Source organism: Lepus europaeus, chromosome 9 (assembly GCF_033115175.1).
Source record: "Lepus europaeus isolate LE1 chromosome 9, mLepTim1.pri, whole genome shotgun sequence".
Lineage (NCBI taxonomy): Eukaryota > Metazoa > Chordata > Mammalia > Lagomorpha > Leporidae > Lepus > Lepus europaeus.
The window spans coordinates 94,542,552-94,684,302 of record NC_084835.1 but is presented as its reverse complement, the minus strand read 5'-3'; the positions used below and the strand labels follow the sequence as shown (position 1 = coordinate 94,684,302).

Genomic DNA, 141,751 nt, shown 5'->3' with positions numbered 1-141,751 from the left:
CTGTCCAGGCACAGGGCCACGGCCAGCCTGGGGTGAGCCATCTGTCACGTGTTCCTGTGACAACCCACAAGCAAAAGTTCCCCTGGCAACGAAGCAGGCTGCAAGGACATCCACACACAAGCCTCAGTTCTCTCTTAAAATAGCTTCAGACACATTTTCAGGAGGCACGTCTTTTCATTCATGCTGGACTTCTTACTCCTTGCTTCCCAGGGAGCAGAGGCGGTCACAGCTCATTCTGTTCTGTTGGTAACTTAAGCCCCCGCCTAGCAGTGCGTCCTTAATTTAGTATGGGTAGAGGTAAATTTATAGCAATGCTGCCCTTCTCTCCAGGGCAGATGTAGGGCAAAAGAGAATGAACCTGCAGGACCTGGACCTCAATGTGCAAGAGTCCTTGAGTTGTGCCACCTCCCCCCACCCACCTTACACCTGAGCAGCTCCGGCAGCTGAATTTGGGAAAGAAAATTTTGTCCACTTGGCAATACAGGTAATGGAACAGTAAAAGCAAAATGGTCTAAAGCAGGTATCTGTAAGCAGGTGTTTCATGCATTGGTTAACACCATCTTCCTGGGCCATTGTTGTGGCATAGTGGGTAAAGCCGCTGCCTGTGGTGCTGGCATCCCATATGGGTACCAGTTCGAGTCCTGGCTGTTTCTCTTCTGATCCAGCTCTCTGCTATGGCCTGGGAAAGCAGTAGAAGATGGCCCAAGTCCTTGGGCCCTGCACCTGAATGGGAGACCTGGAAGAAGCTGCTGCTGGCTTCTGGCTTCGAATTACCGCAGCTCCAGCTTGTTGCAGCCATCTGGGGAGTGAACCAGTGGATGGAAGACCTCTCTCTCTCTCCCTCTGCCTCTTTGTAGCTCTGCCTTTCAAATAAATAAATCTTTAAAAAAAAAAAAAAAAAAGACCTTCTACCTGGGAATAGTGTTGTGGCAATGGGTAAAGTGGGTAGAATCCTTTAGCCAAATATATGTTTTGCAAACATCTCTTTTATTCTTTTTAAAAAAGATTTTTTTGAAAGCCAGAATGAGGGGCCGGCGCTGTGGCACAGTGGGTTAACGCCCTGGCCTGAAGTGCTGGCATCCCATATGGATGCTGGTTCTAGTCCCGGCTGCTCCTCTTCCAACCCAGCTCTCTGCTATGGCCTGGGAAAGCAGTAGAGGTTGGCCCAAGTCCTTGGGCCCCTGCACCCGTATGGGAGACCTGAAAGAAGCTCCTTGCTCCTGGCTTTGGAATGGCGCAGCTCCGGCTGTTGTGGCCATCTGGGGAATGAACCATCGGACAGAAGACCTCTCTCTCTGCCTTTCCTCTCTCTGTGTAACTCTGACTTTCAAATAAAATAAATACATCTTAAAAAAAAAAAAAAAAGCCAGAATGAGACAGAGAGAGATCCTCCACCTGCTGGATCACTCCCCATATGGCCACACGGTCAGGGCTGGGCCAGACCAAAGCCAGGCAGGGACCCCAGCACTCAGGCCATCTTTTGCTGCTCTCCCAGGTGCATTAGCAGGGAGCTGGATTGGAAGTGGAACAGCTGGGACTGGAACCGGTGCCCATGTGGGACATTGGCACTGCAAACAGAAACTTAACCCACTGTGCCACAGTACCAACTCCACATTTCCTTTATTCTGTGAGTTATCTAGTCACTTTCTTGATGGTGCCCTTGGTAGCACAAAGATTTTAATTTATATGAGGTTCAACTTATCTAATTTTTTCCTTTGGTTGCTTGTTCTTCTGATGTCATATCATTTGAAGGTCATGAAGACTTGCCCCTTTTGTTCCAAAGGTTTTGTAGTTTTTAGCTTTTTAATTTAGGTCTTTGATCCATTTCCAGTTAGTTTCTTTTTTTTATATGGTGTTAAGTAAGAAAATGACACCCCATTCCTGCTCTATGAATTTCAAATTATATGCTTATTCCATACAAGCAAAAATAGCATATTTGTTATCAAAATATACTTACTCATTCTGGACCATTTCCACTTACTCTTCTTACATTTGTGCTTTTTTATTTTTTAAGATTTATTTATTTGAAAGGTAATTACAAGAGACAGAAGGAGACAGAGAATCTTCCACCTGCTGGTCCATTCCCCAAATGGCTGCAATGACCAGAGATGGGCCAGGCCAAAGTCAGGCACTTCACCATTTGGGTGGCATGGACCCAAATACTTGAGCCATCATCTGCTGCTTCCCAGGAAGTTGAACTGGAAGCTGAGGCAGGACTCAATCCCAGGAACTTGATGTGGGATGTGTGCATCCTAAGCAGTGGTTACACCTGCTGTGCCAACACCCACCCCTCATTTGCATTCTTGAATGATACTTTTCCTTGATACAGATTTCTAGGGTGATAGATTTTTTTTTCTTTTAGAACATTAAAGATATTATTCTGCTGGCTTTGCTCTTATTGTCACTATTAAGAATTCACTGTCAGCTATACTATGCATTTTTTTCCCTCTGCTTTTGAGATTTTGTTTTTGTTTGTATGTGATTTGTACATGCTCTGCTTGGAATTAAGCAGTTAAGACTGTTTGGGATGGCTTTGTGATATGTCAACTTGGATAAAGTCAATTACAGTCTACAGGTTTGCCTTTCTAGTATGCTTCCCATTAGGGTGGGCCTCAAGGGAGACTCGAGATCTGGAAAGCGGGAAAGGGGCAGTATATTTCTTTTTCCTTTTTTTTTTTTTTTTAAGAGAGTCATCTATGCTTTTATAAAAAATGCAGGGTATAATATAAAATGCCATAATGTCAGATGGAGCTATATAAGATATCTTTGTTTTTCTTTGGAGAAAGGAATTATATGGAATTTTTTTTTTTCATTTTTTCATTCCTCTATGTCTAAAGTTGGAGGCAGGTTATATTATAAGGTCCATCATATCTTCTGAACTGAAAAACCACTTACGCCATTTTTCTTCTAGCCATAGCAACACGGTCTCATGATGACATTTATAACACAGCAGCCTCCTATCTAGGGTGGTGAATAGGGTTCCATCACTGACACAAAACTCCTGCTTTCAGCATCCTTTCAAGTAAATCCAAGCATTCATTCACAGGGTTAGCCACTGCGCAGTCTGGTCCGTCCTTAGAAAAATGAAAACACATTTAAAAAAATCAACTGTCAAGACTTCTGAGAAAGAAGTCAACAACTTTCCTCTCTGGGAGAAAAACCCCTCTTTTTATCCAAAAATTGGATTTACACATGTAAAAATGTATATTTGAAAAGAAATTGTGATGGCTTATTCACATATAAAATGAACCTTGAAATCCCGTCTTTACACTTCCCTAACAGCAAAACTGGACCTTTGATCTTGTCCAGGAAATATGTCACAGGATGTCAAATATATAAATATGTCACTTTTAGCATCTCTTTTCATTTCAAATTAGAATGTAGATTTGGAATACACTGCTGCAGTCTTAACTGTGCTTATCATAGTAGTGGCTGAATCTGGAAGACAATTTTAAAGGCCCTGTAGTCACCCACACTTGCATTTGGTCGTCTTGTTTGGAACAAAAGGTAGACTGGCAAGTACCACCACCTAAGCACCTGTTTCAAATTAAACATCAGCCTTCAGTGTGTAAAATATTTTCTTTATTAGGCAAACTGCAGCAGAAGATTCACATCAGTTGCTTCTTTCTTTCTGGGGAAGTCAGCAGGACAGCTGTATGCCATGGATTCTCTGTAGAATCTGAGAGGTGGAACAGAAGAAAAGCAGCCTTTTCCATGCCAAATCATGGAAGTAATGTGTAAAGAAGTAATATCCCCATTCCAAGAACAGGGAGAGCCTGGATAAAGGAAGTTGGACTACCCACTCTAGGAGTCAACACAGAAATATCTGCCAGATCTTGAGTTCAGAATCTTGTTTTTGAGATGAATAAAAAGCACCTAAATGTCAAGGAAAATGTCCTTCCTGTGATAAGGAACCTGCATGGCCCAACTGCTACACTTGGCCTCCCGGGGGGCTGTGCATCCCTGGCTCAGAGGCCAGCAGGCCACAGCGCACCTTACTCCGCCATCTTCACTCAGATCCACCAGTAGATATTTCATGGCACAAATACACATTCTCCCAGTTACTCAGTCATGCACTCTTCAGGTGCTGCTGCATAAGGGATTTTACAAATGTAATTACTATTCCAAATCAGCTGAGTTTCTGGTGGACCCGGGGAGTTGGTCTCTGAAGTCTCCTGGTGGCTCAGGAGGGGCCAAATAGTCTAATAAGCCCTCTTTCACATGGTGATCGCAAGCCACTCTGGACTTGAGGGCTGGAAGCAGGGCTAAGATGGAATTACCTGTCTCTGCTCTGTGTAGTTTCTCATCCTGAAATGGACTTGTCCAGGCTTCTTTACAAGGTGGTCTCTGAATTCCAAATATCAAAGAGGGTGAGCGCCAATACCCAACGATCAGTTTTATTACATTGTTTTTGTCAGGTTTGCTGTTATCCCACTGGCCAAAACAAGTCTTAGGGCTAACCAGACAATCTTCAAAAATTTATGGAAAAACATGTATTGTGAAAAAGTTGCATGGATTTCAATTTTTTTGGTACCAAAATAAACTTGGCTTTAAATTCTCTCTCTCACAAACTTTTTGAAGTCTTGCTGTTTAGACGCTACCTCTTGATGGGAGAAGTGGTAAAGTTGTATTACAGGGGCTGACTGGGGCGTAGCGGGTAAAGCCACCGCCTGCAGTGCCTGCATCCCATATGGGCTGCTCCACTTTCGATCTAGCGCTCTGCTATGGCTTAGAAAAGCAGTGGAAGATGGCCCAAGTCCTTGGGCCCCAGCACCTGCATGGGAGGCCTGAAAGAAGCTCCTGACTCCTGGTTTTGGATCAGTGCAGCTCTGCTTGTTGAGGCCAGTTGGGGAGTGAACCAGCGGATGGAAGACCTCTCCCTCTCTCTCTCTCTGCCTCTCCTTCTCTTTCTGTGTAACTCTGACTCTCAAATAAATAAATAAATCTTTTTTTAAAAAAAAGTTGTATTACAAAGGGGTAAGCACAAAGGGTTGAGAATTATTGTGGTCATTTTCACAATGAATCAACCAAACTGCTTTACCAACAGCACTGAATTACATCAAATGAAAAACTTGGGAAAACATTTAAAACTCAAAAATCACAGAAGATTGGGTTAGTCAATATATAAGGACCTCCTAAAAATTGTTAAGAAAAAGACCAGGGGCCGGCACTGTGGCGCAGTGGGTTAATGCCCTGGCCTGAAGCTCCGGCATCCCATAAGGGCACCAGTTTGAGACCTGGCTGCTCCTGTTCCGATCCAGCTCTCTGCTATGGCCTGGGATAGCAGTGGAGGATGGCCTAAGTCCTTGGGCCCCTGCACCCGTGTGGGAGACCCAGAAGAAGCTCCTGGCTCCTGGCTTCAGATCGGCACAGCTCCGGCCATTGCAGCCACTTGGGCAGTGAACCATTGGATAGAAGGCCTCTCTCTCTCTCTCTCTCTCTCTCTGCCTTTCCTCTCTCTGTGTAACTCTGACTTTCAAAATAAATATATAAATCTAAAAAATAAAAAAAGAAAAAGATTAGAAGTTAATACAAAAATGGCTAAAGGACATGGGACAGTTTCTAAAACACAAATGTTCTTTTTGGCTGATAGCAAAGAAAAGGAGAGAATAGGGACCTTTCAAAGTTATTTAGATAATCTTTAAAAAAGTTTTTTAATTGTATGCTATAAAACTTTAACTATGAAAAAGCTATATAGTAAAAAAACCTCTCTCCCTTCCCTCCCGTACATGTGTTACGTCCTTTACCTATGAAAGATTTTGCTATGAAGAATTTTTAATGTTTCCAAATCTTCAAAAATTTCAATCACTTAATTTGTGGTTCCTATATATTGGTCATGCTTCTGACTCTATAATTATTTAAAAACGGGAACATTAAAACTCCCCTATGATTTCGTTGAGGTCCTTTTTTATACTAAAAAAATTCAACCTTTGATCTTTTGGATTATCCTGACCTCAGGTGTGCAGCACGGCTCCAGCACCGCGCTGCTGAGCTCCTGTCTTCTTACTATTGATTTGAAAGGTCATGCTTTTCAAAAACTAATTCCTGCATATATTAACATTTGGAAACAGGCAGATGAGCTGACTGGAAAGAACAGGAAACCCCTGGAGAAGAAGAGTGGGAAAAACAGAACTAGAGATGCAGAATCTTCTCCCTTCTCTTTAGCTGAACTGATGAGTGCATGCCTGCAAGCATCATGATGTCAACATCACAGAGCTACTAAAGGATTCTTAATCACCGGCCACATAGGAAGCAAGTGAGAGAAATGCTTTTCAATACGAAACCTGTATTGGAGCACGAAAATACAATACACAGCCAGAAACCATCATTCTATCAATATTTACATTATTATCTCATCTAAGAACATAGAAATTATATTTTAAAGGAATGCCAAGAGCAAAAAAAAAAAAAAAAAAGTCCTTTTAAGTCCTACTCAATGTACTTTGTTAGGGAAAAGGATGTTTATTTGGCTCTGGTCACAGTTCCATCATGTCTACTTTCTTTGTAAGTTCAGCTTCAATGGCATCCTAAAAGAAGAAATACATAAATACCATAAACAAGTTATAAAACAGATGCTGTAACTTCCACTGTTATTTAAAATAAGGGAAGCAAAAAGAAAAACATTAGAACAGAAACATCTTGCGATACCACTATAAATATCAAATGTGGTTTTAGACATTAGACGTTCCCTTGCTTTATACCTCCCCTTTGCCTTCCGATCTCTCTCCTCACCCAAGTTTTCAGTTCCTCCACTGATTCTAATAAACATCTGAGGGGGAGAGCCTTGAGATGATGAATTAGTGTAAAGATACACGAATAGATGATTCTGATCTTTAACCCTAAAGCAATGTACTTCTCACTGCTGTTGTCCTCACTACTTCACATCTGCAAAGCAGGCCAAATTGTTTCCACAGTTTTTTTCTTGCTCCTCTAACCCATCCTATATACTGGTCACAGAACAATCATCCTAAAGCACAGGCCTGATCAAAAAGCATAACTTAGCAGGTTAACACACTGCTGCGGGGGCCTACATCCCATATCAAGTGCCTGGGATTGACTCCCCCTACCTCCTCTCCAGCTCTTTCCTAATGCACCTGAGAGGCAGCAGATGATGGTCCAAGTATCTGAGTTACTGACATGCATGTGGGAGACCTGGAGTAGAGTTCTTTGTTTTGGCTTTAGTCTGGCCCAGCCCTAGCTGTTGTGGGAATTTGGGGAGTGAATCAGCAGATGGAAGGCTCTCCGTCACTCTACCTTTCAAATAAACACATTTTTTAAAAGTGTGTAGCTTTGATCACATTTCTCTTGAGCCTAAAAATCTACAGACTTGGGACTGGTTTTGTGGCGTAATGGGTTAAGTCACTACCTATGATGCCAGCATCCCATACGGGTGCCAGTTCAAGTTCCCCCCTGCTCCATTTCCAGTCCAGCTCCCACCCAATATACCTGGGAAAGCGGCAGGAGATCACCCAAGTGCTTGTGGGAGACCCCCACGAAGCCCCTGGCTCCCCAACCTGGCCATTGCAGCCATCTGAGAAGAGAACCAGCTGATGGGAGTTCTCTATCTCTCCCTCTCTGTCTAACTATGCCTTTCAGACAAATAAATCTAAAAAAAAAAAAAAAAGATCAACAGACTTTTCAAGCAACGTTCAGGAAGTGCCCTATAGCCTCCAAGTCCAACCCTTGTTATGTTTAGTGCCCTTTACATCTGAAGTCAGTTCTCCACCCTGTCTTACAGCACGTACCCCCAAGCTGCTGGACCTCATCACTTGTCACAGTTTGGAAAAGTCCTACATTTTTCCAGCTCTTATGCCTTTGCTAATTATCTTTGCATAGAATATTCTGCATTTGTCAACCTTTCTTTTCCACTAGAGAAATCTAAGTAAAATATTAAAAGATATATAAAATACCACTGTGTATTTTTTAATGGAAAAAAACAAATACACACATGCCCAGAAAGTACTAAAAGATCCATAGAAATGGCACACAGCAACTCTGGGACTGTGGTTTACCTCTGAGGAGGAAGGAAAGAAGCTGGAGGGGCTTAGCTATCTCAGCATTTATTTCATTTCTTTTACAAAAATCTGAAAAACAGAAAACTGGAACTACTTACTAATTCTCGCTTTGCTTCTTCAATTTTCACTTGAGCAAGAGATGGATTCTTTTAAAGGAAAACAAAAGAAGGGAAGGTTATACTGCCTCAATTCAGACTCCAAGGGACTACAATCAGAAGGCAAGAAATCTTACAGAGGAAATAACATACATCCAACATTGAGATTCCCCAACTGACTTTAAATCCACAAACAATTTTCACGATCATTTAGTACCCTTACAGAATGCTGTGGGAAATAAATAAAAGAAAAAAAAAAAGCAAGAATAATTACCGGCATTAAGTCTAAATAGGACTCTAATTTTTTCTTCAAAGGTATAGTCTGTCGTTTTAGTTCTGCTAGTTTCTGGGGATGGAAAAAACACAGAGTCACAGAGTAATAGATATTCACAATGCAACCAAATATTGCCCGTTTGTGAAATAAAATATAAGAAAGCACTGACATTAGGGTGTTCCGGACACTGAATCAAATGACAAGCTTCAAAAATAAATGGATAGACAAACCCACCTCCACTGGAAGCAGTGCTTATAGGATGGCTAAAATAGTAATGTCATATACCCACTGATTAAGAATAAGATGGAAGTATGTGAAGAACATAAACAATGTGATCATGAGGGATTAGAATGTATAAGAACAGTTAAAGCCTCAAATATATATATTTATAAATTGTCAACTTTAGATTCCAAGAATCAGACAGAAAAAAGTAAGAATAATAAAATAAAATCCCCTATTTCTCTCTCTTCCTACCAAAATAGATAAGACATTCACACAATCTGAAAACCCAGAATTGTATTGGGAAACTACAGGAGTTTAGTGACCTGTATTCTTAAAAGCATACTAGAAGAGAAGGCGCACCTAGATGGTTAGCACACACTCAATAAATCTGTTTAATAAATAAATCAATAATTTTTAACTGACTCCAGTAGAGTTTGCAGATTACAGTAACACAAAAAGGAAACCAAATGTGTGTGTGTGTGTGTGTGTATACGGATAGCCAAGCAGGTAATACAGATATAAATAATGTGGACATGAAAAGTAATCAGCTCAACAGTGTACAAAAGCCCTAAAAGTAAGAAATAATAAAGCATATTGAGGACTAATACTTATTTGGGAGGCAGGAAGTGAGATAGAGTTAAGATGAGAGAGAGACAGGGAGAGACACAGAGAGAACAAGCCCATCCACTAGTTCACTCCTCAAATGCCTGCAGTGGCCTTGAAGGGCTGAAGCCAGCACCCACGAGCTGGGAATTCAATCCAGGTCTCCCATGAGGGTGGCAGGCATCCAGTTACTGCCTCTGAGCATCTGCAGTAGCAGGAAGCTGGAGTCAGGAGTAGCACTGGGAATCAAAATGCAGGTACTCAGGCAGCCAGCACAGTGGTGGAGAGATGCTGATTCATATCCAGGCTGCTCCACTTCTGATCCAGCTCCCTGCTGATGGCCTGGCACAAGCAGCAGAAGATGGTCCAAGTGTTTGGGCCCCTGCCACCCATGAAGGAGACCAGGACGAAGCTCCTGATTCCTGGCTTTAGCCTAGCCCAGTGCTCGCCATTGTAGTCATTTGGAGAGTGAATCAGTGAATGGAAGATTCTCTCTCTTTGTAACTCTTTCTAAACAAATAAATACAATAACAAAAACCCAGGCACTCAGATGTGGGACCCAGGCATTTAAAATTATTTATTTATTTACATTTTATTGGAAAGGCAGACAGACAGAGACACACAGTGATCTCTCATCTGCTGGTTCACGTCCCAAATCCCTGCAAGAGCCAGAGATGCGCCAAATGCAGCCAAGAGTCTGGAACTCAATCTGGATTTCCCACATGGGTGACAGGGTCCAGGAACCTGAGCCATCATTTACTGCCTCACAGGTGTGCATTAGCAGGAAGCTGGACAAGAAGCAAAGGAGCTGGGGCTTGATCCAGGTATTCTGAGGTGAGGGAATCCCAAATGGCATCTTAACTTCTGTGTGAACCACTCTGAGATGCAGGCATATTAACTAGCATGCTAACTGCCAACCCAAGTGCTCACCCCGGAATAATATTTTAAAGAAAGTTAAATTAGGTTAAAATAAATACAGTGGTTAAAATGTTCCCTATAAAAGTCGTGTTGAAATTTAATTGCTGGGGCTGGTGCAGTGGCATAGCAGGTAAAGCTGCCGCTTGCAGTGTCAGCATCCCATATGGGCGCTGGTTCAAATCCTGGCTGCTCCACTTCTGATCCAGCTCTCTGCTATGGCCTGAGAAAGCAGTAGAAGAAGACCCAAGTCCTTGGGCCCCTGGGCCCACATGGGAGACCTGGAAGAAGCTCCTGGCTCCTGGCTTTGGATTGGCGCAGCTCTGGCTGTTGCTGCCAATTAGGGAGTGAACCAGCAGATGGAAGACTGCCTCTCCTCTCTCTTTCAAATAAATAAATAAATCTAAAAAAAAAAAAAAAAGAAAAGAAAAAAGAAATTTAATTGCTATTGTGACTATATATATATTTTTTTTCTTTTTTTTTTTTTTTTACTTATTTGACAGATAAAGTTAGACAGTGAGAGAGAGAGACAGAGAGAAAGGTCTTCCTTCCATTGGTTCACCCCCCAAATGGCCACTATGGCTGGCGCTGCGCCAATCCAAAGCCAGGAGCCAGGTGCTTCCTGCTCGTCTCCCATGCAGGTGCAGGGGCCCAAGCACTTGGGCCATCTTTCACTGCCTTCTTGGGCCACAACTGAGAGCTGGATTGGAAGAGGAGCAGCCGGGACTAGAACCCGGTGCCCATATGGGATGCCAACCTCGCAGGTGGAGGATTAGCCAAGTGAGCCACGGCGCCAGCCCCTATTCTGACTATATTAAGCAGTGGGACTCTTAAGAGATTAGGAGGGGCTGCATTGTGTTGCCACCACCTTCAGTGCTAGCATCCAATATCATAGCATCCTAGTCCCAGCTGCTCCACTTCTGATCCAGTTTGATGTGCCTGACAAAGCAGCAGAGAATGGCCCAAGTACTTGGGTCCCTACCACTGGGAAACATGGATGGAGTTCCAGGCTTCTGGCTCATGCCTGGCTCAGCCATCTAGGGAGTGAACAGGTAGATGGAAGATCCCTCTCTCTCTTTCCCTATAACTTTGACTTTTAAATAAATACATCTTTTAAAAAATTTAAAAATAAAAAAGAAGTGATTAAGAATGGATTAAAGCTGTTATAGTGGGAGTGGGCCCCTGAGAGAAAACATGAGTTCCACCCAGTTTCCTCTCTGTCTCATACTTGCATGTTCACTTGCCTGTCTAACGTGTTGTGACTCAGCAAGAAAGCCCTCCCAAGATGCGGCCTTCAGACCCCGGAGCCAGAGAAGGTGCTATTGTTTACAGATTACTCAGTTTGTGATGTTCTGTTTCAGCGGAACTTGGACTAAGACAAGCAGCTCACCTCCGACAGTGCAACTAGTGACTGATGAGACAGAGAAGCGTCCATGCCTCTGGCTGAGAGCTGCTCCTGCAATGATGAAGACAGGGGCTCAGTTAAAATATTGTCCTGAAGGTGAGCATCATGAAAGTTTCAACATCTAACAGAGTAAAGAGAAACTACAAATCACAGAGGAACACTTATACACGCATCTAAGCACTTTGATGCCACACGCAACCCCTTTCTAGACCCCCCTATTCACATATTTGTGACAAGATGGGTACAATGCTTAAAGGCCTTAGCTTCAGCGCCTGTATGCCGGAGTGTGAATCTGGATCAGCAGCTAAGATGTTAAGTAACCCTGGCAAGTTACCTGTCTTCTCTGTGGTCCTCTCAGTTGTGACAATGAACTAGTAACACTGCCTAGTTCTGAGGATGGAGGTCAGAAGGAAGTCTGAGGCAAGCTGACTCTGCTCTGGCCTTCATACAAACCTCTGCAGCTTTGATGCCAAATCTGAACTCCTCTGACTTTGCCTTCAGGAAGTCCATGTTCTGAAGACGACTGTCAACTTTGGCCCTTTCTATAGACAGATGCAGTTCTGCCTTCTTGAGATCCCTTTAAAAAGCAAAATTAAATTATTACTTCATAATAATTTCACATTGATCAGGGCTGATGCTGTGGCATAGCAGGTAAAGCCACCACCTGCAGTGCCGGCATCTCATATGGGTGCTGGTTCGAGTTCCGGCTGCTCCACTTCCAATCCAGCTCTCTGCTATGGCCTGGGAAAGCAGCAGAAGATGGCCCAAGTCCTTGGGCCCCTGCACCCGCATGGGAGACCCGGAAGAAGTTTCTGGCTCCTGGCTTTGGATGGGCCCAGCTCTAGCCATTGCGGCCATTTGGGGAGTGAACTAGCGTATTGAAGACCTCTCTCTCTCTCTTTCCCCACCTCTCTTTAACTCTGCATTTCAAATAAATAAATAAATCTTAAAAAAAATTATTTCACTGCTCTCCAGTGAAATTATTATAAAAAAAGAAAACTCTACTGCTTTTTGGATTCAAATCTAGCTTAGTCAAGGTAGATGATCTACTTATTGGATTTTTCTTTTCTATTATTTATTTATTTATTTATTTAGACAGGTAGAGTGGACAGTGAGAGAGAGAGAGAGAAAGGTCTTCCTTTGCCTTTGGTTCACCCTCCAATGGCCGCCGCGGCTGGCGCGCTGCGGCCGGTGCACCGCGCTGATGCGAAGGCAGGAGCCAGGTGCTTCTCCTGGTCTCCCATGGGATGCAGGGCCCAAGCACTTGGGCCATCCTCCACTGCACTCCCTGGCCACAGCAGAGAGCTGGCCTGGAAGAGGGGCAACCGGGACAGAATCCGGTGCCTCGACCGGGACTAGAACCTGGTGTGCCGGCGCCACAAGGCAGAGGATTAGCCTAGTGAGTCGCGGCGCTGGCTTTTCTATTTTTTTTAAAAAAGATTTATTTATTTATTTGAAAGTCAGAGTTTTTATATGTATATATATATTATTTATTTTATTTTTTATTTTTTTGATAGGCAGAGTTAGACAGAGAGAGAGAGAGAGAGAAAGGTCTAGAGAGAGAGAGAGAGATAGAGAGAGAAAGGTCTTCCTTTTTCCGTTGGTTCACCCCCCAAGTGGCCGCCATGGCCGATGCGTTGAGGCCGGTGCGCTACGCCGATCCGAAGCCAGGAGCCAGGTGCTTCCTCCTGGTCTCCCATGCAGGTGCAGGGGCCCAAGCACCTGGGCCATCCTCCACTGAACTCCCAGGCCACAGCAGAGAAGAGTTTTTATATGCATATATTTTAAAATTTATTTATTTGAAAGTGAGAGTTATAGAGAGAGAGGGAGAGACAGATCTTCCATCTGCTGGTTCACTCCCCAGATGGCCATAATAGCCAGGGCTGGGCCAGGCAGAAGCTAGGAGCCAGGAGCTTCTTCTGGGTCTCCCATGTAGGTGCAGGGGCCCAAGGACTTGGTCCATCTTCTATTGCCCTCCCAGGCCATAGCACAGAGCTGAATCGGAAGCGGAGCAGCCAGAACTTGAACATTCGCCCATATGGGATGCTAGCACTGCAGGCAGTGACTTTTCACACTATACCACAGCGCTGGCCCCTCTACCATAAATCTTTATATCCTCGACTTCCCTGTATTCTCCTAGGACATCTCCCCTCTGTGCTGCCACCTGGGATTTTTCTCAAGGAATACACAGTAATTTTAAGATTAATTTATGGCAGTCATTCTTGAAAAAGTAAACCTGTCATTCAAGGGTCCTAAGGCCTATTTGAAAGACACAGTGCTTTGCACATACATACTATTTTTGAACACATTTGCACACCACCAAATTGCCTGTGCATTTATAGACTCCTGTCCCGCAGGATCTAATTTCTGGGTTATCAAGGACCTAAAGAAGGCCCATGCCACCAAAAGAGGACAATCAGAGATCAGTAAGAAAATGCAGCAAAGCAAATATAAGGGCACTTGAAGTTGTATACTATTTTATGAGTTAAAAAAAAATCATGAGGGCAGGGGTTGTCACATAGCAGGTAAAGCCACTGCCTGCAGTGCCAGCATCCCATATGGGCACCAGTTCAAATCTCAGCTGTCCCACTTCCAATCCAGCTCTATACTATGGCCTGGGAAAGCAATAGAAGACGGCCCAAGTGCTTGGGTCCCTGCACCCACGTAGGAGACCTGGAAGAAGCTCCTGGCTGCTGCTTTTGGATCAGCCTAGCTCTGGCTGTTGTGGCCATTTTGAGAGTGAACCAGCAGATGGAAGACTTCTCTCTCTGCTTTTGCCTCTCTGTATTTCTGCCTTTCAAATAAATAAATACATCCTTAAAACAATTAAATACATTTTGAAAATCATAAAGTGCGTACTATTTGTAAAAATAAATGACACTCCTGCAAGATACAGGCACAGGCAAAGACTTCTTGGAAAAGACTCCAGAGGCACAGGCAGCCAAAGCCAAAATTAACAACTCGGATTACATCAAATTGAGAAGTTTATATACTGCAAAAGAAAGTCAGGGAAGTGAAGAGGCAACCGACAGAATGGAATAAAATATTTGTAAATTATGCAACTGATAAAGGATTAATAACCAGAATCTAAAAAGAGATCAAGAAACTCCACCACAACAAAAGAAACAACACACTTAAGAGATGGGCAACGAACCTAAATAGACATTTTTCAAAAGAGAAAATCCAAATGGCCAACAGACACATGAAAAAATGTTCAGGATCACTAGCCATCAGGGAAATGCAAATCAAAACCACAATGAGGTTTCACCTCACCCCAGTTAGAATGGCTTTCATACAGAAATCTACCAACAACAGATGCTGGCAAGGATGTGGGGAAAAAGGCACACTAATTCACTGTTGTTGGGATTGCAAACTGGTAAAGCCACTATGGAAGACAGTTTGGAGAGTCCTCAGAAACCTGAATATAGCACTACCATACAACCCAGCCTTCCCACTCCTTGGAATTTACCCAAGGGAAATTAAACTGGTAAATAAAAGAGCTATCTGCACCTCAATGTTTATTGCAGCTCAATTCACAATAGCTAAAACATGGAATCAACCTAAATGCCCATCCACGGAAGGCTGGATAAAGAAATTATGGGATATGTACTCTATAGAATACTATACAGCAGAAAAAAATGAAATCAGGTCATTTGCAACAAAATGGAGGAATCTGCAAAACATCATGCTGAGAGAAATAAGCCAGTCCCAAAGGGACAAATATATGTTCTCCCTGATCTGTAACAACTAACTGAGCACCTAAAAGGAAACCTGTAGAAGTGAAACTGACACTATGAAAAGCAATGACTTGATCAGTCATTGTCCTGACTGTGAGGAACAGCTTACTATTTTATTCTTTTTAGTATTTTCTTTTTCTACTTAATACCATTGTTTGAACTTTTTACTTAACACATAATTATTCTTAGGTGTTTAAATCCAATTGAAAATTGATCCCTGTTAAAAATAATGGTGGGAATAAGAGAGGGAAGAGATAGACAGTTCGGCACACGCTCCCTCAGACGTACCCCTAAGGGTAAAGCTAAAAACTTGCCATGGGACTCCAAATCCCATTAAGTTGGCAGGTACCAATACCATCTTACTAGTTAAGGTGATCAGTTTAAGTTCATAACTGATCATAAAGATAGGATTAAGTGTCAAAGGGATCATATAAATAAGACCAAGTGTCTGCTAATAATAACTGATAGAATTAAGAAGGAGAGAATGATCCAATATGGGAATTAGGATACACAGCAGACTCATAAAATGACAAATGCCCTAAACAGCACTCTGGCTTCAGAATCAGCCCTTAAGGCATTCAGATCTGGCTAAAAAGCCCATGAGAGCATTTCAGGCATGGAAAGCCAAGACACTGTGGCAAAAAATGGCCTACATGAAAGATCTCTGTGAGTGAGATCCCAGAGGAAAGAAGGGACCATCGAAGAAGGAGGTACCTTTCTCTGAAGGGAGGAGAGAACTTCCACTTTGATTACGGCTTTGTCTAAATAATTTGGAGTAAAAAGTGAACGCCCACATCCATTCATTCCCCACTTCCACTTAAGTAATTTTCTACTTAAAATAATATTATGAGCCCTGTTTCCCAACATATTAAAAAAAAATCCTATCTATAGATAGCTAAAACTAAGTCTGACAATGTCCTGCTATTACCTGTATAATAAAAATTTGTCACCATTTTCAACTCAATTACTTACTCTCGTAGACATTTTTCTAATACTAAAGTTGCAGTTAGATTTTTTTCAAGTTTTCCCAATTCAAGCTTGATTTCTTCATTTTTGGATTTGATACGAAAAAGATCAGATGTCAAATCATTCACTGCAGGGATAAAACTACAAGAAGAATTTGGTCACATAAGTGAGCATTACGGATAATAATTATCATCATTCCCCATTTCTAAAAATGATTTTATCTCTGTGTGGATTCTTACGTAATTGTGCTGTTTAATCCTGGTGCATTTCTTACACGCTGTTCCCAATCCCTGAATGTCCTTCAGCTGGCAAAGTTCCACTTCTCCCTCCAAACTCAGATAAGAATTCCTCCTGGAATTCACTACCTCTTTCTCTGTGGCTGTGAGCGACAGGTAGTGCACTCTCGTATGGCTGCAGCTGTCACACCACAGTATACATGTCCGTCTCCCTTATTAGACCATGGGCAGAAGCTGTCCTTGAAGGCAGTCTGCTTCTTCAGTGCTCACATACCAAGCCTACAACAGGTCTCTGGAGTCACAACATTGACGTCATTCTAGATTTCTGCTGCTGTACAGCCTACGTGCTCTTAGACCTAACACACTACTCTTTGGGCCTATATAAAAATTCCAAGCCCTGAAACTGGCAATTAAGCAGAACAACCATGCAGTTCTCTGGTTGTAAGTTAGAACTGTGGTCTTCAGTAAGATATGGCCAAAAACTATACACAGTGTGGAGTCAAACTGTGTTAGATGCCCAACTCTGCCATTTACTAGTTTGGGGAAGTTATTTTACTCAGGCCTCCATTTTCCTCTTAGGGTTGTTAAAAGAATCAAGTCGTTATAAAGGTGTCTATCACAGGGGCTGGTGCTGTGATGTAGCAGGTAAAGCCATCACTTGAAGTGTCAGCATCCCATAGGGGTGCCAGTTCTAGTCCCGGCTGCTCCTCTTCTGATCCAGCTCTCTGCTATGGCCTGGGAAAGCAGTAGAAGATGGTCCAAGTGCTTGGGCCCCTGCACCCATGTGGGAGACCTGGAAGAAGCTCCTGGCTCCTGGCTGTGGATCAGCATAGCTGCCATTGTGGCATTTAGGGAGTGAACCAACGGATGGAAGACCTCTCTCTGCCTCTCTGTAACTCTTTCAAATAAATAAATAAATCTTAAAAAAAAAAAAAAAAAAAAAAGAATCTATCACAAATAAAGACCCCTAACCTCTTCTACTCAATATGGTGAGAACATGACCAATATTTACCATGCTCAAGTGGATCATTCAGCCTACTGTTTTTCTTATTATTTACAGAGCACAATGTTAAGTGGTACCTAATCCTTTTCCAAATATACATGAGAACCAACCTTTACAAACCTAATCCTGGAATAAGAAAATATTAAAAGTTAACCAATACCAAATTTATCTAAATTAATTTTATTCACTAGCAAAGATATGGAGTTAAATAAAATTCAGTGCTTTCACATTTATTGTTGATTCTTTATAAAGAATTATCCTGATAAACAGAAAGTCCTTAGATCAATACATCATGGCATATATGACGACAGCAATTAAAATGGTCACAATAATTACCTAGCAAGTGAGGTATCCTTTGTTTCAAGAGCCAGTGCACTGTCAACCAAAGCATTCAGATACCTGGAACCGGTGCTGGAGAGATTGGCAGGAGAGAAATTTACACTCTCCATGAGAAGGTCTTGAAGATGCTTGGCTGAAAAACATAAAGAGTCCCATGGAGACTAAGATGCTTTCCTTGTATGTGTATGTATGGTTTTTTTTTTTTTGCTTTTTGAACTTTTAATAGCTTTACTGAGTTATAACTCACTACCTAGCACTCCACTCACCTAAAGTACATGTTCAATGGCCATTAGTACATTTAGAGTTGCATATCCAGCAACACAATCCATTTTAGAATATTTCATCACCCCCAAAAGAAACCTCACATTCCTTAAACATTATTTTCCTTTATTTTTTTTGAAGATCTATTTTATTTATTTGAAAGACAGATTGACAGATAGCAAGGGAGAGACAGAAAGAAAGAAATTTTTCCATCCCCTGGTTCACTCCCCAAATGACTGCAGTAGTTGGGGCTGGGCCAGGCTGAAGCCAGGAGTCAGGAACTCCAACCAGGTCTCCCACATGGGAGGCAGGGTTCCAAGTACTTGGGACATCTTCCTTTTGCTTTCCAAGACACTCTGATATGAGATTTGGGCTTCCCAAGTTGGGATTTAACAGCTTCCTACCAACTTCCTGTTAATGCATCCTGGGAGGGAGCAGATGATAGCTCAAGTGGTTGGGCCCCAACACTCATACAGGAAACCCAGATGGAGTTCTGAGCTCCTGGCCAAACCCTGGCTGTTGCTGACATTTGGGGAGTGAACCAGCAGATGGAAGATCTCTGTCTCTCTTCTCCATCACTCTGCCTTTCAAATAAGTGAAAATAAAATAAACATATAAAGAAATGAAAGCAAAATAAAGGCTACAAGATAGAAAAAAACAGAGAATTTGCTGTTAGCAGACCAACTTACAAGAAATACTAAAAGCAGTTCTATAGGCTGAAAGCAAGTGATTCCAAATAGTATTTTGAATGCACATGAAAAGTTAGAGCATCCGGACCTGTACTGTGGCATAGTAGGTTAAGCTTCTACTTGCTGCACCAGAATCCCATATGGGTGCTGGTTTGAGTCCCAGCTGTTCTACTTCCAATCCAGCTCTCTGTTAATGGCCTGTGAAAAGCAGTGGAAGATGCCCTAAGTGCTTGGGCCCATGTACCCACATGGGAGACCTGGAAGAAGCTCCTGGCTTTGGATCAACCCAGCTCCAGTCATTGGGGCCATTTGGAGAATGGACCAGCAGATGGAAGATCTCTCTCTCTCTGTAACTCTACCTCTTAAATACATAAATAAATCTTAAAACAAAACAAAACAAAAAAAAAAAACAAAAAAAAAACAAAAACTAGAGCATCAGCAACTATGGATTTTTCTCTTAACTGATTTTTAAAAATTGTATAGAATAATCCTATAAAATTTTATAAAAAAAATTGTGTATAATATACTGTTGGGCCATAGAAATATGCTAACAGCAGCACAAAGGATATGGGTATGATCCTGTAAAGGTGTCTAGGGCTAAGGAAGTGACTACTCATGGTCCAGTCTGTAACACTGGATATGTGTAACAGTAACACCACAAAAAGGGAAAGGAGAATAGATATAATTGTATACCGTAGGTGGATGGAAGATCTTTCTCTGTCTGTAACTCTGCCTCTCAACTAAATAAATAAATCTTTAAAAAAAAAAATGCATCGGGGCAGGCGCTCTGGCATAGGAGGCTAGAGCCTGTGGTGCCGGCATCCCATATGGGCACCGGTTCTAGTCCCAGCTGTTCTTCTTCCAATCCAGCTCTCTGCTATGGCCTGGGGAAGCCATAGAAGATGGCCCAAGTCCTTGGGCCCCTGTACTCACGTGGGAGACTGGGAAGAGGCTCCTGGCTCCTGGCTTTGGATCAGCCTAGCTCTGGCCATTGCAGCCATTTGGGGGATGAGCCAGTGGAGGGAAGACCTTTCTCTCTGTCTCTCCTTCCCTCTGTAACTCTACCTCTCGAATAAATAAAAATCTAAAAAAAAAAAAAAAAAAAAAAAAAGAAAAAGAAAAAAAGGAAGTATTTGGGGCTGGCACTATGGCATAGCAGGTAAAGCCGCTGCCTGCAGTGCTGGCATCCCATATGGGCACCGGTTCTAATCCCGGCTGCTCCATTTCCAATCCAGCTCTCTGCTATGGCCTGGAAAAGCAGGGACCCTGCACCCATGTGGGAAACCAGGAAGAAGCTCCTGGCTCCAGATGGGTCCAGCTCCAGCCACTGCAGCCAACTGGGGAGTAAACCAGCGGATGGAAGACCTCTCTCCCTGCCTCTCCTTCTCTCTCTGTGTAACTCTGACTTTCAAATAAAAGTAAATTAAAAAAATTTTTTTTAAATTTTATTTGAGAGGTAGAGTTATAGACAGTGAGAGGGAGAGACAGAAAGAAAGGTCTTCCATCCATTGGTTCATTCCTCAAATGGCTGCAATGGTTGGAGCTGTGCCAATCCGAAGCCAGGAGCCAGATGCTTCTTCCTGGTCTCCCACGTGGGTACAGGGGCCCAAGCACTTGGGCCATTTTCTACTGCTTTCCCAGGCCATAGCAGAAAGCTGGATTGGAAGTGAAGCTGCCGGGAGTAGAACCGCCACCCATATGGGATGCCAGCACTGCAGGCAGAGGATTAACCTACTGCGCCATTGCACCGGTTCCAATAAAAATCTTTAAAAAACAATGCATCATTCGAGTAGCAAAGCAACCACAAGAATGCTGGAATAGCTACACTGATATCATCAGATAAAATAGACTTTATAAAAAAAATATGGTACTAGAGCTACAGAGGGAATTTTATAATGATAAAAGAGTCAATCTATCAAAATATATAACTGCAAAAATATATACACCTAATAGACACCAAGATCTATGAAACAAAAACCGACAAAAATAGAGAGAGAAATATACAATTCAACAATAGTTGAAGATTTCGACATCCTACTTTTTTTTTTTTTTTTTTGACAGGCAGAGTGGACAGTGAGAGAGAGAGACAGAGAGAAAGGGTTCCTTTTACCGTTGGTTCACCCTCCAATGGCTGCTGTGGCAGGCGCACAGCGCTGATCCGAAGCCAGGAGCCAGGTGCTTCTCCTGGTCTCCCATGCAGGTGCAGGGCCCAAGCACTTGGGCCATCCTCCACTGCACTCCCGGGCCACAGCAGAGAGCTGGCCTGGAAGAGGGGCAACCGGGACAGAATCCGGCACCCCAACTGAACCTGGGGTGCCGGCATCACAGGCGGAGGATTAGCCTAGTGAGCCATGGCGCTGGCCTCGATATCCTACTTTCAATGATGAAAGCAAGGTAGAAGGTCAACATGGAAACAGAAAACCGGAACAATAGTATATAATCGACTAATCTAAAAGATAGTTAAAGAACACTCCAGGGGAAGGCATTTGGCACAGTGGTATAAGATGCTGGTTGAGTAGCCCACATCCCATACTGTAGTGTGTGGGTTTCAGTACCAGCTCAGCCTTCAATTCCAGCTAACTGCTTATGCACACCCTGGGAGGCAGCAGATGATGGCTCAAGTACTTGGGTTGTTGCTGCTACCCTCATGGGAGATCCTGGGTGGTTTCCCAGTTCCTGGATTGATCCTGGCCCACCCCTGGCTGTTGCTTACACTTGGAGAGTGAGCCAGCAGATGGAAGATATGTTTTCCTCTTGACTTTTTTTTTTTTTTTTTGATAGGCAGAGTGGATAGTGAGAGAGAGACAGAGAGAAAGGTCTTCCTTTTGCAGCTGGTTCACCCTCCAATGGCCACTGCGGCCGGCGCCTCATGCTGATCCGAAGCCAGGAGCCAGGTGCCTCTCCTGGTCTCCCATGCGGGTGCAGGGCCCAAGCACTTGGGCCATCCTCCGCTGCCTTCCCGGGCCATAGCAGAGAGCTGGCCTGGAAGAGGGGCAACCGGGATAGAATCTGGCACCCCGACCGGGACTAGAACCTGGTGTGCTGGCGCCGCAAGGTGGAGGATTAGCCTGTTAAGCCATGGCGCCGGCCTCTTGACTTTCAAATAAGAAAAGGAAGAAAAAAAAGAAAAAGAAAAAACATCTTACAGAATGAGATTATTCTGGACTCAAAGTTCATTTCTCTAGACTATATTTTAATAACTACAAAAATAAAATCATTTATAAGTAAAACAATTTAAAACATTACAAAGGAGTAGCACTGGGGAGGCTTTTGGGATGATGGATGGAGCTGTTCTGCACCTGTGGTGCCGGCATCCCATACAGGTGCCAGTTTGTGTCCTGGCTGCTCCTCTTCTGATCCAGCTCCTGGCTGATGCACCTGGGAAAGCATTAGAAGATGGCCCAAGTCCTTGGGCCCCTGCACCCACCCGGAAGAAGCTCCTGGCTCTGGATTAGCCTAGCTATGGCCTTTGTGGCCATTTGGGGAGGGAACCAGTGGATGGAAGACATTTCTCTCTGTCTGTAACTCTACCTCTCAAATAAATAAATAAAATCTAAAAAAAAAAAAAAAAAAAAAAGAGAGAGTACACCAAAACAAAAAGGCAACTGTACTGTTAATTTTAAAAAGAAAATTGAGAAAGAGCACATAAACAATAGGATTAAATATTAACTGCACTATACTCGAAACATTATATATAACAAATTCTATCCATTTGGTCAAATATAGGGCAAATGTGTGTTCTACTTCCTCTGTCTTTGGTGTGGTCTTATACCTAAAAAATATCTTTGTCAATCTTTACTTTTGTGATTTTTAATTATAAAAACAATAGATGGCACAACGAAAACCCTGGCCTGAAGTGCCAGCATTCCATATGGGCGCCAATTCTAGACCCGGATGCTCCACTTCCGATCCAGCTCTCTGCTATGGCCTGGGAAACCAGTAGAAGACGGCCCAAGTCCTTGGACTCCTGCACCCACGAGGGAGACCGGGAGGGAGCTCCTGGCTCCTGGCTTCGGATTGGCTCAGCTCTGGCCATTGCAGCCATCTGCGGAGTGAACCAGTGGATGGAAGACAATCTCTCTCTCTCTCTTTACTTCTCTCTGTAACTCTTTCAAATAAATAAAATAAATCTTTTTTTAAAAAAATAGATGTGTGGAACACACTTTTTCAAACCAAATAATCCCAGGAGAAAACGAAAGCAGTCCCTGACACACAGTCCTACAGCAGTTTCTTCAGGGCTGCCACCGCAGGTGCTCTAACAGCTTGGCAGGACTAAGGCATGGGGACAGGAGACAGATCAAACACACACGGAGGTCAAAGCCCACAAGGCATCTTTCCCACTGGGCTCCTATGTTTAGACTCTTTAAGTTTGTGGTTTTGCTGTCAGAGTAGCAACAGAATAATTCTATGAGACCTGAGTAGAAGACACATCTAGCAAACAAAGTAGCAAAATAAGCTGTCTATACCGAATCTTGCACATTTCATTGTTACAAACATTGGTTACCTCTACGATCTCATTCAGAAAAACTCAGGACTTATTCTCACCTTCGGATTCATACTCGTTTGCTTTCTGTTTCAAGTCCTCTATGACTAGGTGGACGTCCCTGTCCCGGGCCCTGTTGCGTTCCGAAAGATGATACAAAATCTCTGTGGTCCGTGGGTTCACCTCATACTGTGGAATGGGATGATCGCCAAATATTTTTTTCAACCACGCAGCAACCTCATCATGAAAAGGAAGAAAATTATATAGACATATTTTAATTGCAATGACACGATGCAGGCATGACGGTGATCAAACGCGAAGTAAATGCTCTGGCTCCCTCGGCGTCACCTCCTAACTCCTACAAGCTTTGGGAGTGGTTGGGCGCAAGGAGTCGAAATTACCGGGGAACGAACCATTCCTAAAGAGCTACAAAAGCGGTACAGACGAACAATCTGCCTCACTAGAAAAGCCTTAAGACTCAATATGCAGGTACAAACGCAATCTTACACCCGCCGGGGCTGAATTTTAAAAAAGGCGTTGCCCGCAACATCCTAGCCGGCGCGGTGCCGGGAGACCCCCTGACCCGGGATGCGGGACTTGGAAGCGGTGCTGGTGTGGAACTTCAGGCAGGAGGGTGGGTGCACAAGCCCCGCTCCAGCCAGCTCCGAGGGGTCTCGTTACGGCGGCTGCCTGACGCCTGTCCAAGCCCGGGGTCCTCAGCGAGGGGAGTCCGGGGAAGAAGGGTCCCGGGAGACCCGGCTCACAGGTCACTAAAGACGGGCGTGTGGGGCACCGGAGAAGGAAAGCAGCCGTGGCGGCGCTCAGGAGATGCGCCGGCGGCACCGGCACGCCGCAGACGCGGGTCTCGGGAAGCCGCAAACGCCCGCTCCCAGCCCGTCACCTGCGCTTCTTTCGCTTCCCGCGCCTCCATAGCCGCCGCTCCCGCCACTTCACGCGGAACTCCTCGCGGGAGAAGCGCCCCTGGGGCCCCGCCCACACACCGTTGGCCCCGCCCCTCGCCTGGCCGGGGATTTCTGGGAGTTGTAGTTTTAACCCCTTCAGGGCTGGTGTCTTGCCTCCTCCTGGCTCTCTGGGCTCCGCGGTGAATGAAGTACAGCTGCTAACGCCAGGCTGCTTTTTCTTTCATGTATTTTTATTGCTAGCTTGAGTCACATCTTAAAAAAATCCTTGAAATTTTGCTTCTTGCTTAGTAGATTTCTTTCATACTGTTTGCATAAACTTAAACGTTTTTGATTTTATTCTGGCAGTATGAACTGCAGCAATCTTTTTATTTATTTATTTATGTGAGAGACCGTAAGCAGAAAGCTGGATCAGAAGAGGAGCAGCCAGACACGAATTGGCACCCTTATAGGATGCTTGCACTGCAAAGGCCCAACCTACCAAGCCACAGCGCCGGCCCCAACTGCAGCAACCTTAACCTCATCAATTAGTTCCCACTGCCAAGGAGCTAAGAGTGTAGGTGTGTAGAAGGCATTTCTTTTTTTAAAGGAGAATCTTTATTATGTACAGGAAGCTCAAAAGTGTATATCTATCCCAACCTTGTGGTGAGTTCTTTAGCCTGTTACAGCTTAGCAATGCAAGCCACAGATTTGAATCCTATGCATTGCCTCCCCAGTGGTGGCGGATCTCATCATCATTGTAGTTGGTCCTGATGGCTTCCACCAGCTTAGCCAGAGCTCCTTTGTCTTCTGAGTTCACCTGTGAGAGAAGACCACGGTGATGCAGGTCTTCCCATGGACAGACACTGAGCCTGGCCTTTTCCTTGACGATGCAGTAATGCACCCCATCCACAATGCAGGGAAGGCAAGAAGCCAGCCAGCTGAGTGGACCCCACACTGTGTGCAACCACCACCGGCTGAGCCTTCTTATTCTCCCCCAAGGTGCTGACAGTGGTGACCTCCACTTGGAGGACAGGTGGTCTCTTAGTGGGGGCATCGCCTTGGCCAGCAGCTTTCTTCTTGGCCCTGGAAACCAGCCTGTGTGCCTTCTCTTCTTTTGTCTCTGTTCTGTACTATGGGCCAGCTTCCACAGCTGAGTGGCTGACTGGAGGTCCAGGGTCTAGGTGTACTGGCTAAAGGCAAGATGCACTTTCAACCACTTATACAGGGTGGCCCTGTGCTGCTGCAGCCAGATGTAGCAATGCCATCTGACAAAATGGATGAGGCTCTTCTTGGGTTGGATGTCCTGTCCAATGCTATAATTCTCAGGCCTCTTCTCAAACAGGAGAATTACCACCTCCTTGGCCTCCTGCTTCTTCACCGTAGCAGGAGGCGGGGTCACCTACTTCCTCTTGACTTTACCTTTTGGCATCTTGGGCAGCTGGAGGAGAATGTGGCCATTCTCTCATTCATTTCTTGCCTTACCTAAGGTCCTTGCTTGCTTCCAAAATTTCTATTAACACTATGAGAGGTTCTTTATACAGCAATATATAATTTTCTGTTTTACATTTTTTGTTTCACTCTTAGAGAACCTGGTGAAATTGGTGGACATAACTTATTTTCCCCATTTTCACATTAAAACATGCAAACATGGATTAAATGACTTGACTAAGGTTGGATAGCAGAGCTAGAACTTGACCAACATGGTCTGGCTCCATTGTGAGTTTCACTTTCCAAACTGCTATTGGCAACCTTTTATAGTGCATTGTGTTACTAGGAAAAGCAGAGAGCTCAAAGGCTCATGTACTCAACTTTCTGTGAGGTTTAATATGAAATTGTGGGTCAGGCTTAGCACTGAATGTGTTTCTCCTAAGGTAGATGCATAGTTAAAGTTATTAAATCTTTCTCTTCAAAGAACTCTTTTAAAAAGATTTATGTAGGGGCTGGCGCTGTGGCCCACTAGGTTAACGCCCTGGCCTGAAATGCCAGCATCCCATATGGGCACCAGTTCTAGTCCCGGCTGCTCTACTTCCGATCCAGCTCTCTGCTGTGGCCTGGGAAAGCAGTAGAAGATGGCCCAAGTCCTTGGGCCCCTGCACCCACATGGGAGACCCAGAAGAAGCTCCTGGCTCCTGGCTTTGGATCAGTGCAGTTCCAGCCCATGCGTCCAATTGGGGAGTGAACCATCAGATGGAAGACCTCTCTCTCTCTCTCTGCCTCTCCTCTCTATGTGTACCTCTGACTCTCAAGTAAAAAATATATATATTTTTTTTAACCAACAAGCTCTGGCAGGTTTTATTAAAGAAAAAGTTGCATGATTCACTTTTCACCAGTCTGTTCTGGCATGCTTCTAATAATATCAGAATCACCTGGATCAATGATAGAAAGCGTGCATACTCTGTAGTATTTTCCACAAGCTGTGCCCAGTTCAATATTATTGCCACTGTAGTGATGGACACCAGTTTTGGCCAACATGGCATAATACTCTATTTCAGATTTCCTCAGGGCCGGGCAGTTGTTGGCGAGGTTGACCAGCTTCGCCTTGCCTTGCCTGATCATCTTCAGAGACTGCTTGTACCCCAGCACGTATTTTCCGCTCTTCATCACAAACTGGAGCCTAGAGTTGATTGACTCCAGTGACTTTTTCGTCTTCTTGGCGGCCACCATCTTCCTGCCTTAGGTGCGGGACAGCCTCCAACCAAGTGCAGCCGCCAAAAATAAATAAATCTTAAAAAAAAAAAAATTTATGTACTTGAAAAGTGGGGAGAGGGAGGAAAAGAGGAGGAGGGAGATATTTTACATGTACTGGTTCATTTTCCAGTGGCTGCAAACTGCTGGGGATGGAGCCTAGAACTCCATCCAGGTCTCCCATGCGGGTGACAGGGGCCCAACAGACCTTGGAACAGACACTGCGGTGGGATGCCTCACATGTAGTGACGTTACTGACTGCATCACAACACCAGCCCTTCTTCAGAGGATTCTGACTAGCTCTCTGTATTGTGTTTTATGGCTTATCATCTTGTTTCAATAAAATGCATCTCACCTCAGTAACCAAATTGCAGATAAATTGGTGCAGCCCTTGGGCATGGGAAAAAAGTGATCTCTGTCCACTTTCATCACTACATGGTTTACAAAATCTCTATGTAATTTTGTTGTTTTTATAAACCATATATAATTTTTCTGTTAGCCTATGCCTGCCTGGAGGATTGCCATATTGACTCATGGCTCCCCTTGAAAAAGGAAGTTGGATGTTAGAGAAAGGGATTGCTGACCATGCATTTGCAAGGCAAGCTGCAGGAGACAATCCTTTTAGCCCAGAAGGTTTTGGTTGAAAGCCAAGATTTGATGGTTGGAGCTGAAAGATGCTTTTCAGAACAGCTACAAGTGTAGGCAGTGTCAAATAGCTTCCCCGATCACATAGTACCCGGTCTCTCCCTCTCCCTCTCTCTCTCCCTCTGCTCATATCACAAAAATTCCAAATGTTATAAAAATTCTGCGGAAGAAAAAATTCCTCCCCATTTATTAAGTGGACATAGAAAGAACTCCACCAGAAAAAGTAGAGTCCCCAGTGTTGTAAAACTAGTTGCAGCAGAACATTCAAGCCCTAGCCCGGTCTGGAGCGAAACGCAATTCTGGACCATTCTTCTCAACAGGATTGGCAACCACTCCACTGGGACTCCTGTCTTTGTTAGCCTTTTTAAGCAACTTGGGCAAATTCACAGACAGGATCCTTCTAGATCTAATCTAAAAGGTCTGAACATGTCCAGCTTGGGCGCGTATCGGATCACCTGGAACAGGGCGGGTGTTTGTTAGAAATTCAGAGTGCCCCCAAAGGTCGATTGTGAGGCTCTGGGGTGGGGTCAGCGACCTGCGGCGTACAGGTGGCCGCCCCGAGGGGTGGCCGCTGTCGGTGGCTACCGCACCATCTCTCAACGCCGCGGACACGGTTCATCCCTCACGGTCAAGTGAGCCCAGCAGTGACGCCCAGGTCACCTCGCGCAGGGGACGACTCTTCAGCAAGTTCCGCTGATCACGTGGTCGCCCGGGGCCACCCCAAGGTCGACTGGAAAGACTGAAATTTATACGGAACGAATTCCGGAGCCGAGGCTGGTGAAGGGCTAATCATTCATGTTGAGGTTTAAATAAAAAAAAAAAATACTTTAGAAATAATGTAATCGCCCAAACCCCGGCAGATTCGCGTCCGGTGGTAAAAAAAGAGAGAGGTTGTCCTTCCGGGTCAGGTGGGCCGGCCGCCTTGACCTTCCTCGCCGCTCGGCCATTTTGTCCCAGTCAGTGCAAGGCTGCGGCTGCGGAGGAGTCACCCCGAAGAGAAGCTGCGACGATGCTGTCCGTGCGCGTAGCCGCGGCCGTGGCCCGCGCCCTTCCCCGGCGGGCCGGACTGGTGAGCCTCGGAGACCTGCAGGGGAGGCGGCTCGGCGGGGCTGCGGCGCGCGGGGCTGCGCTGTCTTCGGGGCTCTTTCTGCAGGGAGGATGAGGGGCTGTGGCGGGCGCCGCCATCTTGCTCCCGTGGCTGCTGGGGCTGGGCCGAGCAGGCTGCAGAGGGGCCCTGGGGCTGGCCCGGCGAGCGGAGTGGTACCGAGGCGGGCAGGGGAGTCGGTGACCCGGGTGTTGTGCAGAGACGGGGCCTTAGCGGGATTCCCTCGGGCTGGGGGCGCGAGCGGCCCGAGAAGGGGCCATGAGTGAAGGTCAGGGCTTGGGCGCTAGTTCTGGGGGGCCTGTGCCCGCACTGCGGGGCGCGTCCCCAGTGAAGGTCAGAGGACGGCTGTCTGCCCCGGTTGAAGCCATTCTGGGCTGCTGACATTGTAGGAAGGTCAGCAGGCCCCGGCGGCCCACCTGCGCTCGGAGGTCAGTTCAAGCTAAGGAAGGGATGAAGGTGGTGGTTTGACTGCTTAAGCAGGCGATCTCTTAGTGCTCCATACTGGAATGATTGTGAAAATCCTGGCCGGGTGCAAAGGAGCGTTTCAGGTGGCCCGTACGGTGACAGCGCGGAAGCTGGCCGGCTTTTGCGTGGCGGTGCTCTGACACGTCTAAAGCTGTCGCCCTTGGGTTTTTTGAAGAATTGTTAGTGATTGAGAATATAAGTAAAATGGGACAGAGGGTTGGAAAAATCCCCGTAAGGGTCGATTCCCTTGATAATAAGAATATACCCTTACATCCGTGTAAACGCATTTGCATTTACCTCATTTCTTTGTCTTGAAGGTAGTTGCAGCTTGACAGGTGAAATAACACGTAATGGCTGCTTTGCTGTCCTAACATGAGGGCTGGTAGCATCACAAGCATCCTTAGCCATTTTTATCTGGCTTCGAAGCTGCAGAATTAACCATTCACAGCGTGACAGCTTGAAGAAAAGAGAGGAGATTGTTGCAGGATTTGGTTCAAGGCAGTAAATAAAGACCCACATGCTCTACATCACGATTTCTACCCTAACCTAAATGCCTGCATTTATTTACTTGGTTTTTATTTTAAGTAAAATTGGAAGTATATGGAGATTTGCCCTTTGGAAGAAGCAGTTTACCTTATTGAGGATTTTTACTACAGTATTTTTTTTTTTTTTTTTTTTTTGACAGAGTGGACAGTGAGAGAGAGACAGAGAGAAAGGTCTTCCTTTTGCCGTTGGTTCACCTTCCAATGGCGCTGGCGCACCGCGCTGATCTGATGGCAGGAGCCAGGTGCTTATCCTGGTCTCCCATGGGGTGCAGGGCCCAAGCACTTGGGCCATCCTCCACTGCACTCCCTGGCCACAGCAGAGAGCTGGCCTGGAAGAGGGGCAACCGGGACAGGATTGGTGCCCCGACCGGGACTAGAACCCGGTGTGCCGGCGCCGCAAGGCGGAGGATTAGCCTGTTGAGCCACGGCGCCGGCCCTTTACTACAGTATTTACATCAACCCCAAAGTAGCAGGATCTGGGTGCTTTGGAGAGAAGAAACTTTACTTTGATGATAATTGCTTCTACAAATAGACTTCATTTTCCCATAATGCTTTTTTTTTAAGTGCCTTGCTGTGTACCAAAGACTGCTGATTTTCACATATATCAAGAGATATTTCTCCCATGATTAATATTCTTCAGATTTTCAGCAGAGTGTTTTAAATCTAATCTGTATTTTCACCAATAATGTAGTAAGATCAGATATTTAAGAATATTCTTGCACTAGGTCTCCAAAAATGCTTTGGGATCATCTTTTATTGCCGCAAGGAACCTTCATGCCTCGAACACTCGTCTTCAGAAGACTGGTGAGTTACTATTTCTAAGTCTGCACCACACACTACCTTATCATTAAAATGAAGACAGATTACATAACTTAGGGATTTTTTTTTTAAACCCTTTGTGAATGTTTTTCCTCTCACTTTTAGTTTCTGTAGAATCTTAGATTCTTTTTTATTTTATTTTATTTATTTGAGAGGTAGAGTTACAGACAGTGAGAAGGAGAGACAGAAAGGTCTTCGTTCTGTTGGTTCACTCCCTGAATGGCCGCAACAGCCGGAGCTGCACCAGTCTGAAGCCAGGAGCTTCTTCCTGGTCTCCCATGCGGGTGCAGGGTCTCAAGCACTTGGGCCATCTTCTACTGCTTTCCCAGGCCACAGTAGAGAGCTGGATTGGAAGAGGAGCAGCTGGGACTAGAACCTGTGCCCATGTGGGATGCCGATGCCATCGGCGGAGGATTAACATACTGTGCCACGGCGCGGGCCCTGAATCTTAGATTCTTAAATGATAATGTGCCATTTGACATTTTGTTGGTTGGTTCTCTTATTTAGCTACAGCTACATTTATGTATTTCTTTTTTGATAGCTTCTGAAAATGCCCCATTGGGTGGAAGCAGTACTCATGTAGTGAGGATTCTTTCTGATTTATGAAAGACTTTTCTTCCTTCTAAGAACTGTTCAAAAACAAGCGATTCTTATTGATAGGTTTTTTCGAAGGCAATAGATGTTACTCTAAATCTGATAGCTTATGAGCTTGGACATTGCACCTGCCATCATGGAGCAGGGAGGTGACCATAGGAAGATGTCTAAAGGTGGGGAAATTTCTGAGATGTGTATTAGGATTCTTTATTTATTTTTAAATATTTATTTATTTGAGAGGTAGAGTTACAGAGAGAGAGAGACAGAATGGTCTTCCTTCCGTTGGTTCACCTCCCCCCAAATGGCCATAATGGCCAGAGCTACGCTGATCTGAAGCCAGGAGCCTCCCTCTGGTCTCCCATGTGGGTGCAGGGGCCCAGGGACCCGGGCCATCCTCCACTGCTATCCCAGGCCATAGCAGAGAGCTGGATTGGAAGACGAGCAGCTGGGAATAGAACAGGCGCCCATCTGGGATGCCAGTGCCTGCCCCAGAATTTTTTATTTTTTTAAAGATTTTTTTATGTGAAATAGTTAGCAGGGAGGGAGAGACAGAGCTTTCATCTGCTGGTTCACTTACCCAGATGGCTGCAACATCCAGGGCTGGGCCATGCCGAAGCCTGGAGCTTCTTCTGGGTCTCCTATGAGGGTCATAGAGGCCAAGCACTTGTGCCATCTTCTACTGCTTTTCCCAGCCCATTAGCAAGGAGCTAGATCAGAAGTGAAGCAGCTATATGGACTTGAACCAGCACCTATATGGGATGCTGGCATTGCAGGCAGCAGCTTTACCCACTGTACCACAGTGCTGGCCCAAAACTCTTTAAATAATTATTTATACACACACTAAGAGATGTAAAAGAATAGTATTGGTAACTTAAAGGGACAGTTTAACAGTTGCTTTTTTAAATGGACTGCATTTTTATTTTTAAAAAAATGTATTTATTTATTTGAAAGGCAGAATTACAGAGAGAGGGAGAGAAAGAGAGCTCTTCGATCGGCTGGTCACTCCCCAGATCACCCTGATGTCGAGAGCTGGGCCAGACCGAAGCTGGGAGCCAGGAGCTTCATCTGTGTCTCCCACATGGGTGGCACGGGCCTGAACACTATCCATCTTCTGCTGTTTTTCCGGGCCACTAGGGAAATGGATTGGAAGTGGAGTGGCCGGGACAGTTAACAGGCAGGACCTGTGTGGATGCAGGTGTCTCAGGAGGTGGCATTACTATGCCACAACACTGGCCCCTATACTGCCATTTTGAAATAGGCTTTTTTTATGGAGTTTAGCAAAAAAAATCAGGTTTCAGCAGAGATACAGATTCTTTAGCATTAAGTTACAAGAAAAGGAACAACATTATGGTAATGTTGAATAATTTTGTTAGCTTGTTTGGCTTACATTTGTCTCGTGAAGATTTTTTTTTCTCTCAGATTACTCAAATCATTTCCATTGCGCTAGGCAGCCAGCTTTTCTTTCTTTTACAAAGGGTTATTTATTTGAAAGGCAGAGTTACAGAGAGGTAAGGGCAGAGAGAGAGAAATCTTCCATCTGCTGGTTCACTCCTCAAATGGCCACTATAGCCGGAGCTGAGCTGATCTGGAGCCAGGAGCTTCTTCCGGGTCTCCCATGCAGGTGCAAGTGCCCAAGGACCTGGGCCATCCTCTGCTGCTTTCCTAGGCCATTGCAGAGAGCTGGATCAGAAGTGGAGCAGCCAGGACTCGAACTGGCACCCACATGGGATGCTGGCACTGCAGGTGGCGGCTTTACCTGTTGTGCCACAGTGCCAACCCCTAGGTAGCCAGCTTTTCACAATATAATCTTGTGTTATATTTTAGAATGTAATTTTTTGGCCGGCGCTGCGGCTCAATAGGCTCATCCTCCACCTGCGGTGCTGGCACACCAGTTTCTAGTCCCGGTTGGGGTGCCGGATTCTGTTCTGGTTGCTCCTCTTCCTGTCCAGCTCTCTGCTGTGGCCTGGGAAGGCAGTGGAGGATGGCTCAAGTCCTTGGGCCCTGCACCCGCATGGGAGACCAGGAGAAGTACCTGGCTCCTGGCTTCGGATCAGCGCGGTGTGCCGGCCGCAGCGGCCACTGTGGAGTGAACCAACGGAAAAGGAAGACCTTTCTCTCTGTTTCTCTCTCTCACTGTCCACTCTGCCTGTCAAAAAAAATGTAATTTTTTTATTATGATTAAAAAGTTTATATGTTATTGAGAAATGGATTTTTTTAAAGAAACATTTATTGTATTTATTTGAGGCACAGAAACCTTTTTGGGGTCAGTGTTGTGATGTAGCAGGTAGAGCTGCTGCCTACAACCCTCACATGCCAAATGGACTGGTTCATATCCCGGCTGCTCCACATCTCATCCAGCTTCCTGCTAATGGCCTGGGAAAAACAGTGGAGGATGGCTCAAGTGTTAGGGCCCTTGCATCCACAGAGGAAACCTGGAAGAAGCTCCTGGCTTTGGCCTGGCCCAGCCCTGGCCTTTGTGGCTGTCTGTGGAGTTAACCATTGGATGGAAGATTGATCTCTCTCTGTCTCTCCCTCTCTCTGTAACTCTTGTTTTTCAAATAAGTAAATAAATCTTTTTTTAAAAAAGGGGAAAGAAATTCAATAGTACTAGACCGGGTCAAAGCTGGGAACCAGGAACCAGTCCTGATCTCCCACCTGGGTGACAGGGACCCACGTACTTAAGCTGTCACTTGCTACAGTCTGGAATGGAGCTGGGACGTGAACCCAGAAACTCTGAGGTGTAGGGTGTCAGGGACCAACATGGTCACTAGGCCGGCCACGTGCCCTCGGTGATAGGTTGAAAGATCTTGGGTTACCATTTTAAATGGGCTTGTCTTTTCTCAATAGGCACTGCTGAGATGTCCTCTATTCTTGAAGAGCGAATTCTTGGGGCTGATACCTCTGTTGACCTTGAAGAGACTGGGCGTGTCTTGAGTATTGGTGATGGTATTGCCCGAGTACATGGGCTCCGGAATGTTCAAGCAGAAGAAATGGTAGAGTTTTCCTCAGGCTTAAAGGTAAATTCTGAAGTGAGATTTCTGTCTTCTCAGTTATTATTCATTTACAGATTGTGTCAGGTTTTTAAAAAGTTTTTAAGTCTCCATTTCTCATTTTTCCCTCCTTGAATCTGTCATAGATACAAAGAGAATAAACAGAGGTTTTGATCGGCCAGGTTGTCAGGCTTTTTTTACTCTAGGAACTGATTAAATCGTAAGTTGTAGCCACCAACTCCAAAATACAAAATTAAGCAGAACTTCACCCAAATTAGTTTTTTTTGAAGATTTATTTATTTATTTGAAAGTCAGAGTTCCACAGAGAGGCAGAGAGAGAGAGGTCTTCCATCCGATGGTTCACTCTCCAGATGGCCGCAACGGCTGGAGCTGCGCTGATCCGAAGCCAGGAGCTTTTTCAGGGTCTCCCATGTGGGTGCAGGGGCCCAAGGACTTGGGCCATCTTCTACTGCTATCACAGGCTATAGCAGAGAGCTGGATCAGAAGTGGAGCGGCCGGGTCTTGAACTGGCACCCATATGAGATGCTGGTGCTTCAGGCCAGAGCATTAACCTGCTGCGCCACAGCACCAGCCCCAGATAATCTTTTAAACTGTGTATGGAGCTTTTGACAGATTTAAAAGGTGTAAGTCAAGGGTGCCTTAAAACCTCCATTCACTATTTCATACTGGTTACCCAGCTCAAAGCTGTAGATAAAATGCAGTGGGAAAAATTTACTATTTTGATTTCTTTGAGGATGTTATGAGCATGTTAAGACTATTGTAGCCTTGATATTCAGGGAGTATGATATTTTAAATACCTTAACTGTGATGGCATTATGTGGCAGTGGGTTAAGCCATCACTTTGGATACCCACATCCCAGTGTGGCATGCCAATTCAAGTCTCAGCTGCTGCACATCTGATCCAGCTTCCTGCTAATGCATCCTGGGAGGCAGGAGTGCTGGCTCAGGTGCTTGGACCTCTCTGACCCATGTGGGAGGACCCAGCGGGAGTAATGGAATCCTGGCGCTGGCCTGTGCAGGCTGTTGTGGGCATTTGGGGAGCGAACCAGTAGATGAAAGAATGTCTCGCTCCTTCCCTCTGTCTCTGTGTTGCTCTGCCTTTCAAATAGCCGAAAATAAACAAGTTTTGTTTTGTTTTGTTTTGTTTTTAAATAACAGTCTTAGCTGAAGAAGGTTGGCTGTTGGAAATTACTCGGGAGTAAGCCAGGTGGAAAGGACAGTACTCCTTCCGTCCTGGCTGTTTTCATAGCGTGTCTTGGTGTATAAGGAGTAGTACCTTTCTAGCTTCGCTGATACTCAGCTTTGGCTTTTGTGCAGGGTATGTCTCTGAACTTGGAGCCCGACAATGTTGGTGTTGTCGTGTTTGGGAATGATAAACTCATCAAGGAAGGAGATATTGTGAAGAGGACAGGTGCCATTGTGGATGTTCCAGTTGGTGAGGAGCTGTTGGGTCGTGTAGTGGATGCCCTTGGTAATGCCATTGATGGAAAGGTAGGTTTAATGGTTAGTAGGTATGGTTGCATCTTCTAACACATAACAAAACTGATTATTCTGAGGGTTCCTTTTTATTGTCTTTGCAGGGTCCAATTGGTTCCAAGACTCGTAGGCGAGTTGGCCTGAAAGCCCCTGGAATCATTCCTCGAATCTCTGTGCGGGAACCAATGCAAACTGGCATTAAGGCCGTGGATAGCTTGGTGCCGATTGGTCGTGGTCAGCGTGAGCTGATTATTGGTGACAGACAGACAGGGTAAAGACTCAGATCATATTAGAAAATTCTAGCTAAAATTTGCTATTTGTGAAAATTACTGTTTAGTCTTGGAATGGTAAATGTATTGGATATAATTGGGAGTGTAGAAAGTGATATGAGAGTTAGTAGAAAGATTTTGGTTGGTAAATCCTTTGAACTATTTAATAAGGTTTTTGCTTACTTTTTTTTTATAGGAAAACATCCATTGCTATTGACACAATTATTAACCAGAAACGTTTCAATGATGGAACTGATGAAAAGAAGAAGCTGTACTGCATCTATGTTGCTATTGGTCAGAAGAGATCCACTGTTGCCCAGTTGGTGAAGAGACTGACAGATGCAGGTATTCAAGAACTCTGTCTCCTTGCCGTTAGCATAAGACCTGTGGCTGATGATCTGAGAACATCTTCTGCTTAATGAAAGCAGATTTTAATTACTCCCTAATGAACTGAACTTTCTAATACAGTTGTCTTGGATAACATAAAACAATAAAGGTTTTGTTGGTTTCTTTAAAGTGCAAACTATTTGACTCTGCTTAATTCTTAATAGTAAATTTCTTAACACTTCAGTTTTTGTTATGGTAGCCTCTGTTTGAAAACACAATATTGATAACCTTGTAAAATTTGCTTCCTCTCCAGATGCCATGAAGTACACCATTGTGGTGTCAGCTACTGCTTCGGATGCTGCCCCACTTCAGTACCTGGCTCCTTATTCTGGCTGTTCTATGGGAGAGTACTTTAGAGATAATGGCAAGCATGCTTTGATCATCTATGATGACTTGTCCAAACAGGTGAAAGGAAATAGATGTTTTGCAGTTTGTACGTTTGAACTAGAGAGTTGACAAGTGTGGCTCCTCTGTAACAAGTGAACTTCACAATCCTCTTCTGTACTGTAGGCTGTTGCTTACCGCCAGATGTCGCTGTTGCTCCGCCGGCCCCCTGGTCGTGAGGCCTACCCTGGTGATGTGTTCTACCTACACTCCCGGCTGCTGGAGAGAGCAGCCAAAATGAACGACGCTTTCGGTGGTGGCTCCTTGACTGCGTTACCGGTCATAGAAACACAGGCTGGGGATGTGTCTGCTTACATTCCAACCAATGTCATTTCCATCACTGATGGACAGGTATACACAATTAAAATGTAAAAAAACCTCTGAATTGTTCCAAGATCTTGGTTGGGACTTGTGATTATGAATAGATTGTCAAAAAATTTTTTTTATTTACCTGCTTTATTTATAGATAGACAGATCTTCCATCTCCTGTTCCATTCCCCAAATGTGCAGAGCAACAAGGGCTGGACCAGGATGAAGCCAGGAACATGGAATACAATTAAGCTGTCCCATGTGGGTGGCAAGGACCTAAGTAGTGCTGCCTTCTATGGTGTGCGTTAGCAGGAAGCTGGAATTGGAGATGGAGCTAGAACTTGAACCCAGGCACTTTAGTAGAGGATGCAAGCATTCTAGGATGATAACTACTGTACCACACACCTGCCTGCCTAGTGGAAGATTCCACAGTATACAGAAGAACAGGAAATAGTGTAATAAAACCCCCACCCAAAATACCATGCTTCATCCATCATGTTTGATTTATACTCAACTGCTGTTCCCTACTCCTAGATAATTTTGAAGCATATCCCATAAGTCATATTGCTTCAGTTTCATATATTTTAATATAAATGTTACCTGTGTTTTCCTCAACTCAATGTCGGGGGACTCTGTCTCTATGTGTCTCAAAATATTTTTTTTTAAGGAGCTAGACATTTAGCATAGTGGTTGATACCCATTTCCCAGGAATTTTAGCTCATGACATTGGAGAACCCAGGAGACAGTGGTGATGGCTCAAATAGCTGGGGTCCCTGCCACTCACCTGGGAGGCCTGGGTTCTCCCCCTTGGCCCATCTACACCTGTTGGGGTGAGCCAGCAGTTAGCAGCTCTCTATAAATCTGTTTCTCTGCCTTGTAAAATAGATTTGGGTGATTATTTAAGATATTTAGCATTCTCCCTCAGCCAGTTTTGTGGCATTTTTGACTCAAGTTTGAAGCTAACTTACTTAAAACTTACTATCGTTTGTATTCTTGCATTGTAGATCTTCTTGGAAACAGAATTGTTTTATAAAGGTATCCGCCCTGCCATTAATGTGGGTTTGTCTGTGTCCCGTGTCGGATCTGCTGCCCAAACCAGAGCTATGAAGCAGGTAATTACAGATCATACTGGCAGGGAGGTGTGGATAGCATTGGGTTAGAACCTTATGAACTGTGAACGGCGTGGCGTGTCATTGAGTTACAATACCAGTGATTTCTGTATTTCAGGTGGCAGGTACCATGAAGCTGGAATTGGCTCAGTATCGTGAGGTTGCTGCTTTTGCTCAGTTTGGGTCTGACCTTGATGCTGCCACTCAACAACTCTTGAGTCGTGGTGTGCGTCTGACGGAGTTGCTGAAGCAAGGACAGTATTGTGAGTTCTTTATCAAGTTCCTTCTGTATGTTAGTTTTCCCAGGCCTGTAGAGTTGCACTACATGTCATGAACTGTATTACATGCTGTTACCTTTTATCTACGGTGCACTTGCTGCCTTTCGAATGTGCTTAACTTACAGTACGGTCTTTTATTACCATGTGAATGTAAGTGCTATGAGCTTAATAAGTAGAAAAACTTACTATATATGTTATCTTTTAGTAATTAAGAGCTCCAATATTCCTCCGCCCTCTTAGCTATATGAATGTGGAATTTGGGAGATTTAAGTGATATTAGTATGGTTTTGCCCTCCCCCCAGTTGAATTATTTACATCCGAAACAGTATAAATGTGGACATTTTAACAAGCAGTGCTTAGGGATATACCCAAAGATTACAGTTTCTTGTGGGCATGAGGTAGGAAGGAGAAATGAGTGGAGTGCTGGCCACTCAGATTACCTGTGAGAGAGGGTGATTATGGGAACATGGTGATCGTTGGAGGAAAAGTAAGTTTCTCCGACTGTGGTAACATGGTGGGTTTTGTGCAACTCACTTGACAGTCTTTGGTTTTTTTCAGCTCCCATGGCTATTGAAGAACAAGTGGCTGTTATCTATGCGGGTGTGAGGGGGTACCTTGATAAATTGGAGCCCAGCAAGATCACAAAATTTGAGAACGCTTTCTTGTCGCATGTTGTCAGCCAACATCAAGCCCTGTTGGGTAATATCAGGTATGGACACAGATGTTGGCCTCTTTTTGTAAACAGTTAAGTTTTATGATAGTTTTTTTTTTTTAAAAGGTTTATTTATTTATTTGAACGATAGAGTTACAGAGAGGCAGAGAGAGAGAAGTTTTATGATAGTTTTAAGAACTGTTTTCAGTTCTGTAGCTAGGCTAGGCGTGACACTTTTGTCCGAGTCAGAACTCATGGTCTGCTTCTGTCTTCGATAGGACCGACGGGAAGATCTCAGAAGAGTCGGATGCCAAGCTGAAGGAGATTGTAACAAACTTCTTGGCTGGATTTGAAGCTTAAACTCCTATGGATTCACATCAAATACTGGTTTGGTTTTATTGTTTCTTCTAGTAAAATCAATTCCATTTGTAAACGGATTACTCTCATACTCCTCATGTACAGAAATCACGTTAAAAATAAAAGTTCCATGTTGCGTGATAACTCTTCTGGTTTGTGTCATTTAAAACAACTGAAATTATGTAGAAGTGGTACGTGCACATCTTAACCCATTTTACTTGAATTTTGGGTGGAGCTAGGTAATTCAAGACTGGGCTTTTGCAAGAGTTTATTTATTTATTTATTTATTTTGACAGGCAGAGTTAGACATTGAGAGAGAGAGACAGAGAAAGGTCTTCCTTTTCCGTTGGTTCACCCCCCAAATGGCTGCTACGGCCGGCGTGCTGCGCTGATCCGAAGCCAGGAGCCATATGCTTCCTCCTGGTCTCCCATGCAGGTTGCAAGATTCTTTAATGCTTAGTGGTTGACTTATTTTTTAATACCTTGTTCTTAATGTACAGTTTTTGTTAAGATTTTAAAAATCTATTTGAAAGAGGAGGAGAGAGAGATCTTCCATCTGGTTCATCCTCCAAATGGCTGTAATGACCAGAGCTGGGCCATGCCAAAGCCAGGAGCTGGGAGCTTCTTCCAGGTCTCCCGTGTGGGTGCAGAGGCCCAAGGACTTGGGCCATCTTCCACTGATTTCCCAGGAAAGTGAACAGGAAGCTGAATCCGAAGTGGAGCAGCTGGGGCTTGGAACCGGCTCCCATAAGGTTGCCAGCACTGCGGGTAGAAGCTTCACTTGCTGCGCCACAGCGCTGGTCCCTGCCATTTGAAAGGCAGAGACAGAGCTTCAGTCCACTTGTTCCCTCCCTCAGATGCCCACAACAGCCAGGGCAGGCCAGGCCAGGCCAAAGCTGGAGCTGGGTGCCAGAGACTGAAGTACTTGAACTGTCACTATCATTGCTGTCCCGACTTGAGCCCAGGCGTTCTAGTATGGGATATAAGGTTCCCTAAAAGCTGACCCCTTTTCTATATCTAGGTATGTAAATTACAATTGTGGTACAACTGCCTAGTGTTTAGTAACATACTGTACAGATTTGCAAAGTAGAGGCAGTAGGCTTTATACATTTGTATAACTTTAGTCTGTGGAAATTAGCGAGTGTAGTGGACATTTGTTATTTTTGCCACCTACCCGCCCTGTATCCATCTGATGAGAAGATGCTGTGTTTCTACTGGGGAGACCCTCCTGTCCCTGCTTAATCTGTGTGCTTCCTGACGCAGTGTCCTGGCTCAAAACTCAAGTAGCGCATCCTGTGCCTCTGGCCCTGGAGAGGTGAACATGACTGTGCTGGGCCACGGTTTGTTCCAAATGTTGGGGAGAAGGTTCTTTTTCTGGAGGATAAGTGCCTGGAACTGCCACGTGGAGCTTGAGGAGGAGACCAGCCTGGCCAAGGCAGAGCCCGGAGGTGGAGAAGTGTACAGGTCCTGGTGACTGGCAACTGGTTTTGAGCCCAGCAGCACGTGAAGCCAGTGCTAGCCAGAGACTCTTCAGTTACATGACCTAATGATTCTCCCTTTGGTTTAAATGGATTTGAGTTGGGTTTTGTGTATTGCATAAGAAAAGTTGTGACCAATAATGGAACTGACTAGTACAGTCCCTTCATTGTAGAGGCCCCAGAATTCCTAAGTGGTGTGGCTGATTCAGTGCCCCAGTGTCTGCTGTCAGAGGTGTGGGTTCCTGCCTAAAAGCAAGACTAGATACAATAACATTTTGTAGATGTTGGCAGGGAGAAGATTCAGCAGTGCCTGTTGGGTCTGAAAGGATTTTTCCTTTCATAACTGAATATTTTTTGGATGATACTCTGAAACTTTGCATATCTTGTCCTCTCACTATACTTGTTAGCCTTGCCTGAAGTACTTACAACATTGGAGTTGTAAAATGGTTTTATAATTTTTCTGCATTTTTTAAAAAGATTTACTTATTTATTTGAAGGTCAGAGTTACACAGAGAGGAGAGGCAGAGAGAGAGGTCTTCCATCCACTGGTTCACTCCCCAGATGGCTGCAATGGCCGGAGCTGCGCCAATCCGAAGCCAGGAGCTGCTTCTGAGTCTCCCAAGTGGGTGCAGGGGCCCAAGGACTTGGGCCATCTTCTGCTTTCCCAGGCCATAGCAAGAGAGTTGGATTGGAAGTGGAGCAGCTGGGTCTCGAACAGGTGCCAATATGGGATGCCGGCACTTCAGGCCAGGACATTAACCTGCGCCACAACGCCGGCTCCTCTGCATTTTCTTTTTTCTTTCTTTTTTCTTTTTTTTTTTTTTGGACAGGCAGAGTGGACAGTGAGAGAGAGAGAGAAAGGGCTTCCTTTGCCGTTGGTTCACCCTCCAATGGCCGCTGCGGCCAGCGCACCGCGCTGATCCGAAGACACGAGCCAGGTGCTTCTCCTGGTCTCCCATGGGGTGCAGGGCCCAAGCACTTGGGCCATCCTCCACTGCACTCCCAGGCCATAGCAGAGAGCTGGCCTGGAAGAAGGCAACCGGGACAGAATCCGGCACCCCATCGGGGTGCCGGCACCACAGGCGGAGGATTAGCCTATTGAGCCACAGCTCTGGCCTCCTCTACATTTTCTTAAGATAATTTATTTGACAGGCAGAGTTAGAGAAATGCCTTCTATACCTTCTGTCTGCTGGTTCAATCCCCCAAGATGGTTCCAGGAGTCTAATTCCTTCCAGGTCTTCTACATGGATGGCAGGGGCCAAAGCGCTTGCACCATCCTCCAGTACATTAGCAAGGAGCTGGATTGGTAGTGGAGCAACCCGGACGTGAAACGGCACTCAAGGGATGCTAGTGTTGCGGGTAGCAACTTAGTCTGTACCACAGTCCTGACCCCTCTATGTTTTCTACCTGGCATTCTTCACTCAGAAGGAAGCCTGTTTCATATAGGTAATGGATTTGTGATTTCTTTTTTTTTTTTAATTAATTGTATTAAAGAATGGGTTAGATTTTTGACAAAACGAAGGTCAAGGGCATTAAGGGTAGACTTAGCCACATATACAAATGAAAGTAGAAGTTGATTTATTTTGGGAGTAGTAACTTAATCTGCTTGCAGCTCATGTGGTTTGCTTGGTAGTGTGGTTTGTATGTTTGGGTCTTTATTAAAGATTCATTTTTCATTTATTTGAAAGGCAGAGTTACAGAGGGGGAGGGAGAGACATTCACTCCCAAATGGTTGCAATGGCCTGGGCTGTGCCATGCCAAGATGTGGGTACAGGGGCTGAAGCACTTGTGCCATCTTCTGCTGCTTTCCCTGGTACATTAGGGAGCTGGATTGGAAGTGGAGTAGCTGGGTCTCAATCTGGCGCTCATATGGGATGCTGGCATTGCAGGTGGCGGCTTTACTGCTGTGCCACTCCATCGGCCCTGTATGTTTGGGTCTTATCATGAAGGACTTTATGCTTTGCCATACTAAAGCATTTGCAGTCCTCAGTCATGACGAATCATTCATTACAGGATTTTAAGTTAGTGAAAATTGAGAAGCTAAACTTTAAGTCTTCCCGTCTGGAGAACCAGAGAGATGTGGGGAAGACTTGGAAGTTACGTGATTTCATTTTGGGCAAGTTCGTTTGTTGGAAGTTCTATTTCAGGTACTTCCCATACATTCAACTTGATACAGCCAGAAATTTCTCCCAAAGGTCTAAAAGGAGGACACTGAAGTATTGAATGACGCCTTGCTGCCAGGCTTTCCTCGGGAGGGCGGTCCAGGCCCGTCCTAGCCCCTGCCTCTGCACAGGTATCTTTGCAACGCAAGGATTATTACTAAGACTACGAGGCAGGGGGATGCCAGCCTGGATATCGACAGCCGTGCTCTCCAGGGCAGCCAGACAGCGATTCAGAATGGATTTCATTAACCAGGAAGGTCGACTGCCTTCTGCAAGTGTATGTGTTACCTTGTTTAACTGGCTGAAGACATACAGTTGGGTGTATGTACATCATTATACATCACACAGCACAGACTAGCCAGTAGGTTGAGACTGACGTGAGCACCTTCCAGGCTGACATGGTTTCCTGGTGGCCTGTTAGTAACTCAGCTGTCACCGACTAGAGTCCGTACTTCATTCAGACTGACTAGATTTTACCAGCTTTCCTTTCCTGCCCTAGGATCCTACCTGGGCTACGACACATCACCACATCTCCTTAGACCCCTTTGGGCTGTGAGGGTTTCTCAGACTTTGTGCTTGTTGGTGATGGAGTTGACATTGTGAGGGACATTGGTGAGGCATTTCACAGCAGGTCCCGCTGCTGAGTTAGATAGTTCTCACGGTTGGGTGAGGGTGGGTGCTTTTGGGTGGAAGACCCCAGGGAATGCGCCGTTCTCATCACATGATACCATAGGCACATGCTGTCAACATGAGTCACTAGTGTTGGCATTGACTGGGTCACCTGCTGGACGCACGTGGCAGCCGTTTTCACTGGAAAGTTGCTTCTAACCCTCCCTGTCCTACTCCACACCGTGTTTGGGAGGAAGTCTACCGAAGGCTCTTACTTTGAACAGGGAGTTAGGCTTCACCTCCTTGAAGGGAGCATCTACACACATTACTTGGAACCTGCCGTGGTTGTCCTTCTCCATTTGTTTATGTATGTACTCAGTGATTTACATCATGTGGACTGATGATTGTTTGACATTTGGATTATGATCCAATGTTGTATTTCTTTGTTCAGATTGTCCCTTCTTTGGCTCCTGGGAGCTCTTTCAGTTGGTGCCTGTATCCCTTTGCTGTATCCCCAATTTGTGTGTGTGTGTGTGTGTGTACACACGCTTGTTGGCACTATGCAATGCTCCAAGCTTGTTTTGTGTATTTCTTGTCCCAGCCCTCGAAAAAGTCCATAGGGCTATTTTTTTTTTTTTTTTTTTTTTGGACAGGCAGAGTGGATAGTGTGAGAGAGAGACAGAGAGAAAGGTCTTCCTTTTTGCCGTTGGTTCACCCTCCAATGGCCGCTGCAGCCGGCGCATCTCGCTGATCTGAAGCCAGGAGCCAGGTGCTTCTCCTGGTCTCCCATGCAGGTGCAGGGCCCAAGCACTTGGGCCATCCTCCACTGCACTCCCAGGCCATAGCAGAGAGCTGGCCTGGAAGAGGGGCAACCGGGACTAGAACCCGGTGTGCCGGCGCCGCAAGGCGGAGGATTAGCCTGTTAAGCCACGGCACCAGCCCCATAGGGCTATTTTTAAGAAACTACTTTGTCTTTTTGCTTTATGAGTTCTTTATATATACACATGATTAAGAACACTTTGTAGGATAATACATTTTCTACTTTGTCTTTTTGCTTTATGAGTTCTTTATATATACATATGACTAAGAACACTTTGTAGGATAATGCATTTTCTTTCCCAGTCTAGCATGCTGTTCTCTCTCTCTCTTTTTTTCTTTAAAGATTTATTTATTTGGAAGGCAGAATGACAGAATATATCTTCTACTTACCAGCTCAGTCCCCAACAGTCTCAACAGCTGAGGCTGGTCCAGGCCAAAGCCAGCAGCTAGGAACCTCATCCTGGCCTCCTATGTGGGTGCCAGGGCCCTAAGCACTGGGGCCATCTGCCCCCCAGGCACACTAGCGAGGAGCTAGATTGGAAGCAGAGCAGCTGAGATTTGAGGCGGCCCTCTGACAGGGGATGCGGGCATTACCAATGCAGTTCAGCTTGCTGTGCCACAATGCTGGCTCTCTGTTCACTGGCTTGTTGCCTTTTGATGATGAAACCAAAAAAACTGGCCCACACTGTAGGTTGTCCTCCGGGACAGTAGGTATTGAACTTTCCTCATCTTCATCGTATTTTGATGGGAATGAGTCCTTGGAATTCCTTGTCTGTCTGACGTTTGAACAATTACCCTAACCCTTGCTCTTTTGCAGAGCAAACCTGTCTTAAGATCCATCCTACAGGTAGCCCTTGGGCACTTTAGCCTCCTGGGTGTTTGTCCCTTGTATTCCATTCCTGTGCTGGCCTCAGTGTGCTTTGCTTCTAACCTTAGTGACAAAAATCCAGCCTCTCGACTGTCACAGGACTTGGTACACCTGATCACACACCTCACCCCTGCCCTCATTCTGTGGCATCGTGGCCTCTGCTTGGCCAAGCCCTGGTCTCTAGGATCCCACCTGGTTTGAGCTACTTGGCACCTCTGCCAGGCTTGCCTCTGCTCCCTTCAGATTATGGGAACAACAACAACAACATTAGTATTTCTGTTGATCAGAGAGTTCTCGGGCTGGCTTGATCACTCTCATTTGTGAGAAGATAGGAGAAACTTTTCTTTGCTAGAGGTGCTTGGGGAGGTAAGGTGCCCAAGAAGGAACAGAAATTAGGGAAGAAAAACATAGGGCATAAGTCATATGTTATTAAAGATGACAAGTTCTGGAAATTCAAGAAGTGAGAAGACCCTGAGGGCTGGAGCTGGTGGAGAAGTGATGGCGAAGGGCTTGTCAGGAGGAAGGGCAAACCCACATAGCCTGCGAAGCAGGAGCAGATGTGGTGGGTGAGTGGTCGGGGGTCTCTGGAGAGCTCAGGCTGGGGGAGCAGACCGGAGATGCCAGAGTACCTCCAGAGAAAGGCAGGCAGAGGCATGGGCAGTGTGCTGGGCGGCTGGTAGCTTTGCAAGAAGAGAGGAGTGACCGCATCATGCGATTGGGGCAGAGGTAAAGGAATGCGTATGCCTACAGCTTTTTAAACAACTGGCCAGTGCAGTTGGCATTGTTTGCTTTGCTGTTCACCAGCTCCGGGTTCGCTGCAAAGATGCTCAAGTTCCGCTCTCAGCCCTGTTCTCACTCCTCGTGGAGTGGAGCAGTGTCCTGGGCCCCTGGCCCTGGAGTGATGTGAACACGGCAGTGCTGGGCTCAGGCTTGTTGCAGACGTTGGGGAGGAGGTTCTCTGTCCTTTTCCTGGAGGACATGTGCCTAGATCCACCACGTGCAGCTTGAGAAGGAAACCGGCACAGCCAAGGCAGAGCCCGAAGACAAGAAACAAGTCTTAGTAGCCTGGTCAAAGCTCTGGATCCGGCAGCACAAGCCAGGGCTAGCCAGAGACTTCTCAGTTACGTGAACTCATGATTTTGGTTTAAATGGCTTTGAGTTGGTTTTGTGTCTTGCAATAGAAAGGATTCTAAGCAATAGAGGGACTGACTGGTACAGTCCCCTGCTTGTTAGAGGCCCCAGAATTCCTAAGTGGCGCGGCTGGTTCAGCACCCCAGCATCTTCTGTCTGAAGTTTGAGTTCTTGCCGAAAAGCAAAACTTGGGCTAGAGGTGGCAACACTGTAGGTGACCACTGCTGGCAGCGAGGAGACCTAGCAGTGCCTGATGGATCCGAGCAGAGCCTCCGTCAGGCCCAGGGGCAGTGGGTACATCAGGCCAGGGGCTGGGGTCTGGGCTGGCTGGGCACGCCTGCCACTTGGCAGTAGCATGGCCCTGAATAGGGCACCGAGATTAGCTTAACAAAGCCACGTCTTGCTCTGCGGGAAGCTTGTTGCCGTGTGAGCAGATTCATGCAGAAGTCCCTGCAGCAGTGATGGGCATACAGCCAGCAGGAAACTCACCAAGAAGCCCAGGAGTGGGCTGGGCCGTAGTCCCCCAGCTCCCCCGAGCCTTCAGGGGACACTGGGCCCCGGTGGGCAGCTGCCTTGCAACTTCCTGAGACACCCGGAGCCACAGTCAGAGCGCAGCGTCCTTGACCTTGAGGACTGTGTGTGACCCTTTTGAAGTAATCTATCTTTCAGCAGTAGATAATTAATTCAGGCCAGGTGGGATGGCCTGCTTTTTTTTTTTTTTAAATATATATATATATATATATAAATAAAGATTCATTTATTTATTTGAAAGGCAGAAATACAGAGAGAGAAGGAGAAAGAGAGAGATCTTCCAACCACTGGTTCACTCCCCAAATGGCCACAATGGCTGAGGATAGGCCAGGCTGAAGCCAGGAGCCAGAAATCTGTTCCAGGTATCCCAAGCAGATGCAGGGGCCCAAGGACTTCGGCCATCTTCTACTGTTTTTAAAGGCCATAGCAGGGAGATGGATCAGAAGTGGAGCAGCCGGGACTCGAACTGGTGCCCATATGGGATGCTGGCACTGCAGGCAGAAGCTTCACTTGCTATGCCACAGCTCTGGCCCCTCCTGCCTTCCTTTTTAGATTTATTTATTTGAAAGAAGAGTGACATAGAACTCTTCCATCCAGTGGTTCATTTCCCAAAAGGTTACAACAAACAAGTCTGGGCCAGGCCAAAGCCAGGAGCCAGGAACTCCATCCAGGTCTCCCATGTGTGTGGCAGAGACCCATGTCCGTGGACCATCTTCTGCTGCCTTCCCAGGTGCATTAGCAGAGAGATGGATCAGAAACAGCAGCTGGGTCTCCAACATGAGTTGTGGGCAATGCAAGTGGATGTTTAACCCACTGTGCCACACCGCTGGCCCCAGTTTCTGTTTGAAGTTAGCTAATGCTTGGAATTAGGAGATTGGATGGCTTTTGGGTTCTTCCACATTGTGTCTGTGTTCCCCTGATTGTTTAATTTCATTATTTCATAATTGCCATAGTAGTAGGATTAGCTCTGTAGTAGTATTTAGCCTTGTTAGTAAAATTTCTTAAATTAGTTACAGTACATCTTACCTGTCTTCTTTTTTTTTTTTCCAAAAGAAACCTTTTATTTAATGAGTACACATTTCATAAGTACAACTTTAGGAATATAGTAAGTAAGTCCATAGGAATGTATGCAGAACTATACAGCTTTACAGGTATAAACTTCCTCCTCCCTCTCCATTCCCTCTTTTATTTTTCACTGAGATCTATTTTTAATTGACTTTATACACAAATGATTAACTCTATGTTAAGTAAAGAGTTCAACAAATAGTATGGAGAAGAGGAAAAAAAACTGTTCCTCGACAGTCAAGACAGTCAAGTCATTGCTTCTCAAGGTGTCAGTTTCACTTCTAGAGATTTCCTTTTAGGTGCCCTATTAGTTCTCACAGATCAGGGAGAACATATAGTATTTGTCCTTTAGGAACTGGCTTATTTCACTAAATATAATGTTTTCCAGATTCATCCATTTTGTTGCAAATGACCAGATTTCATTTTTTTTTTACCGCTGTGTAGTATTCCGTAGAGTACATATCCCATAATTTTTTTTTTTTTTGACAGGCAGAGTGGATAGTGAGAAAGAGAGACAGAGAGAAAGGTCTTTCTTTTTGCCATTGGTTCACCCTCCAATGGCCGCTGCGGCCGGCGCACTGCGCCGATCCAAAGGCAAGAGCCAGGTGCTTCTCTTGGTCTCCCATATGGGTACAGGGCCCAGGCACGTGGGCCATCCTTCACTGCACTCCTGGGCCACAGCAGAGAGCTGGCCTGGAAGAGGGGCAACCGGGACAGAATCCGGCGCCCCGACTGGGACTAGAACCCCGTATGCCGGCGCCGCTAGGTGGAGGATTAGCCTATTGAGCCGCGGCGCCGGCCAATCCATAATTTCTTTAAACAGTCTTCAATTGATGGGCATTTAGGTTGATTCCATGTCTTAGTTATTGTGAATTGAGCTGCAATAAACGTGGGGGTGCAAATAACTTTTATTTGTTGATTTCATTTCCCTTGGGTAAATGCCCAGGAGTGGGATGGCTGGGTCATATGGTAGGTCTATATTCAGATTTCTGGGGTATCTCCAAACTGTCATCATAGTGGTTTTACCAGTTTACATTCCCACCGACAGTTACTTGTCTTAAACCAAAGCTTACCCCACCCAGATAAACGTTTGTGGAATCAATGTTTTCCAGCCCATGGGCAACCCCTTGCTATTTTAAATTTTGCCACCAGGTGGTGGAAGAGAGTTAAAATTCCCAGCTCCTTGGGTTCTGACTTACAGAAATCAAGCAGGATACTCCATGAAAGCTGATGAGACTTTCTTAGACTTTACAAATGACATGTACTAAAAATTAAACTGAAAAATTCTAATTGTGCCTAGAGTATTTGCCCCTAAGTATTTAACAGCTCCAGGAAACACCTTGGTAGCTTGTTTCCGGGTTCGGAGTTGGTCCTTGGCGCCTCCTCCTGGTGCCCACCAGGCTCAGTGCTGCTCACACTGGCATGATGCATGCCCTCGAGGGACCCGGGCTGGCGGCCAGTTGTCCGTCCTTGTAGTTGTGATGGGAGTGGACAAAGCATGAAGGGACAGAACCTTCTAGAGGTTTTTCAAATCACCCCAGCAATGGCCCGGTCAGGCTTCTGGATCTAACTGGAACCTGCTGGAGGGGCACCTTCTTGCCTTAGAGAGTCTGGGGTCCTGGGCTGGGCGGGAACCAGGCTTGGTAACGGGGACTTTCACCTTCCCCTCCTCGAGCGAACGCCTGGCCCGCGTGGCTCTGCCCCAGGAGGGATGTAGGGGCCTCTAGCCTTGGGCGTCTCATCCCCTTAAATGCGCTGTGATGCCGGGCAAGCGACTGGGCCTCCCTGGGCCTCTGCAGCACCGGGCAGCGTTTGTCCTGCAGCTCCGCATGGCCACCAGGCCCAGCTGGTTTCAGGCAAGGGGGATGGAAGGCCTGAGGTTGAGCTTGAGCTCCTGGGCTGGGCTGGGACCGGCGGCGAAGGGTCTGGGGCCGCCAGACCCGGATCCTGGTCGGGGAGGCGTTGAGCCCCTGGACGCCCCGAAACCACCGCACTAAGGGACCTGGAGTCCAGCGGCGCGGCAGCAGCGGCGCCGTTTGGGGCTGGAGCCGGCCTGCAGCGACGGCTCGGCGCGGAGTCCCCACGCCAGTGACCTCTGGCGCTGCCCGTGCCCAGGCTTCCCGGGGGCACTCGGGTCTGCCGGGGCGGCACCGCGGCCCCTTCCTCCGCCCCTCGGCGGCGAGCTCGGGAAGGAGACGGGGCCGGTCTTGGGCCAGGCACTGACGCGCCCGCCGCGCCCCCGGGCGGGGCTTCGGCGCGGGCGGCTCCCGGGCGCGGCCGCCGCGGTGCCAGTCCGGTCCCCCGACTGCGCTGGAAGCCCCGCGCCCGCGCCGGCATGACGGGCGCCCTGTTCAAGGGGAACTTCTGGGTAAGTGGGCGCCGCCGCGCACGGCGGGCACCCGGGGGTCGGCGCCACTCGGTGGCCGCGCGCCCGGGCCCCGGTCCAGCTGCTCCGGAGCGGACACGGGGCCGCCGTGCCGTGTCTGTCCCCGCCCGCTGGCCCCACGTTTCGCCGAGGTCGCGGGGCCAGGCCCCCAGCGGCGGGTCGCCTACGGTCGCAGACGCCTTGGATCCGGACAGGAACCGCTCCCGTCGCCTGAGAGAAAAGCCAGCCCCCACCCCCCGGGCGGGGGGCACCGCGTCCGGGCAGAGTCGGGTCCCACCGCCCCAGGGCTGAGCTGGGGGCAGATTTGGGGAACCCAGGCTGGGAACGTGTGAGCCTGGCGCGCTGGCAGCCGCGGTCGCCCCAGGGCATGGTCTCGCAGCCCAGAGGGGTTCTCTTTGCCTGAGGACGGCCGGGCCAGCAGCCCTGTTCCCTGAGCCCCCTTCCCAGGACCTCTCCCCACACCGCACCTTAGGGTGACGGAGGGGGGTGGGGACGTCTGGGCACGGCGCAGCCGGCCCAGTCTGCAGGCAGCGGGTCTGTGTGGACCCCTTCCTCCGTCCAGTTCTTTTTTTTTTTTTTTTTTTTTTTTTTGACAGGCAGAGTGGACAGTGAGAGAGAGAGAGACAGAGAGGAAAGGTCTTCCCTTTGCCGTTGGTTCACCCTCCAATGGCCGCCGTGCCGATCTGAAGCCAGGAGCCAGGTGCTTCTCCTGGTCTCCCATGGGGTGCAGGGCCTGAGTACTTGGGCCATCCTCCACTGCACTCCCGGGCCACAGCAGAGAGCTGGCCTGGAAGAGGGGCAACCGGGACAGAATCCGGCGCCCCGACCGGGACTAGAACCTGGTGTGCTGGCGCCGCAGGCAGAGCATTAGCCTATTGAGCCGCGGCGCCGGCTCTGTCCAGTTCTTTTCCCTCACTCCTCACTGCCCAGGGGCCCCTCAAGGATCCTGGCCCCTCATTCAGAGGAGCCGCCCTCTCCCTGAAGGAGAGAGGGCTGACCCCTCCCTGCCAAGGGACGTTCCTTGCTTGGGACCCTGCTGGTCTTCCTCTCCCCCCACTCCCGCCCCCCCCGGGGGGGGGGGCTGCTGAGTCGGTGACCTCAGGGCACAGGTGAGAGCCTGCCTTGTGAGGTCCCCTTTGCAGGAGGTTTTGAAGTCCTGCTAAGGCACTGGCCTCTGTAGAGAGCACGGCTGGGGCAGCGTCCGGGGGAGGGACAAGGACCTCAGGGCAGACACTTGCAGCAGGTCTGGGAATTCTGGGACTCATGACTGGTGCTGTGGGAAACAGCAGTGCCTTTCCCCTCAGAGCATGATGCTCAGTTTTCAGGTCTCAGTTCAAATATCACTTCTTCCGGGAAGCCTTTCTTGATTGCACCCAGCTCTGATGTTCTGTGCCTTCAGCCTGTGAATCTGTGGCCTACGGCAGGCGGGCATCTATGGCCAGACACTGTGCCTGTTCTCAGTAACACACTTGTACAGGCTGGCACGGAGCAGGTGCCCACCGGGTATACGTTGAATGAGTAAAATGGGGCCGGAGGTCATCAGGGCAGGTGACTTGGTGAGAGCTGCAGCTTCCATCCTCAGAGGGCTCCTGCCCCTGGAAGGCAGGGATGAGTAGGGGAGGGGCAGAAATGAGGTCTGGGTCGAGGGTGGCTGGGTGAAGGTCTTAGGGAAAGAACTTTCCGGGTTTCTACTTTCAGAGATCGTCTGAGGCCCTGGGCAATGGTTTGCCAAGGTACCTCTTCCATCTCTGATTCCACGTGGCCATTCATGTCAAGGAGCTGAAACAGTGATCAGACAGTACTGCCCAGAGAGGGCCACAACTCAGCACTCTGTGCACACAGCTCACGTAAGCCTCATGGCTACTCTGTGGGGTCACTCACTCACTTTCCCATTTTGCGGATGAAGAAACTGAGCCGCAGAGCGGTTAAGCAACATTCCCCAGGCGCTAGAGCTCTTAACCAGTGGAGCAGAGCTCGGCTGCTCGGCCAATGAGTCAGCGAGGTTGCTGCCGAGCGAAAGCAGCCCCGTGGAGCCGTCTGCACGGCCCCTCCGGGCAGAGCCAGAGCTCGATGTTGGGCAGCCACTGGCCTCTTCATGTGCATCTGTCTGTCTCCTCCAGCTCCAGACAGGAGTCCCTGGAGGGTGGGCACTGGGTGTCACCACTGGCGGAGGCTCTGGTGCCTGCCGTGGCGCTTTCCCTGTGGTTTTCCAGGGGTCAGGAAGACAGGACAGTTAGACAGGACTTAAGGGAAGAGAGGTGGAGGGGAAGACGCTGGAGATCCCGGCCAGCAGGCAAGGCAAGGCTCTGGAAAGAGCTGAGTGATGGCCATGTCTGTGCTAGGGGCGGGGAATAAGGGTGTGATAGGATCAGGTAGGAACCCTTGGAAACACAGCTGGGTACCGATGGACCAGGTTCAATACACGTCTGTGAGATACCTTCTCTGTAAGAGGTGCTCCTGTGGAGGCCGCCTGTGTAGGATGAGCCCACCACCGTAACAAGCTTGGCTAGAAGGCAGACACTGCCCTAGGAAGCAAGGTAGGAAGGGAAGGTATTGACCTTGAACGCCTGGCCTCAAGCATGCAGCGGTAGGGGAGGGCAGTCCAGCGGGGGTCAAAGTAGAGGGGTCTGTTTCAGGTGGAGACCATGAGAAGGGAGAGGAGAATATGGGTGGGAGAAGTGGCAGAGACAAAAGGGGACAGGAAACAGGACGGTACAGGCGACGGCAGGTCCGCGGCAGAGGAGGGGACAAGAGGCTGGAGCGGGCTCTGTGTTAGGGAAATTGAAGAATGAGCCGTGGGTCCCAGAAATACAGAAGTCAGCTGGAGGAACTGGTTTGTGGAGAAACGAGAAGGAGGCAGGGTGGTAACAACAGCAATTAGCCACAGGTAGGGCACCAGCAAGGCCCAGGGCTAAGCCCTGTTCTGCCGCAGCCTCACCCCTCAGCACCATGGCACGGTTGCTGGACAGGGGAGGGGATAGGGTGCCAGGCAGCAGGGTTTGGGAGTATGAGTGTTTTAATATTGTAGCAGCCCGTCCAAGCATGGCGGGGAGTACTCCCTCGTGTCTGGCGGTTGACGTTCTGGGTTTGAGGGGCTTAGAAAGGGGGCACAGGTGAGTGGGCCATGGCATGACCTGGAGTACAGGAGTGCCATTGTAGCAGCACAGGTGCACTGCTGGGTTTTGAATCCCAGTTGTGCCCCTGACTAGCTGGGTGGCATCAGGCAGGTGACTGCCACCCTTCAAGCCTCAATTTTTCCATGCATAAAATGGGAATAGTAGCAGTGACTACTCCATAGAGCTGTTGCAAAGATTAACCCTGAGAGTTTAGTGCAGAACCTGGCTCAGAGGGCCTGTAGTTGTTAGCTATTACTAACAACACAGAGGCGACAGTTAAAGGAAGTGGGTCACAGTTACTCAAGGAGAAAGAATGAAGACATGAGAAGTCTTGGACAGGCGAATGCCTGTGTGTAAGGAGGAGGAGAAGGCCAAGGAAGGAAGCTTCTGGAGAATTGGCAGGCCCAAGGTCCAGTTTAGTACATGTTCCCGAAAAAGACCGAGTCAAAACACCTTATAGACGTAAATGCGCCGTGAAGATGGAACCTTGTGATGGCTCCCTTTCAAAAGGAACGATGAGCGTTCTTTGGAACTGGGACCGGCCCCAGCTGAGTTTGCCTGGTGATGGTACACACTTCATTTCTCTCCCACCTTTTCTCTACCTGCACCTTCCTTGTGGCCTTTGGTCAAGCAGGGCTGTGCCGTTTACCTTGGTTAACTTTGCTGGACTTTGAAAGAACGGAAGCTCTGGATAGGGTTTGCAGAGCTCCAGGGGAATAGCTGAGCCGCCACAGGGGCAAAGTCTCAGTCTCTGGCCTGATGAGACGCGGTGCCCTCCAGCTGTGGATGTGCTCACACACTGGAGTCTTTCAGACCCTGCATGCACAGGTGGCTGTGGGACCTGTGCCAGGGGAGCTGGATGAAAGCACTGTCTTCCCACTGCAGGGCAATTCCAGGCTCTGCACTTAGCTATGACGCCCAGGCTGTCCTTGCACATCCTCTACATCCTTTTTTTTTTTTTTTTTTAAACAGTTATTTATTTGAAAGGCAGAGAGATGGACACACGCACACACACACACATAGATTGCTGCAATGGCCAGAGCTGGTCCAGGCTGAAGCCAGGAGCCTAGAGCTCCATCTAGGTCTCCCACATCTGTGGCAGGGACCCAAGTACTTGGATCGTCCTCTGCTGCCTTCCCTGGTTCATTAGTGGGAACTGGATTGGAAGCAGACCAGCTGGAACTTGACGTGGCATTCTGATATGGGGTCTGGTGTTGCAGGCGGCAGCCCGGCCCTCTGTGCCACAGCACTACCTCTAAATTCTTATTTTGAACCAACCTTCCTGATTTCTAGGGCTTTTGGTCCAGACCAGCTTCCCAGTTGCTGTCTCAGCACCCTGCACCTGCAACAGGTGGGGCACCTTTCCCTGGGCATTGGAGAAGTCTTGGGGACATTTGAAGTTGCTCATTGCCATACTGTCTACCCAGGGCTGTCCGTCTGCTCTGAACCTTTGACCATCTTGGCATCTTGTCCTTCTGAAACCTCACAAGATCCTGAGCTGGTACTGCATCCAACTTCATTCAAGCACTTTTTTTCTCCAGGGCTCAGAAGAAAAGTGTGAGAGGCTTTTCTTTTTTTAATAAAGGAAAAGAAAGCAAGTTGTTACAACTCACCCTCCATGCTTCCCTCATATGCTAGTTTTTAAACAATATTTAGATTTTTTGCTCTAATTTAAAAATATTCTTTCTTGGATCTGGCCCCTAGAAACACATCATAAGGGTTATTGTGTGTTGCTTTGCTTAGTGGCAAAAAAACAAAGTGAAATCTTTTGGACAGTTATTCCTGCCCAATGCATTTTCCTAGAACAGCCAGAGGGAGCTGTCTCTAAAATAATTGTTGAAGTTTTTTTACTTTGGTTTATCACCTTAAAAATCTCAAAGGTGGGGGCTGGCGTTGTGGCGTGGTAGGTTAAGCCCGTTGTGGCGTGGTAGGTTAAGCCTTCGCCTGTGATGCTGCGGCATTCCATATTGTCGCCGGTTCAGGATCGGCTGCTCCACTCTCATCCAGCCCCCTACTAGTGGCCTGGGAAAGCAACAGAAGATGGTCCAAGTGCGTGGGTCCCTGACCCCATGTGGGAGACCCGGAGGAAGCTCCTGGCTCCTGGCTTTGGCCTGGCCCAACCCTGGCCATTGCAGTCGTTTGGGGGAATGAACCAGCGGATGGAAGATCTCTCTCTCTCTCAAACAAACAAACAAAACTCCAAAGCAAGGCGTGGACTTATCTTTTAAGGAAAATAAAAGATTCTTATTGAAATACAAAGGCCAGGGGCTGGCGTTGTGGCACGGTGGGTTAACGCCCTGGCCTGAAGCGCTGGCATCCCATTTGAGTGCTGGTTCGAGTCCTGGCAGCTCCTCTTCCAACTCAGCTCTCCGCTGTGGCCTGGGAAAACAGTAGAAGATGCCCCAAGCCCTTGGGCCCCTGCACCCACGTGGGAGACCTGGGAGAAACTCCTGGCTCCTGGCTTTGGATCGGTGCAGCTCCGGCCCTTGTGGCCATCTGGAGTGTGAACCATCGGATGGAAGACCTCTCTCTCTCTGCCTCTCCTCTTTCTGTGTAACTCTGACTTTCAAATAATCTTAAAAAAAAAAAAAAAAAAAAAAAGAAATACAAAGGACAAAACCTAGACAAGGGAAAAGGCATAGAGAATTTTTGGTTGGTAGAAGTTAACAAAATTTTTAAGTCAAAGTAACAAAAGTAGATGCTTTAAAATTTTTTAAATTTATTTAATCTTTAAACATTACTTACATATTTCCAAAAAATTTATAATTAAAAAACAGCATTTTCTTTGCATCTGCCACATCCAACTCCATATTTTTTCTCAACATTGTTACGTCAGAAGCTCTTACTGTCTTTTCCTACTACCACCTCATAAAATATTACACTACTGTCTCTTTTTTACAGTGTATAAAGGATTATTTATTTGTTTATTTAAAGATAGTTTTTATTTGATGAACACAAATTTCATAGGTATAGCTTTAGGAGTGTAGTGGTTCTTCCCCCCCATACCCACACTCCCACACTCCCACAGACACACAAAGTATAAAGTACCGTTTGAAGACAAGCTTTACTACTAATTCTCATAGTACAACCCCTTAAGGACCGAGGTCCCTCATGGGAAGCAAGAGCACAGTGACTCCTGTTGTTGATTTAACAATTGACACTCTTATTTATTTATTATATTTTCTTTTTTTTAGATTTATTTATTTATTTGACAGGTAGAGTTACAGACAGTGAGAGGGAGAGGCAGAGAGAAAGGTCTTCCTTCCGTTGGTTCACTCCCCAAATGGCTGCAATGGCCTGAGCTGCACTGATCCGAAGCCAGGAGCCAAGAGCTTCTTCCAGGTCTCCCACGTGGGTGCAGGGGCCCAAGCACTTGAGGCATCTTTCACTGCTTTCCCAGGCCATAGCAGATAGCTGGGTTGGAAGAGAGACAGCCAAGACTAGAACTGGTGCCCATATGGGATGCCGGTGCCGCAGGTGGAGTATTAACCTACTGAGCCATGGGGCCAGCCCCGACACTCTTATTTATAATATCAGTGATCACCCAAGGCTCTTGACATGAGCTGCCAAGGCTATGGAAGCCTTCTGAGTCCGCAAACTCCATCAGTATTTAGACAGGGCCATAAGCAAAGTGAAAGTTTTCTCCTCCCTTCAGAGAAAAGTACATCCTTCTTTGATGGTCCCTTTTTTTCCACTGGGGTCTCACTCACAGAGATCCTTCAGTGTAGAACATTTTTTGCCACAGTGTCTTGGCTTTCTATGCCTGAAATGCTCTCTTGGGCTTTCCAGCTAGATCCAAATACACTACTGTCTCTTGATGGAGCAGTTTTTAGCATTGTCTACTGACTTACTGCTGTAATAGAGACTTAGCTCTTTTATATTACTATTTCTACTTCTCTTTGTAGTTATTCTGCTACTTTAAGCTTTTGACTGAGAAAGAATTTCAAAGCTAAAGTCAAGAGCATAAAGAATTCACACATGCCTTTCACTCTGATTCCCTCTTTCTCTCACTGACTAGAGTAACATACTTGATTTCCCCTGAACCGCCGAAGGCGAATCTCGCCGATGTGACACAGGTGACATTCACGACGTGTGAAGACTGCTTACTCCACAGCTAAGCACTGTTCTGCGTCTACACGTTCCTGTAATTCCCACGCTTTCACATGGCCTTTCCCCCTACATCATTCTTGTCTATCAGCGCAGCCCCTCCACTGCTCTCTCTCTCAGTGTAGACGCCCCAGTGTGTGGGTATTTAGAACACTTGTTAGCGCCCACTCCCTCCTGTGGAAACCCCCTCCTGGAGCCCCCAAACCCCTCTCCCAGTCTGAACTGGGTGTTTTGTGGACCTGCTGCCTGGCTGTGCTCCCTGGAGTCGGAGCCACTGTTTTCCAGCCACGTCACGTAAAGAGCTCCACGAGGCGTACATCAGGTCAGGTTGCTCCCCTGCTGAAATTCCTCCAAGGCCTTCCCCTTGCACTTGGAGTCCAGAAGTCTGGCCGCGGCCTCTCAGGCCCTGCCCGGCCTAGCACCGACTGCCCCTGAACTTGTCATCTGCTCTCTCCCCTCACGTACTCTACTGCAGGGTCTCTTCATTAATGACCAAGTAATGTATTATAGTTTCCAAGTGGTTGAAGAGAGGAACTTCTTCCCTGGTTACTACTTCTTCTCCAGGGACCTTGGCAGTTCAGCTCCATACATACGTGTGATGTCCAGGTGCCAGCCATAGGATAGCTGCTGTCAGGTCACAGAGAGAAAACCCCACACATCTCACTTTATGGAGATGATTACTAGGTTGGGAGTTGGGCCTAGCTTTTAAGATGCCCTGTCCCACAGTGGAGTACCTAGGTTCGAGTCTTGGCTCTGGCTTTTCCAATTCCAGCTTCCTGTGAATGCACAGCCTGGGAACCAGCAGTAAGGCTCAAGAAGTTGGGTCTTTGCCACCTGTTGGGGAGACCTGGACTCAGTTCCCAACTCTCAGCTTTGGCTGAGTAGACATTTGGGGGAGTGAACCAGTGAATGGGAGCTCTCTTTCTACCTGTCTTTCTCTGCTTCTCAAATAAATAAATATATTTTAAAGATTTATTTATTTATTTGAAAGGCAGAGTTACAGAGAAGCAGAGGCAGAGAGAGAAGTCGTCTAGCTACTGGTTCACTCCCCAAATGGCCGCAATGGCTGGAGCTGGGCCAATCTGAAGCCAGGAGCCAGGAGCTTCTTCTGGGTCTCCCACATGGGTGCAGGGGCCCAAGGACTTGGACCATCTTCTACTGCTTTCCCAGGCCATAGCAGAGATCTGGATCGGAAGTGGAGCAGTTGAGACTCGAACTGGTGCCTATATGGGATGCCAGCACGCCACAGTGCCAGCCCCTAAATAAATATTTTTTAAAGAAGAGATTATTATCTTCTCAAGGAGATGAGTCTAACATGAAATTTTAAAATAATAGTTTTAAATACTTATGCTAACATAAAATTAAGGAAATTAAAAATACATCACTAGCAAGTTTATACTTAAAAAGATATTTATTTGAATGACAGATGACACACACACACACAGAGCTCTTTCATTCACTGGTTCACACCTTAGCTGGCTGCAACAGCTAGGGATGGGCCAGGCTGAAGCTAGGAGCCAGGAACCCCATTTGTGTCTCCCAGGTACATGGCAGGACCCAAGTATTTGAACCATCATCTGCTTCTTTCTAGGCGCATTAGCAGGGAGCTTGATCAGAAGTAGAGCAGCTGGGACTCAAGTGTTGGATCCAAGCATCCGAAGCAGCAGCCCAACCTGCTGTGCCACAATACCCACCCCAGTATTTCTCCTAATATTTGGTATTTCTCCTAATATTTTTCTCTGTGTATCATTGCAATCATAGTGTATGATGCACTATTTTTTGTATTCCACTATTTCAATGAAAATATCTTTGCTTTATTTTATGTTTGCTGTCTACTTTTGCTGAAAATTATATAAAAGTGTATTATACAGGATTTAACTATTCTATTGCTGTTTAGCTTTTATGTAACTCCCAGTTTTCTATAATCCCAGGGTTGTGATACAGGGACTTAAAATTTGGATCCTTTCTGTGTCTATTTCTGGAAACTCATGACGCGACTCGTCACTGCCCAGCCGTGTTAGTGTTGCTCCAAGAAGGTCACCCTCTGCCTTTGCACAGGGATTTTTCTCTGCTTAGACTTAGACTTCTACTTCCCTCCCACATCCCACCTCGGTTTTGGTGGGCTTGCTTCTACTCTGTTAGGAAACCAGACATGGCTGGGGAGAGCTTTTTGTCCTCTGTATAGATAGAATTAGGCTCGGCCTCCAGTAACAGAGACCCCCAGACACGGCAATGTTTGCCTCTCTCTCATACCACAAGCCCCCAGCCAGTCATTCCAGGGCTGGCATGGCTCCCTCCTGCCTGGCACCCTGGGGGCCTCGTTCAATCCCTCACATGGGGTGGAGTCACATCAACGCCCATGAAATGTCTGAAACTAGTGCTAATGGTAGGACATTTAAAAACTCTTGATAAGAAGAACCAGACAGATTTCCCAAAGGGTGGACATATTCTCGTGTGTTCAATAATATTTGAAGATGGTTGTTTCTGTACATCGGTCCTGGCCATTGTGTTTTTCTCTGCCCATTTGATATGCGAACCCAGTTACTTAATACACTTTCATTTGTGTTTTTATTACCTAGGAGGGTGAACATTTGTTTATGACTTTGTTTCCTGTTTTACAAATGGTTTTGTCTCCTACCTCATGCTTTCCTTATATGTTTGTAAAATATTTAATATTGATAAAAATATATTCTTGTCATTCACTACTTGCATTTTGCATGTATATTCTTCATTGGCTGGTGCATATCCTCAGGGGTATGTGCAGCTGTGTGTGTAATTCATGTGTTCTGACATCCAGGGTGGGCATGGGGCAGTGAGAGGCAGTTCTGACTGGTGCATTAGACATCTTGGCTTTGGATCCCAGCTTGGCTCTTGGCAAGTTGAGGGGTAGGCCCTCATTCAAATTATTCAACATCCCCAAGTTTTTTTTTTTTTTTAAGATTTATTTAGTTATTTATTTGAAAGAGTACACAGAGAGAGAAGGAGAGGCAGAGAGAGAGAGAGAGAGAGAGAGAGAGAGAGAGAGAGAAAGGTCTTTTATCCACTGGTTCACTCCCCAATTGGCCACAACAGCCAGAGCTGCACCCATCTGAAGCCAGAAGCCAGGAGCCAGGAGCTGTTTCTGGGTCTCCCACGTGGGTGTAGGGCCCCAAGCACTTGAGTCATCTTCTACTGCTTTCCCAGGCCATATCAGAAAGCTTGATCGGAAGTAGAGCAGCCAGGATGTGAACTGGCACCCACATGGGATGCCAGCACTGCAGGCGGCAGCTTTACCTGCTACACCACAGTGCTGGGCCCCCTTCCCAAGCTTTGCATTCTTTACGTGACTTTGTACAGATGCTCCTCAATTTATGATAGTGTTTCATCCCAATTGTAAATTGAAAAACATTGTAAGTTAGAAGCCCATTTAAGAAACCTCACCTGTGGAACAGTGTAGCTTAGCAACACAGCACACGGTGGAGTTGGGCGTTTCTCCTCCTGATATTGGGACTAACGGAGCTCTGTTCCCTGCTGCCGCTCAGCAAGTGATCCAGGAGAGGATCCTAGTGCCTACTGTGCTAGCCTGGGGAGAAGCTCCACCTTCAGAGTTCAACTATGATTTCTGTTGAGCGCAGGTTGCTGTTGTATCATCCTAAAAGCAAACAAAAATCTTAAGTAGAAAAAAAAGATCATGGCCTGTGCCGGGGTTCACTGGGCTAATCCTCCACCTGTGGTGCCGGCACCCCGGGTTCTAGTCCCGGTTGGGGCACCAGTTCTGTCCTGGTTGCTCCTCTTCCAGTCCAGCTCTTTGCTGTGGTCCAGGAAGGCAGTGGAGGATGGCCCAAGTGCTTGGGCCCTGCACCTGCATGGGAGACCAGGAGGAAGCACCTAGCTCCTGGCTTTGGATCGGTGCAGTGCACCGGCCGTAACAGCCATTTGAGGGGTGAACCAATGGAAGGAAGACATTTCTGTCTCTCTCTCACACTGTCTAACTCTGCCTGTCAAAAAAAAAAAAAAAAAGAAAGAAAGAAAGAAAAAGAAAAAAGATCATAAGTCAGGGACTGTCTGTACAGTCAAGTTTATTGTACTGACCTAATATGTGAGTTCACCTTCACCTATTACACATCAGGGTTTAAAAACTTCTTGTCCATTTGAAAGCTTGATAAATATTGACTTGTTTATCGTAGAGATTGTCTAAGGTCAGAATTTTATCCATTATTTAATTGGCTTTTGAGCCCGAGTGCTTATATATGCTGACACTTGCAGAAGCCGGAGATCTGTGTGGACCTGCAAAGTCTGGGGAAAGTTGGTGCCGTCCTTGGAGCCTCTGCTCTTGTGAAGGGGTGGACACTGACTGGAAGCAAGAGACCATTCCTCCTTAGGCTGAGAGGAGTGGTTGAACAGGGCAAAGTCGGGGCAGGTCTGCCTGGGTGCTGGGGGGGGGGGGAGGGACCAGTCCCTACAGAGTGCTAAAATGGTACGGGGCATGCAACAGGCCGGGAAATCTGTGTTTGCAGAATACCTTGGAGGTAGAGTATGACATGACATGGCCCAGGGTTGGAAGGAATGCTTGAATAAGCTGCCTAGGGTAGGGACTCTGAGACCCCAGCCCCACCTGAAGATCATGTCCTTTGAGGGGCAGGAGCCTCATTAACTCTGGCGTTTGGTGTTGGTGAGTGATGCATGCAAACCGAACTGCCAGAGGGAACAGTCGCCATGGCCTTTCCTTTGGCTCTTGTCCTACAGTGCTTGGTCCCTGTTCCTATATTTTTAAAAATATTTATTTATTTATTGAAAGTCAGAGTTATATAAAGAGAGGGACACACACACACACACACACGGAGAGAGATCTTCCATCCATTGGTTTACTCCCCAGATGGCTGCAACAGCCAGGGCTGGACCAGGCCAAAGCCAGGAGCCAAGAGCTTCATCCAGGTCTCCCACATGGGTGCAGGGGCCCAGGCACTTGGGCCATCCTGTGCTGCTTTCCCAGGCCATTAGCAGGGGGCTGTATTGGAAGTGAAGTAGCAGGGACTTGACCTAGCACCCGTATGGGCTGCTGGCAATATAGGCAGTGGTTTTACCTGCTACACCAAAATGCTGGCCCCTCTGTCTCTATTTGAACACTAAGATTTAAAGAATGGCTGTTTGTTAGAAGTTACAGATCCATAAGTGGTCATAAATGTCCAAAAGTCTAAGTGTCTTGGTGGCCCCCACCTCATAGAATCTGCTCTGAGGACAGATCTCTGGTTATCAAACACAGACACTGTTTTCTGCATCCCAGGAGTTCCAGATTCTGATCTGTGGCACCTGAATAAGGGGTTCAGGAGGACCCCAGCTTTCTAGAGTAAAAGTCTTTACATCAGGCTTTTGTCAGACCTGGGCATTATGGACTGGACCTTTGGGCTTTTTGTTCCAAGCTTGGGCGTCCTCACTGCTTGTCCAAAGCTAGCACCGACCTATTCAAGCAGGATTCCCAGCTCATTTCTCACATAACAATGGTCAACCTTGATTCTGACGAGCCACAGCCCAGGGTCATTGTCTTGGCTGGCAGGCCTCTTCCTGGCAGCACAGGCTGGAGTTCCCCCTCCCTGGGCAGTGAGGAAGGGTGTCTGTGGATGATGGACCTTGGCGCTCCTCCCAGGTGTCAAAAGAGCGGATGAGCTGCAGATTCAAGGACCTGCCTGTGGCCCTGCCCACAGAAACCAGACTGAAGGTCCCAGGGCCAAAGGGCTCAGCAAACTAGAAGCCTGTCTGCTCCTGGGGGATAAAGAAATGAGCCCTGTGGGTGGGCTTTCAGATGGGAAAGCTGGAAGCCTAGAAAGACCAATGGCCTGAGAAAGTCTGAGTGTACGATGACAGCAGCCATTCAGAAGGACTTGATTGATTTGAGGGAGTGGGATGTGGGGAGGAGAGGCCATCAGCCAAGGGCAGCACAGCCCTCCTGGCCATGGCTATTTGTCATCTGAGGACTGCAGCTATTCTGCTCAGAATAACTGAGTGGCTGGCCACTCAGTAACCACTCTGGGCTTGAGCTGCCTGTTGTGCAGTGAGGTCAATGAGATCTGCAGGCCCCACACTAGGTCTACAAGGTGTCTCAAATGATAAAGTAGGTCCTAGTTGTGATAAGGAAGTAGAATTGTGGGTAATGTGTAGTATCTCTGCAGTTAATTTTAAAAGTTGAGATAATGAGTGGAAATCTCTTTGTTGTTTATTTTCATTCTATTTGAAAGACAGACCATTCTTTCTAACATCTCTGGCAGTGCTGCTCCCTCCTCTATGCCCCTATAGGGGTCTCTGTCCTTCTGCCATGATGCTAATTACGCAATGTTTTCCTGAGGACTCAGAGGCTCAGGCTTTGGCTCTGGATAGCCCTGGGTTTGAGCCTGTATGGATAAGCTTTTGCTGATGAATCTTGGGCTGCTGGTGTAACTTCTCTAAAATTCTGTGATTGCCTCTGTAACTTTGGATAGTGATGCCTGTGCTTACTGGAAACCTCTTCTGTGCTAGGCATGATACTAGATTTTGGGGATTTATATTCTAGTGTGTAAGACCCATAATAGCAAAATAACATACAGTCAGGAACCTTAGTGATTGGAGTGAGGGAAATAAATCAGATGTGTGAGTTTTCCATTGCTGCTGCAGCAAATTAGCATAAATAATTTTTTTTAAGATTTATTTTATTTATTTGACAGACAGAGTTACAGAGAGAGGTAGAGACAGAGAGAGAGGTCTTCCATCTCCTGGTTAACTCCCCAGATGGCTGCAATCGAAGGAGCTGTGCCGATCTGAAGCCAGGAGCCAGGAGCTTCTTCCAGGTCTCCCACATGGGTTCAGGGGCCCAGGGACTTGGGCCATCCTCTACTGCTATCCCAGGCCATAGTGAGAGCTGGATCAGAAGAGGAGCAGCTGGGACTAGAACCAGCACCCATATGGGATGCTGGCATTTCAGGTCAGGACTTTAACCTGCTGTGCCACAGTGCTGGCCCCCAAATAGTGTTTATTTAAAGATTTAAGAGAGAGAGAGAGAGGTCTTCCATCTGGTAGTCCACTCTCCAAATGGCCACAATGGCTGGAGCTGGGCTTATCTAAAGCCAGGAGCCAGGAGCTTCTTCTGGGTCTCCCACATGGGTGCAGGAGCCCAAGGACTTGGTCCATCCTCCATTGCTTTCCCAGGCCATAGCAGAGATCTGGATCGGAAGTGGAGCAGCTGGGACTCGAACCGGTGCCCATATGGGATGCCAGCACTGCAGCTGGCAGCTTTATCCACTGTGCCACAGTGCTGGCCCTACAAACAGTGTTTTAAAACAACACAAATTTATTAGCCTGCAGTTCTGAGTGTTGGCATTCTCAGCAGGCTAAAGTCAAGGTGTCTGCAAGCTGGAATTTCCCTCTGGAACCTTGAGGGGAGAACCATGGTCTTGCCTTCCCCAGCTTCTAGCAGCTGCCCACATTTCTTAGCTAGTGGCCTCTTTTATTTTCAGAACCAGCAGTCATGTCATCGTGGTTTTTTTGTAGACTGTGGTTATACTGAGTCTACTTGGACAACCAGGACCATCTCCCCATCTCAGGGTGTTTATGTGAGTCACACTCCCAACATCCCCTTTTCCAGGGAAAGTGGCATGTTCACGAATTCCAGGGCCTGGAAGATCTTTGGGAGGGAGGTGGTCATTCCATGCCTGCCACATTGAGTAATTCCATGCAGAAGCACTCATGTGTTTGGGGGACAGAGTGGTCATAGAGGGTGTCTGTGGAGTAGCATGTGGGCTGGGACATGAAGGAGACAGGCTGGTCAGCCTGTGGATAACTGGGGGAAGAGGAAGGCATGTCTGAGGAACAGTAAGACCAGTGCGGCTGCAGTAGGAAGCAGCTCCAACCCCTGAGAATCAGTTTGACAAGAACCAATTTGCTGAAATGATCATCAAGTTGCTAAAAACCTGTGTTAGTAGTAGAAAGCTGAAACATGCTGGCACCACATTGTAAACAACTCTTTTAAAATTAAGAGGCTTATTATTGAGAGTGGCTTTAAGTTTATATAAAAATGAAACAAAGATATGGATTTTCCACATGCTCCTCCCCATTCTTTTATTATTAAAATCTGCATTAGTAGGATTGATTTGTTATAGTTGATGCACCAAGGTAGATACATTGTTATCTAAAGTTCAAACTTGGGGCTGGCATGGTGACATCAGCCCATACTGGAGTGTTAATCCTGGCTGCTCTGCTTCTGATCCAGCTCTCTGCTAGTGTGCCTGGGAAGGCAGCAGATGATGAACCAAGTCCTTGGGTCCCTGCCAATCCGTGTGGGAGATCTAGATGGAATTCTGGGCTTCTGGCTTCAGTCTGGACCAAATCTGGCTGTTGTAGTCATTTGGGGAAGTGAACCTGCAGACAGATTTCTCTGTCTCTCCCTTTCTTCCCTCTGTTGTCCTGTCTTTCAAGTAAGTAAATAAATAAATCTTTAAGGCTCATAGTTTACATTAGAGTTCCTTTGTGTTCCATGGGTTTTGACCAATGAATAATCACATATCCCCCATGATAGCTTCATACACAAGAGCTTCACTAAAAGCTCATGGGCTCCACCTGTTCATCCATTCCTCCCTCCTCCTGAACCTAGAGCAGCCACTGATTTTTTTACTCTCTCTACAGTTGTGCCTTTTCCTGAATGCCATGCAGTTGAAATCATCAGGGTGTAGCCTTTTCCAACTGGCTTCTTTCTCTTAGAAATATGCACTTGAGTGGCTGGCGCTGTGGTTTAGTGGGTAAAGCCACTGCCTGCCTGCAGTGCCAGCATCACATCCAGCATCCCATATGGGCGCTGGTTCGAGTCCCAGCTGCTCCACTTCCAATCCAGCTCTCTGCTATGGCTTGGGAAAGCAGTAGAAGATGGCCTAAGCCCTTGGGCCCCTGCACTTGCATGGGAGACCCAGAAGAAACTCCTGGCTTCTGGCTTCAGATTGGTGCAGCTCCGGCCATTTTGGCCATCTGGGGAAAAACAAACAACAAAAGAAATATGCATTTGAGATCCACCTCTCCTCTGTCTTCGTGTAATATGATAGTTCAGTATTTCTTATTGCAGAATAATACCCTATGGTATGGATATATCACAGTTTACTTATCCATTCACCTATCAAAGGACATCTTAATTGCTTCCAACTTTTGGCATCATGAATAGAGTCCCTGTAAACGTTCATGTGCCAGTTTGCATAGGCATAACTTTCAACCCAAGTTGGTTGTAATTTAGACCTGGCTTGTCAAATTAAATGTGGTCTTTATGTGTGTTTCACATCTGAGATGCCTGATTACTCCTCTGTGCTCAGAACTCATGCTCCTTGGGTCAAGTAGGATAAGAAATCAGCCAGTGAGTGAAAGAAAGAAAGCTGTGGCCTGATGAGTGTGAAATGGAAGAAATACTCATACATTCTATGACTTCCCTTTTTTTTTAAAGATTTATTTATTTGAAAGTCAGAGTTATTCAGAGACAGTAGAGGCAGAGAGAGAGAGACAGAGAAAGAGAGAGAGAAAGAAAGATCTTCCATCCAATGATTTACTCCCCAATTGGCCGCAATGGCCGGAGCTGCACCGATCTGAAGCCAGGAGCCAGGAGCTTCTTTCAGGTCTCCCACACGGGTGCAGGGGCCCAAGGGCTTGGGGGCATCTTCTACTGCTTTCCCAGGCCATAGCACAGAGCTGGATTGGAAATGGAGCAGCCAGGTCTTAAACCAGCGCCCATATGGGATGCCGGTGCTTCAGGCCAGGGCGTTAACCCACTGCGCCACAGCGCCAACCCCTATGACTTCCTTCTAATACCATGATATTTAAGACATGCTTAAATGTAAAATGTGAGTATGTAAAATATTCTCATTCCTGAAGTACAGAAAAACCAAAATACACTCACCTTGGGCTGGCAATGGTGAAATGGCTGTGGTGAAACTAAAAAAAAAAAAAAAACTAAATCTAAAACTTAAATGTGTGTATTTAAGAAAGTTTTCATTTTGTAGGGTGGGGATTTGCTGCAGCACTTCGGATACCACGTGGGACACCCACATCCCCTGGGAATTCCCGGGTTCGAGCCCCGCCTCTGTTTCTGACCCAGCATCCTGTTAGTGTGCACCCTGAGAGGCATCAGAGCATGAGTCCCTGTCACCCATGTGAGAGAGCAAGACTGAGGTCTGAAAGGACAGGAGCCTCGGGTGGTCACTGACGTCATCAATAAGAGTGTCAATTGTTAAATCAGCAGCAGGAGTCACTGCGCTGGTCCCCATGGAGGACCTCTGGCCTTAATGTGTTCTACTATGAGAATTAACTGTAAAACTTCTCTTCAAACAGTACATCATATACTTTGTGTGTCTGTGTGCGTGCAAACTGTTGAAATCTTTACTTAGTATAGAGTTGGTCTTCTGTATATAAAGATAATTAAAAATGAATCTTAATGAAGGATGGGATGGGAGAGGGAGTAGGAGGTGGGCTGGGAATGGGGGTGGGAGGGTGGGTATGGAGAGAACTGCTATATTCCTGAAGCTGTGCCTATGAAATTTGTATTTATTAAATAAAAGCTTTCTTAAAAAAAAAAAAAAAAAGATTGAGTTCAAGGCTCCTGGCTTGGGCCTCACCCAAACCTGGCTGTTATGGGCATTTGGAAAGAGAACCAGTGAATGGGAGATCTTTGTCTCTGTTTCCCTCTCTGTCTCCCTGCCTTTTTTTTTTTTTTTAAAGATTTATTTATTTGAAAGTCAGAGTTACACAGGGAGAGAAGGAGAGGCAGAGATAGAGATAGAGATAGAGATAGATAGCTAGAGAGAGAGAGAGAGAGAGAGGTCTTCTATCTCCTGGTTCACTCCCCAGTTGGCCACAATGGCTGGAGCTGTGCAAATCTGAAGCCAGGAGCCAGGAGCTTCTTCCAGTCTCCCACACGGGTGCAGGGGCCCAAGGACTTGGGCCATCTTCCTCTGCTTTCCCAGGCCATAGCAGAGAGCGGGTTCGGAAGTGGAGCAGCCGGGACTTGAACTGGCACCCATATGGGATGCCAGCATTGCAGGCGGCAGCTTTACCCACTACGCCGCAGTGCCGGCCCCCTCCCTGACTTACTTTATTTATTTATTTATTTATTTATTTATTTATTTTTGACAGGCAGAGTGGATAGTGAGAGAGAGACAGAGAGAAAGGTCTTCCTTTTGCCATTGGTTCACCCTCCAATGGCCGCTGCAGCTGGCGCATCGTGCTGATCCGAAGCCAGGAGCCAGGTGCTTCTCCTGGTCTCCCCCCCTCCATGACTTTAAAATAAAATGAAAATAAAGGAATAAATAAAAATTTAAAAAATTTATTTTATATACTTGAGAGGAAGTGAAGGAGGAAGAGAGGAGGGTGGAAGGGAGGGATGGGAAAGAGGGAAGGAGAGAGAGAGAGAGAGAGAGAGAGAGAGAGAGGAGAGACTCCCATCAATTGGTTCACACCCCAAATGCCTGGCCTGTAACAGCTGGAGCTGGACCAGGTTAAAGATGGGACCTGGGAACACAACCCAGGTCTCCCACATGGGCGGCAGGGACCTAAGTACTAGAGCCATTACTGCTGCTTCCCAGCGTCTGCATTAGTAGGAAACTGTAATTGGAAGCAGAGCTGCTACTCAAACCCCAGCACTCAACTCCAGGATACAGGCATTCCAAGCCATATCTATCCTCCATGCTGAGTATTTTGCCTTTTAGCCAAATTTAAGTTAAAATGTTGGGAAAAAATTCTCCAAGTACATCAGAATTGTTGTCAGTTTTATAGAGTCAATAGGAACCTATTTCAGAGGTCAGGGAAGGCTGATTCCCTGCCATCAGCTCCTGGAACAAACAGCAGGTTACTGGGTGAAATTCTCAGAACCAACGTGAATCAGCCTGGTGTGCAAACTTGGAAGTGAATGCATTTACTTGAACATTCCTGGTTGATTAGCATTTTTTGTATTTATGTGTTTCTGTTCATGTTGAGTATAAGGACTTTGATCAACTTGTAACCTAAGCCTGAGTTTCTTAATTAGAAAAAAGTGCAAATTAGTTACATGCTTGCTCTCTCAGATGTCCTCTTGCTCTGATGCCCTAGCACTCTGAGACTAGAACATTGAGGAAAAGTAGCTAGACTCCTTGGTTAACTAGAATGTTTAGGAAATGGTACATTCTGATTAATTGTACCCTCTGATCAGTTGCTAGTTACCCTGACTCATTGCTGGCTCAAATTTGCTAGAAATTATAAATCCATCTTTGCCTGGAGAAATTCATGCCCAAATAATGTAAGAATAAAAGAAAAAATTTAAAAAATTTTTGATGATTCTTCCAACTATGCATTGAGGTTTCAGGACTAAAGATGGATAACATGGAAGAAAGGTGCTAAGCCCAGATTTTTACCTTAGAAAAAGCTCCCACCTTCCAGTTATGTTAAATATTTTCTACTAATTTGCAATTTCTTGGGATTAAACAGTGAAGTTGAAAGGGTGTGTGTTGTGATGCAGTGGGTTCAGTTACCACATGGGCTGCCCATAGCCCATGTAATACCTGAGCTTGAGTCCTGCCTCCATTTCTTTCCATCTTTCTTCCTTTTAAAAAATATTTATTTATTTATTTGAAAGAGTTACAGAGAGGCAGGGGGAGAGAGAGAGAGAGAGAGAGAGAGAGAGAGAGAGAGAGAGAAAGGGAGAGAGAGAGAGAGTCTTCCATCTGCTGGTTCACTCCTCAAATGGCTGTAACGGCCTGAGCTGGGCTGATCCGAAGCCAGGAGCCAGGAGCTTCTTCCAGGTCTCCCATGTGGGTGCAGGGGCCCAAGGACTTGGGCCATCTTCTACTGCCAATGTGCCTTGGAGGCATCAAAGATGGTTCAAGTACCTGTGGTCCTGCCATCCATGTGGGAGACCTAGATGAAGTGCCTGGCTCCTGGCTTTGGCCTGGCACAGCCCTACCTACTGAGGGCATTTGGGAAGTGAATTAGATGGAAGATCTCTTTCTCCATCACTCTGCCTTTCAAATAAATAAAAAATCAGATTTTGAGCTAAAATGTTGAAGTCCAGGTTTCCTAGCTTGCAGCTGTGATATGCGTCCCAGTCATTCCTTCTGCAGGGATGTGGTTGCTCGTCTTCAGTTACAACCGTGTCCCAAGATTCCAAGATTTGGTCCCTTTTGCTTATCCTGTTCAAACAGAAGGGTAGTTGATAGAGAGCAAAGACCTCCAAAATGGTACTGTGGGGGTGTGACTTGGAGGGGGTCAAAGCTGCTCGGGATTTTCATAGACTGGGCTCTGGCCCCGCACGAGGGTGAGTAGAACACAAGTCCGCTGGTGCAGCCCCTTTGGACATTCCACTGGGTCTGACCTACTTTGGGTTTCTGGCAGCCAGTTCTATGCTTGCTTTTGGCAGTAGAGGCAGCACATTAGTTGTTTGAGCTGGCCAGCTTTCTTGGCCTGGTGTCTGGACTGCTGGGGTTTGGTGTCTGAACTCGTTTGGTTCCCCTGGGCCCCACCTTTGTGGACCTAGTTCCAGTTTGGAATGTATCTGTTTCTCGGCGCTCACCTGCCTCCTCAGCCCAGGGCAATGTCTTGAACTTGAAAATAATTAATTAATCAATGAGAGAGAGAGAGAGAGAGAGAGAGAGAGAGAATCTTTCATCCATTGGTTCCTTTCTAAATGCCCTCCGCAGCCAGGCTGAAGCCAGGAGTCTAGAACTCAGTTGGGTACTTGAACCATCACCTGCTGCCTCCCAGGGTATGCACCAGCAGGAAGCTGGAATTGGAAGCAGAGCTGGGATTTGAGCCTGGTCACTTTGTTAGGGGCTATAGGCATCTCAAGTCTCAGGCTAATTGCTGTTCCAAATGCCTGCTCCCATCCGCACCCCTGGGAGCAGAACTTTGGGGTCTGTATTTCGGGGCTCATCACTGCTCTTACCCTGTGTTATGTGTGATCCTACTCACAGATCTTTGGCAGATTTTTGATCACTGGAGAAGTCTTAGTGTTAACGTTAGTAGTGCTCTCCAGGGAAGTTTAATGATTCTTATGAAATAAAACACCCACTTTCAATCCTCCAATTTTCTCTCTCAGTGAATTTGTAATTACATTTTACAAGTCCCTGAAGGTTTTTTTTTTTTTTTAATTTTGAGCCTGTTGAAGTTTAAAGGGGTAATGTGGAACCTTTAGTTAACTTTCCACACACTGGAATCTATAAACTTTTATACCTTCTATGTGAAATTTACAGGGATAATAGTATTTTACAAAACCATGATCTCACTATACATAGCATCAATTAATCTCTGTTTAGTGAAGTGTGAAGTTGCTTCTAGTTTTCTGACCAGTTTTTGTTCAAGGAATCTGAACAGTTCAGAAAGAGAGTATGCTGACACTAAATGTCCTGACTTGTGTCTGCAGTTACGCATAACTTGCACAATTTTCTTAACAAATCCGAGCTCATGTGTTATTGGCTCATATATACCACTTTCCGTTTTCTCCTAACAATGTGAGTGTCTTTTTATGCTTATATGTGTAATTCTGCTTTATTATGTTCAGTCTGTTCAGTCTCCCACTGTACCTAATTTACTGAGGCCATCTATTGCTGGATATCTAGGGTATTTCCAGTTCTTTGTAGTTATGATACTATAAAGAACACCATACCATTCTCTACTGGATGAACCCTACTCAAACTTCCCCATAATGTCCTTATTGACAAAGAGGAAAACACTTCCAGTTTTAACATTTCTGTGTTGGGTTTTGTCTCCTTTGGTCTGGGATGGTTCCCCCAGTCTTTCTGTGCCGTTGATGATTTGTGAAGAACGCAGGACAGCTATTTTGTAGAATGTTCTTCAGTTTGGGTGTGCCTGTTTCCTTGTGATTAGACTCGGGCAGCGAGGTTTGACAGGAATAGCACAGAAGCGAGGCACTCTTGCCGCCAGGAGGCACGTGCTGTTTGTGCTGTTACTGGTGGCCTTAACCTTGATCCTTTGCTCGAGGTGCTTGTGTTGGTTTCCTGATGCTGATGAAACAAATAAATGTATTGTCTTAGGGTAATGAGGCCATCAGAAATCCAAGATGGGTTTCATTTGGCTTACAGCCCCTCCTCCACCTTCAAATCAGCAGCGCAGTATCTTCAAGTCTCTCTCATTGATCTCTGCACCTGTTGTTACACCTCCTGCTCTGACTCCTTGTAAGGACCTTGTCAGGATTACATAGGACCCTCCAGGATAATCCAGAATAATTTCCCCATCTCAAGATCCATAATCACACCTGCAAAGTCTTTTAGGCCAGGTATGGAAACATATTCACAGGTTCCAGGGACCAGAATTTGATTTTATTACATCCATGAGGGGCTGTCACTGTGGTGTAGCAGGTAAAGTGTCTGCCTGCAGTGCTGGTATCCCATATGGCAGCCAATTCTAGTTCTGGCTGCTCCACTTTTGATCCATCTCCCTGCTAATGGCCTGGGAAAGCAGAGGAAGATGGTCCAAGTCCTTGGGCCCCTGCACCCATGTGGGAGACCCGGGCTCCTGACTGCATTGGCCCAGCTCCAGCCGTTGTAGCCACTGGGGAGTGAACCAGCAGATGGAAGATCTCTCTCTCTCTATCTCCCGCCCACCCCCCACCACCTTGTAATTCTGCCTTTCAAATAAATGAATAAATCTTTTAAAAAACAAAAAAGAGATCCATGAGTTTTAGCATCTATTGACTGACTCAATTATGACTAATCTTGATTGCTAAATGGTGATTAAAATTTTCCCAAAGTTTCCTCATGCCCCTTTGAAATCTCTACCAGCCCATCATCCCCTTTCCAATCACTCCTCTCCTCTCTGTCACTGCAGAGTAGTACATTTTCTAGAATTTGTGTGGTTGAAAACAGTGCTTTTTTTTGGCCTGGCTTCTTTCACTTGTGCTTATGTTGAAATCCATCCATATTGCTGTGTGTATTAACAGCTTATTCCTTTGTATTATTAAGTAATGTCTGCTTCATGGACATATCACAATTTCTTTAGCATTGACCTGTTGATGGATAGTTGGGTTGTTTCCAGTAATTTGCTGTTACAAATAAAGGTGCTATAAACATTCCTGGTAAGTCTTTATATGTGATTTTTTAAAACAAATTTGTTTATTTTATTTGAAATTCAGAGTTACAGAAAGAAAGAGGCAGAGGCAGAGAGACAGAGAGGTCTTCCCAGCTGCTGGTTCATTCTCCAAATGGCCTCAATGGCCAGAGCTGGCCTAGTAGGAAGCCAGGAGCCAGGAGGTTCTTCCACGTCTCCCAGGTGGGTTCAGGGGCCCAAGGATTTGGGCCATCTTCCACTGCTTTCCCAGGTGCATTAACAGGGAGATGGATCAAAAATGGAGCAGCCTGGACTTGAACTGGTGCCCATGTGGGATGCTGGCATCACAGGCAGTGCCAGTTCCTGTATAGTGATTTTCTGATGCCATTTACATAATAAAGTTGACATTTGATTCTTATTTTATTCAATAGATTATACAGTTACCATTAGTGTTAATCCTGGTACTCAGATTGTCCTAGATTTGGACAGTGGGGAGCTCCTTTAAACTGGGTCCTACTTCCTCTCAGTGTATCCCCATCATTCTCTGGGCACGTTTTTGTTTTCTGGCACAAGATGCTACAGGCTTCTTAGGGAATGTCCCTACATGGGCCTGGAGTCTGCTATTTCTCCAAAGAGAAATGTTTGGTTTTAAATATCTTAGGGGATGTTTTCTTTTCTTTTATTTATTTATTTATTTGAAAGACTGAGTTAAAGAGAGAGGTAAAGACAGACAGGGAGGTATTCCATCCGCTGGTTCACTCCTCAGATGGCCGCAATGGCTGGAGCTGTGCTGATCCGGAGCCAGGAGCCAGGAGCTTCCTCTGGGTCTTCCACATGGTTGCAGGGGCCCAAGGACTTGGGCCATCTCCACTGCCCTCCCAGGCCACAGCAGAGAGCTGGATGGGAAGAGGAGCAGCCAAGACTAGAACCAGCATATATATGGGATGCCGGCTCTTCAGGCAAGGGCCTTAACCTGCCGTGCCCCAGTGCCAGCCCCATGGGCTGTTTTCATTCACCTGTTCTTCAATATGGACTTTATAGTGAACTTAAATTTTTAAAGAAATCCCATTCTGGCTTTGATTGAAATTATTTTAGCTTCCTAAATCTATTTGGGCAGAATTTAATCTTTTTTTCCAGTGTCATATTTTTCCTGTCTTGGGTTAGGAGTTGTTTCTAGGATGTATTGAGATGTGTATCTGTGTTCTCTGGTGAGTTATAGTTTTGCTTCGAAAAGAATTAGTCTTAGATATTTTATAGCTTTTGTCCGCATTATGAATAGGGCATCCGTATTTTAAAATGGTTATTGTTAGCGTGTCAGAAAGTTTTTGCTTCTCTGTGTATTTTGGTCTGTTCCCAAGGTCTCACTTGCTTATCTCTGGTTCTCTAAGCAGACACTGGTACTGCCAGTCTCAGATGGCTCTGCTTCCGTCTGCAGTGACAAGTTGGGAGAGGCATTATTCTCGAAGAGGGACCATTCCCAGGGCCTCAGAGCTCTGCTGATCCCTCCTTATATTTTCCGTAAATTTCTGTGGCGAAAGCTTTGAAGACTGCTAGGGCCAGTGCCCTGGTGCCCCGCTGGTCTTCTCGCCCATGTGAGGAGCCGGTTGCCGGGTGGAGTCCTCACCAGCTGCGGCTTTGGCACACATGTCGGAACCAGCTGCTCTGCTTCCACCCGGTGTGGGGCAGGGCACTGGCGGGGTTCCCAGTGTCCTCTCAACACCCTGCCTGTTTCCTCGCGGCTCTCGGGTTTCAGCCCCTGCCGACTGGCAGAGGAGGGCTTTGGTGCTAGGACTTTGTTGGGCAACTTTGCCTACTTTCTTCTTTGTTTTGACCGAGTTGGAACATTGTCTTCCATCTACTCCCATCTGCTCTTATGTTTCAGAAATCCCTACCAATCTCTCCTTTCTCATTGGGTCCTTCCCTATTTCCTATTGTTTGTGGGTCATTTGTTATTTTAGTGTGACTTGAGAACACGTGGGTGATAAACAAGAGCTGATTTGCCATTCAGGGATAGAGGCAAGGAGAAAGACTTCAGATTATACCAGTAATAGAAGAATGTTACAGAAAGTTTAGGAAACAGAGGGACGTACTAAGAAGAGAATTACTTTCAATTTTTGGTATACATCCTTCTAGGCTTTTCTACCTTGTTTATTAATAAAAATATTATTACTGTTATTATTTTGAGAGGCTGAGAGACAGAGTGAGAGATAGACAAAGAGCTCCAATCCATGGATTCACTTCCTAAATGCCTGCAACAGCTGAGGCTGGGCCAGGCTGAAACTAGAATGCAATCCAGGTCTCCCACACGGGTGGTAGGGACCAGGTACTTGAGCCATCATGGCTGCCTCCCAGGGATGCGGTAACAGGAAGCTGGAATTGTGAATGGAGTGGTGATGTGAACCCAAGCACTCTGACACGGGATGCAGGGATCCCAAGTGGTGTCTTGACTGCCAGGCCAGAACACCTGCCCCTCTACTGTGTTCTTGCATTACACAGTTGCTTTCTTAGGTTCCACGTGAGGCTTCCCTATAAATCGACCAGGTGATCTGAGAGGAGGACATTTAGGCATGTGAAAATGTCAAGTGTGGATCCTGGGCAGACAGAGTTGGGGATGTTTGAAGGCTGTAGGGGGTGAGGTGGGCAGACAGTGGACGTGTAAAATAATAATAGTAGAGGAGGAACAGGGTGGGAATTCATTATTGCCCTCACGATCTACTGTTATTAAGAGAAGATGAAGGACACCATTGAACCTTTATAATGACTTTGACCTTGGGCTTAGGAGAACTGACAAGAAGTTTTCATGTCTTCTGCTGAAGCACCTCTGACACCTCTCCAGCTGCTTTCTTGAGGATACCTGCATCTTTGAATAGCTAACATTTATTTTATAGTTAGTTTGTTTTATAGCTAGCATTCATTTTATAGTTATTTGCTTTCAATGAAAAATTCACATGGTCTGAACACATATTCCCTTTTACTTACATGGTTTGTCTTGAAATATTCAAATGTGTCTCCCTTAATTTCTTTAGTTTGCAGAGCACTTGACAGTCTCAAGGAACATTATCCATTTTCATCTTTCCAATAGACCTCAGGTTACAGCCTAGGAAATTAACACCAAGGGAAACTGAGCTGGCGGTTTGAAGTCACGTAGCCGGTGGACTGTTGAATTGAGACTCAAATTCAAGTGTGGCATTAAGTATGGGTGCTCTCCATTTAGAACTGCAAGGAAATAGATTAACTGCCAAAAAGTTAAAGATAGGTCTTGTCCTCAAGTAAGAGAAGCTGTGTGGTAAGTGGTTTAAAGATACAAACTTTCGGGGCAGGAGGTTGGTGTAGCAGTTGAGGCACCACTTGGAATGCTTGCATGCCGTATCACATTCCCTGGGTTGGGGTCCCGACTCTGCTTCTCATCCAGCTTCCTGCTAATGCACACCCCAGGAGACAGCAGGTGCTGACTCAAGAAAATGGGTCCCTGCCACCACATGGGAGACCCGGATTGAGTTCTAGTCTCCCAGCTTCTGCCGGGCTCAGCTCTTGCAGGCATTTGGAGAGTGACCCAGTGGATAGAAGATTTCTCAGCCTTTCAAATTAAATTAATTAATTCATTAAAACATTTTTATAAAGGATGCAGACTATAGCCTATTTCATAATACAGATTTTTGAAAAGATTGATTTATTATTTGAAAGTCAGAATTACAGAGAGAGGGGGAGAGAGATCAATTATCCATCTGTCGGTTCACTCTCCAGATGGCCAGGGCTGGCCCAGGCTGAAGTCAGGAATCAGGAGTTTCATCCAAGTCTCTCACATGGGTCGCAGGGGCCCCAAACACTTGAGCCATCTTCTGCTGCTTTTTCCAGGCCATTAGCAGGGAGGTGGATCAGAAGTGGAGCAGCCAGGACAGGAACCAGCGTCCATTTGGGATGCCGGCATTTCAGGTGGTGGCTTTACCTGCTATGCCACAATGCCAGCCCTGTGACGTTGTAAGGATGAAACAAGACATTACACCTGAAATACTCAGTGGTCTTCAGCACACAGCAAATACTCATTGTATATTAGATGTACTTATTAATTAAACAGTAATTAATCCATATTTGCAATGATTGATCCATTTGATTTTACCTATGGGCAGTAAATAGGTAGGAAAGAAAGCTCAAGGTTGAAAAGGAAGTAAAACAAGTGCCTTGGTCTTTATCCCAGGTCTGTTGCTAAAACGCTTAATAAATAACAGAGATTTGGCTACTCTCCTTGGTTGACAGTTAAAACCTTTCACGGTGGTTGAAGGCAGCGATGGGAAAACTTTTTTTCTCAGGGTCTCATTTTCTCTGCCTGTGAAGTGTGGAGATCGCTCCGTCCTCACTGTGTTCATGGGGCATCCTGGGGTCCCTCCATACAAAGAAAGCACAGCCCACTTACGAACCCTAGGCCCGGGTGTCAAACAAACGCAGCCTCTGTGTGCAGTGCAAAGTAACTGGCCTCCTCCCCATTTCGGTGGGGGCTCCCTGGACGTGCGAGAGGGACCCAGGTCACTTCGTGTGTTTTACTCAAAGCTGTAGGTTTTAAACTGAAATGCGAACCCGGGGCGCGGGGGGGGGGGTCTTCTCCCCACTTCTCCTGACAGGCATACTCTCCCGGGCTCTGCTGTGTTCTAGTGTCTCTTGTAAGTCCCTCTAGGAGGGATCGTGATTGTTCTTTTGTGTTTGTGTTTCCTAGGACAGCAATCCAGCCACTGGGAAGGCTTATAAAAGGGTGATGTTTTCTCTGCCTCAGCGCTGGTTCGCAATCGGCAGATCTAGGGTGGGACTGAGGGCTATGTGCCTGGGTGATTCCGGCCAGGTGGTCTTTGGAGCCCTGTCTGGCGCGTCTGTGGGCAGCAGCCCTCCCGATAAGGCCTGGCGTGAGACGCAGCGCAGGCCCAGACGCGAGGATGCTCAGGGGGCAGCGGCTTTGGAGCTGCGGATGCTGTTTGCGTCTCCTCGGCACCACGTGATGGGGAGGAGAGCAGCAGCCGGTGGGCTGTCGGAGGCCCCTGCAGCGCGCGTGCTGCTCGGGGTGTGCAGGAAGGGGGGGTGGGGTGTAGATGCCGCAGTCAAGCGGACCTGAGCACTAGAGCTGGGCTGGGGTTGCTGCGGGGCAGAGAGGTCACCGTCCGCCTCGCGGCCTGGGCAGACCTCCTGCTCGCCCCCCCCCCCCCCCATCCTGAATGTCTGTTGGCTTGTTTGCATCCCTGATTTATTATTCTTTGGCTTGCACATCTGGTCGATGTGGCACACATGTGCTCACTGCTGGCTCCGGCTACTTTTTTTTTTTTTTGGTCTTAAAAATTTGTGTCTTCGTGGCAAAAGTAGCAATCCATTGACTACAACCCGAAAGCCATTTACCGTTTTTTTTGGATTCCAGCATTGTCAAACCTTTCATTCAGGGTCTCAGGGAGATTGCCCAGCTGCGTGCTTCTGCTCTCTGACGGCCGCCTAACAGCCCCGACTCTGGCTGCTGTCTTGTGTTTTCCTCCCCACCTGGCCCCTTTGCCTCTCTGAGTCTTTGCCTCAACCAGGACCCCAAGGCCAGACTTACGGTCAAGGCTTAGCTTCCCCTGTTCCTCCTGGTGCCGGACCCCCCCCCCCCCCAATTCATTCTGCTGAATCTTTTTTTTTTTTTTTTTTGACCGGCAGAGTGGACAGTGAGAGAGAGAGAGAGACAGAGAGAAAGGTCTTCCTTTGCCATTGGTTCACCCTCCAATGGCTGCCGCGGCCGGCGCACCACGCTGATCCGAAGCCAGGAGCCAGGTGCTTCTCCTGGTCTCCCATGGGGTGCAGGGCCCAAGCACTTGGGCCATCCTCCACTGCACTCCCGGGCCACATCTGCTGAATCTTAAACTTTATTATTATTATTGTTATTATTTTTGCCTTTTTAAAAAAGTGTAATGCTGTAAGATGAAATACCCAGAGCACTGGGTTTTGAAAGCTGCAGGAAACCTCCACAGAGATGGATGTGTTTACGGAATATGGGCCACTTGGGCGTGTGCATTTCCATCATCCCCAAAGGTTCTCTCGCGGCCTTTCCCATTGCACCCCCACCTTCTGCTCTGCCTCCCACACCAGCACTTTTCTTTCTTTTACCGGAGACTTGTCTTGGCTGACCTAGCACTTCGCATAAGTGGAAGCATGCAGTAAATTCCTTTGGTGCCCAGCATCCTGCACTTGGAATAATGCCCCTGAGATTCACCCATGCCGATTCAGCAGGTTGTTCCCTTTTTGTTGTTGAGTAGTACTCCGCTGCGTGAACATAACCCACACGTTGTTTATCCGCTTGTCTGTTAGACATTCGGGTTGTCCCCAGGAGTTGGCTCCTCTGAATCAGATTCCCACGACTATTGTAGGAGTCTCTTTGTGGATGTGTGTTTTCATTTCATGTGGGTGAACGCTTAGGGGTAGAACTTTGGGTTACAGGGAATGTGTGTATTCAGCTATTTGAGACATGGCCAAACCATTTTTCAAAATGACTGCACCATTTTACCGTTCCATCAGCAACATACACGCCAGTTCTGGGAGTTCACATCCTTGCTTTGTTCAGGATTGACTGCTGACTTTAGCCATTCTGGCAGGCTTCAGGGTGTCACTGTGACTTTCATTGAAACTTCTCTGATGCTTGTGATGTTGGGGAACTTTTGATGAACTTTTTGCTCAAAGGAATCTCTTTTACAAAGGGCGTTTCTGTGAAGTTCAAGTTATTCTTCCAAGTTTTTCCTGGGCTGCTTGTCTTTTCATTATTAATTTGTTAGAGTTATGTATGCATTCTGGATATAAGTCCTGTGACACATGTTTGTAATTACTTTCTTCTAGTCTCTGGCTTGCCATTTAATTTTATTTTAAAGATGTATTTATTTATTTGAAAGACAAAGTGTCAGAGAGAGAGAGAGAGAGAGGGAGAGAGGGAGAGAGGGAGAGAGGGAGAGAGAGAGAGAGGGAGAGAGGGAGAGAGGGGGAGAGGGAGAGAGAGAGAGAGAGAGAGAGAGAGAGAGAGAGAGAGAGAGAGAGAGAATGAGCGCTCTTCCATTTGCTGGTTCATTCTTTAAATGACTGAAGTAGCCAGGGCTGGGCCAGGCGGAAGCCAGGAGCCAGGAACTCCATCTGACCCTCCCAAATGAGTGGCAGGGCCGCTTGCATTTGCTGAGAACAGTGGAGTTGTGAGTTTCCACGCTGACTACCGATGGCAGGTCTGTGGTGCCTCCTCCGCGTCGTGTTGGATGGCGTGTGCCATGCTCTTTGCTGCTTGGCCTTCCTGCTCTGGTTCCTGACAGCTTACCACTCCTGCTCCCTGAGCAGCGCAGGCAGGAATGTCCGGGTGAAGTCCTCCAGCACCTTGGTTTTGGGCACTCCTTGTTTTCTTGTGGGGATTTCCTTTCTTGATTGCCTCTGTAGCCCAGCCACGAAACTGAAACAGCGCTTTTTTCTTTTTAAGACTGATTTATTTATTTGAAAGTCAGAGTTACACAGAGAGAGAAAGAGAGGCAGAGAGAGAGAGAGAGAGAGAGAGAGAGATCTTCCATCTGCTGGTTCACTCTCCAATTGGCTGCAACAGCTGGAGCTGTGCTGATCCGAAGCCAGGAGCCAAGAGCTTCCTCCTGGTCTCCCACGCGGGTGCAGAGGCCCAAGAACTTGGGCCATCTTCTACTGCTTTCCCAGGCCATAGCAGGAGGGCTGCATTGGAAGTAGAGCAACTGGGATTGCCAGCACTGCAGGTGGTGGTTTTACACACTATGTCACAGCGCCACCCCCCCTCCCCCTTTTAAGTCTAATGTTTTGGTTTATGTTTCCAGGAATCTCTGATCTAGCTTCACCCTCCAAGGAATATCTGCATCCTGAACTAAGAAAAGGCAACAAACCTTTCCAAATGAACATCAGGGAAGCCAAATATCTTTAGGAAGAACCAGGGCTCCTGTCTACAAGCCAGCTTTGACATTGGCTCATTCATTCATTCATTCATTCACCTACTCACTCTCGAGGCTTTATCTCCTTTGTTCTCTTCTGGGACATCTGGCTGGGGACGCAATAGGCATCTTCCTTCTACAAAATTTTACTGCAGGCCTTGAGTGTGCGTCATATGAAGACAGAGCTTTTGGGAGGTGCAGGTGAGGCCCAAGGCTTGGATGAAATCATAGGCACCTGCAGTAGCGTTGGGACAGAATGGCTACTTGCTCAGGAGACACCAAGCAACAAATTTAGATGCTGGGTGCTGGAGAACCCAGAGGCTGGAGCATTGTGGGTGCTCAGAGAGACTGGCAGACACCTTGGCCTTGGGGGGCTGGATGTACATTCAGGAGGGGATGAGGTAGACACTGCCTTAGAGAGGCATTGCTGAGCCTGCATCTCAGGGGGCAGTGAGAGGCCTACCAGGCCGAGACAGAGGGGTGCACACAGAGCGGACAGGTGGCTGCACGAGGCTTAGATGGCAGCTGTTTCTTTGGGAACCTTATCCAGGTGCCTCTCATTCCTCGGCTACTTCCTTTCTGTTGTATGCACCCTTGGTTTTGTCATTTTACTACTGCTTCCACAGCTGCATGGGTTCTTTTTCTTCTCTTTATGGTCACATGTGTCTGGGAGGTGCAGTGAAACAGCAACAACCCCTAGCTGACCTCCTGCCTCGCTGCCCGGTCCACCCCCAGGCCTTGGGGCTGCCGTCTGTGCCCTTCGCGGTCTGATGCCATGTCGTCTTTTCCACCAGAGTGGGGACATCCTCAGCACCATTGGCTACGACAGCATCATCCAACATCTGAACAATGGCCGCAAGAACTGCAAAGAGTTTGAAGAATTTTTGAAGGAAAGGTAGGATGCTCTCTGCTCTCTGGACAGGGTGGCCAAGATGCCCCTGCAAAACAAGGAATGGTTACTGATATTTGCTTGTGCTTAATGTTTCTGTAGACTCCGCTATGGGTTATTGAATGACACTTAAGAAGTAAAAGATGTATCTGTTTTAAAGTTCTTTCTTTCTTTCTTTCTTTCTTTCTTTCTTTCTTTCTTTCTTTCTTTTTCTTTTTGACAGGCAGAGTGGACAGTGAGAGAAAGAGAGACAGAGACAGAGAGAAAGGTCTTCCTTTGCCGTTGGTTCACCCTCCAATGGCCGCCACGGCCGGCGCACCGCACTGAACCGAAGGCAGAAGCCAGGTGCTTCCCCTGGTCTCCCATGGGGTGCAGGGCCCAAGGACTTGGGCCATCCTCCACTGCACTCCCGGGCCACAGCAGAGAGCTGGCCTGGAAGAGGGGCAACCGGGATAGAATCCGATGCCCCGACTGGGACTAGAACCTGGTGTGCAGGCGCTGCAAGGCGGAGGATTAGCCTGTTGAGCCACGGCGCCGGCAAAGTTCTTTCTTAAAAATATTTTAATTTTTATTTATTCAAGAAGCAAAGAGGGGCAGGTAGAGAGAGATCTCCCGTCTTCTGGTTTGCTCCCCAAATACCCACAATGGGCTGGGCTAGGCTGGGCCGGGCAAGGCTGAAACCAGAAGGAACTCAGGAACTCAATCCAGGCCTGCAGGGTATGCTAAGCACTCAAGTACTTGAGCCACTACCTGCTGTTTCCCAGGGTGCACATTAGCGGAAGCTAGAATCAGGAGTGGAGCCGAGACTTGAACCAGGCCTCTGATATGGGATGCAGGCATCCTGATCACATCTTAACTGCTGTGCCAAATGCCTGCCCCTGTCCAGAAATTCTCAGAAACCAGTTTGAGAGAGATCTATGAATGAAACAGCAAGCAAAATATAGTGAGCAAGCAAAATATACCGAGAAGTACAGCATGAATGACGGTGAAAGACCGGATGGAGGGGGAGACAAGGGCAAACAGAGGGAGGACGGGAGTAATTGCTTCACAGAGGCAGAAATCGCTGCGAAGGTGCACTTGACAGGTGACAGTGTGTCCGGATGTCTGGGGGGGGGGGCAGTGATATTGGAGGTGGGGATGAGCATGGCCCAAGTGGTAGGAGGGTGACAGAGCCACAGGAAAGACGTGGCCAGGTCATGTTCCCATTGAGGCTCTAGAGGAAATGTGCTTCCTGTCTTCCTTTTTTTTTTTTTTTTTTTTTGACAGGCAAAGTGGATAGTGAGACAGAGAGACAGAGAGAAAGGTCTTCCTTTTTGCCGCTGGTTCACCCTACAATGACCGCTGCGGCCGGCGCACCACGCTGATCCGAAGCCAGGAGCCAGGTGCTTCTCCTGGTCTCCCATGCGGGTGCAGGGCCCAAGCACTTGGGCCATCCTCCACTGCCTTCCCGGGCCATAGCAGAGAGCTGGCCTGGAAAAGGAGCAACCGGGACAGAATCCGGCGCCCCGACCAGGACTAGAACCCGGTGTGCCGGCACTGCAAGGTGGAGGATTAGCCTGTTAAGCCATGGCGCTGGCCCCTGTCTTCCTTTTATAATTTATTTTTTATTTATTTGAAAGGTAGAATTACAGAGAAGGGGAGAGAGAGAGAGAGAGAGAAAAATCTTTCATTTTCTGGTTCATTCTTCAAAGTCAGGAGCCTGGGGCCGGTGCTGTGGTGTAGCTGGTAAAGCTGCTGCCTGCAGTGCTGGCATCCCAAATGGGTCCAGTTTGAGTCCTGGCTGCTCCACTTCTAAGCCAACTCTCTGCTATGGTCTGGAAAAGCAGCAGAAGATGGCCCAGGTCGTTGGGCCCCTGCACCTGCGTTGGTTCACCCCCCAAATGGCTGCCACAGCTGGAACTACGCTGGTCCGAAGCCAGGAGCCAGGTGCTTATCCTGGTCTCCCATGCGGGTACAGGGCTTAAGCACTTGGGCCATTCTCCACTGCCTTCCTGGGCCACAGCAGAGAGCTGGAGTGGAAGAGGAGCGACCGGGACTAGAACCCGGAGCCCATATGGGATGCCAGCGCCGCAGGCAGAGCATTAACCTAGTGAGCCATGGCGCCGGCCCCACATTGTCTTTTTATAAAGATATCAGTCACATTGGATTCAGAGCTCCAACACTCCAGTACACTCATTTTAATTCAGTTACAATAGCAGGGACCTTATTTCCAAAGAAGGTCTTATTCTGAGAAATTAGGGGTTGAGATATTTATTTATTTGAGAGACAGAGTTACAGAGAGGCAGAGGGAAGGAGGGAGGGAGCAAGAGAGAAAGGTGTCTTCCATTTGGTGGTTCACTCCCCAGATGGCCACAACAGCTGAAGCTGAGCAAATCTGAAGCCAGGAGCCAGGAGCTTCTTCTGGGTCTCCCATGTAGGTGCAGGAGCCCAAGCACTTGGGCCATCTTCTACTGCTTTCCCAGGCCATAGCAGAGAGCTGGATTGGAAATAGAGCAGCCAGGACTCGAAGCAGTGCTTACATGAGATGATGGTGCTGCAGGTGGCGTCTTTACCCTCTATGCCACAGTGCCAGCCCCATAAATGTCTTAAAAAAAAAAAGATTCCCTCTGCTCCAACAAAGAACGTATCATTCATTTGAAGATTTGATTGGCACATACATTAAAAATGAGCAAGACAGCAGGAGTTATGGTGAAAGCATTTCGTCTTCTGTGCTGGTTCTGATTTGTGGGCTGCCCGGGCCCTGGACTTAGGACCATCCTAAGGCAGCTCTCGAGCCTGGTGGGAAGGGCCATATCTGGTGATATTTGACAGGGTTGTTGGAGGGGAAATGGCTCAGAGATTATTCCTAGTCTAGGGGAGAGGTCAAAGGGACCAGGCGTTTTCAAGGAGGGGTTGATGAGGGAAGTGTGGCCAGCTGAGCACTCAGAGGAGTGGTACCCCATCCGTGTTTCCCAGCCTGTTCTGTCCACTTGCTGTGGCCCTGGTACATGGCAGGAAGCTGAAGGCTTGGTTTCCATCTGTCTCCCTTCCCAGCTTCTGAGCTCCACCGGGCAGCTCTCATATCACGGTCTTCTCTGTGTTCTTAGCGCTGAATATGATGCCTGGCAGATCACAGATGTCCAGTGAATGACACATTGATGAGCACATGAGAGGGGAAATTTGAATGGGTGGCAGGAGGATGGCCTAGGTAAACTCTCCCTGTATTCAAGGGTGATTTCTGGGAAGTCCTAGTCCCAGCGATTTCTTCATTGGCTGCGGCCCTAGCACCCACTGCTCCCCAGCAGTGCAAACGCCCTCCTGATCTCCTTCCTTCTTCTCCTGCCTTCAGGAGGATGAGGGTGTAGTTTCACTTCTGTGAAAGTGCCTTCCTTTTTCCAAGAGCATGCCATTGTGTCTGCTAGAAATCTCTCCATAACTGAACAGGATTCTTGCTCAATCTGTAGTTCTGAGCATGCTAACAGAATCAGAAAGACACAAAGGAGCACTCACTTGCATGGTTCCGGAGCAAATAGACAGGGCTGCCCACAGGGCCAGCAGCATTATGGAGCTAAGTGACACACAGCCACACAAAAGTGCACCTTGCCAAGGAAGGACGGGGGAAGAACTTTTAGTGTCTGCATCCTCTTAATTTGTTCTTCTTTCTTTCTTTTTTTTTTTTTTTAAAGATTTATTTATTTATTTATTTTTTGACAGGCAGAGTGGATAGTGAGAGAGAGAGACAGAGAGAAAGGTCTTCCTTTTTGCCGTTGGTTCACCCTCCAATGGCCGCTGCAGCTGGCTCATCGTGCTGATCCGAAGCCAGGAGCCAGGTGCTTCTCCTGGTCTCCCATGCGGGTGCAGGGCCCAAGCACTTGGGCCATCCTCCACTGCCTTCCCGGGCCATAGCAGAGAGCTGGCCTGGAAGAGGGGCAACTGGGATAGAATCCAGCGCCCCAACTGGCACTAGAACCCGGTGTGCCAAGATTTATTTATTTATTTGAAAGACAGAGTTACAGAGAGGCAGAGGGAGGGAGGGAGGGAGGGAAGGAGAGAAAGAGAGAGAGAGAGAGAAAGGTCTTCCATCTGCTGGTTCACTCCCCAGATGGCCACAATGGCCAGAGCTGCATTGATCTGAAGCCAGGAGCCAGGAGCTTCCTCTGGGTTTCCCACATGGATAAGGGGACCAAGGACTTGGGCCATCTTCCACTGCTTTCCCAGGCAACAGCTGAGAGCTGGATCGGAAGTGGAGCACCTGGGCTTTGAACCAGCGCCCATATGGGATGCCGGCACTGCAGGCAGTGGCTTTACCTGCTGCGCCACAGCACAGACCACTAATTATTTTCATACATGTAAATTTTTAAATTTACTTGAAAGGCAGAGAGACAGAGACAAAGAGCAGACAGAGGTCTGGTTCACATCCCAAATGCCTGCTGGGCCAGGTCAAAGCCAGGAGCCCAGAACTCCATCCAGGTCTTCTAATGGGTGGTAGGGACCCAAGCACTTGAGCTATCTATCTTCTGCTGCCTCCCAGAGTGTGCATTAGCAGGAAAATGGTTCAGAAGGAGCAGAGACTTGAACCCAGGCTCTCCAGTATGCACCAAACACTCACCCTTCATAAGCATCTTTTATTTATTTATTTATTTTTTAATGTAGGAGACTCTTTTAGGAAACAATTTGTCCTATAGAAAAAAAAAATGTAAAATGCACTGATCCCTTCAGATTTTCTTTAGCTTTCTTTTTCTTTTTTAAAAAAGATTTATTTATTTACTTGAAAGTCAGAATTACACAGAGAAAGGAGAGACAGAGAGAGGTAGAGACACAGAGAGAGATCTTCCATCCGCTGGTTCATTCCCCAGATAGCCGCAATGGCTGGAGCTACGCCAATCCAAAGCCAGGACCCGGAAGCTTCTTCTGGGATCAAGGACTTGGGCCATTCTCTACTGCTTTCCCAGGCCAGAGCAGAGAGCTGGATCGGAAGTGAAGCAGTTGGGTCTTTTTTAAATTTTTATTATTATTATTATTATTATTTTTGACAGGCAGAGTGGACAGTGAGAGAGAAACAGAGAGAAAGGTCTTCCTTTTTGCCATTGGTTCACCCTTCAATGGCCGCTGCGGCCAGCACGCTGCGGCCGGCACACCGTGCTGATTTGAAGGCAGGAGCCAGGTGCTTCTCCTGGTCTCCCATGCGGTGCAGGGCCCAAGCACTTGGGCCATCCTCCACTGCCTTCCCGGGCCATAGCAGAGAGCTGGCCTGGAAGAGGGGCAACCGGGATAGAATCCGGCGCCCCGACCAGGATTAGAACCCAGTGTGCCGGCGCCGCAAGGCGGAGGATTAGCCTATTGAGCCGCGGCGCCAGCCGCAGTTGGGTCTTGAACCAGCACCCATATGGGATGCCAGCGCTACAGGCAGTGGCTTTGCCCACTACGCCACAGTGCAAGCCCCCTTTAGCTTCCTTGTCTTCTGGGAAAGTCAAATAAAATCAGATTTAATTCTCCATTTTCAAAAAGCGTGTGGTTTTATGGTCTAATTCTTTTAAAGTTATTGGTTGTATCTTTTTATCCATCCTATCTGCATACCTGCATAAAGAACTATCTATCCCAGGGACAGGCAATTGTCCTAGTGATTGGATGCGACTGGGACAGCCACATCCCATATGGGACTGCCTGGGCTGGAGTTCTGGCTTTGCTTACAATTCCAGCGTCTTGCTCTAATGCATTTCATGGGAGGTAGCACATAGTGGCTCAGGTAGTTGGATCCCTGCCACCCACATGGGAGACCTGGCTGAATTCCTGACTCCTGGCTTCCACCTGGCCCAACCCCAGCTGTTTTGGTTATATAGGAAATGAATCAGTGGTTAGGAGATCTGTCTGTCTCTATCACAGTCTTTATACTTCTCAGATAAATAAACAAATAAATAAATAAATAATTTTAAAAAGAAACGTCCATTAAAATCATCACCAAATGTTTGTACTAATTTGTTGGTGGAATTTGGATGCTTTGCTACTTCCCTCTCTGTACTTTTTGTTTATTATCTTTATACATAATGAATGTGTATTATTTTAATAAAATAAAGTCAGTATTTGAAAAAGGCAAGTGAACGACTGTGAGAGACTTTGTAACATGTGTAAGACTAAATATTATATTCAGAGTACATAAAGAACTTGGAGGGACCAGCATCATGGTGCAGTAAGTTAAGCCACCCCATGCCACATGCATCCCATGAGTTTGAGTTCTGGCTACCCTGTTTCCAAGCCAGCTTCCTGCTAATGCACCTGGGAAGTTGGTAGAAGAAGGTCCAAGTACCAGGGCCTCTGCTACCCATGTGGGAGACCAGGATGCAATTCCAGGCTCCTGGCTTCAGCCTGGCCTAGCCCTGCCTGTTTTGGTCATTTGGGGTATGAACCAGCAGATGCAAAAATCTCTTTCTCTCTCTGTCTCTCCCTCTCCCTCTGTCACTCAGCCTTTCAAATAAATAAAATAACTCATTTTTAAAAAGAACTTCTGGGGCTGACGCTGTGGCATAGGTAAAGCCGTTGCCTGCAGTGCTGGTAATTTGGGCACCGATTTGAGGCCTGGCTGCTCCACTTGCGATACAGCTCCCTGTTAATGGACCTGGGAAGGCAGTGAAGGATGGCCCAAGTGCTTGGGTCCCTGCACTCATGTGGGGGACCCAGAGGAAGCTCCTGGCTCCTGGCTTCAATCTGCCCAGCTCTAGCTGTTGAGGCCATTTGAGAGGATCGTTCTCTCTGCTTCTCTCTCTCTCTCTCAGTATGACTTTCAAATAAATAAATAAATAAATCTTAAGAAAACTTCAGTTAAAAAATTGCACGTAACTTACAGCAGAAGAATTAAGAAAAGCCCAATAAATGTATAAAATAACGTACAATCACAGTAGAAATCTTGGAAATGCAAAGTGAAATGAGAGCTCTTTCTTATGCCTTCCCCAGGGTGGTAGCATAAAAAAGAGTAATATCTATTTTGTGGGTGAGGGCTCCTGGGAACTGGAGCTCTTATATACTTTTGGTGGAAGTGCAAATTGAGAAAGCTTTGTTCAGAGGGCAACTTGGCATGACTTTTCAAAACTTAAAATGCGCTTGCCTCTGATACAGTAATTCCACTTTCTCAGAACTCTTAGACAAGCACTCAGAGGCATGCCGAAAGTGTTCATTTAGCTTTTCTTCTGGTGGAGGGGAAAACCTGGAAATAAATGAGGTGAGAATTCTGCACTACTATGTTATGAACATGATGGAGTTGTGTGTACTGATAAGGCAAGTGCCAGATGCCGCCTTACCAGGTGAAAAGAAGACCAACAAATAATACAATGGTCCCGATTGTATAAACAGCTAAAGGTATGTATAAGTGATTAGTGCAATATGAGTACAAGTGTGGAAATGCGAAGAAAAACACCTGGGAAGATTCAGCTTATGCTGTGGCTACCTGCAGAGAGGTGGGGTGGGAGGAGAGCATGAAGGGGGACTTTCGGGGTTCAACTCTGTCTGGTGGCAGAGTCCCAGACACTTGGGCCATCCTGGGTTGCTCTCCTGGGCATGCCAACAGCACAGACAGCAGCTTAACCCGCTGTGACACAAGATTGGCCCCAGAAGGAGTTAAGAATAACTCCTTCACAGAAGTGAAGACATGCCAACTACAGATGGCCTGCTCTGAAATCCCCCTTCTTTGCTATCGTTGCGTTGTATATTTGAGTTGACTGTGAATGAGGAACTGTAGCAGTGGTAACAGGGCCCTCTTCGAGAGGATGGAAGAAATGGGGACCTCTGGGGTATAGTTTTTAATAGAAATAACTCTTAATTCACTGTTTAAAAATGCTCAGTTTTGCTATGGTATCCATGCTAGGGACTTCTAGCTAGAGAAGACCACGCTGGGGAGGAAGGCCCCTGGTCTTTCTAGTCCCTGTTCCATAGAGTTTCTGGTCCCTGTTTTGCATTTTAGAGAATGGAGCTATATCCAAGCTTGTACTGACAAAGATGCAGTTTTGCCTTCAAGGGCAGTGGCGTGCAATAGGCATTCCATGGCTAGGAGTCAGCTCTAAGACATCCCCATGACTTTCTCTTCTGTCCCCCAGGGCAGCGATCGAGGAGAAGTATGGCAAAGACCTGCTCAACCTCTCCAGGAAGAAGCCGTGTGGCCAGTCTGAGATCCAGTAGGTACCATGCTTCTTTCTGCTTCTGCAGAGTTGCCAGTAGGTTCAAGTGTGTTCACAGTGGAGAAAGATTGAGACTAGCAGGAGAGAGGCTGGAAGGGACAATGCAGGCACAAATCATCATTAAGATTTTTTAAAATTGTGCTCAAAGTCTTTTATGGGTATTTGTTTTCATTGGTAGGATTGTATTATGTATAATTTTATACTGGAAATTTAATAAAAGGACTTACCATTATATATTTTAAAATAATATTTTAAATAAAATAATTAGAAAATATGTGAGATTATGCATGTGCATATTTATGGTTTGTGATACTTATGAGAGTGTCTTTGCACCATTTTGTAGTTCTCAGCACCTAAATTGCCAAAATGATTTATTCTTCAGTCATTCATTGACTACTCTGAGGGTACAGAGATGAGCAGGGCACAATGCCTGCTTTAGCACCACACTCCCTCATATATATAGGGCTGGCTTCCTGGCCATTATACGGAACCTACACTCAGAAGGGCTTCGTAATTGGTCTAATGCTCTGTGGTCACCATTCAGAGATTCTTAATAATTTATAAACAAGGGATCCCACATTTCCATTTTGTGGTGTGCCTCACAGATTATGTAGCTGGTCCTACTCATATGGAAATCTCTAGATTTCTTCCCCAACCTGAGCCTGTTGAGGAAGGCTTGGGAGAACAGGTCAGGCCTCTCTCTGCAGGTGTGATCACATGACATACCTGGTCACTGCTCTGGCTGCATTGCATATACCTGCAGGGGTGCACCGGGGGTCCCCTCCGCCTCAGGGGTCCTGATGAGGGCAGATGGGACATTGCCCTTCCTCTTCTCGTGCTTGTAAAACACACACATAGCTTTCTATAAAAAAGGAAGAAAGAAAGGAAGAAAGAAAGGAAGGAAGGAAGAAAGGAAGGAAGAAAGAGAGAGAAAGAAATATGGAACTGTGAACCTAAACACACACACACACACGTCCATGCACACATGCATGACAACACACACACACATGCACACACGCACACTCATCCCAGAATTGGACTATTGAGAAGGAGGAAGATATTGAGAGATATGTCAAATATTAATGGTTTCGTAAGCCTAAAAAAACTTGTTATACTCTCAGATGTAGGACATTAGTACAAGGAGAGGTTTTTTTTTAATTCATTGATAAATTGTACTTTATTTTTATGATTTTAAGTGCTATTTTTAAAAATATTTATTTGTTTATTTGAAAGGCGGCAGAGGCAGAAAGAGAGAGAGAGAGAGGTGTCTTCCATCTGTTGGTTCACTCCCCAGATGGCCGCAATGGCTGGAGCTATACCCATCTGAAGCTGGAGACAGGAACTTCTTCTAGGTCTCTCATGTGGGTGCAGGGGCTCAAGGACCTGGGCCATCTTCCACTGCTTTCCCAGGCCATAGCAGAGAGCTGGACTGGAAGTGGAGCAGCTGGGTCTCGAACTGGCGCCCATATGAGATGTCAGCACTGCAGGCAGCGGCTTTTACCTGCTAGGCCACATCGCTGGCCCCTTAAGTGCCTATTTAAAAAACACACATAAAAGTAAAAAGACAAGCATAATGCACAGCTGCATACCCATCCCCATCCCCAGGATTTTACAGTTCTTTACTTAGTCACATGGATGTTGTGATTTTCACGCTGTCACCTAGGTTTTCAGTTATTAACAAGTTAAATGCTTTACATGTAGACCTGAAATCAGCTATTTCTCCAAGTAACATCTGTTTCAGTGATTAATTGTATTTCAGGACTAAACTCCATTCCAGTGCTGGTTATTGTCATGGAGGTGTCAATGTTTCTAGGTCCTTTCAGGGGTCAGATTTATTATTTGTTTATTTATTTATTTATTTATTTATTTTTAATTTTTGACAGGCAGAGTGGACAGTGAGAGAGAGAGACAGAGAGAAAGGTCTTCCTTTGCCGTTGGTTCACCCTCCAATGGCCGGCGCACCGCGCTGATCTGAAGGCAGGAGCCAGGTGCTTCTCCTGGTCTCCCATGGGGTGCAGGGCCCAAGCACTTGGGCCATCCTCCACTGCACTCCCAGGCTACAGCAGAGAGCTGGCCTGGAAGAGGGGCAACCAGGACAGAATCTGGTGCCCCGACAGAACCCAGTGTGGCGCCGCAAGGCGGAGGATTAGCCTATTGAGCCGCTGCGCCGGCCCAGGGGTCAGATTTTAAAAGTGTGAGTTCATATTGATAATTTAACTGCATAGGGTTCTATCTAACCTTAATTTTATGTTCTTATTTCTTTACTCTTATACCGAAAATCTGACAATATTATCATAATTATTTGCTTTATATGACAATGCATATTAACATGTTTAAAAAACAATCAATATTTTTACTAATAATATATTTTCTGAAGTTAGTTTTAGATTTTAAGGATTGTTGTCTTTTTCCTTTTTGTTTTTTTTTAATGTAAGATATTTGTATATTCAAAGATCAAAACTGATTTAACTTAGATAAGTTTTACTGTTGTTCAAAAAGGGTTTAGACCATTTTATAGAAGATTAGTGGGTCAGTTGACCAAAAAACTTGATTTAAAAATTAAATATAAGATATTTGGAAATCTATTCAAAAACTCTTGTGGAGATGTGATTTTCCATAGCCATACTCTCTCCACCACGTCCTGGGGATGATATTTAGCTCAGAAATGGTATTTCTTATCTTCTTACACATTTGACATTTGACTTAGAACACAGAGCGAATTTAACACCGTTCCCTTGTGCTCCTTGGTAAAGCCAGGCAGTTTTCTTCTAAGTGTGTGCCTCCAACAGGAAAAAGCCACAGGGTTGGAGAACTGGAACTGTGTTTCCAAGGCTGATGTGAGAGGCTATTTAGGTGACTGTGGATGAATGGGAAGGCATCTGTAATCACAAGCCAGACTGCCTGCAGACTGGAACTCCAGATTGCCAAATTGCAGTGTAGTGGTCCGACCAATCCTAAGTGAACACTTTAAAGTGGCCTGGGAGGTAAGGTCTCTACTTATGTGGCAGCTGTGAACACAGATCCTTTCTACAGAAACACAGTGAACTTATAATGCACACACACACACACACGTTACCACAATAAGAGTTAGCAGAAGTAATAATAGCAGAAATAGACATGCAAAGATTTTGGATACTAGAATTAACAGGTTCAAAAAGCAAGTATATGTAATTTGATTCAAGAAAATAAAAGTGAAGTTAAAGCATGAGCCAGTGACTTTTGGAAGTGTCCAAGAATTTTGCAGGAGAACCAGAACTTATACAAAGAAATATAGCATACTTAAAATTAAAAAGTCAGTACAGGCATTAAGCAACACATGGAACATAATTAGGGAATTAGAAAAACAGAAATGAAGAAGTCACCAGGGGCTGGCATGAAGGAGAAGTTAGTCAATGCTTAGAAAATTTCATTAGGACGAACAAGTTCAAGTTCTGAGTATGAGTGCAACATGGTTGCTACAGTTAATAACAACATACTGGATTCCTTTTTTTAAAGACCCAATTTGTTTATTTGAAAGACAGAGTCATAGAGAGGCAGAGGGGGAGAGAGAAAGAGAGGGAGAGAGAGAGAGAGAGAGAGAGAGAGGTCTTCCTGCTTGCTCACCCCCCAGATGGCTGCAATGGCTGGAGCTGGGCTGATTTGAAGCCAGGAGCCAGGAGTTTCCTCTGGGTCTCCCACGAGGGTGCAGGGGCCCAGGGATTTGGGCCATCTTCTACTGCTTTGCCAGGCCATAGCATAGCAGAGAGCTGGATTGGAAGTAGAGCAGGAATCAAACTAGTGCCCTTATGGGATGTGGGCACTGCAGGTGGAGGCTTTACCTGCTACACCACAGCACCAGCCCCATTATATTGGATTCTTGAAACGTGCTGAGAGAGTAGATTTTAAGTGGTCTGACTATAAAAAATGATAAGCAAGGTAATACATAAGTTAATCTGCTCTATCAAGCCATTTTACACTATTGCCTATTTTAAAACACTTTACACAATAAACATGCATCATTTTAATTTGTTGACTTAAAAAAGGTTATAAAAAGGAAATCAGAATTCATCAGAGAAAAAGAATAGAGATTCAGAATAAAGAAAAATTACGAGACATGGAGAATAGAATGAGAGATCTAATGCACATCTAATCATGAGGGATAATAGGGAGAATGTGAAGAAATTTAGGGAGCAACAGAGGTCGAGGATTTTATAGAATTGATGGGAGCCATAAATACTCAGGTTTAGGAGGCAAAACAAATTCCAAGATTGATAAATTAGAAATTCCCAACTACATAAGAATAGTCAAGCCAAGTAGGATCCAGGATAATGAAAAAGCCCTAAAGGAATACAGAAAGAATGACAAGGAGTGTTTATTAGAGTGACAACTGGTTTTTCAACAGCAACAAGGAAACCAGAGGGATTGTGGAATTATATCTTCAAATCACATAGAGGAAGTAACTATCAACTTGGAATTACATAACCAGAGAAATTTTTTTCAGGAAAGAAGAAAAAATAAAGATATTTTTAGGCAAACAAAAATAGAGTTAACTATGAGCAGGACTTCAGCCAAGAAATATCTAAAGGGTATACTTTAAGGAAGAAAGAAAACAATATAGGCCAAAACGTTTGTAGTGCAAGAAAGAATAGTGAGCAAAGAATATGGCAAATCTGGGTGTATATAATGTTTATATAAAGAAATGGTATTAATTTTAGGGATTTTAAAAAATAAGATGGACCCAAACTGTTGGATAATAAAACCATATAATTTTTTAAGATTGATTTATTTATTTGAAAATCAGAGTTACACACACAGAGAGAGAGAGGAAAGGCAGAGAGAGAGAGAAAGAGGTCTTCCATCTGATGGTTCACTCCCCAACTGGCCGCAATGGCCAGAGCTGCGCAAATCCGAAGCCAGGAGCCAGGAGCTTCTTCCAGGTCTCCCACATGGGTGCAGGGACCCAAGGACTTGGGCCATCTTCTACTGCTTTCCCAGGCCATAGCAGAGAGCTGGATGGGAAGCGGAGCAGCCGGGTCTTGAACTGGTGCCCACATAGGATGCCGGCGCTTCAGGCCAGGGCGTTAACCCACTGTGTCACAGCGCTGGCCCCTGGTTGCTGTACTTTAAAGAATGACTGATATCCTACGATAAAGGCCCATAACTATTACATGTGTTATCATGGGGAAAAGGAAGCACAAAGAGTGGTGGCGCTTTGGCCTACCCCAGTGCGCAGTGAACAGTTGCTTAGAATTGCCTGAAATTGAGGAAACTCCCCTGAAGAAGTCCTAGTCTTCCCATAGTTTTAATAGCTTTGTGATTACTTTACAGTTTTCTCTGTTTAAGATAAGATGCAGATGGAGAAAAGCATGTAAAGGCATTATAATAAAATTGTGCACTTTCCAGAGCTGAAATCAAATCTGTGCTTGTGTTTTAGCACCCTGAAGCGGGCCCTGGAAGTCTTCAAGCAGCGTAAGTGATTTTTTTTTTAAGTATTTGTTACTCTTGGCAAGCTTTGTGTCTGTCCTCCAAAGTGCATTTTAATTGGCACAGCAATTTCATAATGGGTGAAAGAAAGAGCAACTCCTAAGGTGAGAAACACTCTCAGGGTTGAAATGAGCTGGAGAACCCTCTACTCCTGCACATTGCGGTGTGCGTGTGATGTAGAGCAGCGCATCTCATGCTGGGGTGAGCACCACAATCACTGGAGAGCCTGTTGTTAACACAGACTCCTGGACCCAGGCCCTGAGTTGCTGATTAGGAAGTCAAGTGGGGCGTGACTGAGATTTCCCATGCCTTGCAAGTTCCCAAGTGATGCTGACATTGATCCAGGGACCGTGGTGAGAATGACCATCTCCAAGGATTGTCTGTACTGTTTAGTTCTAACTCAGACCCAGTCACTCGAACGCCCAACCCCAGTCCACCTCCCTCAGCCAGGCTTGCTACCAGCCTCACCCTTTGTGTGTTCTTAGGCCGGCGCTGGTTTCCTCCTCCCAGAACCATCTCCTCAGGACTTCAGACACAGGGACAGTGTAGTGAGGGTCTTGCCATCTCTCCCAAAGTGCCAGACATTTTTGTCCAGGAGAAATCCTAGTTACAACAAGCATCAAAGGAAACACTCTTGGTTTTCTCCCCTCCTGATCTGGCTTGTGGCTGTACCACTCACTTGCAACTGCTTTCTCCAAGGACACCGATGACCTCTGTGCCATTGGGTCCTGTGGGTATTCTCGGTCCTCATCTGCCTTGACTATTCAGCACTGTCGAGCGCTCCTTCCTTCTTGAACCTCTCACCCTTTCTGATGCCCTTGGCGTCTTCCTGCTTCTCCGGCTGCTCTGCTGTCGCTTCCTTCGTCCCTTTCTGTCGAGCTCCTTGGTGTGGCAGGTCCTCAGGACGTGGCCCCAGCCCTTATGCTTGTCCCTGGCATCAGCTACTGCCCTTGCTCAGAGGACGTACGGATGTGTATCTTCAGTGCAGAGCACTTGGAGCACCGAGCTTACATCCTGGTATCTACCTCATGGTTCTTCTTGGATGTTTCTAAGGCACCTTAAGTACAAGAAGTTTGCAAGGAATTCATAATCTTCAGGCTGATTACCTAAGGCAGTTTGAGATCTTTTTTCTTAGAACCACATCCTACTGTTTCCTTAAGAATTCTTATTCATTTTTCTCTTTTCTGAAGGCCAGGATGCTTATCCTAAAATAATGGGGCTCCCTCTGCATCCTTCTTCAGCCCTTTGAGAAGAAACTCCAATGGGAGGAGGTTCTTGTGTGTTTTGGTGTACTTTTTAATTTTGAATGGGTGTCTTAATTTTGTCATGCTTCTTGAGAGTGGTAAGGTTTGATTCAGAAAAGAAAGAGAGGGTGTTTGGGGTAGTGGTTAAGTTGCTGCGTGGGATGCCTGCGTCCCATATTGGACCACCTGGGTACCAGTCCTGGCTCCACTTCCAATTCCAGCTCCCTGCTAATGTGCACCCTGGAAGGTGGCAGGCGATGGCTCAAATACTTGGTTCCCTGCCACTCATGTGGGAGATGCAGATTGAGTTTTCAGGCTCCCGGTTTGGCCTGGCCCAGTCCTGGCTGTTGCAGATGTTTGGGGGAGTGAACCAAATGATGAAAGGTCTTTCCTTGTCTCTCTGCCTTTCAAATAAAAAACAAACATAGTAGATAAAATGTTTTTAAAAATTCAAGGGTTGAAAAAAAGAGAAAGGAAATGGCAAGCCTTCAGAAACACCAAGGTCAAAATGGTGGGGGCTCAGCTCTGTAGAGGCAAAGTTCTGCTTCCCTGCATCACTCTCCTTCCTGTTGTGGTCATCGTTGCTGCTCTTGGGTGGCTGATTATTGGCTTGGACTCTTGTTTGGAGGTCAAGTGGAAGACACAAGTCTTGGTGCCCTCAACAGTCTTTCTTCTCAAGTTTTATTTCTGAATTATGGTCTTTTTTTTTTTTTAAGATTTATTTATTTGAAAGAGTTACAGAGAAGTAGAAGTAGAGGTGGAGGTAGAGGTAGAGGTAGAGGTAGAGGTAGAGGTAGAGGTAGAGAGAGAGGAGAGAGAGAAGTCTATCCATTGGTTCACTCCCCAATTGACCACAATGGCTGGAGCTGCATCAATCTGAAGCCAGGAGCCAAGAGCTTCCTCTGGGTCTCCTACGAGGGTGCAGGGGCCCAAGGATTTGGGCCATCTTCTACTGCTTTCCCAGGCCATAGCAGAGAGCTGGATCAGAAGTGGAGCAGCCGGGACCCGAACTGGTGTCCATATAGGATGCCGGCAGTGCAGGTGGAGGCTTCACCTGCTACGCCACAGCACCAGCCCTGGTCTTTGGTTGTAAATCTAACTTGGAATTCAACCAGCAGAGTTTGTTCAGTTTTGATTACCCTAATGTGATGCCAAATAGGAGTTGAGAAATTTAGGGTGAGGCCTTGGTACTTTGCTCTTTCAAGGGGTCCTGTCTGGATCTGATTTTCCTCAGGCCCATTATTCAGCAACTATCTCTGTAGCTTTCTGCTCCTCAGAATACCTGGTGCTTCCAAGCTAAGGAGTTCAGCACGGCGGAGTAAGTGTGACAGGAGCTTCAAGTGTTCCTGCAGCTAGCTGAGTGGCTCTAGGCTTTTGTAAGTGTTAGCTAAATAAATATTCATCATAGCTTTTCCATAGACGGTGTCTTGCTTCCTCTGTAACTCATGAGTGAGTACATTTCTCAAGGTAGGGATGGGTGTTCTCTTGTCCCTTACATGCATGGGAAGGCCAAACTTGGTGGCCCCAGGGAATTCAAGCATAGAGTCTCCTAAATATTTAAACATGCTGTTAGTTTTTTTTTTTCTCAAAAGTAGTTTTATTTTCATTATTATCAAATAATGTGTGTTTATCTTAAAAATTCAAATGAAACAACTAGCTATAAAGAAGATAATAAATACTAGAATTTTCTCAGTGTTATTGGTGAATATGCCAGATAGTTTAATGCAGGTAAACGTATATATATATATATATATATATATATATATATATGTATGTATATATATATACACATATATATTTACCATATATAGATCTATATATACACCTATTCTATATGTATGTTGAACTTAAGGTACAATACACACACACACCTATTCATAGCAATAAATAGTACAGCGCCATGACAATGGTTCTGAATCTGTGGGCTAGGGTCAGAATACATACATAATTTTAGGATTTATTTATTTATTTTGAAAGAGTTACATAGTGAGGGAGAGAGACAGAAAGAGAGGGAGAGACCTTTCATCTGCTGGTTCACTCCCCAAATGGCCACAACAGCCAGCACTGGGCCAGGCCAAAGCCAGGAGCCAGGAGCTTTATCCAGGTCCCCTGCCTGGGTAGCAGGGGCCCAAGCACTTGGACCGTCTTCTGTTGATTTTCCCAGGTCATTAGCAGGAAGTTAATGGAGGAAGCTAATTGGAAGTGAAACAGTCAGAACTGAAACTGGCACCCACATGGGATGCCAGTGTCAGAGGTGGCGGCACAATGCTGACCCACAGAGCATATATATATATTTTTTAAAGATTTTATTTATTTTATTTGAGAGCTAAGAGTTACAGACAGTGAGAGGGAGAGGCAGAGAGAAGGGTCTTCCTTTCGTTGGTTCACTCCCCAAATGGCCGAAATGGCCAGAGCTGCACCTATCCGAAGCCAGGAGCCAGGAGCTTCTTCCTGGTCTCCCATGTTGGTGCAGGGGCCCAGGGATTTAGGCCATCTTCTACTGCTTTCTCAGGTCATAGCAGAGAGCTGGACTGGAAGTGGAGCAGCCGGGACTAGAACCGGCACCCATATGGGATGCTGGCACCGCAAGCAGAGGATTAATTTACTGCGCCACAGCGCCGGCCCCAGAGCATATGTTTTTAAATGAAGCAATCATATGTCTGTTCAGACCTTTTTCTAAGCATTTATAATTCTTATAATTATACACACATCAAAAGGCTTGAGTGAATTCTTATAAGACCCCACTATGCCTATTTCTCTATAATTTGCTTTTTTACTTAACAATGTATCAGACAGCTTTCCATTTTAGTTAGATAGCTCTGTCTCATTCTTTTATGTCTAAAATGTTCAGTTTCACAAAATGCCAGATTTTCTCCTCCTGGAAGGGTTGTGCTGTTTCCTCCTCTGATCCCCCCCCCCCCCCCCCCCGCCTTCCCCAGCCCAGCAGTGCTGTTTCCCCCATGCTACTAATATCAAGAAATTTCACACTTTAAAAATTTTACCAAAGTGCAAGGTTTGAGTTTTTAAGTTTTTCTTTTTTTTCTTTAATTTGTGTTAAGGCTGAATAAATGTTTATTGGCTATTTAGCCATGCTTTTTGAATTTTATGTTAACTTATTTGTTAAATACTGAAATATGTCTGCTTCTTTTGCTTTGTGAAAGCTGTTTTAATAAAGTCATTTGCTCCTTGTTATATAAATTGCAAGTATTTTTCCATTTGTCATGTATTTTCTAGCCTTTTGCAGGGTTATTTTGACACACACAAAAGTTTAACATTTTTTTCTTAGATCAGCTTTGTCAATCTTTTCTAGCTTTAATGCCATACTTCAACTTGGTTTCTTAGAACAAGTAAAATAAAGAGTCTATTTTTTTTTTCTATTAGAAAGGCAAGCTATGGTTATTGTAAAGATCTTAGAAAATGAGGGACAAAAATCATCAATGATCTATCTACTTTGAGATAACTATCGATAGCCAAAAGTTTGATGTATAACCTTTCTTATAAATGTTCAAGATCATGAAATTTTAGAGAAGAAAAGAATTTTGGAGGGCATCTTAAGAGAACGAAGAATCCAATTTAATGGATTTAGTAGTTGTTTTAGTAATGTCTCCTAGGGGGGAAGCTACATGAGCTGGAACCTTGGGTTTTCTCCCCAGGCCTGAGCATTTACTGGATTGGTAACAGGTAGAACAGGAGGTCAAGCTATACATTTTCTTTTTTTTTTCTTTTTTTTTGACAGGCAGAGTTAGACAGTGAGAGAGAGAGAGAGACAGAGAGAAAGGTCTTCCTTCCGTTGGTTCACCCCTAAATGGCCACCACAGCTGGCGCGCTGCACCGATCCGAAGCCAGGAGCCAGGTGCTTCCTCCTGGTCTCCCATGCGGGTGCAGGGCCCAAGCACTTGGGCCATCCTCCACTGTACTCCCGGGCCACAGCAGAGAGCTGGCCTGGAAGAGGGGCAACCGGGACAGAATCTGGCGCCCCGACTGGCACTAGAACCCGGAGTGCTGGCGCCTCAGGCGGGGTATTAGCCTAGTGAGCCGCGGCACCGGCCCCAAGCTATACATTTTCTTGCCTTGGTTTTCTTGACCAGGCCAATGCTGAGCACATGGAGGGATTCAGTAAATCCTGGTGGCCAGGAACGGTGAGACAGGCTCTGACACTTGCCCCAGTACTGTGCACGCACAGCAGACTCCCCCACATCCACATGTTCTACCTCCAATCTGTGAGTCAAAAATATTCAGGGAAAGTAATTGTGTCGGTATTGACAATGCGTGGACTTATTTTTTTTTAAAAGATTGATTTATTTATTTGAAAGTCAGACTTTCAGGAAGACAGGGAGAGACAGAGAGAGAGATTTTCCTTCCATCTGCTGGTTCACTCTCCAGATGGCTGCAATGGCCAGGGCTGGGTCAGGCAGAAACCAGGAGCCAGAAGTTTCCTCTGGGTCTCCCACCTGGGTGGCAGGAGCCCACAGACTTTTGCCATCTTCTGCTGATTTTTCTAGCCCATTAGTAGAGGGATCTGGCTAGGAAGTGGAGCAGCTGGTACTCGAACTGGCCTGTATGGGATGCTTGCACCACAAGTGGCAGCTTTATCCATTATGCCACAATACTGGCCCCTTGTATACAGACTTTTTTCTTGTTTTCATTCCCTAAAGGACACAATTATTTACATAGTATTTGCAATATATTGGTTTTAAAAAGTAACTGAAAGATCCACTCCGGTGGCATAGTAGGTTAAGCCTCTGCCTACAGCGCTGGCATCTCATATGGGTGCTGACTTTAGTCCTGGCCCCTCCTCTTCCAATCCAGCTCTCTGCTATGGCCTGGGAAAGCAGTGTGTGGGGGTGGTGGTGGCCCAAATGCTTGGGCCCCTGCACTCATGTGGGAGATCCTGGAGAATCTTCTGGCTCCTGGCTTCAGATCTGCCCAGCTCTGGCTGTTGTGGCCATTTGGGGAGTGAACAAGTGGATGGAAGACCTTTTTCTTTGTCTCTCCCTCTGTCTATAATTATGCCTCTCAAATAATAAATCAAATCTTTAAAAAAAAGTAATTGAGAGGTGATATAAAGCACATGGGAGTACTGCTTAGGTTCTTTGCAAATAGTATGCTATTTTGTATAAGGGACTTGAATGTGCATGGAGTTTGGTATCTGCAGTGGACCCTGGAACCCATCTCCTGTGGACATAGAGAGACAGCTGTATGTATTTTTTTCTATGGCTTTGTATTTGTGAATCACAACATATGTAGACCCTGATTATTTTAAATTCTTTTTGCAGAAGTAGACAACGTGGCACAATGTCACATTCAGCTTGCACAGACTCTAAGAGAAGAGGCCAGGAAGATGGAAGAATTTAGGGAAAAGCAAAAGCTACAACGGAAAAAGGTTGGGTTTGCCTGTGTGTGAAGACCTCTCCTTTGCTCCTGCAGAAAACCCCAGGCTTGGCTGCTCATTCAGTTCCCTGGCAGGGTTCCACCCTGGTGCAGCCACGCCCTTGTCCAACCTGAGAAGTTGAGTCATCCTGTGGGGACTCAGTCCAGGTTGTTATGCTCTGCACCATTTCTGCGCCTGCAGCCAGGTGTCCTTTGAAAATTTTTGAGGGTTCTAGGGTCCAGCTTGCATTCCTCTTCTTCTCCAATCTACTACCACATTTCAAATTACAACTGGGAAGGGGGACCACTTTAGTGGAGTCCAGCAGGGCCCAGCTGGCAGGCTCCCAGGCCACACTCCTCCTCCTGAGCAGGGCAGTAAGGGAGGGCTGAAGACCTGGGGAGACTCAATCTCCTGAGGATCACAATGTAGTCAGACCACCCTCTTCCACAAATAGCGACACTGAGGCCTTGGGAAATCCAAGTCCTTCTTGTCTTCAAAGCAGCTGTGTGTATGTAGACTCTTTTTCATTGGTGGGATTTACTCCAACCAACTACGTGGAAGGAGATAGCGAGGAGCATGTTCTCAAGTGTTAATAAAACTGGCAAGTATTGGGGAAGCTCTAAGATTTATATTTAGGTGTTACTTAGGCTGGACCAGCCACTATTCAGACTCCTTTCTCTTAGATGTTCAGGTTGATCCTACAGCTCAGTAGGGTCCTTACAGAATTTCTCTGTATATTTCATTTGCAAACTGGAACTCTGGCCTCACGGAGGCCAGACATCTAGTGTGACATGTGAAGATTTACACCCCCGTCTCCTGGGACACCTCTGTGTGCCCAGGCCTCTTGTACCTTTCCTGGCGGCCCCTTGGAAACCCTTCCCTTGTTCGTCCTGACCCTTCACCATCTGTCTCCAGGGTTGTGTCTGCAGTGTGTACCCAATGAGCGACCAGGTAGTACTGATCCACCCTCACTTCAGTCTCAGCAACTTTGCTTATGGTTTGAAGTTGGAGTCTGGATCCAGCTAGTGTCTTAGAGGCCACTGGCACTAGAGCAGATATAGCATCTTAAAGCCTCCTGCTTTACCTCTCCTGTTGGTTCCTGAGCTGCTCTTAGCATACGACTCTCTCTGCCCATCTCACAGCCTCACTCACAAAGCAGAAAGCCTGAGACAGCCAGAGGCATTTTCACCAAGAGGAGAGGAGTCCTTTCCTCATGTATCTGAGTGCCCTGGCCCTTTTGAGGGCGAGTTTGTTCCCTTTGCAAGGCCTTTGGAACTTCCACATAATAAGTCACACAGACCCATTCTTGCAGTTGGAAGAACACCCCCTGAATTCTGTTGAGCTGGTAGAGTACCTAGGTCCAGCCCGCAGCTCTCATCCAAGTTCCCCGTATTCTGTGTGCCCTCCCTGCAGGAAGATATCTTCTGAGCCTTCTCTGGGAAGTCCATGGTTTCTTAATACATTTGTAATTTTTTGTGTCACAATGGACTTGGATTTCGCCACTTCCGTATTTGGATACTTGAGAAAAATCTCTCTCCTAGATAGAAAATGTGTTAGTGTCAACTTCTCATTTTGTACTGGCCATGCCGTACATGTTTCGGTTTTTCGCTTCTTGGAAATGAAGCCATTTCCACTTATCAAGGAAGGCCATTGGCTGTCTCCTTTTAGTAGCTGGTATGGGGGCAGTGCGGGTGGGAGAGCTGGTCAGAAGTATGTGGTGTATTCACTCATACAACTGATGTTTCCTGAGATGGACATGTTTCAAGGTGGACAGGGTCACCCTTTCTCACTAAGTATAGAGAGTGGCTGGGCGGACTGATGTGACACAGTCATGGTGATCAAGCATGACGAGCCTCAGATGATAGGGGAAGGAAGGGCCTGGGGCTGTAACATCCATGCTATCTGTGCTCTGTAACGGCTTTGGGCCTCACACGTCTCCCTAGGACCTGAGACAGTGAACATGCAGTGGGGACCCACAACCTCATCTGTGGGACTGGGCGAGTCCTCCTGCAGGAAGTGACATGGAAGCTAAGACCAGCAGAGTGAAAGGCTGTGTAGGAGCTGGGTGGTGGCGAGGTTGTCAGGCCTGCAGGGCTTGTCTCGGGAAGCCTGACTTGGGAGACTGCTGAGATTCCTTCCCCAGCCCAGAAATGCCCTTGCATGACAAAGAACTCATTAGTCACCTTATTCGCTGCTGGGCATATTGTTTTCCCATCTCAGCTAGGCCTGGGGTGGCCACAGAAGAATGTTGCACTGCCTGAATACAGGATCACCTGCAGAGAAAGCCACCTCCTGGATCAGGAAGAGAGATGCTTCCAGTTTTCAGAACAGTTTGAGTGTGGGTAGACAGAAAAGTGTACCACAAAGCAGCCATTTCTATAATTGACCTCAGGGTCCTTTGGGCCATTTGCAAATCTTTCCTTTCTTTCCCCCTCCCTCTTGTATCCCTCCACCCTATAGCAAGGATCATTGTGTTTTCACACTCCCTTAATGCTATCAAATTTCTCCTGATTTTGTCTGAATAGAAAGTCTCAGAGTCCTATAAGAACCACTTCTCCAAGGGGACCTGAAAGAGAGGCTTTGATTCGCTGAGCGCCATGAGTAGGTCACTGTGAAAGTCAACATGGACCCGAGGAGACTTAAATCAAGGTGGTGTAGCAGCTGAGCTGGGCCTGGCATCTGAAGCCTGAGTGGCCTTGAGCAAAGCATGTCACCTCTTGGGTCCCAGGAGGCCCACTTCTCAGTTTTGAAGAAGTTTAAAATTTTGTCTTCTAGATTCCTGCCAACTTTCAAAAGCCAGGGAAGGCAGGGGGAGCAAGGACAGGAAGTAAAAGGGTTTGGCTAGTGGTAGAATTTGGCTGCCGCCTGACAGGTGCTTGTGGCAGGTGTTATATAGAACTTAGAGATAAGGAAGCCTAACTTGGGTCACGAAATAGAAAACCCTAGCAGCTCCCAACTGGAAGAGTGGCAGGAGTGTATTTGGACTAGAAAGGACCATGGAATAGACCAACATTGCTAACTGATCTGCTCTGGGAAAATCAGGAATCACTGTTAAAGAAATAAACCCAGCTCTTCCTCCTGGCTGAGGGAGCCAGTTGCTCCTGTGAGCCACAGCTTCTTGCCTCTGATGGCAAGGGCTGCCCTGCATCTTTCCACGTGGGGCTCATTTGGAGCTCTGTCTGTCCTGTGTCTACACTGCCCTCACCATTAGCAAGTAAATGCCCAGCTCCTGGTACCTCACTTTCACCTGGACTAGAAGATGACTTGAAAAATCCATCCAACCACACTTGGTAGCAACAGCTCCAATTTTTGTGTATCCAGAATTTCATTGTCAGCATAATTAGGGCACTTTTGCACAAAGCCAATGCCAGGTCTCATTTTGAACTACTGCATTTCTCAGTCTTTCACACTAGTTTTACAGAGCTATGATAAGGCCGATGGTAGTGTAGAGCTGTGGTTAGGAACAAAGGCACCAGAGTAAGCCTCCTGGGTTCAAATTTCAAATTACTTCCCAAGTGTATTACTTTGGGTGAGTTAACTTTGGAAAATGGAGATGATATTACTCACACAGTTTTTGGGCTATGTGAGGACTGTTTAGCACACAAATGCTTGGTAAACACAAGCCACTGTGATTATGTCTGAGAGGTACATCTTTACTATTAGAACCATGTGACTAATAAAAATATTCACATCGGAGTCGCAGCAAAGGAATTGCTCCCAAGGAAACTCAACAGAGGCATTCAACTTGCCTGGATAAGGTAAGGGGGGCAGAGCAGCCTCTCTTAGCTGTCCTAGGAATGTGTCTGCCCTTCCTACCACCCAGGCACCTGGCTGGTAGAGGGTGTGTCATTGATGGACCACTCAAGTGAATGGTAAAAATCCCTATTTTAACTACAGCAGACAAAAGCTTACAGAACAAAGAGCTCTTTGAAAATATAAATGGAGTTTTTGAACAAATGTTGAAATTCTGTTTTTTAAACCAGAGTTCCTTGATTGCAGATTTATTGACGTGATCAGTGAGTTTCCATGGTGTCTGACCACACAGTCTGCTCAAGTTCAAAGATAGGCACCATCACTCATCCTCCACAAGACCTTGGGCAAATTGTTCAGTCTCTTTGTTCTGCAATTTCCTTATTTGTGAAATAGGGGTATAAATAACATATCTACTTCCTGAATAGTGTAAAGACTACACAGATAACCATGTTGAATGGTAGTCCTCAAGATAAGCCAGTATTGATTGTTAATTTATTTTTTCACTAATAGAGCTTGTATTCTTTTCACAGACCGAGGTTATAATGGATGCTGTCCATAAACAAAAGAGCTTACAATTCAAGAAAACCATGGATGTGAGTCACACATTATTGCTACGGTTTCTTCTTCATATTTTTTTTGTAATGGTGACATTTTCCGAAATCTTGTGCTGTGTATAAGCTTATTCCCCTTCAAGTAACTTTTCAACAATTTTATTATATATTAATGCAGTGTTTTAGGGAAAACAAGCCTTAATGGTTTGGTGTTCCTTGTTTTAAGGCCTATGAAAGATTGAAGATGTAACTAGATACTTGAAACACAAAGATTTCATCTTTCTGGTAACCTAGAAAAATATAGCAAATTAATTTAAATATTTTAGGCCAAGACACAAAAGCACTTATGCAAGGGCACTTCCAAAGGTTCATAGAAAATGGAATTAAAAAATAAGTTTATTTTGATGCAAAAAATTTTTGAAGTCCCTGAAGTCCTAATACTCTTTTCCGGAAGCTTTTTGAAGACCTCATATATATATATGTATTTGCCATCTTAACCATTTTTAAGTGTTCAGTTCAGTGGTATTGATTACATTTGTAATTTTTTTTAAAAAAAGATTTATTTATTTGAAAGGCAGAGTAACAGATAGGCAGAGGCAGAGAGAGAGAGAGAGAGAGAGAGAGAGAGAGAGAGGTCTTCTGTCTACTGGTTCACTCCCTAGATGGTCACCACAGCTGGAGCTGGGCTAATCCATAGCCAGGAGACAGGAGCTTCCTCCAGATCTCCCATGTGGATGCAGGAGTCCAAGGACTTGGGCCATCTTCCACTGCTTTCCCAGGCTATAGCAGAGAGTTGGATTGGAAGTGGAGCAGCTGGGACTAGAACTAGTGCCCATATGGGATACTGGCACTGCAGGCAGTGGCTTTACCTGCTACACCACAGTGCCGGCCCCCATTCATAATGTTTTGTAACCATCACCACATCTATCTCCATATCTATTTTCATTTTACAAAACTGAAGACTCATTGATCAGAAGCCCCTATACCCATTGAACAATAACTCATTGGTGGTGATCTCCAAGTTCCAGGCACCACCTACTTTCTGCCTCAGTTTCATTCTTAAGGGATGTTTTCAGTAGATACAGGACTGTGTGTTGACAGTTCTTTTCTTCAGCACCAGCTGCTTCCTCATGGTCTCCATGGTTTCTTTCTTCTTTCTTTTTTCTTTCTATTTTTTTTTTTTTTTTTTTTACTTATTTGACAGGTAGAGTTAGACAGTGAGAGAGAGAGAGAGACAGAGAGAAAGGTCTTCCTTCCATTGGTTCACCCCCAAATGGCCATTATGGCTGGAACTACGCCGATCCGAAGCCAGGAGCCAGGTGCTTCCTCCTGATCTCCCACGCGGGTGCAGGGCCCAAGCCCTTGGGCCATCCTCCACGGCACTCCCGGGCCACAGCGGAGATCTGGACTGGAAGAGGAGCAACCGGGACTAGAACCCAGCACCCATATGGGATAGGCAGGCAGGATTAACCAAGTGAGCCACGGTGCCTGCCCCTCCATGGTTTCTTTAAAAATTTTTTTAAAAATAATTTTATTTGAGGAGGTGGAGTGTGGAGAGGAAGAGAGCGAGCGAGCACTTTCATTTTCTGGTTCACTTCCCAAATGCCTGCAGTTGGGCCAGGCAGATGCTGGGAGCTGGATATGCAATCTGGGTCTCCCACATGGGTAGCAGGAGCTCAATTGCTTGAGTCATTATTGGTGCCTCCTAGAGTTTGCATTAGGAGGTAGCTGTAGTCAAGGTCAGAGCCTTGGCCGGCACCGTGGTTCAATAAGCTAACCCTCTGCCTGTGGTGCCAGCACACCGGGTTCTAGTCCCGGTCGGGGTGCCGGATTCTGTCCCGGTTGCCCCTCTTCCAGTCAAGCCACTACTGTGGCCCGGGAGTGCAGTGGAGGATGGCCCAAGTGCTTGGGTCCTGCACCCGCATGGGAGACCAGGAGAAGCACCTGGCTTCGCATCAGTGCAGCGTGACGGCCACAGCGGCCATTGGGGGGTGAACCAACAGAAAAGGAAGACCTTTCTCTCTCTCTCTCTCTCTCTCTCTCACTGTCCACTCTGCCTGTCAAAAAAAAAAAAAAAAAAAAAAAAAAAAAAAAAAAAAAGAGAGAGAACAGAGCCTGGGCTAGAATCCAGGTAATCTCACTGATATGAGACACAGGCATGTTAACTGCTGGGCTAAATGCTCACTCCATCTCCATGGTTTCTAACAAAAAGCATATGGCCATTCAAATTGGTTTCCCTTTTAGGTAAGATGTTATTTCTCTGTATTTTAAGATATTTTTGGAGCCGGTGCTGTGGCATAACTTGTAAACCTGCTGCCTGCAGTACCGGCACCCCATATGGGTGCTGGTTCGAGTCCTGGCTACTCCACATCAATTCCAGCTCTCTGCTATGGGCCTGGGAAAGCAGTAGAGGATGGCCCAAGTCCTTGAGCCCCTGCACCGGTGTGGGAGACCTGGAAGAAGCTCCTGGCTCCTGGCTTCAGACTGGCCCAGCTCTGGCTATTGAGGCCATTTGGGAAGTGAACCAGCTAATGGAAGACCTCTCTTTCTCTCTCTCTCTCTGCCTCTCTATAACTCTGTGTTTCAAACAAATAAACAATTCTTAAAAAAAAAAAGAGAGAGAGAGAGACAGAGACAGAGACAGAGAGAGAGAGAGGAAAGGCTTCGATTGGCGCAGTGCGGGCAGTAGCGGCCATTTGGGGAGTGAACCAGCGGATGGAAGACTTTTCTCTCTGTTTCTCTCTCTCACTGTCTAACTCTACCTGTCAAATAATAATAATAATAAAAAGGTATTTTCTTTGCTCTTCGTTTTCAGAAGTTCAGTGATGTCTTGGCATGAATTTCTTAATAGTTTTATGTTGTTTGGCGTTTACTCAGTCTCTTGACTCTAACTTACGTTTCTTCCAAACTTGGAAAATTTCAGCCATTATTTCTTCAAGTGCTTTTTCAGCACATCTTCCTTCTCCTCTCCTAAGATTCCCAGGATGTGAATGTGAGTGAGATCTGTGTGTGTAGCGCCAAAGGTCTCTGAGGCTCTGTTCATTTTTTAGGCTATTTTTCCTCTTTGCTGTTTCATATTAGGCAATTTCTATTATTTATCTTCCAGTACACTCATTTTTATATCTCAACTATTCTTTTGTTAAGCCCATTCATTTGAGTTTTTTAGTTATTGTGTTTTTCAGTTCTAAAGTTTTCATTTGGTTTTTCTTTAAATATATATATATACACACACACACACACATATATATATATATATATATATATATATATAGCTGAGCTTTTCCATATCTTTGCCAATTCTGTTATTTGTTTTCATTTGGTTTTCAAGTGTTTTTGTAGTTGCTTGCTTAATATCTTTATAATGGCTGCTTTGAAACCTTTGTCAGGGATTGGGAATTTGGTGCAGTGGTTAAGAAGCTACTTAGAACACCTATCTCATATCAGAGTTTCTGGGTTTGAGTCCCAGTTCCACTTCTGATCCAACTTCCTGTTAACACAAACCCAGGTAGGCAGCAGCAAGTACTGGGGTCCCTGCCACTCATTTGGAAGACCCAGAGTGAGATCCAGTCTCACTGCTTTTGGCCTTGCCCATCTCCAGTTGTTCTGGGTATTTGGGTAGTGAACCAACAGACGGATAATCCCCACCCCCCCAGCCATCTCGGCCTTTCAATTCATTAACTAATTAAAAAAATAAAATCTTTGTCAGATAATTTTAATAGATCTATCATCTTGGTGTTGGCATCTTTTTTTTTTTTTCTCATTCAGTTTGATATCTTTCTGGTTCTTGGTGTGTTGAGTAATAGTTTGTTTTGGACATTTTGGGTCCTAAGTTGCAAGACTCTGGATCTTATTTAAGTATTCTGTTTGAGTTGGGTTTTCTTTTTTTTTTTTAAACATTTATTTATTTCATTTGAAAGGCAGAGGGAGAGAGAGAGAGAGAGAGAGAGAAAATGAGAGAGAGGAAGAGAGGTCTTCTGTCCACTTGTTCACTCCCAGATGGCTGCAACAGCTGGAGCTGTGCTGATCCAAAGCCAGGAGCCAGGAGCTTCTTCCGGGTCTCCTCCATGGGTGCAGGGGCCCAAGGGCTTGGGCCATCTTCTGCTATCCCAGGCTGCAGCAGAGAGCTGGATCGGATGTGGAGCAGCTGGGCCTCTAACCGGTGCCCACATGGGATGCCGGCACTGCAGGCAGCAGCTTTACCAGCTTCACCATGGCGCCACCCCCCAGCTGGGTTCTTTTAATACCACTCCAGCAGGGGATATGGGGAACTGTCTCACTGCCATGTTGGGGTAAAAGTCCAGCTCCCCCCCCCTTTCCACCACCCTTACTCCCCATTAATACCTCAGAGAGGATCTGAATGTGTGAGTACTAGAAGGTGGTTAAAGTTCTGACTTGTAATTAAATCTCCTCTGAAACCATCCCCACAGGGAGGGTCACCTCATTACCGCCAGGTGGGGTGGGAGTCCAGGGTCCCACATGATTCCCACTGGCACTGACAGTGGGAGCTGTGTTAACTTCTGACGACAATGAAAGTCCAGAGTCCCTATTTGTCCTACTCTGATGGTATTGAGGCAGGGCAGTTGGGTGCCTCCTTACAGCCTGGGGCTGGAGAAGTTCAGATTTATTTATTTATTTGAAAGGCAGAGTTACAGAGAGGCAGAGGCAGAGGCAGAAAGATAGAGAGGTGTCTTCCATCTGCTGGTTACTCCCCAGATGGCTGCAATGGTTGGAGCTGTACCAATCTGTTGCGGTTGATTTCTCAACAATGTTGCAGTGGGTTCCTGGGTTTGTTTCTGAGAGGAGCAGCGTGGTGGGGGCAAGAGGCGCGGAGTCACCACACAGACCCCGGGAGTCGGGTGAAAGCAGGCTTGAGGAGAGCAGCCCACAGACTCGTTTATTACAGTTGGTACAACAGCTTATATAGCCAAGACCAGCCAATCTGGTCAAGGGGCGGTCTATGCCCCAACCAATCACAGCCTGTTGCCAGGCAGTTTCCAAAGCCATCCAATCACAGCCTGTCGCCAGGCAGTTTCAAATCCATCCAATCACAGCCTGTTGCCAGGCAGTTTCCAGAGCCATCCAATCACAACCTGTCGCCAGGCAGTTTCCAAAGCCAGGTGGGTTTCAATCGCCAGGCAGTTTCAAATCCATCCAATCACAGCCTGTTGCCAGGCAGTTTCCAGAGCCATCCAATCACAACCTGTCGCCAGGCAGTTTCCAAAGCCAGGTGGGTTTCAAAGCCATTCCTGACAAACTGACGCTCGCTTGCCAGTGGCCACCTTGGTATGGCCTTCTCATTCCACTACATTTCCCCCTTTTCGTTTATTTTTGAGCAACGGGAGGCATGATTCTTGGCCATACCATTGTTGACCCCGTTTCCATGTGGTCTCCGTACGCAGCTGTGCCTGTCTTAGGTTGTCCCCCAGGGGATCTTACCCGTCATTGACTAACCAGCGCTCAAATCGAGAGACCACAGGATTGCTTGCTCAGATAGGGGTAGGAATGAGGAATAACAGTTATCAGGAATGGCATGACCACACACAGGCTGTGGGCCATTTGAGTGGCTGACCAGAGCTAGTGGGGTATACAACAGTAACAGATATGGCTTTAGGCAGTTTCTCAGGATAGGATGATAGGGCAGGTGTGTCTGCTAACAAGGCGGAGTCTCTGTCTTGTTCAGCTGGTTCTGGTTGGCTGTCAGTTGCAGGCTTCATGTTTCTGGCTGGTACCCAAATGGGCTGTTCTGCATTCTCTGGAAAGACACAAGCATATCCTCGACCCTTGGTTAGCAGAAGCAATCACAGCCTGTCGCCAGGCAGTTTCCAAAGCCAGGTGGGTTTCAAAGCCATTCCTGACTAACTGACGCTCGCTTGCCAGTGGCCACCTTGGTATGGCCTTCTCATTCCACTACACCCATCTGAAGCCAGGAGCCAGGAGCTTCCTCCGGGTCTCCCACATGGGTGCAGGGGCCCAAGGACTTGGGCCATCTTCTACTGCTATTCCAGGCCATAGCAGAGAGCTGGATAGGAAATGGAGCAGCCGGGACTTGAACTGGCACCCATATGGGATACTGGCACTGCAGGTGGAGGCTTTACCCGCTATGCCACAGCACCGGCCCTTGTATCTTTTCATCTCTTAAAAATGTTGAACCGCTTGATACAGAGAAATGTCCCCAATATTATATTGTATAAAAAGAATTGTTAAATGACTCTTGTTGCATAAATATTTTATTTTCTTGCAATTGTGAAAAATTACAAACTTATGCTTCTATGGATGTATTACATAGAGAATTTGTAAGCTTGTTTACTGAAAGGCCAGCCCTAACCAAATTGTAGGAGATGGTGAAAAAGGTAGGAAACAGAAATATTTGATGAGCCCAAACCACTTTTGTACCTTTCTCTCTGTCTCTCCCTCTCTCTGTCTGTAACTCTACATCTCAAATAAATAAAATCTTTTAAAATAATAAAGCTTTCACCCCTTTATTATTATTAATTTAAAGTTATTGGTTTTGTAGGTTTGAATTTCATTTATAAACATAATTTTACTTACAGATTTTAATAACTATAGAAATACAATTTGCATCTACATTTCTCATTCATATGTGATAATATATATTTTTATGTATTTATATGTAAAATCCCTGCTTTACACATGAGGAAACTAAGGCGTAGAGAGGCTAAGCAATTTGTTTGAGAACATGTGGACTATGGTGGGACTGGGATTCCAACCTATGCCAGGGTCCAGCATTTGATCTCTGGTTCACAGGCGGCCTCAAAAAAGACAGCCGAACAAGGACTTGGGGCAGCGGCGGCATCTTCATTCTTGGTCAAACAGTTTTTTTAAAAAAATCATTTTAACCAATTCACAGCTAGCTATGTTTGATCACGTTAAGTTTTTGCTTCAATAGTTGATACAGAAAATTATTTCCTGACCCACTGATGATTATGGGTTGTCAACTGTCTCCATAGTGACGGTAGCATAGGGCAGACCATGGCTGTTAAATCGTGTAATACAGAATTCTTCAAGTCAAAAGGAACATAGCTATTTAAGCAAAAGAAATGAGGCCATTAGTGCCCTGTGGGGCACATTGTAATATTGAGGCATAATTAGAATTGGAGTGAGTAGGTACCAATTTATTGCACATAAATTCTGAGGATTATGAATGTTACGCAAATGTTGGATCACACATTTTAGAGTTACATAAATATTTAGATTTTTCCTATTTCAAATTCCATGTTTTATTGTGTCAATTTTTAAAATATTTATTTATTTATTTGAAAGACAGTGCCTATCTGCTGGTTTACTCTCTAAAAGCCTGCAACAGTCGGGGTTAGGCCAGGCCAAAGCTGGGGGCCAGGAACTCGATCCAGGTGTCCCAAGTGAGCGGCAGGGACCCAAGTACTTGAGCCATCATCTGCTGCCTCCCAAGGTGCACATTCGCAGGAACCTGGAAATAGGAACAGAGCTGGGACTTGAACCCAGGCACTCTGATATGAGATGCAGGTGTCCCACTTGGCGTCTTGACCACTGAGCCAAACACCCACTCTTCAATCATTTTTTTTTTTTTAAAGCTCAACTTTTTTGCGTTTGTCAAACAGGAGTTATTACTTCCCTGCATAGGTAGCTGTTACATGCTTCGTTTGGGATAGGGCTAGGAGAGATTTCGGGTAAGAAAGAGCAGGTGTGCTCTGAGAGCCTGGGGCTGGGTGTGATAGGCTAGGGTGGCTGTCTTTTAGACAGTGCTCACCTGGTTCTGTCCTCTGTTCATCACAAAAGGCAAAGAGGAATTACGAGCAGAAGTGCCGTGACAAGGATGAGGCGGAGCAGGCTGTCCACCGGAGTGCCAACCTGGTAAACCCAAAGCAACAAGAAAAGGTACCGAGCAGGGCTGCCAACCCAACAACGCAGAGATTCACGTGTGTCAGGCCAAAGCCAACCAGGAAAATGGACCTGCCCTCAGAGGCCCTGGCAGTATCTTCCCCCAGGCTGTGAGGGTCCCCTGAACCAGAAACACCCTTATCACATGTCTGGGGTTTGGGGAAGAGCCCGGGAGGCATGGCCATGGTGATGGAGGTGGGAGGAGGTTGTGATATTGTTCATCTTCCTTTAAGACTCAGTTCCTATACTCTTTGTTGTCTCTTGCTTGGGCAGATGGCTCATTTAATTTGTAAAACCTGCATATACCCCAGAGGGCAAGGGTAGCTCTTTAGGAAAACCTAGGGAGAGGTACTTTATGGATATTTTCCAATGGTGATGAGATTTGAGGCCAAGCTGAATGGTTTGCTCCCAGGGGAAATGTAGGTAGGACTTGGACTAGACCTTGTTTCTCCACGGTCATTGTACTTACATTGGTTTTGCCTACCAATCCCTGGCTTAACATTCCCAGTGTCTATTTTTTTTTTTTGTCCTGACAGCTTTTTGTGAAACTGGCAACTTCAAAGACGGCAGTGGAAGACTCAGGTGAGGGGGCTGCTCCCACCCATGGGGGCGGGTGGGTGGTGGGATTTACATTATCCTAAATGTGTCTCTGAGAAAGGCAGTTTATATACCTTACAATACAGAACACAGGGATAAACGGTGGGGTTAACAAGGTATGGGAAGGCAGGAAGGAAGGAATGGAGGAGTGCAGGCAGGGAGGCATCTCAGAATCCTGGAAACGGGAGGAATCAGACGAGGAGGCGCAGTCTGGAGCGGCTTCCTGCTCGGGTCTTGCTGCCTTACCTGAAAGTGAATGGTGGTGGGGGAGTCGTGTGCTAGGGGCTCTGGACTCAGTGGCTCCCTCTGATTGACAGGGACGTCTGCATCAAAGCCCCTTTTGGCTCTGTTAGTCCTTATCTGCTGTGAAGGCAGCAGCCAAGTTGAAGGCCTTTCAGTCACTGAAATCTAAGACCCAAGCCAGGTGTTTGCAAAGGCTACTGAATCCCAGAATAGCCTCCAGCAAACAAGCCTCTGGCCACCTTGCTCCCTTGAGGAGTCTCTAAATCCAATACTATGTAACTTGGTGTCCCTTTTGGACCCCAGGCGAATCTCTTTCCTGCATCCCCTGCTGGAGACTTTTCTTGAAAATGGAAAATGCTGGGAGCTACTGAGGTGGAATTTGGCAAAGAACTTCTTCCTCTGCCTTCACTTCTTCCTTGAGCCATTTCTTGCTCAAGGCTTGGTTCAATGTTTAAATGAAAGTGTTACCCACATTTGCTTATTTCGTAAAGATATTATGTGGCGAGATGCAGTTATGTCCTTCTAACGTTCAGACCTCTTGTGGCCTTGTGAGCTCACCACAGCTCTGACGCATTTCACTGGAGATGAGCGTAGGGGGTGGGGTAGGGTGGGGTGGGGTGCATCCACGAGTTCCCTCCTGACTGGTTTCTGAACCTATACCCCTCTCTCCCACTGCAGACAAAGCATACATGCTGCACATCAACACGCTGGATAAGGTCCGAGAGGAGTGGCAGAGCGAGCACATCAAGGCCTGCGAGGTACGGGAGAGCGGAAGCTGCCTGGGGCCTGGAGAGTGTAGTCTTTTTTTAAATTTGATTTATTTATTTTTATTTGAAATGCAGAGTTTCAGAGAGGCAGAGGCAGAGAGAGAGAGAGAGAGAGAGAAAGTCTTCCATCTGCTGGTTCACTCCCCAGATGGCCGTAATGGCCAGAGCTGGGACGATCTGAAGCCAGGATCCAGGAGCTTCCTCCAGGTCCCCCACACAGATGCAGGGGCCCAAGGATCTGGACCATCCTCCACTGATTTCCCAGGCCATAGCAGAGAGCTGGATTGGAAGTGGAGCAGCTGGGACTCAAACCGGTGGCCTCTGGGATACCAGCACCACAGGCAGCGGCTTTACCTGCTATGCCACAGTGCCAGACCCGAGAGTGTAGTGTTGTAGAAATGCTCTCATTCACTTTTTTTTTTTTTTTTTGACAGGCAGAGTGGATAGTGAGAGAGAGAGAGACAGAGAGAAAGGTCTTCCTTTTTGCAGGGCCCAAGCACTTGGGCCATCCTCCACTGCCTTCTGGGGCCATAGCAGAGAGCTGGCCTGGAAGAGGGGCAACCGGGATAGAATCCGGAGCCCCAACTGGGACTAGAACCCGGGGTACTGGCGCAGCAAGGTGGAGCCACGGCGCCGGCCCTCATTCACTTTTATTGCACTTCAATTCTCATAGAATGGGGGAAAATTAGAAATCAAGAATTTAAAATATTATTTCATTTGCTTTGAAAGGGAGAGAGGTTGGCCGGTGCCGTGGCTCAACAGGCTAATCCTCCACCTTGCGGCGCCAGCACACCGGGTTCTAGTCCCGGTCGGGGCACCGGATTCTGTCCCGGTTGCCCCTCTTCCAGGCCAGCTCTCTGCTGTGGCCCGGGAGTGCAGTGGAGGATGGCCCAAGTGCTTGGGCCCTGCACCCCATGGGAGACCAGGAGAAGCACCTGGCTCCTGGCTTTGGATCAGCGAGATGCGCCTACCGCGGCGGCCATTGGAGGGTGAACCAACAGCAAAAAGGAAGACCTTTCTCTGTCTCTCTCTCTCTCTCACTGTCCACTCTGCCTGTCAAAAATAATTAAAAAAAAAAAAAAGAGGGGGGGGAGAGAGGGAGACAGAAGCAGAGACACAGAGAGATCTTCCTTCCAGATTCACTCCCCAGATGCCCACAGCTGTTAGAGCTGGGTCACGCTAAATCCAGGAGGCTGGAATTCATCTGGGTCTCCCACAAGGGTGAAGTGCCTGTGCCATCACCTGCTGCCTTCCAGGGTATGCATTAGCAGGATGGGGAAATCAAGTGGATGCAGGACTTGAACCCAGACACTCCAATGAGAGATGTGGGTGTCCCAAGTGGCATGTTAACCACCGTGCCAAAAGTCAGCCTCAGAAGTCAGGAATTTAACTAAAGAGTGAAGGAACTGGAATAACTTTCCATCTGTCAACCTGAGTAACAGAGAACAATCAGAGCGACTCTCCAAAGAAGATTGTATTTATTTGGGAATGGCAGAGCAGTACAGTGTGCATGCCCCAGTTAACTGTGGGTGTTTTTAATGAGAATGAGGAAAGTGGAAGTTTTTAGAGGTAAGCATGGGAGGAGGATGTCAGATATTTTGAAACAATAGTCTTTTGCCACAGTGATTCATAACTCAGTGGTTATTAGTTCAAGGTTAAACAGAGTTGCTAGGCAGATGTCCTTGGAGAAGTGCTTTTTGGTTGCAGTGGCCTCTGTATATGTAGCTCTGTCAGGGTCCCCTGTCATAGTTGTAGCAGGCAATAATGCATAAGAATGCTTTCTTTCTTTTTTTTTTTTTTTTTTTTTTGGACAGGCAGAGTGGACAGTAGAGGGAGACAGAGAGAAAGGTCTTCCTTTTTGCCGTTGGTTCACCCTCCAATGGCCGCCGCGGTAGGCGCGCTGCAGCCGGCGCACCGCGCTGTTCCGATGGCAGGAGCCAGGTGTTTCTTCTGGTCTCCCATGGGGTGCAGGACCCAAGAACTTGGGCCATACTCCACTGCACTCCCTGGCCACAGCAGAGAGCTGGCCTGGAAGAGGGGCAACTGGGACAGGATCGGTGCCCCGACCGGGACTAGAACCCAGTGTGCCGGCGCCGCAAGGTGGAGGATTAGCCTGTTAAGCCACGGCACCGGCCAAGAATGCTTTCTTTATAATGGTCTGAGTTTATTTTTTTAAACATATTTTTCTTAACTTATTTTATTCATTTGAAAGGCAGAGAGAGGGGAGAGATCTGTCATCCACTGGTTCACTTTTCAAATATCCACAACAGCCAGGGCAGGGCTGGGCCAGGCCAAAGCCAGGAATGGGAAGCTCCATCCAGGCCTCCCATGTGGGTAGCCGGTACCTGGGTACTTGAGCCATCATCTGCTGCCTCTCAGGGTTCACATTATCAGGAAGCTGGAATAGGGAACTGAGCTAGGACTTGAACCCAGACACTCTGATATGGGATGTGGGTGTCCTAAGTGGCATCTTAACCACTGCCCCAACCACCTGCCCTGTGTTTGTTTGTTAGTGCTGCCGCTAGCGACTCCATCAGGATTCTGACAATGTTCATACCTTTCACATAGTAAACCTCATCTTTTTGCTTCCTCCCCATCCTGACTATGCTGTCCAGTACTCTTCAAAGCTTTCATCCAGTGTTTGGTCGGTGCAGGAATGAACCAGGTGAATCAGTTAGTGGTTTATTAACTGTAGTGATTACCTTTTGAGAGTCTTGCCTGTACTTTGTAGGTTCTAAAGGGTGTGCATATAACAGGTGAGTAGGTTAGGTTTTGGAAGCTTTTCTTTCTTTCTTTCTTTCTTTCTTTCTTTCTTTCTTTCTTTCTTTCTTTTATTTATTTGAAAGACAGAGAGAGAGGAAGAGAGAGAGAGAGGGAGAGAGAGAGAGAGAGAGATCTTCCATCAGCTGGTTCACTCCCCAAATGGCAGCAACAGCCAGGACTGGGCCAGGCTGAAGCTAGGAGCCAGGAACTTCATCCTAGTTTCCTATATGGGTGGCAGGGGCCCAATACTAGGACCATCTGCTGCTACTGTTCCAGGTGCATTAACAAGGAGCTGGATTAGAAGCAGAGCAGCCATGACTCAAACTGGTGCTCATATAGGATGCAGGCGTTGCAAGCAGTGGCTTGGTTTGCTGTGTCACTACATCAGACCTCTTTTTTTTAAACTCTTCACACCTGAGATTTTATCAGCATCTCCTTTCATTTGCAGCACATGATGTTACAATTTTCAAGAGAAAATAAAAGACATAACCTGCGAATGTCTTCAAGTTTCTGTCACTCTGTCAATACACGTTCTCACCAGAGGTTCTCAAAGGGAGATTCCGGGATGCATCAGTGTCCCCCGAGGACGGCACTCTCAGACAGACCCCAGACCCAACGAGTGAGGAAGTCTGGCAGGAGGCCCAGTAGTCCCTGCGGTAGTTAGTCCTGCAGATCACTCAGATGGGACTTCAAGTATGGGAACCATTGCTTCACAGCTCCCCCCACCTTTTCTCCTATGAGTAGAAAAGGGACCACTCCCAGCCCCATCAGGATCTTATTCTACCCAGCTGCCTTCACTGTGAACTGCTGTTATCTTGTGCAGATCGGTGCATTCCCAGCTTTAAACCACCCAGCTCTTTCTTCCCATCTGCTCCACTCTCTTGTCTTTCCAACCACACTTTTTGAAGAAACTGTCTCAAGTCCTCGTGCTCCCTACTGCTTCCTCTGGGGTTTGCTGCCCTACCACTAATCTCTTGGCTGGCACCCAGGAGCCTCTGCAGTTCTACTCTTATTTGACTTTTCTCTACTATCTGAATCCATGGGTCACTGTCCTCTTCCTAAAATGCTCTTCTCTGCTTTGTGAATGCCAGACTCTCATGGAAAAGCTTAGAGCAAGGCCATTTTTGTAGATACCTACTCAAGGTTCTTTGACTTCCTTGCAATGGAAATTGACAAGAGGTCAATGTGCAACCCAGACAGAACTTACAGCGGGCTTATGCTTGAGCACAAGGAAAACAGCGGGGTGCGAAGAGGGTGCGAAGAAGGTCCTCAGTGAGGGGACTGGACAGGCATTTACCCTGGGTATAATTCCCCCTTGGCGCTTGGCACCTCTGTGTGCACCTGTCCCCCTCAGCACATAATGCTTTGGTCTGCACTCGGCTTGGTGCTCTGCACTGGTTAGTTCCTTTTTTTGCACATGAATTACTCAAAATGGTGCTGTTGCTCACTAGCACATCCCCAGGAAGGTCATACCTTGGTTGTTTTGAGCTATTCTGGGTGTGCACATGGCCTGGGGGAGTTTCTACAGGGTGGTCAAGGGTCTTTTGTGGTTAGGATGTGAACTCTAGCTTCTCATTGGTTTGGAGCTTAGTGGAGAGACCTGAGGTGGGAGATGGATACATGTTGGGTCAGGAATGTCTTGATTTTGTGAGTCCTGTTTCAATTCTGTCTCAATAGCATATGCATTTTGTGGATACATGTTTAGAATAAAAGCCTGCATGGGAATGATAATATTTAGGATAATGGTTATTCTGGGGAAGGAGGAAGGTGATGTAGATTGTGAAGTCACTCAGGGGGCTTTAACAGAATGTGAAGCAAACTTGGGCAGTTTTTGACAAAGCTAGGTGGTTGGTATGTAGGTATTTATTATATGGCTCTCTCTGATTCCATGTGAAGTATTCTGTAGTGAAACTAGTAGTATGGAGATACTAAAATATTTATAAGTGAAATAGTGCATTCACTACAAAATACACCAGGGAGTAGGATAAATGGTCATGAGTTGATAATTGGTAAGCTGTTGATGGATACAGATACATTTATTATATTATTCTCTCTACTCTTGTATATGCTTGAAATTTTATATTATAAAAAGTTTTAAAATGTAATAGCTGTGACAGTAAATGTTTAAAAATATGTTAACATATAACATCCACTGTTGAACAGACTTTCATCCATTTTGTAGATTGGCTTGACTTTTTCAGAAGTTGCCTATATCCAAAAGGGCATTGGCTTTTAACTTTTTTATTAAGGGAAACTTTAAACTTGTACCAAGACAAAAGGGAAGTGTAAGGGCCTCCGTGTCCTAATCCTAATTGAGCAGTTGCAATAGTTATGACCACCTTGCCAGACATTCATTTATCACGGGGCAGGAGGGTGAGGTTTGGCTCTGGGGCTGCCCAGATGGAGATGCTTATTAGACAGTTGGAAATGTGACCTGGAACTCGGGGTAGAACATTGGTGTCTGGGATCACTGTTCCTTCTTACCTTCAGAACTCTATCCAGTCCTGTTTGGGTTGATACCATGTTAGAATCTATTTGCATTCCTTTTCCTGGTCAGAGTTCATGAGTGTCCTCGGTGGTGCTGGGAGGGGGCACCCTATTGAACAAGAAGCTTACAGATAACTGGAGATGACACTGTTTAAGTCACAGCCAGTGTCAATGAATGGCTCCTTTCTCTGCACATAGATGTACATGTAGTTGCTCTTCTGCAGGTGTTTGAAGCTCAAGAATGTGAACGAATAAACTTCTTCCGGAATGCGCTGTGGTTACATGTGAATCAGCTGTCAAAACAATGTGTCACCAGCGATGATGTAAGTAGGAGCAGCCACAGAGTACTGTGGCTGTGCCTGTTGGATCCATTAGAGGGAAAGCATAGACATTTATTAGTTCACACCCCCCCCCCCATCCATTTGAGATCCAGAGGTAAAGTGACTTGTCCATGGCCACACAGTGAGTTGATAGAATACTCAGATAGGGGCGGCACCGTGGCTCACTTGGTTAATCCTCCACCTGCAGTGCCGGCATCCCATATGGGCACTGGGTTCTAGTCCCGGTTGCTCGTCTTCCAGGCCAGCTCTCTGCTGTGGCCTGGGAGGGCAGTGGAGGATGGCCCAAGTGCTTGGGCCCCTGCGCCGGCATGGGAGACCAGGAAGAGGCACCTGGCTCCTGGCTTTGGATCGGCACAGTGCCGGCTGTAGCGGCCATCTAGGGGTGTGAACTGACGGAAGGAAGACCTTTCTCTCTGTCTCTCTCTCACTGTCTAACTCTACCTGTCAAATTAAAAAAAAAAAAAAATACCCAGATATGCTGGCGCCGCGGCTCACTAGGCTAATCCTCCGCCTTGTGGCGCCAGCACACTGGGTTCTAGTCCCAGTCGGGGCATCGATCCTGTCCCGGTTGCCCCTCTTCCAGGCCAGCTCTCTGCTGTGGCCAGGGAGTGCAGTGGAGGATGGCCCAAGTTCTTGGGCCCTGTACCTGCATGGGAGACCAGGAGAAGCACCTGGCTCCTGCCATCGGATCAGCGCGGTGCGCTGGCTGCAGCGCACCTACCGCGGCGGCCATTGTAGGGTGAACCAACGGCAAAAAGGAAGACCTTTCTCTCTGTCTCCCTCTACTGTCCACTCTGCCTGTCAAAAAATAAAAATAAAAAAATACCCAGATAAATATGTAACTTGCCTGAATCCTGGTCCATTTTACTACCATGATTTTTTTTTTTTAATTCAGAGTTAGGGTTGGAGAGCAGAGGAGGGAACCCAAACACAATGTGAGGACAATGTACAGAAGACAGAAGTGTTACAGCATGGTTCTGAGTCCTGAGCCTGCTGTAGTCTGGAGTGGGGTCACTCCAGGATAGCACCAGCTACCAGCAAACTGACCCATACTCAGGCTTGTGGTCATTCGGGTTCACTCCAAAGCTCAAAATTTGCTGTAGCAACTTTCACAGAGCTGTTGTCTGGCTTTAACTTGTACATAGCAACAGTAATCAGGTCCTCAGACTACAGAGAACACCAAATCAAGTTATCAGCCTTCTTTGCTAAGGAACAGCCACCTACACCCAGACAGGACATTCACATTAGCAAACAGTTCAGCACCCAGCAAGCCCATAGAAGTGAATGGAAGAAACTTGCTTCAAGTTAGGTGATTGTCTTGGCATTTGTGGGGGTCCTTGGTCTTGTGTCACAGGACTTGGTGTGTATGTTTTGGTTCATCCAGTATATCTTTCTAATTTCTCAGCCAATGTTTTTGTCCTGCCACTGAGACATATTTCCCATCATCTTTAAAAAAAAATTAGCATCATATAGGCGTTAAAGAAAAGCCTTTGTATGAGCTTGGGACTTAGGAATGTCTTATTTTTCTTTCCAAAATAACAAAATTTGGAAGAGAATCAGCCATTTATCAAACCTTTCTTTAAAAAAAAGATTTATTTTATTTATTTGAAAGACAGAGTTACAGAGAGAGGTAGAAACAGAGAGAGAGGTCTTCCATCTGCTGGTTCACTCCTCAGATGGCTGCAATGGCCGGAGCTGTGCTGATCCGAAGCCAGGAGCCAGGAGCTTCCTCTGGGTGTCCCATGTGGGTGCAGGGGCCCAGGGACTTTGGGCCATCTTGCACTGCTTTCCCAGGCCATAGCTGAGAGCTGGATCAGAAGAGGAGCAGCTGGGACTAGAACCAGCGCCCATATGGGATGCCGGTGCTTCAGGCCAGGGCTTTAATCCGCTGTGCCACAGCGCTGGCCCCTATCAAACCTTTCTTAGTGAGCCGTGCCACATTTGTCATCGACATGCCTCTGCTTGCTGATCTGTCTTCTTTTGGGTAGATGTATGAACAAGTCCGGAAGAGCTTAGAAATGTGCAGCATTGAGAAAGACATCGAGTACTTTGTGAATCAGCGCAAAACTGGACAGACCCCACCAGGTGAATGAGGCGGCGGGGTGGGGGAGGGTTGCTGAAGCAGTTCTGCCAGCATTTCTTGGCCGAGCTCATTGAAGATGTAAGACACCTGCCTCGTAATGTTTTGTTTCTTGATGGTTCTCCCAGCACCCATCATGTATGAGAACTTCTACTCCCCGAAGAATGCAGTCGCTCCAGGAAAGGCTACCGGGCCCAACATAGCAAGGTAATACCGACTGCCCGTCACGTGATGAGAGACTTTTCACAAGCATGTTTACTATTAATTTTAGAAGACATTTTAAAATTTGTGGTTGATCAATAAAAATGCATTTATTCCTTGTGTGTGAGACATTAGAATTGGAACATTTCTACCACTGCCTTTGCTGAGTGACGTTGCTAGCTTTTTGGAAATGGCACTTCTAGGAAAAATGTGAAATGGATTTTATTAGTCATAGTTCAAGGAAGACTGGCTCGTGCATGGTGGGATCATCACCACTCATTCATGAATCCTGCACCTTTCTTCCAGCCTGTGGAAAGCGGGAGTCGGCCAGCTGTCCCCTTAGGATCAAATCTGATGGACCTGTTTTTGTAGGTCCTTGATTTAAGAAGATTTATGTTTTTAAGTGGTTAAAAAACTCAAAAGGGTGCTGTTTCGTGACATGTGGATATGACATAAAATTCAGATTTTAGTGTTTGTAAATCAAGTTTTATTAGAACATGGCCACCTCGGTGGATTCTGCTTGTGTATGGCTAACTTTCATGTGGGAGTTGAGCGATCACGAGAGAGACAGTATGCAGGCAGCAGAGCCTGAATCATTTACTATTGGGCATATCGTAGGAAAAGTTTGCTACCCTCATATAAAGGACTCGGAGAGGAGAGAATTTCTCTTTCACATGCAGTCAGCTGGAAGCCTAAGCTGTTGAATTATCAGTCCAGTTTCAGTAAAGATGGCAGGTTTGGGAGCGATCATGATCATAAGAATGCTGGAGCCGGTGCTGCAGTATAGTAAGCTGAGCCGCTGCCTTCGGCGTCAGCATCCTATATAAACACCGATTCGTGTTCCAGCTGCTCCTCTTCCAATTCAGCTCCCTGCTTATGGCCTGGGAAAGCAGTAGAAGACGGCCCAAGTGCTTGGGCCCCTGCACCCACATGGGAGATCTTGAAGTAGCTCTTGGCTTCAGGTTGGCCCAGCTCTGGCCATTGCTGTCATTTGGGGGAGTGAACCAGTGGATGGAAGACCTTTCTCTCTGTCTCTCCCTCTGTCTGTAACTCTACCTCTCAAAAAAAAAAAAATGTCAGGCCCTGTTCAAATCCATTAATATGAGTGAGCTGACTTAGCTCTCAAAATGAGGGAGGAACTTCAAAATGTTTCTGGAAAAATGGGATTGAAAGAGAAATTTGGGGACAGGCGGTTATTCTGTGGTTACGATGTCCGTGTCCCATGCTGCAGTTCCTGGGTTTGATTCCTGCCCCAGCTCCTGCCTTGGGCTTCTCACAATGCAGACATAGGGAGGCAGTGGGGATTGCATTCCTGCCACCCTCATGGGAGACCTAACTTGTGCTGTGAGCTCCAGGCTCCGGCCCTGGCCCAGCCCTGGTGGTTGTGAGCGTTTGGACAGTGAGCCTGTGGCTGTGAGCTCTTTCTTTTTCACTCTCTGTGTTTTTCTGTCTTTCTGCATCTCCAATAGATACAAAAATAAGTTTTTAAAAATAAGAGATTATTTTGGTGGAAAATCTTGAAATCCATGTATACTTTTTCATAATATGTATTCTCCATGAACTTTTTTTTTTTTAAAGATTTATTTTATTTATTTGAAAGCAGAGCCACAGAGAGAGAGAGAGAGAGGGAGAGAGAGGGAGAGAGAGGGAGAGAGATCTTCAATCTGCTGGTTCACTCTCCAAATGGCCACAACAGCTGGGGCTGGGCCAGGCCGAAGCCAGGAGCCTCCTCTAGATCTCCCACATAGGCACAGGGGCCCAAGGACCCCGGGCTATTCTCCGCTGCCTTCCCAGGCACATCACCAGGGAGCTGGATCAGAAGTGGAGCAGCTGAGATTTGAACTTGGGCTCATATGGGATGCCTGCTGGCACCAGCTTAACCTACTGTGCCACAATGCCAGCTTCTCTGTGAACTTCTTGAAGATCTCATATTTTCCCTTTTTACACATGAAGATGGGTGTGCTCAGAGCTTAGGAAATCTTGCCCCCATAGATGAGAGCCTAACCCTGCCAGTCTGGGCGATGAGGGCAGGGCTCTGTGCTCCTGCCCACTCTGCACCCTGGCTCTCAACACCAGGCTCAACCTGCGGTGTGGATTTCCAGATAATTTGCTTCAGCTGTGCTTTTCTGGACCCTCCAGCACAGAAACCAGATCTGGTTAGAGTGTGGCATGCTAGTAGCATGAACTTGATGGTTATAAAAATAACAAGAATGCGTGTGAACGTCTTTGGTTTTCCTTTCTTACAGGAGAGGACCTCTCCCGATTCCTAAAAGTTTACCAGGTAGGCCGCCAAGAAAGGCCTTTTGACATTCCTGTGTCAGGTTGTTTTTGAAGGTTAAATAGCTAAGAGTTGAAGTAAGGGAAAAGAAAAGAGTAAACAGAATTAACTCCCCAGTGGAAGGAGCCTGTGTTAGAACCTTACTGTCACACCACACCGTTTATCACAGAGTGAACTTTTGTTATTGGTGACCTGTTTTGTAGTTATCAAAGAGAGTCATTTCTGGAAGTGACAGAGAAACTTATTTGAAGGCAAATTGCCCAAGAAACTGGTCTACCTTGGGTCACGAGAATGGCATATATTGCACTACCCATGATGGGGTCATTCACCAGTCCCACGGGTCTATTCTTCCTCTGAACTCCCATGGTACCTCTGGGAGAACCACGTGTCGGAGCTGTTTTGTTAGTTGTATTCCCTGGATGGTCATAAGATCTTTCAGGGCCCTTTGTCATTACCTGTGTCAGATTGCAAACACCTAACACAGTACTGGGCACATATCAGGTTCTCAACAAATACTAATTATTTGAGTGTAAAGAAGATATATTTGTCTACGTTCAAAGAAATGTGGAAAGAGGGCAATTTATTCTGCATTTAGCAGCTCATTAAAAATTTAATATAGCTTCAGCCACTTTTGTAGCCATATTTGACCTATGTGATGATTTGTATTATTTCTTGTTTGCCTGATAATTACCACCTGACAGTGCGGTTACTGTTTGCCCACTTTTGAAGATGCCTTTACTGTGGGTGCTGATACCTGGGCATGGAGGCTAAAGAGTAAAGAAGACACAATATTGAGAATGTCTTCTGATTTGTAGTCATGGCTATCATGTATAGGTTTTTTTTTTTTTTTACCATGTATAGTTTTTATTGTTGGATATGTTTTCTTGTTACAAAAGGGCAGTCATCTCAGTCTTCTAGTGGAGTGCCTTAGTTTGAAAAGGGCCAAGATTGGGGCCAGAGTTATAGTGTATTGGTTGCCAGTTCGAGTCCTGGCTGCTCCACTTCTGACCCAGCTCCCTGCTAATGCACCTGGGAAAGCAGTGGAGGATGGCCCAACTCCTTGGGCCCCTGCACCCATGTGGGAGCCCCAGAATAAGCTCTTGGTTTTGGCCTGGCCTAGTCCCAGGTGTTGTGGCTGTTTGGGGAGTAAACCAGTGGGTGGAAGATCTCTCTCTCTCTCTCTCTCTCTCTGCCTCTATTTCCATGTAACTCTACCTTTCAAATACATAAATCTTAAAAAAAAGAAAATAAAAGAAAAAGGCTAAAAGATCTTATGGTGAAAAAATAGTAGCTTCATGTTTTCCTGTTTTCCATCCTTTGCAGATGACCCTGATTACTCTGTGGTTTCTGACTACAGCTTGATCTATCAGTGACATTGAAGGTAAGAGCTGTTAATGTTCACATAGACTCGCCTGTGTGTCTTTGAAGCATCTCTATGACACCACTACAACTAGCAAGGCCGCACGTGAGGCCGGCACACTGGTGGCTGTGGGCCTCCTTGAGGCTGACCTCTCCTGAATGGAAGCAACTGGAAACCACTCCATACCTATTTGGATGAGGGCGTTTCCCTTCCTTAATTCTTCTACAATTATTAGTTAGCTGCTCTTGTTAAGCTCTTCTGTGGCTATTACACACCTATACTTGAGGTATCTCACGAACAAAGCACACAATTCCTCCCTGTTTAAATTAGTCAACCTTTACTGTTCTACCCCAGCCCCCAAAATTGGAGGAGTCAAGCAAAAAAAAAAGTCAGTACTAACAATCAGACTCACCATGGCATCACAGGATCATCCTGTACCAGATTAGTACTGCTCTGAGCGTGCATGCTGCGAGGATTCTTGGAAGGGAGCTGAACACTGCTAAGCCAGTCATGGCTGCAGGAATGGCCACATGGCAACATATTCTCTGGCATTCAGGTGCTTCAGCTTGCCCCAAGTCAAAACCAGTCTTCACAGTCCCAAAGGAGTGCCTGAGAAGCCAAAGTTGACACTCCTTGCATTTGTCAGCTTTTTGTTACTTTAACTGAAATATCTGAGAAGAGCTTCTTAGAAGGAAGAAGGTATACTTTGGCCCACAGTTCTGGAGGTTCACAGTCCAAGATCAGGTGGTTCTATTTGTCTAGCATCTGAGGAGGGCAGAGTGCATGCAGAGGGAGGATCACGTGGAGAGGCAGGAAGCAGAGACAGAGGAAGCTCGCTCTTCTCCAGGTCCATGTGTCTCTATTTAGCCCTCATGATTCCATCATGAGAGCTTCTCCTACCCTAGGAACCAACCAATGTCGTTACTTTCCAAGGCTCCACCTTCATATACCAATATCAATTCAATTCCATCCTTAATCCAGTAACATAGGATTCTGGAGATTGAGACGTCACCATGTGGACCTTTGGGGAATCCTCAAATTATTTTCCAAACCATAACACTTTTCATAAAGTAGAGTTCTTTTTTTTTTTTTGACAGGCAGAGTTAAACAGTGAGAGAAAGAGAGAGACAAAGAGAAAGGTCTTCCTTTTCCGTTGGTTCACCACCCCCAAATGGCCAGTACAGCTGGTGCACTGCGCCTATCCAAAGCCAGGAGCCAGGTGCTTCCTCCTGGTCTCCCATGCTGGTGCAGGGCCCAAGCACTTGGGCCATCCTCCACTGCCTTCCTGGGCCACAGCAGAGAGCTGGACTGGAAGAGGAGCAACTGGGACAGAATCCGGTGCCCCAACTGGGACTAGAATCTGGGGTGCCGGCGCCGCAGGTGGAGGATTACCCTAGTGAGCCACGGCGCTGGCCTAAAGTAGAGTTCTTGTAACTCAAGTGGTCTTGAGGTTTGACTTCATAGGCATATATGCACAAAAAAGTCTGAAAGGCTATATTCTGAAATAGGTAATACTTTTTTCTTTCTGACAGCCCTTTTTCTAATTTGTCTACAGTGAAAATTTATGACTTATTTGACTGAAAATATTTTGAAGAGTTGATCACTGGAGTGGGTGGGTGGAATATAGGACTTCACAAGAGAATTGGAACAGCCTCTTTCCCCCTTTTCTGATTTGGTGTTGGTGATCATTTATGAAGCAGAACAAGTCTGAACAGTGCTCCGTGGTGATTTCCTACAGTGTTCTTTCTATCTGCTGAAAAGTGCTTGCACATCAAACGTTGAGTACGTCAAACGTTGCTTACCTTCAATCCTCCAAAAACACCTACTTTGTGACTTATAGCCAATTAGGTATTTAGCATAGACACCCTATTGTCTTAATTCGATAGAAATAACAAGTTAGTATCTATTTACATGTAAATATAAGTCCTTAAATTGCTTAAGAAACACATTTAAAACTCAAGTACCTTTGCTGTGAAATATAAGGAAATTGAAAGCTTAAAATATTCCATTCTAGGGTGCTGGTGTGTGGCATAGCGAGTTAAGCCACTGCCTGCAGTGCTGGCATCCTATATGGGTGCTGGTTCGAGTCCTGGCTGCTCCACTTCTGATCTGGCTCCCTGCTAATGCACCTGTGAGAGCAACAGAGGATGATCCAAGTGCTTGGGCCCCTGTACCCACATGGGAGACCTGGAAGAAGCTCCTGGCTTTGGCCTGGTCCTGCCCCAGCCATTGTGGCCATTTGGGGAGTGAATCAGGAGATGGAAGATTGATTCTCTCTCTCTCTCTGTAATTCTGTATTTCAAATAAATAAATCTTTTTAAAAAACCCTTATATTTTCTAATTATATATAATTTTCTGACCTACACATAAATTGCAGTCTTTACAAGCAGATATCTTTTCTTTTTCATTTTGTAAGCCCACCTTCATCTCACAGGAAGGTAAAGTCCTGGGAGGAGGTGGAGCAGAATCCGAGTGAGCCAGTGACTTGGGATTCAGAGGTGAAACCTGCCCTCTGGAACAACAAGTGGGTGATGGCTATAGACAGAGCATGGGCAGGCCTTCGAGTTTCTTTTTGTTTTACTTCTTTCTTTCTTGCCTTTACTTGCTTGAGTTGAACATATATATATTTTTAAAGATTTATTTATTTGAAAGTCAGAGTTACACGGAGAGAGAAGGAGAGGCAGAGAGAGAGAGGTCTTCTATCTGCTGATTTGCTCCCCAGTTGGCCACAACAGTTGGTGCTGTGCTGATCTGAAGCCAGGAGCCAGGAGCTTCCTCTGGGTCTCCCAAATGAGTGCAGGGGCCCATGGACTTGGGCCATCTTCTACTGCTTTCCCAGGCCACAGCAGAGAGCTGGATCCGAAGTGGAATTGGCACCTGTATGGGATGCTGGCACTGCAGGCAGTGGCTTCACCCACTACAGCACAGTGCCTGCCCCGAGCATATATTCTAAGGGCTTCAAGGAACAAGAACTCTGACTTCTGAAAGTCTACAAATTTTCTATATGAATGCAAGATGCTAGTGCCACGTGTTTACTTGAGTTCAGCCTCTCAAGTTCTGTAATTTTAGGGTCTGTACCAGCTCAAGGAATAGGTGCTTAACATATGTGCACATGTATAATTGAATTCAGAGGATTTTTAAGAAAGAAGTCTAGTTTAGTTAATAACTTAGTTAAATGCCATGTCATATAACATTTAAAGTAGTTGACGGCCGGCGCCGCGGCTCAATAGGCTAATCATCTGTCTGCGGCGCCGGCACACTGGGTTCTAGTCCTGGTCGGGGCACTGGATTCTGTCCTGGTCGCTCCTCTTCCAGTCCAGCTTTCTGCTATGGCCCGGGAGTGCAGTGGAGGATGGCCCAAGTGCGTGGGCCCTGCACCCCATGGGAGACCAGGAGAAGCACCTGGCTCCTGGCTTCGCGATGTGCTGGCTGCAGCGCGCCAGCCGCTGTGGCCATTGGAGGGTGAACCAACAGCAAAAAGGAAGACCTTTCTCTCTGTCTCTCTCTCTCGCTCACTGTCCACTCTGCCTGTCCAAAAGAAGAAAAATAAAATAAAATAGTTGGCATCTTCAGAATGAAGATTTAAACTGGAAGGCTTGGGAATTCATGTTGTATTCTGTAGTTTATTTTAGCTGTTATTCTTTGATTCTAACGTGTTTGTGTAAAGACACATTGCATTTTTGAATTCAAATATGTATATGAATATGAATACGTGTGTTATTTATCTGCCATAAAGGAATGCTATCTTCATGTTCCTCTCTCGCTGTTCATTTTCCTTGGTCGAGCAAGCACACTTAACTCTCCTTCCTCGGAGACGTGCTTCAGATGGGAGTGGGTACGAACGTTGAAATGCTATTCTCTTTCAGAAAACAACCCTTTTTTTCCGGCGAATGCTCCTATGCTTCGGAAAGAGGTCCCCAGAGCAGCAGAATCCATAGCTGAATCTTGCCAACCATGAAGACTTTGCAGTGAACCCTGGTTGCAATTTGTTGATATTTTGTAAATTTATGGTAGGCATTTAGTTCCATTTAAGCTAATAAACTTCTGCATTTTTTTTTTTTGGACAAAGTTTACAAATTGCCCCAGACCAAAGAATCGTTCTTTCTCAGTCAGGTACTGCAGTTGTGGGTGAGTGGTGGACTCCTGGGGAAGCAGGACAGTGGATGGAGTGGTGACCCCCCCACCCCTACCCCGGGAGAGCAGTGGTGGCTGCTGAGGGGCCGAAGGACTCCTTTGCAGTGGGTGGCAGTGCTAGGGGATTTCCACACAGGCTCACACTTCCAGTGGTGCAGGATGGAAATGACCTTGCCTTTTTGGCTGGGAGACTTAGAAGCCGTCTGATTGCACTTTGTATTTCACAGATGAGGAAATGAAGCCCAGAGTAAGAAATCAATTTCCGTACGGGGCTGCCAACTGATTAGGGACAGCCAGAATCAGAGCGTAGCTCGTTCCCATGTCACCACTCTGCCAGCCCCTCCCGAGGTTGCCATGCTCATGCTAAACTTTAGGTTATGCCAAAGATTTTTTTTGGCCAGCATTTTTCTAATTGGGAAGCTTATTAGGGCTTCAATGTCAGATGTATTTGTGTATGGATCGCTGTATGTACTGTACTACAGAGAAGTATATTTAATTTAAGCCATAGGTTGTAAAATATGCCATTATTTAATATGCCACGGAGAAGGTAGGATGGGGGAGTTGCCAATTAACTTGTGACAAACCATTGATGGCCAAGCTCATTCACAGGGGAGACACCAAAGCGTGAAGACAAAGAACATTCTGGAATCAATGAAATACAGTGTTTTGACTCTGTTCCCCAAGAGAATTTTGGAGTTACAAAGCCAATCTCCAGTCCTGGGTCTTCACAGAAAATCTATCCTTTGCTAGATCCTGAAACTTTAAAGTGTCAGTCTTACCTCTTAGCAAATATTTGGGTCTTCCTTTGTCACCACAAACAGCAGCAAGGTTACGTAGCTTTTCTACATCACTGGCGAACCCTGAGAAAAGGGTATATTTTCATTCATGACAAGTCAGAATAGCACACTTCCTTACTGAGTACGTTGTTAAGTTCTGTATCACTGCAATGAACAAACAAAACATTTGCCTCTCCTGCCATGGGCAGCAGTGCTCCCAGAACTGTGCACAAATGGGTCGAAAGAAGGTCGATCAGTCCTCATTCAGCGGAAGGTGCTGATGGCTGTAGGAGCTGCTTGTCATGAGAGGGAACTTGCATCAGTTGGATATCCTTTTGGGAAAGTGAAGTTTGCAAGAGTCATTGACTTCCCCAAACTGGACGGGCTCAGGAAATGGTCTTTTGTTCTCAGAACAGTCTGTGTTTGGGTGGATTATTTATTATTGGCAATTCCTCAGGGATTTCGGTTTTCTCTTTCCCTTGGTCAATGCAATTGATGTAAACGTGTTTTATGAATGGAAGATAATATTTTTATTCTGTTGCTCTTTCTGTTTGATATGAAGTAAAATAAAGGTTCTCGATGATTTGGGATTTGTGGTGCATTTTTGGGTTAACCATATCTCTTCCTCCCAAGCCTTATTTCACACCATGCTGCATTTGTAGTTGTCAGACACCACAATGACAAGCTGCTGGTCAGGGAGGCCAAGAGAGGATAGCACCCTATCACTTCCTAGCAGTTCTTCCCGCTCTCAGCTGCAACGTCACTTCCTGCGGGAGGCACCGTGCTTGCCTCTAGTGTAACTTGGACTCCTCTGCCATACCGTCCCCTGCCCCATTTTCCTCGTCATTACCTAATTACTCTGGAAATGCACAGGGAAAGCTCTGTGTTCCCTTGTAGCCTGGACCTCCATGAGAGCCTGGCCCTTTTTATCTTTTTCCTGCTATATCCCCTGCACCTGACAGACAGCGGTAAATATGAAAGGATTAATGGCCTATAAGAAGACAGCCAGAGAAAAAGGAGGAATAGAGTGAAGAAGGAGAGAAATAAGGGAGTGGAACCAATGAATGAGGCACAGGTGTTCAAGTTAGCAAATATGAGCTCACTGTAGACTGTTGGTGCAATGACATTGGAACCACCGGAAGCAGACCCAAGATAGGGGTTTGAGTACTAGGATTTTTTTCCTCAGGGCAGTGGTGGTGAGGGTGGGGAGGTTATTTCCTCCCAGTAAAACTGCCACTGTAGTCGCCCCAAAAGTGGTGACAGGGGAATCCCCACAATTGCAGCGTTCCAAAAGGGGAACACTCAAGGCCAGGGTGATGTAGCAAGCATTGTTCAGGGGACTTTACCAGCAGAGGGCTGGAGCTTGTCCTCGTGGTGGACAGCATGAGAGAGGGATGTTCTCTGGGTGTCCACTCCAGGGGACAAGGGATGGAGTTTATATGAGAGTCGCAGGAAGTTTGCATGGTTGCATGGTTCTGGGCACTAATCTCAACGTTATTATTAGGGCTTGGGAATGTTCAAGGCCCTGGCTTGGGGCTCTAGCCTGCTGGCCATACCTGCAGCTGGCTGGATGGCAGAGTGGTCAAGGCTTTCTGTGGTTTTTTTCAAGAGTGAGCTTCCAGGGGGTGAACCCAGAAGACATTTGTATGGAAGTGGGCACATAAGATAGGGAACGAGAGGAAGACAAAGAGCATGCATGGTCAAGCGAGCTACACAGTGGACAGCTGGAGCTCACTATACTGGGCTCCCAGGAAAACCGTGGGAGACGCACGAGGGAGCTGGGGCATCGACTCACCGACTTTGCCAGCCTCTGGCAGAGGAAACTCCTAGGAGATGTTAACTTCCTGGTGTTTCGGGCCTCGAACACTGGCAGAGTGGATGCCAGCCTCAGAGTTCCTCAGCTGGTGACTTGGTCCCTGGCGGGTGGAAGTTGGGCCGGTGTTTAAGGAAATGGTAGGGACTGAGGGGGTGTGGCTGGGGCTGTGACAGCAGCTGACACCCGCACGGCTCAGAGCCATCTGTGCCCGCGCTAATTGTTCTGCATCCTAAGCCTCTTTCCTCTAGTCCCGGCTTCCGAAGCAAACACACAAACATGACTATGAAACAGGAAGGTTAGAAGAACAAGCTGCCGTCCCTCTTGCTGCAGTTGGTCCCAAGCCCCTAAGTGATGCTCACTCCCCCTCCCCCCGCCCTGTTACAGGTGAATCGTGCCACCTTCCAATGTGTATATTGAAATCCCCACCCCAGCACTTCAGAATGGGACATGTTCGGGTCAGGATCTTTAAAGAAATCATTAAGGCGAAGTGAGGCCATTGGAAGGAGGCCCTGATCCGTATGCCTGGTGTCCTTACACCAACAGGAAGGCCCCTGAAGGTGTCCGTGCCGAAGGGATGGCCACGTGCAGAGGCAGCAAGGGAGTGGCTGTCTCCAAGGCAAGGAGACAGGCCTCAAGGAATGGCAACTCTGCAGGATCTCACCCCCCCCCCCCCCCGCTCTCAGACTTTCCAGAACCATGGGAGAATATCAGCTGATAAGGCACCGGCACTCCAGGTTCTAGTCCCGGTCGGGGCACCAGATTCTGTCCCAGTTGCTCCTCTTCCAGGCCAGCTCTCTGCTGTGGCCCGGGAGGGCAGTAGAGGATGACTCAGGTCCTTGGGCCCTGCACCCGCATGGGAGACCAGGAGAAGCACCTGGCTCCTGGCTTCAGATCAGCATGGTGTGCCGGCCGCAGCGCACCAGCCACAGCGGCCATTGAGGGGTGAGCCGACGGACAAGGAAGACCTTTCTCTCTCACTGTCCACTCTGCCTGTCAAAAAAAAAAAAAAAAAAAAAAAAGAATGTCAGCTGCTAAGCCACACTGGCCACGTTGCTGTGTTCCGGCCACCCTGGCAAGCTGACACACATCATCCTGCCTGCCTCAAACAGTTCCCGCCTTCATTGGTCAATTACAGATAAACAGAATAAAATCAAACACACGCCTTCCAGATCCCCCTCACACGCGGCACGTTCTCTGGCTTGTCTAGGTCTCTGGACTAGTGGGCCAACCCAGACTGCTACACCTGAGGGGTCCCAGTGCCCAGCTATGAGGCTCCTCTCCGACCCTGTTTGCCAAAACGACTACTTTATGTTTCTCATCAGACATGGAACCTGAAGAGGCACCCGTGAGACTCCTGAGTTCCAGACTATTCCTCCCTCTCCTCGTCTTCCTCACTGGTGACCACTCCCTGCTGCAGGTCTATTGGCATGAGGAACCCCGAGTGACCCACTGCTGGTCAGCCTTGTAGAGGAGTCCTCTCTCTGTCCCCTGTGGATGCACCCTCTGCCCACCTGCTACATCCAGGACCTCTGGTCCAACAGAGCCTAAAGTTGACGGGGTGTGAAACACAAATTCCCCCAGTGGGTCCATCACTGGGAACCATGGTGACAGACGCCACCCTGACTTCTTGGCTCCCAGACCTGTTTTTTCTACCTATTGGAATTGTAATCGATATTCGGGGCGGGGTGGGGCGGGGGAGGATAGACTGCTCAGTCTATGCCTCCACCTTGGGAGGTCCTGTTCTTGGGCTGCTGCCCCCTGCAGAGGCCACCAGGTCAGCAGCCACTAGGGGGGGAGCCCGTGGGCCTTTGCCCCTGCAGAGCCGCCTTCTGTGTGAAGTGACTCTCCTGGTGTGTTGGATTAGGGTCCAGCTCATTTTAATTTGACCTCCTCTGTAAGGACCCTGTCTCCAAGTGAGGGCACGTTCTGAGGTAGTGGGGTTTGGACTTGAGCCTGGAATTCCTGGGAGGGTTGGCTGGCATTTGGTGTAGCAGCTGAGATGCCACTTGGGCCTGCATCCCATATAGGAGCACCTGGGTTCTAGTCCTGGCTCCAGCTTCCTGCTCATGTGAACCCTGGGAGGCAGCAGGGATGGCTCTGGAAGCGGGGTTCCTGGCACCTGCATGTGGAATAGGTTCTGGTTTTCAAGATTTGCATATGGAATCTAGATTGAGTTCCCAGCTCCTGGCTTTGGCCTGGCCAAACCCCAGCTAGATGGGAGCCCCTCCCCCCAACCCCCATCCCATCTGGCTCTCTCTGCCTTTCAAATAAATAAAACGAAATACATAAAAGTAGGAAAAAAACAACTTTTGCGGGGATACATCCAAAACTGCAGTTTGTTTACACGGGCCCTCCCAGCTGTTACTGCTGTCCGCTGAAGGCCGCTCTGTCTGGGGAGAGCGGGGTTTACCTGTCACTGTCGCCTGCCAGCAGTGTGGCTGAAGGCAGCTCTGCAGAGAGGTCAACTGTTGGGATCTTGATTACCCACCCTGAAATGTAGGGTTAAGCTACCACCTGCAACCCCAGCATCCCATATGAGTGCCAGTTCACATCCCGGCTGCTCCACTTCCTATCCAGCTCCCTGCTAATGGCCTGGGAAAGCAATGGAAGATGGCCCAAATGTTTGGGCCCCTGCACCCACATGGGAGACTGGAAGAGGCTCCTGGCTCCTGGCTTTGGCCTGGCCCAGTGCTGGCTGCTGTGGCCACCTGGGGAGTGAATCAGAGAATGGAAGATCTCTCTCTTTCTCTCTCTCTCTCTCTCTCTCTCTCTCTCTAACTCTGACTTTCAAATCTTTTTAAAGATTTATTTTATTATTTGAAAGAGTTACAAATAGAAAGAGAGAGAGAGAGAGAGAGAGAGAGAGAGAGAGATCGGTCTTCCACCTGTTGGTTCACTCCCCAAATGACTGCAATGGCCGGATTTGAGCCAATCTGAAGCCAGGAGCCAGGAGCTTCTTCCGGGTCTCCCACACAGGTGCAGGGGACCAAGGACTTGGATCATCCTCTATGGCTTTCACAGGCCATAGCAGAGAGCTGGATCGGAAGTGGAGTAGCTGGAGAGCTGGGCTGCTAAAATAAGTCTTAAAAAAGTATGGGTGCTGGCCGGTGCCGCGGCTCACTAGGCTAATCCTGCACCTGCGGCACTCCAGGTTCTAGTCCCGGTTGGGGCGCCAGTTCTATCCTGGTTGCTCCTCTTCCAGTCCAGCTCTCTGCTGTGGCCCGGGGAAGGCAGTGGAGGATGGCCCAAGTGCTTGGGCCTTGCACCTGCATGGGAGACCAGGAGAAGCACCTGGCTCCTGGCTTCGGATCAGCGTAGTCCCAGTCATAGTGGCCATTTGTGGGGTGAACCAATGGAAGGAAGACCTTTCTCTCTGTCTCTCTCTCACTGTCTAACTCTGCCTGTCAAAAAATAAAAAAATAAATAAAAAACCTGAAAAAATCTAGAAGTAACATGATCTCACAGTTTTACAGGAGATATTTAGCAACTAGGAATGATGAATGATTTCCTCGCAGAGTGATTTAGGGGAAGTAATGAATTGTTTGTAGAATAAATGACTTCCTGGAAATCACGGGTGAGAGGTTGCACCAATGGAGGAAATTGCCACCAGGTGGCAGCAGAGACCCTGGAAGGCACCGGTCAAGAAAGGTGGCCCAGGGCTCCTTGGCGTTCCCTAGCTGTTACTGACTTAGGGCTCCATTGTTCCAGACACTGGTTGATTTGTGAATCACAGTCATGTTACATTTTGGAATGTCGTAAAGTACTATGTGGGTTACAGTCCTTTAATGAATGCTTCATTCTTTATATCACTTGGTTAGGATTTTTTTTTTTTTTCATGAAATTAAAAATATTTTAAATTCTCAGGGCTGGCCCTGTGGCTTAGAAAGTTAACCCTTTGCCTGCAGTGCCAGCATCATGTATGGGCACCAGTTCCAGTCCCAACTGCTCCTCTTCCCATCCAGCTCCCTGCTAATGATTCCAAGAAAGCTGCAGCAGATGGCCCAAGTACTTGGGCCCCTTGCACCAACATGGGAGATCCAGAAGAAGCTTCTGGCACCTGGCTTCAGCCTGGCCCAGCCCTGGCCATTGTGGCTGTCTGGGAAGTGAACCAGTGGATGGAAGACCTTTCTCTTTTTCTCTCTCCTCCGCCCTTCTCTCTCTGTATTTCTGCCTGTCAAATAAATAAATAAATCTTTAAATATATATGTATATATATTTTAAATTCTCAAAATTGTAGTGAAAATCAATACAGATCATCAGAGGAAAATTGATCAATATTTATTAAAATTAAAAATGGGAAATCCCCTTTGGCCAGAAATTTTACTTCTAGGACCTTGTCTTATGGAAATGCACAAGTGCAAAAATAAAAAATACGTAAGAATGGTAACTTGTAAGCATTGCTTTTAGCAGTAAAATGTTGGAAATAACTTAATGCCACCAAAATTCTGTTTAAATAAAACAACAGAAAATTTAATTAAGGAAAAATGAGGTAGAGTTATCTGTGAGAAAATATCTCCAACAGTCAACACTGTGACTATGATGGACAATACAGTTTCTCCTCCTTTTCTTCTTTTTTGATAGGCAGAGAGAGAGAGAGAGAGAGAGAGAGAACCTTCATCCACTGACTCGTTCCCCAAATGCCCACAAAGCCTGGGGCTGGGCCAGTGCCAGGAGCTGGGAGTGCAACCCAGGTCTCCCACGTGGTTGGCAGGAATATACTGCATGATCTATCATTCCTGCCTCCCATGCTCTGCATTGACAGGGATTGAGCTGGAGTTGGGAATCAAACCCAGGCACTCACAGATGCAGGATGTGGTTACCTTAAGTGCTAGGCCAAACACCTGCTCCTCCAGTTCTATTTTAAATGAAATATTTCTGAGATTCATCCTGGCCCCAGTCTGTAAGTGTAGGAGACTGCAGGACCTGGTGCTGTGGTGTAGTAGGTAAAGTTGCTGCCTGCAGTGCCGGTATCCCATATGGGCACTGGTTTGAGTCCTGGCTGGCTGCTCCTCTTCTGATCCAGCTCTCTGCTGTGGCCTGGGAAAGCAGTAGAAGGTGGCCCAAGTCCTTGGGCCCCTGCACCCGCATGGGAGATCTGGAAGAAGCTCCTGGTTCCTGGCTTCAGGTCAGCACAGCTCCGACTGTTGTGGCCAGTTGGGGAGTGAACCAGCGGATGGAAGATCTCTCTCTCTCTCTCTCTGCTTCTCCTCTCTGTCTGTGTAACTCTGGCTTTCAAATAAAATAAATATATCTTTTTAAAAAAGAATACTGCAAACAAACATAAGAAACCTGCATTTCAATCTTTGCAAAAACTATTATTTATCTGAAAGATAGAAGAGGGGGAGTGGGAGAGAGAAAAAAAGAGGGAGAGAGCGAGAGAGAGTGAGCGAGCTAGGGATCTGTCCACGATTCATTCCCTAAATGCCTGCAACAGCTGGGACTGGGCCAGGCTGAAGCCAGAGCCTGGAACGCAGTCTGGGTCTTCCATGTGGGTGGCAGGGATCCAAGTACTTGAACCATTATCTGCTGCCTCCCAGGGTGCACGTTAGCAAGAAGGTGGAACCAGGGAGAACCACGTCCCAGCACTCTTGCACATGACACAGGCATCCCAGGCAGAGTTTTAACCCTTCTGCCCAATGCCAATCCCTGGCTTTGCATCGTAAAGGTCCGCTTATGCTACACTCTGCCTTCGTTCTTGTCCCAGCTCGCCCTGTAGGCAAATGAGCCGACCTCTCCGGGGCTTAGTTCTTAGTCTACAATGAGAAGAGAAGACCAACTCTGCAGGGTTCTTAGGAGGATCACGTGATCAGGGTGTCAGAATTACTCAGCACAGCTCCCAGCAGACAGCAAGAGCTCAGGAAATGTTGGTTGTTCCTGCGGTGGCTGCAAACCCTTGGCTACTAATTAGGCCGATGATTAACCCTGCTTGCTGTCAGAGGTAAATTCTTTTGGTGTCTCAACAAGCAGCATTTGTGTACTGCATATCCTTTGAAAGCAGGAGTCTCAGAAACACCTTCTGGGTTCAACTTTTATCATTATCTAATTCTTTTGTTTAGACTAATGCTTTACTTCCTGAATGAATTTGGCATTTTTTTTCTCTTTTAAAAAATTTATTTTATTTATTTGAAAGACAGAGTTACAGAGAGAGGTAGAGTCAGAGAGAGAGGTCTTCCATCCACTGGTTCACTCCCCAGATGACTGCAATGGCCAGAAGTGCGCCGATCCGAAGCCAGGAGCCAGGAGCCTCCTCCAGGTCTCCCACATGGGTGCAGGGGCCAAGGACTTGGGCCATCTTCCACTACTATCCCAGGCCATAGCAGAGAGCTGGATCGGAAGAGGAGCAACTGGACCAGAACCCATATGGGATGCCGGCGCTCCAGGCCAGGGCTTTAACCTGCTACGCCACAGCGCCGGGCCGGCATTTTTTTTCAAATGCAGAACTTGATCTGTCTGGCCATGGGCCACAGATTCTAAAATCATTCCAGCGGTAAATGCTTCACGGTGGAAGCTCCGGTTGTTCAGCGGGCGCCTCTGCAGCAGGCCTGTCCCAGCTCACCTTAGCTGGCTGCCCCTGCCTCTCTAAATGCTCTCCACCTCTGCTCTCACAGAGCACCGTGGCTCTCTGGCGACGGAGGTGACTTTTAGCACACATGGTGGCTGTTAACTCTTGCTCAGGTACAGACTGGTTCCTTCGAGTTGCTGTCTAAAAATCCTTTCTTTCCTTTTTCTAACCTTTCTCCATCCTCCCTGGTTAACTTCTTTTTTTAATATGAAACTCACCCTGGCCCTTCCCATCTTTCCAAACTATGCTATGCTCATGGGCTGTGATAGGTCATGATTTATCTGTGCACCGTGTCTGCTTCCTAACTAACCTGTCAAACATGCACAATGAAGGCTGACCCAGTTTTGCTGGCCAAATAGTGGGTGGCACATAGGGTGTTAAAGTCCAAAAAGGTTTTGAGTTGGTGAAGACCAGCCACGGTATTCCAGCCTGGAGAAGTCCTAGCAGGTGTTACAGATCAGACCAGTGGTCTGAAGAGTGTTCGTATTTGTCAGGCAGGCAGTAACTTCACACACACACACACTCCAGAACATAGAGTACGTGTACATTCTGAGTAGCTTCATAGCTTTTTGTTTGTTGTTAAGGCTTTAGGATCAAAGTACCGAACACTGTA

At 46.7% G+C, this 141,751-nt stretch overlaps 4 protein-coding genes and 1 pseudogene across 5 annotated transcripts; 2 read left to right on the top strand and 3 right to left on the bottom strand.

Annotated features, from left to right (window-relative positions):
* Positions 1 to 6,257: 6,257 nt before the first annotated feature.
* Positions 6,258 to 24,222, bottom strand: HAUS1 (HAUS augmin like complex subunit 1). Of its 2 annotated transcripts, XM_062201607.1 has the most exons (9): positions 24,145 to 24,222; positions 23,306 to 23,480; positions 17,808 to 17,943; positions 16,239 to 16,373; positions 11,983 to 12,106; positions 11,515 to 11,580; positions 8,385 to 8,456; positions 8,114 to 8,161; positions 6,258 to 6,527 (listed from the first exon to the last, which is right to left on the bottom strand). In XM_062201607.1, the coding sequence occupies exons 1-9, from the start codon at positions 24,172 to 24,174 to the stop codon at positions 6,477 to 6,479; spliced, it is 837 nt and encodes a 278-aa protein (XP_062057591.1). In that variant the 5' UTR covers positions 24,175 to 24,222; the 3' UTR covers positions 6,258 to 6,476. The 2 variants fall into 2 exon arrangements, with proteins under 2 accessions (XP_062057591.1, XP_062057592.1); XM_062201608.1 differs by lacking the exon at positions 16,239 to 16,373.
* Positions 24,223 to 24,792: 570 nt separating this feature from the next.
* Positions 24,793 to 25,638, bottom strand: LOC133766607 (large ribosomal subunit protein eL8-like; annotated as a pseudogene).
* A 776-nt stretch (positions 25,639 to 26,414) lies between these two features.
* On the bottom strand, positions 26,415 to 26,824 carry LOC133767245 (large ribosomal subunit protein eL30-like). Its single transcript, XM_062201606.1, has one exon. It carries the CDS (start codon positions 26,807 to 26,809, stop codon positions 26,462 to 26,464), a length of 348 nt encoding a protein of 115 aa, XP_062057590.1. The 5' UTR covers positions 26,810 to 26,824; the 3' UTR covers positions 26,415 to 26,461.
* Positions 26,825 to 28,414: 1,590 nt separating this feature from the next.
* Positions 28,415 to 39,379, top strand: ATP5F1A (ATP synthase F1 subunit alpha). Its single transcript, XM_062201605.1, has 12 exons — positions 28,415 to 28,544; positions 30,316 to 30,394; positions 33,851 to 34,020; positions 35,332 to 35,505; positions 35,595 to 35,761; positions 35,956 to 36,104; positions 36,400 to 36,551; positions 36,657 to 36,881; positions 37,844 to 37,951; positions 38,067 to 38,211; positions 38,785 to 38,935; positions 39,157 to 39,379. Exons 1-12 carry the CDS (start codon positions 28,485 to 28,487, stop codon positions 39,236 to 39,238), a joined length of 1,662 nt encoding a protein of 553 aa, XP_062057589.1. The 5' UTR covers positions 28,415 to 28,484; the 3' UTR covers positions 39,239 to 39,379.
* Positions 39,380 to 50,165: 10,786 nt separating this feature from the next.
* On the top strand, positions 50,166 to 127,871 carry PSTPIP2 (proline-serine-threonine phosphatase interacting protein 2). Its single transcript, XM_062201603.1, has 14 exons — positions 50,166 to 50,266; positions 82,235 to 82,335; positions 90,393 to 90,470; positions 95,887 to 95,921; positions 102,457 to 102,563; positions 106,835 to 106,897; positions 114,632 to 114,730; positions 115,270 to 115,315; positions 116,252 to 116,331; positions 121,815 to 121,913; positions 123,920 to 124,016; positions 124,140 to 124,218; positions 126,459 to 126,493; positions 127,814 to 127,871. Exons 1-14 carry the CDS (start codon positions 50,234 to 50,236, stop codon positions 127,861 to 127,863), a joined length of 1,002 nt encoding a protein of 333 aa, XP_062057587.1. The 5' UTR covers positions 50,166 to 50,233; the 3' UTR covers positions 127,864 to 127,871.
* The last annotated feature ends 13,880 nt before the right edge of the window (positions 127,872 to 141,751 follow it).

Bases quoted from the DNA above. Each gene is read 5' to 3' on its own strand.
- ATP5F1A (XM_062201605.1), top strand. From the start codon at position 28,485: ATGCTGTCCGTGCGCGTAGCCGCGGCCGTGGCCCGCGCCCTTCCCCGG. The intron at 28,545-30,315 runs GTGAGCCTCGGA...TTCTTGCACTAG, and splicing joins TTCCCCGGCGGGCCGGACTG to GTCTCCAAAAATGCTTTGGG. The intron at 37,952-38,066 runs GTAATTACAGAT...TCTGTATTTCAG, and splicing joins AAACCAGAGCTATGAAGCAG to GTGGCAGGTACCATGAAGCT.
- HAUS1 (XM_062201607.1), bottom strand. From the start codon at position 24,174: ATGGAGGCGCGGGAAGCGAAAGAAGCGCAG. The intron at 23,481-24,144 runs GTGACGGGCTGG...TTTCATGATGAG, and splicing joins GGGAAGCGAAAGAAGCGCAG to GTTGCTGCGTGGTTGAAAAA. The intron at 8,457-11,514 runs GTGAGCTGCTTG...TTCCATCCCCAG, and splicing joins CACTAGTTGCACTGTCGGAG to AAACTAGCAGAACTAAAACG.
- LOC133767245 (XM_062201606.1), bottom strand. From the start codon at position 26,809: ATGGTGGCCGCCAAGAAGACGAAAAAGTCACTGGAGTCAATCAACTCT.
- PSTPIP2 (XM_062201603.1), top strand. From the start codon at position 50,234: ATGACGGGCGCCCTGTTCAAGGGGAACTTCTGG. The intron at 102,564-106,834 runs GTTGGGTTTGCC...TTCTTTTCACAG, and splicing joins AAAAGCTACAACGGAAAAAG to ACCGAGGTTATAATGGATGC. The intron at 124,219-126,458 runs GTAATACCGACT...CCTTTCTTACAG, and splicing joins ACCGGGCCCAACATAGCAAG to GAGAGGACCTCTCCCGATTC.